The sequence below is a fragment of the Vidua macroura genome, chromosome 1 (assembly GCF_024509145.1).
Source record: "Vidua macroura isolate BioBank_ID:100142 chromosome 1, ASM2450914v1, whole genome shotgun sequence".
Classification (NCBI taxonomy): Eukaryota; Metazoa; Chordata; class Aves; order Passeriformes; family Viduidae; genus Vidua; species Vidua macroura.
Window position 1 is genome coordinate 119,246,085 of NC_071571.1, and position 121,896 is coordinate 119,367,980.

Consider the following 121,896-nt stretch of genomic DNA (forward strand, 5'->3'; position numbering starts at 1 on the left):
TGCAATTACTGTGCAGCATTTCCTAATGCAATTTTACTCTTAGCAGAGGTACCAAAATAAGGTCAGAAATAATCTTCATTTATACATATAATGTTCCACTCCCTTTTGCCTTTTTCAATACTTGGGATTATGTCCCCTCATGCAACATATTTAATTTTTTGTTTATCATTAATTTAATATTCTTAATTTCAGTGTTTTGAGGGATTGAATCTGGTTCTACTGATACAAGCAAAAGATATACAAGTGACCTCTAAGAATGTATTCACCTACATGTTATATGATGTTTCTGTATCATTTTCTCTCAGGCAATAAAGGTTTTTCTTACCTATAGGCTGTTGTGTAAATAACCAGCACAGCCCCCCAGGGTGAGTTTCAACCACTCTATAGCTGCAGAGGATTTTCACCAGATGAAGACTTCAGGGTACAGAGAAAAATTGTCTGCATCTGCTGGGCCTGGTTGTTGGAGCTGGGAAGCCCCATCTCCATCTTCTCAGGTGCTCATCCCAGAACTAAAAGAGAGATTCCATAGTAAGTACACTTATGGTCAACCTAGACATAGATGCCCACTGCAGTTTTGAAAGCTGTTTCTTTACTAAATAGGAATAATAATGACTCTGCAATGTAGAGTCAATATAATAATAATAATCATTTCTACAATGGAAGTTCCTGCAACTTTTATCCTTACTTCTAAAACCATTGCCAAGAAAGAACTAGTGCTGTACTCCCCTGATTTTACCTTGTCTCTGTAGATGAAGAAGATATTTCAGTTAAGAGATGGGGGCAAAACATAGGAGTAAGACATTTAAATAATGTTTTGTGAACTTTGGAAAATGCCATGCTGAGCTTCTCAGGTGAAAATTCAGTTTCTATGCATTCCAATCTTCGTTCATTATGCCCATCTGACACTCCAGATTCATTAACTGAGCAGCCACATTTTCTAGCAGGTTTCCTATAGTGATTGAAGTTTGCAACACATCTATTTCTGCATATAGCAATTCCAACACTTCTCAAAATGATCCCTTAAAGTCCAGACTTGTGGCAGATTGTCTTTCCAGCAGGACAGCACAAGATGGGCTCTGGTATGTGTCTTGAGATGTAGTGGTAATGCACGTTGAAATAAATTAACTATTTATACAGAGCATTTCATCTTAAGAATTGTTTGAGCTATCTACCTCACAAACCATGCATAAAAGTAGCAGCCTCCAGAATGAGACAAGGGGGTGTATGCAGGTCAGGCTCTTAGGTGCTAACAATACATCATGCTAAGGAAACCTGATGAACTTGGGTGGTTCTGAATATAACAGAGATGTTATTTGGATCACTAAATGATGCGTAAAAAAAGTTTCCAGAATCAGGGATTAATGGTTCAATTTAGCAATGAAAAGCAACTTTATACCTTTATACCTTAGCAAAATGACCTTTAGGCATGACTAGAATGTTCTGCTTTTGTTTGTTAAGGACCAACAGTTTTAACCAACCTGTATTTCAATAGTCATTGACAGAATTAATTAGAAAGAGAAAAGTTCTCAAAGTTCTCCTAAGCCCATTTCTTTCCCTCCATCAGTCCATTTGTCTGCTATGGCAAAGTTATGAAAAACATCTGGCTAGCAATTCTATAGAATCAAATCAAGTGAAAATATTGTAATAGTTTTGTTATATTATGACATCTACAACCCATGCTTAGTGGTCATTAGACATAATTTGGGGGTTTTTTCCACCTACCTTCTCTCATACTTGGCAACTTACAGTAGGATATAAGCAGACTTGTTTCTTGCAAAACTCCAGCCAGCTGAACCCAAGTGACATTTAGAGAAATGCAAGTCAGGCCAATAACATGTGACATTTATTTTTAATTCCCGTGTTTCCAATATTTTAAAAAAATCAAAACAAAACAAAAAAACAACCACAAACAAACAAAAAAACCCCAGGCTAAGATACACACTTAGTGCTGAGCAGCCAGGAGTTGTACTCTCAGAGAACATCCTATACAATGGACATCCAGTTCCAATTCTTCCTTGTTTTTTTTTTGTTCATATTAATCATAAAATCACATAAAAAGTTGGGGAAGACCTTGTAGATCACTGAGTCCTACTGTTAACCTAACACTGCCAGCCAAGTCTACCACTTAACCACGTCCCTAAGTGCCACACCTACACTCCTTTGAAATAACTTCAGTGATGGTGACTCAACCACTTCCCTGGGCATCCTGTTCCAATGATTGGCACTTCTTCATGGAAATGAAGAAAATTTTCCTACTATTCAGTCTAAACCTCTCCTGGTAAGACTTGAGGCCACTTCCTCTTGCTCTATCACTTGTTCCCTGTGACAAGAGAACCTCACCTTACTACAACCTCCTTTCAGGGAGTTGTAGAGGGAAATAAGGTCCCCTGCTGAGTCTTCTTTTCTCCAGGCTAAACAACCCCAATTCCCTCAACTGCTCCTCATGAGACTTGTGCTCCAGATCCTTCCCCACCTCTGTTGCCCTTCTCTAGACTCACTCCAGTACCTCAGTGTCTTTCTTGCAGTGAGGGACCCAAAACTGAACACAGGATTTGGGTGCGGCCTCACCATTGATGAGTAGAGGGAGGAAATCACTGCCCTGCTCCTGCTGACCACGCTATTGCTGATACAAGCCAGGATGCCATTGGCCTGCTTGGCCATCTGGGCACACTGGTGGCTCACGTTTACCCCGTTCTCAACCAGCACTCCCAAGTCCCTTCCACCAAGAAGTTTTACAGCCACTCTGCCCCAAGCCCTCATAGGGTTGTTGACACCAGCGTGCAGGACCTGGCACTTGGCCTCATTGAAGCTCATACTGTTGCCCTTGGCCAATGGATCCAGCTTGTCCAGATCCCTTTGCAGACCCTTTCTGCCCTCCAGCAGATCACCACTCTTGACCAGCTTTGTGTTGTCTGCAAAGCAAGTGTGCCCTCTATCTCCTCATCCAGATTATAGATCAAGATACCAAACAGGACTGGCCCCATTGCTGAACCATGGAGAACACCACTTGTGACTGGCCAGCAACTGGCTATAACCCCATTTGCCACCACTCCCTTGCCTGGCCATCCAGCAAGTTTCTTGCCCAGTGAACTGTGCACCCATCCAAGCCATGATCAGCCAGTTTCTCCCAGAGAATGCGGGAAAGTATGTCAAAGGCTTTCCTGAAGTCTAGGTGGAAAATGACTACAGCCTTTCCCCCATTCACAAAATGGGGCACCTTGTAACAGACAGAGATCAGGTTAGTCAACATCATAAATTAAGGCTATCATTGGTACTGCAGTCCATAATACACAGTGCCAAATTTACCAACTTTTTTTATGGGAAATGACATTAAAGCAGCCGCTTCTGTATCTCTGGTAAGCTCCACATATTGTACAGACAGCTCTGAAGTTGCCTTTAGATCTGTCATATGGTGCAAACAGCTGTCGATGAGCCATGTGAACTGCTTTGACCTCCTGCATGCCATTTTCCTCTGGCTTCCCTTTGACTTTGAGCATGCGGCCTCTTTTACACAGCTCACAGGATTGCAAGGCAAAAGATTTTTTCCCATTTGAAGGGACCAGTGATTTTTCTTGGAGAATACAAGTACAAATCAATAGTTTCTCATTTTGACATAAGGGAAATGTTTGGTTTTTTTTTAATGAACTCTGTTTTCACCCTTGAGACTAGTACAAAGCAACAGGAAGAGGCTACATTAGAGACGCATGGGGGATTTTAAGACTTGCTCTTAAAAGAAGACTCTGCTTCACTTGCACCCACTTCACATTGTCAAAACATATAAAAACAAAGGATTTAATTTCACTTACAAAAGACATGTCAGTAAGTGTACAGCTTCAGAAGAAGTTTAATTGCGTGATGAATTCACAAGTGACAAGGTGCTAGCATTTGTATATATAAAAACTACCTGACTTTGTATATATGAAACTACCAAGCTTTCAGAAGGATTTTATCCTTCAATACAAGGAAATTAGGTTTACCATGTCTCACAATTATTTAAAGTCAGGAACTCGAGTCAGATGAGCACATAGGACCCTGGGCTGACTGAACTGTCAGCAGAATAAATGAATATCCCCTTGACTTGTACATTCCCTTTTTCCTCCTGGACACTACAATGCTGGGTTTTTGACACGTATATTTTTTCTTTTATTTTTTAGGTTCATTTTATCTATTTAATATCTGACTGATTTACTAGGAAGTAAAGTCATCTTTACATAACATACCTCAAACACCAAGTGGTCCACTACACAGAAATTTCTGATGAAATTTCTGTACACAGAATTCTGATGAAATTTCTGTACCCAGAATTTTGATGAAATTTCTGTACCCTTTAAATTCCTCTTGTAGAGAAAGAAGCAGTATGAAGCCATAGGAACAGAGCAGAGAGCTGTTCTGGAGAGCATTACCAAGCCATGACCCTGGGTACAGCTGGAATTAAGAGCAGTGGATTTCCTTGTGGGCACTTTATGTCAGTTCAGGAAAACACCACATGCCCCAGCTCTGCCCCACCTTCTGCCATGGAGGAAAATGCCCCAGGAGGTTTCAGCACCAAAGTGCTCAAGTGACACTTTAGTATCCTATGCTCAGGGCGCCACTGAGCAGGATCTGATATCAGATGTAGGTCTGGAACCCAAATTTTGCTCCAGTAACCTGTGTGGCTTGCTGAAATCCTGCAAGTCTTACAGAGGACTGAGATGTTTAAGACCAAAGAAAACATTTGTTTTCTTTTGTTTAGACTTAACAGAGCTACATTTCATTTCACATTCCTTATTTGTACAGCAAAGAAGCAGATTGATATTTCAAAACCTTTTCCAAATGTTTATTTTAAGCAGTGATACAGGAACTCTGTATTTTTACATATGGTTAGTGGTGCTGTTTGCAAGTTATCAGTCATCAGTTTAACTTTTAATCAAAGGGTTTAAAACATTTGTGTATCTTTGAAAGTTTCACACATATTTAAGTGAAGCTTGATGAGTAGCAAAGTTTTAATTGAGCAGGTGTTCAGGGATCGATGCACACTTCCTGACAGCCCTCATTGGGGCTATCCCTGGGTAGCAAGACACTGAGTGGCTGAGAGTACAGGTAGCTGAGAGTAGGTATGCTGACAACACACCTTATTTAGTACAAAATCTCTAAAGCAAAAAAAAAAAAAAAACCACAAACAGGAAAGAAGGACAGGCTTTGATGATTATAAAAGTTACAAAAATAATTCTACAGCTATGATTACATATTGCACATACTGTATAAATTGTTTTCTATTCTATTATAGAAATCTTCATACATTCAAGTTTCCTAGTTTTTTTGGTTTTGCTACTGCCACTTTCTGATGATTGTCTTTGATTGTATTACTTCATTTGAGTTGACTGTTTATTCCTCTGCTGCTAGAAACAACAGAAAAGGATCTGAATAGTGCAGGGAAATAATCTAAGCCAGGGGGTCTAAGGACCAGCAGTTCTGCTTCCTATTACTTCTCTCTATTTTGGGTCACATATATAATATACATGCAATACACAGCCTTAGAGACTTTATTCTTATTGGTTAAAATGTCCTAGATTTTGATGCATACACATTACACAGCTAAAGAGACAAGAGCAGGTAATACATTCACAGGCAGATATGAAGTTTTAATTATATAAGCTGTTTTGAAGCCTTGGAATCAATGTAGACACACAGAGACATATACACATAATCATACATACACTTAAGTGCAAAGTGATATTAATACTGGATATTGTTTTCTAAGTGACAGTGAAAAATAAGTATATGTCTGTCACATTCAAAAGACAGAATTCAGTTCCTCTCATGAGTTAAAATGAAAATACACTAAAAAGTAAAGATGAGCAACAGATTTAACACAGGAAGAATTTTTTTAAAACTTAACTTCACAAACATAAAATATATAAAAGTGGATCCAATTATTTGAAAGTTTTTTGATATATATAAAATTCTAAACTATTAATAAATATATCTGATAAATAATGATGATATTCTCCATATTTCTTTGTTTAATTCTCAGTTTTCTTGCAAGATCTTCTTGAAGTTTGGTTGTAATGGATCATTACGTCCATAATGTGCTCAATGTTGGAGTGAATTTTGAACAGTTTTTCGGCTGCATACTGTTTTCTTCCAGATAATTTACTGGATTAAAATTAGCAGTGTGAAAAGCTGTAGAGAAATCTAAATGCCTGCCAAATCAAAGAAATAATCACATTTTTATGAATATTTAATATCATAGTCATGGCAAATAAGGCAAGTAATTAGTACTTACCATAAATTTGCAAAGTATTATTTTATGTAAATGTTACATTCTACTAGTTTGATATGAATTATTCATTGTATTACCAGACAGTGACACAAACCAGCAAACACTAAAATCTATGTGTTATTAGTTTACTTACCTTTAATGATATTGTTTAGAGGATATTTTTCTTAGATTACTATTTTTTCCCAAACGGGATGGAAACAAGAAGAAAGTCATTTAAAGTCACCTACTGCACATTCCAATATTGGAGGAACTCAAGATGCAAATCAACAGAATGCAAGTTCTTTCATGTGTGCAGATGAAGAGCTCTCAGCTATGTCTCCAATTGCAAAGACTGCACAGGTGATTACTATTAATGAAGTATGGTAAAAGCTGTTTATAAAAATAATGCATGTGGGAGAAATCCACACATCTTTACAGATAACCTCCATAGCTCCTCACAGTCAAGGGCCAGAGTCCTTGGGTCAGGTAACTAAATGATTGAAAGAGAATCATGCCTGACTATAACACAAAATATCCAAATAGCGCATCAGGACAAAAAGACCCACCTCTCCCCCCCAAGCTTATCTACAGGTGTGGGTTGTCACCTGTCTTTTAAGGCTTGACTCCCAACTTTCCTTGATTCCTACAGAAATCAGTTCTTTTTCCCGATTTGTGATTGGCACCTGCTGATCCCTGAAAACATCAATCCTCATCGTGCTTCCAGCATAACAGTCTACTAAATGGCCAAAGCCACATAAAACCCTTGCTCCATTTTAAATATAATCCCCTTCTGGTGTTAATAAAACCTTTCTCTTTATTGTAAGCGGCAAATTTTCACTGATGCTCCTTTAGAATCACCAACACAGAGAGTTACTCAACACTAATTACTAAGACATACACCCCTTTGCAATTACCTTATGATGTGAAAAATAACCAATAACTTCCTCATCTATCTTTCACCTACCAAACTATTTTATTGAATCTTGATGAGCAGCATCTGACTGTTTTTCTCCTACAAAGCAAGTCTTCTCCAAACAGTAAATCTTTCAGTCTAAATAAATTACATCCACTGCTTGTCAGCTTGCTCTGCAACAACTTAGCAAAATTTAAATCAGTTCATGCCATACATCCTCTCCTTTGGTAAATCAATGCCCATTTTCTTCAGACAATTTTGATCTACTCCAGTATTCATCTCTCCTAGTATAAACCAATTAATTGCTCATGAGACTTTCAGACTAATTGTTTCTGGAGCCAAATTCTCACCAAAAAAAAAAAAAAAAACTGGTGTTTCCTATACAATAAAAAACATATATTGGTCTTTTGGATCACAATTCAACTTAGACCTACCACAGTACACTTGGGATCTACCAAGGGATATTATAACTTTCAGTGTCTGCTTCAATCTTCACCTCTCTGGCAGTGTCTGTGGGCAATAGGGTTCACAGGTACACAGTTGAAGAGCAAATGTTCTATTTTTTTTCAAAATTCATCAAAACAGCAAAGAGGTTTTTTGTCCTAATAGAACTCTGAATAATGAAAGTGTGAATTACCTATATACGGTAAAAAACAATATTACCATGTTTGGACAGAGGTTGGAGCAACTGGAGTAGTTGTTTTACTTGTGGTAAGTAAATCAGATTACAGGCTGGTAGAGGTAATTCTTCCTGAGCCTTTGGCACCTCTGAATGGGGAATTTGCAAGTATGAGCAACACTGATCTAAATTTTGCTTATTTTATTTACATACAGCTTTCCTTATGCAATCTTGACTCTGTGTTACCTGTTATTCTGCTTTTCACTGGTTGCTATCTGGAGTTTTGTTCAGCAAAGTTTTGTAGGTGTGATTTTGAATAATGTCATGCTAAGGCACACACCAACCATAACAGCTTCTAGTGCATTTCACAAAATGAAAAACATCCCATTTCCAGAGAACTGAAATACAAGTATTTTACCTAGGGAAGGAGATTAATATCAGATGTGGCTTCATAAAATGAACTACTTCAAAATACAGAGAAAAGGTGTGGTTACAATAGCTTCTCATGATGAGCTCATGGTTTCATGCTGTACTTGGGAAAGTGCATCAAGGAACTGGCAGCTAAGCTTCCAGAATTAGAAGCAGTTTTAGAAACCACAGCTCAGTACCCCCCATTTTAAATAAAAGCTTGCCAGCTGGCAAGTGGGAGAGAAGGAAATTTCTTGTTCTTGTGGGTGGTTTGGACTGTGCACCAGTAAACCATCAGTCTTTACCCTAACAAAACTCTCATCAGTCTTTGGAAGTTGCATGTTTTGCCTTAAAATCACCCTTGTGTAACCTATTTTATTTAGGTTCAAACTTGTTTCCACCTCCAAGTAAGCAAATTATCAGGGTCTGTAGAAAGCATAGAGAAACACATGGAATGATCAAATGCTCACACTAAAAGAATCCTTCAATCCCTGACTCTTTCACCCTTTGGTATGGACTCTCCTGCACCCCACTCTAGTCTCGTCTCCCCTGATCATAATGATAAGCAACATGTGCAAAACATCCAATTAAAAGCAAAATTTAAAGTGATGATAGAGAAGAACACAGCACAATGGACAGCAAAAATGTGGTTCACATAAATGTTTGGTTTTAGCTTTAATATTTTAAACAAACATTTCCTTCCACTTAGACTCATCCTAATCTGCAATCTCCACCTGGTGTTTTTCAAACCAGATGGAAATGTAAATTATTTAAAATCATGAAATTCCATTAGCAGTTGGGCTTAAGTGCTTAAAAAAAAAAAAAAAAAGGATGAAAGATAACTTTTAGGGGTTCCAAAATGCGACTGCGCCACCCATTGTGTGTGGCTGTGGCCACAGAGCAGGGTCCAGGAGTGCTCTGCTTCATGCATGCCCTGGCTGAGCTCTGAGCACTGGTAGAGAAGCCCTAGATCCAAGTAGTGGATGAGATTTGCACTGCAGCAGCACCTGCAGCTCACTCATTCCCACAGCAGAAAGAGTGTGACCCCTGGAGAGCCTGCAAAGCAGACATCCATTTCACCCCCCAAACTGCTCCAAGCAATGCTACCTACTCTGCTTCTGTTCCATGGGGAGAAAGAATTTCCCAAAAATGTTTTTTTTCCAAAGTGCTACCAATGCCCATGATAATGCCTGTTCATTCTTTTTTGCAGCATAAAAGCCTGTGAAGAAATCCCATACAAAGAACATGCCTGCATGAACAAATACCACAGAGAAATTAGAAAAACCACAAAGAAGAAAATCCAAACCAACTTCATCTTTCTATATGCAGTTTGGCCATGACAACTAATAACAAAAATTACATTTGAGGGCATGATATTATTTTAATTCTCCTCTTTGTTGAGGCCTTGTACAAAAGAAGACTAAGAAGAAGCAAATGCTGATTTTGTTGAGGTGATTCACAGCTCTCAAGTGCATCACAAGACAGGAGCCCACAGCCACGAACACCAACAGGCTGAGTCACAAGGTCTTCCCAGCTCCCATCTCCCTTCCTTGAAGTTGATTGAGTTCTGCCAACCAACATCACTCTCTGCTGAGCTCCCTATTGCCCTGCACAGCAAGAACTCAAGCAGAGACCTCTTCACCACTGGCTGAAGGACTTTCTTCTTGCACTTTCTGCATCAGTTTTTGTGAGATAAGAGCTCTCTAACTAATTACTTTTTCCTTGGATTTTCTACTATTTGGCCACATCATACTATAAAAAATATCTCTAAAGCTCAATAATATTAATTAATGCACAAGAACTTCAAAGTATATACAAAATGTGTAAGAAGGCTGTAAATGTAAATGTGTAAATGACTGTTAATGCACCTTTTACACCCTAGGCCTCTCAGAGTACTGACCTGGTGCAAGCATTCCCCTGAGGCGGCTCAGATCTCTCTGCTTGGTTTGGATCACAGATCTGAACCCAGGTCTAGTTTAACAGAAAATGACTATGTAAGAAATTTTAAGCCATACAATCAGAGGATACAGCAGATTGTTAAGGGCATTGGATAGATGAGTGGCAAGTGAGCAAAGAGCTGGAGTCCCAGGCTTGATTTTAAGTTCTTTCTTTGAAGGTGGTGCCAATTGTATGAATTTGGCCTTCTGTTTGCACATTGCCTAGTCCAGTATGAGTCCTGCCTGCTGCAAGTTTATCCAGTCTGTGAAACTCAGAGAAACTGTGTTTAATAATGATCATATTTACTGTGAAAACAATAACTTTGGATTTTTTTCTTGCTTTGCTCCTTCACACCAACACTTCTGCAAATCTCTTATGTCTTCAGTGCTTGGGCCAATGTAATTAAAATACTTCCCTAGAAAATCTTGTACCTTCCTCTTACCTCTAAAAAATTGGCATATTTGCTAAGGAAAAAACTCCTGAGTCACAGATATGGCCCTCTACAGGGTACTACCTACCTACAATTCCTGGTATTTCATACCGTTGGAAAAGAGAACTATCTTTCATAGGGAAAAAAATATATTAAATGTTATAGCACTAAAAGCACTCAGAAGTGAAAGTGTAATCAACAATCCAAATTTCAGTGTCTCCAAACAAATTTAAGAGTTGCTGCCTTATGGAACACAGAGCTGGTCGCTTCATATGGCTCTGCTCTTCTCTGGTCTGCTCCTTTTTCTCATTACAACATTTAAATTCTGGAGATGTTCTTGTCATGGCTTTTCCTCTCTCTGATTTCAAGGAATGAACCTGGGGCTTCTGATCAGGATGCAGAAGCAAAGAGAAAGAAAAGCATTCTTATAACAAAGGGAATCCTATCAAACACATTTTTAAATAAAGAGTATTTTATATGTATACCTATTTTATAGGTATACCTCTATCGTATTTGTTGCAGTTTGGGTAAGGAGAACTATATTTACTGTATGAATCCTGAGGGTGATAGCTCTTGTTGCACAGAAATTGGTGGGACTAAATGTCTCAGTGTTTGTTGAGTTCCTCAGAAGGGCTTTGCAGCCTGCATGGAGCTCTCTTTTATGTCACCAGGAGCATCCAATCAAGCCAGTTTAAATCTAGCTAGGATTTCTGTGCTGCAGTCAGCTCAGCTGCAGAGTAACTGCAGTGTAGTCTCTCCTCCCATGCAAAACAAGTGACTCTATGTTGTTAATTTTCCATAAGCTTGCATACCCCACAGGTAGTCCAAAATTATCCTGCTTCATGGAAAGAAGTCATCAGCCATCTGCACCAGAGTGAATGGCACTCAGCGTGAGAGAGGTCCCAGCTGGGAGCAAGTCTTCCTCTCATTCTCATCTGAGACTTTCCCTCTTCCCTTAACAAAACCCAGACAAGCCATCAAAATTATTCAGAAATTTATATGGCTTTATATCCATATAAAATTTATTTTGTACTCTCTGTGTAAAACACCTTGCAATATATGGGGGTATTTCCCTTTTCAGGGTAGAGCCTCCAGAAATTCAGTCTGTTTGGGCACAGCCCCCAAGGACAAACTCTGCTGTGATTCCTTCATCATCATCTTGTGGATGATGCCAAAGGTAAAAAGTCAAAAGAAGGTCGAACTGGGGTTTTACTGTCTGTCATCTTGGACTCAGAGTTGCAGAAAGAGAAAGCTTCTCTCCACTGCTTTAGGGAGATCAGAATTAGGTAGGGATTCCCCTCTACCCCATGTGAATCAGAGGGCAATACAGCTTGGACAGGTCATCCTTCTTAAAGCAGGCACAGCTATGGGATCAGGTGATGTTACTCATCACACACAAATTCTAATTCTGTAAACATGGGAGTGAGCAGGTAGAGCACCCTCTTCCATGGCTTCACTGTTCTTATGGTGAAACAGTTTTTCCTCATATCCACTAAGCTACGTTTTTCCTTGTTTTATTTTCTCTCTTTCCAATGTCTCTTGTCCTTTCAGCACACACTGCTGTTAATTCCTGTCTTCATCTTCTTGATAAACTCTTCGCTGATTCTGGTACACTTTTGATAGGTCCCCCAGAAGCCATGTCTTCTCAAGGCTGAATGAACCCAGACTTCGCAGCCTCTCTTCACAGGACTGCTGCTCCAGCCCCTGACATCCTCAATGGCCCCCTGCAGAATTCAGTTTATTGAATGTTTATTGACTTCAGTTTATTGATATCTTACTAATGTTGGCATGCCTAAAACTGGGTTAATTAATTAAGTCACTAGGAAGATCAGAAGGAGCCCAAGCAGGGAGACATTCTGAGAACTTTCTATAGTTTTGACTGGGCATTTCCCCGCCCTGTTTGATCAATGTTTCAATAAGAAATCAGAAATGATTGCACACTCAGGATGCAATAGGTTATCCCTTTCTGGCTAACAGGAAACCAGGAACCAATGGAATGCACACATCTTTTCCCAGTGTAGCCTAGTTGTGGTCATTTAGGAACCTGCACACAGCATTCTCACCAGTTAGCTGCTGGGTAAAGCCCACAGCCTTCAAGTTTAGTTTATCTGCTCAGTCTGGTTTATTTGACCAATGAATGCAAATTGATCTCAGTATTGTCTCCCTGTCTCCTTTCCTGCATTGCCTTTCAGTTCTTTATTCCTCTAAACTGCTCAAACCTTTTCTTCCTCCTTCCTCTGCCATCTTCCTTTCTGAAACTCTGTGGTAATTCCTGCAGCAATTGTGAGCACCCCCTTATTGCCAACATGCAGTTTGAATCTAATCCATTTCAGTGAGAGTCTTAGTGGATATGGGACCACTAGCCACTTCAGTTTTGACCAATGTCTAGAGTTAGGGGGCTTCTTGGTTTTCTCCATTGGAAACACAGTTATTCATAATAACAAGAGATGTCACAAATTAAGTGTATGCATTACCATGGCTGTGTCTTAAAGATAGGTCCAGTACAAGGATGCTAAGGGTGGATTCCTATTCAGATTGAGAGACCTGAAGCTAGGTGTTTACAGCTGCAGCAGGGACCTAAGCTCCCATTACAAAAAGTGGATAGTTTAAATAGTTAAGGTTGTGAGCTTCCCACATACCACTGGAGGCTGGTTTTCCCACATACCCTACAGGCTATTTTTATCTCAAATCAAATCCTACCTGAAGAATTAAAACATGGCTTTATATAACTTAGAATTTTCTTTTCCTACTGCAGACACAGGAAAGAAGAACCAATGTTAAGTAATTACACTTTTTGTGCTAGCTCAGGTCTCCCAGTGGCTTGCTCCGAATTGCAAACCATCATGCAAACATCTTGCTCCCTTAAGATGTTAAATGCAGCAGATCAGCTCCATTTAAAAATATTTCTCAGAGCTCCCACATGCTTTGCATTTTGCTACAGGCCAGCTGTGGCACAGGGATGCAAGACCCTCCAGAGGCCACCAGCACATCAGGTTCCCCATTCCTGAGGGCACATCAGTGAACACAGACTCCACCTGGGGAGTCAGTCCCCACCGGGGCAGTGACTGGGGATCCCTTCCACCAGCAGGTCCCAAGGAGAACTTTACTAACAAATGGAGGCAGAAAAGAGCTCCCAGGTGAAGGGGTCTGGCTGAATCAGTTAGCTGGGGCACAATATCAAGCGGGAAAAAATGTATCCTCTCCAGTGGTCACTGAGCCTTGTTTCGTTTTGTTTTGGTTTGGTTTGGTTTGGTTTGGTTTGGTTTTGGTTTTGGTTTTGGTTTTGTTTTGGTTTTATTTTTTGGTTTTTGTTTTGTTTTGTTTTCTTCTTTGTTTGCATCCAGGGCAATTCAGGTCCAGATGAGACCACATTCAGAGCCAGGGGACTGAATGTCCAGTTAAACAAAAAACATTCAAAGTTAATAAACAAGTCTCTGCAAATGGGAAGAAATAGATCCATGCATTAAAGCTGCATTAAGAGAGCAAAGAGAAAACAAATAATTCTCTGTCTGCCACAAGCCTCACTTTAACTGAACACTATTGGAAAAGAAATGCTGTTGGTCCCCAGTGCAAAAGTGGATGGGGTGGGAAGGTTACGTGGGGAGAAGAAGAAATCACTTCATTTCTATCACGATGCACTAAGATATAAATACAATCAAAAGGGGTTAATCTAATCCTTTTGTGAAGCACTGAGTCAGAGAACAAGACAAAAACAAATCTGTGATCTGGAACTTCCTGAGCACCCACTCAGGGTGGATTAATGAGGAGTACACGGCTGTGAAATTACGTGCCCTCTGAGTCAGGAAAATGGTCCTAGTGGTGCATGACCTTGAAATGAGGGGAAGCAAACTTCACCTGATCCACAATTATAAAGACCTAAAAGGAGGGGGACTAAGGAGGAGAGAGAACACATTAAGAGCCGAGAAAATGTTTCTGAATATGAAACCAACAAAATATTAAACAAACCCAAGGCTTGAAAGATGAATTAAACGTAGCATAAAAAAATCCAGAGGCTTTAAAGGATACTGGCATTAGTGTTTGAGCATTATAAGGAAAGCTTGTCCTCTTTATTTACATGAAGTGGATATTTTGTTGCTGTTGTTATGGACTTAGCGATGTTTGTCTGCCTTCAATTTTCTCTTTGCAATGAAAAATTGTTGTGAGATGATTTCTAGTCTTAGCTGCTTTACATGACAGTATTATCAAGGATTCATCAAGAGGCCATCTGTCGAATTTATGAAAAAAAATGCAAAAACAAAACAGATGAAAAGGAAAGAGCAAGACAGAGACTAGTCCAGGGGACGATAGATGTGGCAGCATGTGCCTCAGTGTGAAAATTACAACATTTAAATACTGTAGAATAAATTACTGTGCCGAAAAATTAGTGATGCTCTCCCACTTCAGATTCTCTCCTTATGATGAGAACATAATGAAATAGATCACAGACCAAATCATTTTTTCCTGTGGCTATTATTATATTCTAATGAAAAATTAAAATGGAGTAAAGACATAAAACCTGTAAGGGAATCAAATAAGCTTAGCTACTGAGTCATTTCTTAGGTATCTCCAAAATGTACAGCTGATGTGGAAACAATAAATTCATAGCTTTTTATGTCTGTAATCAACTGATCTCCCCCTGTTTTTCATATCTTCTTGCATCTTTATTTTTGGTATGTGTAGACTCAAATACATGCCTGAGACATAGAAAAGATAATGAAAGGGAAAAAAAAATATATATTTATTTGGCTTCATTAAAACTGGTTGAATTGCATAGCAAAGTAAGTAAAATATAAGCATCTAGTCCCCAAAAATATGTATTACACATAAAATATGTATTACACTATCTACTGTTTTCTAACTACATTGATACCTATTTTTACATATTGTGTGTAAGAAATAAATTTAAATCAAGCATGTGCATATTGAAATCAGGCTGTCTGGATTTAATCAGATTTTAGGAGTTTTAATCCAGCTTGTAGTGTATTTTTAAAAATTCCGTGTCCTTCTTAGCCTCTCCTTTCACCTGTCTTCCATAAGGAATGCACTTGAACTTCTGTGAAAATTTGTGATAAGCTAAAAGGGGAAATATTGCATGGATTATTGCACAAATTCAAAGATTTTCAACAACCTTTCCCCAGATGCAATTTATGTTTTGTCAATTATGTTTAAAGTTACGGAAAGCCAGCCATCAGGCTATATCCATAAAAGTGAAAAAAAATCAGAATTTTTCATACCATATTTTTTAAACACAACTGTAATACATAATGAAAAATTTTAATTCTCCATGCCCGCACAGGGAGAAAAACTAAGAGGAAAAAGGCTGATACTGCTGCTATACCACACTTAGAAAGACACTCACAATAGTTAACTCTGACTTTCTCCACCAAAACCTCTCCCAAAAGTAGATGGCCTACCAATGATGACCTATCCAATGATGATTTTCTGCACCAGAGAAAAAGCAGATTAAATTGCCCTTAAGCTTTATTAAAGACCTTCCTCAGCTATTCTAGTTTATGTGTCAGAAACCAACTTCTGTATTAATCTCCATGAGTTCCAATTGTTAACTAACAAGTAAAGAAAGCGTACATCTGGAAGTCCATCAAACAGTCCTCAAGCACACAATCATTCAATTTAGATGATGAACATTCTTGGTGCGTGGAGAAGGCAATATCTCAAAGTCTTCTGTTGACTTTTAAAAAAAAAAGCATCAAGATAATATTTAATTTTAACATAATTGAATTGGGGAGATCATCTTGATGCATCAGTAATTAAATGACAGCAAACACCATAAAAGCAAACTGTGCATATATCTTAATGGCACAGAGCAAAACAAAACTACTTACAAGGTCTCAACTCTGTGTCCTTCCAAAACTACAATACAGTTTATGGCTGAAGACCACTGAATCATTCACTGGAGCCTGGGGAGACTTCATTAGGGAGAATTTGTAGGTGTAGACCTAGAAATATATGCTTACTTATTTAACTTTACTCGTGAGGGTAAGCTCACAAATTTCAGTTGTACTTGTCCCAACTGTAAGGGCAAGCGTACATCTGAATGATGGGACATAAAATTTACATTCTGGAAACTTTTTTTAAATACAATTATGCAAATATTACTATCATGTTATTATGCTTTAAGGATCAATTCTTTAATTATATGAGCATCAATATTCACTTGACAACTGTGATGCAATTACAAGCAAAAGAAGACGTAGTTATGCTGGGTGGGGGCTAACAAAGTAAAAGTCTTCTGTGGAGTATTTTCTTTTGAATCTACTCAAATATCTGAATATTAAACAAAGTCAGGAGAAAGAGTCTATTAGAAAAATATTGTCTGCAGGACTTGCCTTCTGATTTAAAAGAAGATTGGTATGTGATTACCAGACTTGGTACCTTTTTTGAAGAAGTATCTGTCATGTAAATGCAGTGAACCCAGAGTTTCTCAGGGGTCAGTAATCTTGCTTGTGAAAATTAACAGAGAAGAAACCCACAGCAATCAAGTATACTGTATCACATATACTGTATTAACATTTATGTTATGACCAAGCATTTAGATAAAGATTGTGCCATAGTAAAAGGGAAACAAAAAAACTTGTTGACAGTGATTTTTGATCCCCACTTCACTGCATCTCTAGGAACAGTTCAGAAGCAAAAACTGGCATCAACAAACCACCATTGTCCTCTGTGAATGATTTTTAATACAGCTGCCTTGTTTAAAACTGGCCATTTCTTTTTCTCTGGTCAAAACCTCAGCCTGAACCAATGTGAGGACCAGGTCATGGTGAAATAGCACAAAACTCCTTCCAAGTTTCAAGGGAGTGGTATTTCTCACACAGGTGCATGTCATTTAGTAACAGGTGCAGAATTCTGCAGACATCCAGCCCAACTCCTGCTACTGATGGATCATTTAAGCGCTTCACCCCTGCCAAACCATTATCTCCATACTGTGCAACAAAACCCAATGGTCACATACAATAACAATCAGCAACAAAAAAATTTGTCATGCAAGCACTGGAGGTCCAGTTTCATCAGGAATGGAGAATTCCTGGTAACTCCACTTAATTTACTGGGCTCAGACACAGTTGTTTCACTGGCATTGAAGCTGTTGTCCCATTTTTGGGAAATCAAGAGCTTTTGTTCCACTCTTTACCTGTCCCAAATTGCTGGCACCCCAAGAAAAGAATTATGCTCAGGCAGAGCTGTGTGGGAGAACATGAAAACACATTCCATTAAATTAGTTACTCAAGTGTGTAGCAGTGCCATGCACAGGAGTCAATTACCCTGATAGCCCTGCTCTGCCCCACTCCCTATCACCATATGACTGAAGATCCATTGTATAATAATATCCTGCAATAAGGTGTCAAGAAAGGACATTAGGGGTCTCTGAAGCAATGAGCATTAACTGGGTACAATATTTTCCTGGGTCCATTTTATTGGGATAATCCCTGAACTATTCAAATACATGAACTCCCATATGAAACGGGTATCTCTCCATCTGCACAAGCCCCGTTACTGATGAACAGGCTGGAAATATATGGGAAGCTACGATATTTTAAATAACTGTTCCATAAAATAAATAGTAAGCACACAGCTCAGCATTTCAAGAGCCATAAAATAAACCATCATCAAAAAAGCTTGTTTTATGAACCCATAAATCACCTGAAAATAAGCGTTTTCTTCATCTTCCTGTGTTTTAATAAAAAATTCCTTTTTTTACTCACTCAATTACAATATCACTATCAGTTCAAATTACAGGTCAAAGATATGGGGCTTAATGTATGTACAGCCAGTTCTCTCTCCTAATAACCTGTCATTCCCAGGATTTGAATGTCAGAACAGAGCCTGCCGTGGTAATGCTACCCGGCAGCACGGTGATGAAAACTTTGGACAAATCATGAAGAACATTCCAGATCCAAATCATCAGAAGGTTACTGGGGAGAGCCTTTCATCCCGCTCTGACCCCTTGATCTGACAAGTGACACCTACAAAATGAACAGCTCTCCAGCTTAAATTGTTTAACTGTAGCCTGATCAGTTTTATTATCTTGCTAATCCAGATATCAGCCATTTCATCAGAATGGAAGATATGCATATCATGAATTATTTTGACACCAAGACCTTTTAATTTTTGCCAGCAATATTTCACTACACCAATCAGGGCCTGCAGTCAGTGATGCTGTTCGCCTCCTGGGATGTCAGAGGACAGTGCACTCCTGACAGCACCAAATCATCTGGGAGCTGTAACGAGCTATTGCTGCAATTATTATTATCTCTTGTAGTCATGCATTTCATTACAGTGCAGGCAGACAGAGGTTTCAGTTTTGGACCGCTCTTATTTAGGAATCTCTGCCATTTTATGGGCTGTAGGGCTCTGTAGTGTAATTTCTTTTCTCCTCGGTAGACAAGGATAGGTGAATTTCTAATAAAAACAAAACACTAGCAAGGTACTGTAGAAAGAGGGAGCACAATACAGTACATTAACCAGCAGTGAAACAGCTTAAATGGCCCACTTGTAGTTTATGAAAGCAGTGGTTAATCAGCAATATGGTTTGCTGCAGAGAGAAATAAAGAACAGTTTATCTTTAAATACATATATATTATCCTTTTCCTAACTACCCACTGCTAAACTTTTTTGAAGGCTAACGCTAAATCTTGAAGGGACAGATCTATGGCTCTTAGTGAACCTTTTTCTGCCACTTCATAAAAAAAAAACCCTAAAATATTTTAGCACATATGCCTGGCTTTTTTGTCTAAACATCTTAGTAGCCATTATTGCAAATCACAGGTATGCAAGCAAGCATGTTGGAAAGAAAGGGGAGAGGAGTAATCTCATTTAAAAATTTATAAAAATTATAAAAATTATAAAAAAATTTAAATGGATATTCACATCATGAACAGAACACAGCATGTCTTATGAGGAACAGCTGAGGGAGCTGGGTTCGTTTATTCTCGAGAAGAGGGGGTTCAGTGGGGACCTCATCACGCTCCACAACTCCCTGTCAGAGGTTGTGGTGAAGTGGGGACCAGTCCCTTCTACCATGCCTGCAGTGAGAGGACCAGAGGGAATGGCCTTAAACTGAAATAGGGGAGATTCTGATGAGAAATAAGAAAAACGTTTTCACTGTTTGGGTGGTCAGGCATTGGAATAGGTTCTCCACAGAACCTATTCTAGGTGGTGGAGCCACCATCCCTGGGTGTTCAAGAGCTGTCTGAATCTGGGTGATGGTTTAGTGGTGTAGGGGTTACAGGGGTAGTGCTGGGTTCATGGCTGGACTTGGTGATCTTGAAGGTCGTTTTCACCTTTGATGATTCTCTGATTCTATGACCAGGGGCCCTTCCCAGAGAAAGCATCAACAATCACCATTTTACTTCTTTCTTATATCTAAGGATAAATGGTGGCCCAAAAGGCCTTGTCCTGTCTATCATGTGTTGAACGTCCTTTGGAGGGTATCACCAGCTTACCCAAGCATTACAAAACAAAAGAAGATGACATCATGCGAGATGACTCTCTTTTTTTCAGGAATTCTTTTTCCTCAGTTTCCTTGCTCCTTTTCAAACCCACTCCTTCTCAATGTTTAAGCTATAAATTACTTAATTTCATAATAGAAAAAGAAACACCAGCAAAAACAGGGATAGAATTCATCAATTTCCATGCTTTTTAGTAATGGTATGTAATACATGAGTAAAAAAAATAGGAAAATTTCTCTTAAGTGTGAGGAGCACAGCCAAGCTCCTGGCTATCTGTGTACACATGATAAAACACTGGACAGTCAACCACACATTCAGACAATCTAAAACTAAGTTACTACTGATACAGACAGAAATTGCTGCTACACTAAATAAAATAATAATTTTAAGAGAAAAATTTAAGTGTAAACAATAAAAAAACTACTTCACACCACCTTTCCCCATGAAAACTACATGGTGTCTTCTGTGCCGAGGTATTTAATTATGCACTTTCTGTATTCAGCCATCTCCTCCACATGTATAGTTTCTTTGACAGCAAGAGAGACAAAGTTCTGAATATTAAACTTAAAGTAACATATTCTGCCTCATCACTTGTGTAAAGACAGCTGATATTGCCTGAGAGTTTGGCACCAGGGGCCAGGCACCATATTTTCAGCCACCCACACACAAACCCTTTCAATACAATCACTAGCAACTTGACTGTGAAATTTCCAGACATTGATGGCTAGCAAAGACTAATAGCAATGCTCCTGTGATGGACTCCCGTCACGAAAATGCAGTTCTTCAGCTTTTTGATCCCATCTGTGTGATGCGAAGAGAGCAGGGAAGACTTTGCCTCAGCAAAGATAGGATAGTGTGTCCAAAAAGGAGCAGAGCAGCACACCAGGGTCTGTAGTGTTGTGTTTATTTACAGATGCCATGCAGTTCTACATAACTCCCTTGTTAGTTAAGGGTTGCTGACCCTACAGACTCTTACACATGTAAGCAGTTCCATCAAAGTCACTGGGACGTGCATGAATTAAGATTCCTCCTTCAAGAAAGGCTTAGCAGGATCAAGGCTGGTCCTCGTGGCTGTTGAAATCTTTGAGATTGACTAGAAGGAGAAGTTAAACCCACTCAGCCCTAAACAAACAAGAGAATACTTCCTCATGACCCATGTCATTCTCTCTTTGTCTAGTAAGACAGTCATTCACACCTCTGAGGGACTGGCTCTGCCAATCCATGCTCGTGGTGTGAAGCTACGGAGGAAGAGAGCTGGACCACACCCCCTGAACACGTAACTGAGGTTTGCACTGAAGACCATCAGCTCAAGGCACTGACATGAACAGCAAAAGTTGCTTTATTTCCTGAGGGTCATGATGCCCCCTGCTCTGCAAGGGCTGGCCCATGGGTGACTTGGAGCTGAATTCTCCAAATCATGCATGGGTAACTTGCTAAAAAAGGCAAGAATCATCCCCCTCCTCCTCCTCTCTTCACCTGCAAGACGTCATAAAACAACTTTTTTAAGTCACTGCATTTTGCAGGTCCTTTAACATGAGCTTTACATTGGCTGTGGCTATCACAAATCAATCACAAGTGAAGACATTTAACATAAAACCAAAGCAAGACAGCTCAGCCAGGAGGATCTAAAAGCACCCCAAACCCAGGCTGGAATTTTCTGGACATTTGCAGCTTTTTCTCTACCTTGAATCCAAACTCTATGCTTTGCTCAATCACAGCTAAGAACAGTGAGCAACTGAACCAAAGTCAGAAGTGTGCTGGCTGTGCCAGGTGGCTCCTTTTTGAGAACAGGTGGGAAGGCACAAAATTTCCTTCAAATTACTGCAAAACTTTAATGTAAAAGAAATTTTTAAAAATTAGAACAATTAATTAGAAAAATTTAGAAGAGAACCCAGGCAATGGAACTCTCCCACTCCCACTCTACAACCTGTCACTGCTTTCAATGTCCTTTATTTTATTTATTTTATAATCACTTTTATTCCCTTTAAGACAAATGTTTTCCTAAATGTCTGTCAAATCCCTTTTTAAAATCAGCTTAAAACTACGGTCACCTCTTTATTATCAGTTTATCTAGATAGACTTGATAAAAAAAATCTTTTTAACTCTTGAAAAGCTGTAATTCTTTCATGTGCATCAGTAAGAAATTCAAAATGCAATGCAATAAAAAAAGAAACATGAAAATTGCCATTCTTTAGGTCAGTGAGAAGCTCTTCAAACATATTCATGCAAATACACAACGGTACACAAGACTTCATACAGTATCTTCTTTTAAGACAGCTTTGAATTCCATATTATTGTGAATAAAAATTAATAGGAAAATATACTAATAATGTCAAAATCACCTGCATTTCAAGCATCTTTTGGTGTGTAAGAGGTGTTTTTTTGTTTAGCAGAACACAAGAGCACCTGACTATGAGGAAGTTACACAACTTAGATTAAGATATAATTACTTAATTGGATCCTCATAATATTTCCAGACAATCAGTTCCAGGATTCTCAGAATCATCGGGAGTCAAATTCCACAACATCCACTAAAGTAAAACAATGTTGTTAATTGATGTGACTCAGATCAGACTCCTTATATTTTTCAGGGGTTTCAGCATATGTTAGCATGTTGCTTAAATCTTGTAGTGATTATTACTTCTTGTTTACTACATATTCCATTGCCTTAGTAACATCTTAGCTTGTTTATTTACCCTAAGAGCCAGGTCCTTTGTATTAGTCTAAAGAGTGTTTTAGCTTATAACATCAGAATTTTAGTTATCTTTAATGGCAACACAGCAGATTTGCACTAAAATAAACGTAAGTTCTTCACTAACATTAGAATGTGCACAGATTCAGCCTTTTATTTTTTACAGTATCAAGCATGACAGATTCTTCCCAATACTTCTTAAAACAGAACTTGACTTCCATCTGAGTTCTGATGATGAGCTGCAGTGTAACATTGCAGCCACCAAATACAGTGCATGAGCATTTACATCTCACCTTATAGGTGCATTTAGTCATCTAAATCATCCAACAATAATTAAGCAAAAACACTGCAGGAATTTTTTAAAATTTGGCTCTCAGAAACCAGTCTAAAGCTCTATCCTTAAATCCAAGGTAAGAATTCAAAACTTCATAGGTATCATGACTGAGCTTCAGCCATCGATTTGTTCCTTATAGTAACTCATGGAAATTTTTTTCCTTCACCCTTTGTATTGTGTCTTTCATTCTTGACATGCTAAAAGGTTAAAGATGTAGAGTGTGTACCAGTAAGAGCACTTTTTACTTTTGCACTGGTAGCTTCATGTCCATGCAGGGAATGTAACACAACCGGCTTAAATTCCAGCCACTTCTATCTCTGGTGAATTTAATTTGTTAAATATCCTGCAGTTTAGGCCATACTTAAAAGTAAAAAAAAACATTTAATGAAACCTTTCATGGTTTATGTGTCACGTAGACATGAATACTCATTTTAAAAACAGAAACAGAAATCTGCAATCCAAGAATAACCTGATAAAGGTTGGACCAAAGTTTCCAAATGCAGTTCCTGGTGGCAGGCTTCCAAGTCCATGTTAGGCTCCCAAGCCCACATTAATCTTACAGCTTCCATCCAAAAAAAGGGGGTTAAGCCCTGTGTGAAGGAGCCTTACAGCATTTCAGTAGGCACCTGCTGTTTTTGCAGAGAAGGAGCCAAGCACTGCCACAAACAACTCTTGCTGGATCTGTGTTGTGCCAAGGTATGGGCTGGGAATGGAGCAGCTTTACAGGCTGTGCCAGGAAGGAGATCACTCTCAGCATCCAGGGAAGAGCTGCATGTTTAGGGAGTCAGTAAACCCCAAAAGCTAGGTGCTCTGGAATAATGTTCTCAGCAGAAATCTTTAGGGGTATAATGTTGGACATTAAAAGCAAAACTCAGAAATAATTAAGTGACCAGACTCACATTTGGTTTGACTTAAAACCACTAAGTGCCTGTATGTCCCACTAATGCCAAAAGCTACTCTGGCTTTTTTATGGAAGAGACAAATCTGGAATGTAAAATTAAGCAAAATATTTGAGAACTTTGGCCTATAAACCTTGTGTATATAGCCAGTCCAAACTAAACTCCTAAATATTTAAAATCTTGTTTGCTTTTTATTAGACATAATTTTGATTTTAGGAAAAAAAAAGAATGGAAATAAAAACTCTTATTTTTATTCATAGGATTAATTTAGATGACTCCATGAGATCACAGTCAGACACATAAATTAGATTAAACTACACAAATAAGTCTTCTTAGGCTTGAAAAGAAAGTTAGGGAAGAACAAATGACCATTTTTTCCCCTTCTGCATAATAATTTTTAACCATTCTTCCTTGTGCAACCACCACTACTGTTCATGGTGAAGTTTAAGGGAATTAAGAAAAATAATATATAGCACTCTGCTGCATCTACAATCACCTACTTAATTTTAAATATTGCATGTAAAATTTTACAATACTAAATCTAAAAGAGTAATCTTGAAAACTTGCTAGGAATCCTGACCAGTGGAGGGACTCCACCACTCTCATTTTTCAGTGGAACTAAGAGAAGGGGTCCAAGCTATAAGTCAGTGTAGGGTAATGACATATGTGACTTTCCACTCTTGGCTGAAAGTTTGGCAAGTTTAGAATCAACTCCTCTGTTGGTGTTTACATGCTGCAGAGAACATGACATGTTCCAACGAAGCCTGTGTGAAACTTCCAGAATATTTGCTTCTGATACACCAGGTGTGTTCACACATTTCTTTTAAACCTAAGGCAGTAGTACACCTACCTGTGTTGCCAGTTTGTTGTTAAGCCACCACACTGGACAGAGAAGCCTTTTGAAAGAGGGCTTGTACAATACAGCTGCTGTCTACTTTATTGAAAGCTTCAGGCTTTCTTTTGCCTTTTTCATTCACACAAGGACGTTTTCTTTTCCAAATCACTCTGAATTAACTTGTATACTGCTCCACAGACATATTTATAATTTTGTTTTACTTTGAACAATGTTTCTTTTTAATAATTAAAAAGCACTTGGGTTGGTATAAATCAGTAATTCAGATTTGCTGTTGTCATTCTATAGTAAGTAACCTTCTGAATTACTTGTAGAAGGAATGGTCTCCTAAAAAGGGGAGAAAATCTCTTCAATTAAATCATAAACATTTGATAACATATACTGTCATCCTGGGGAAAAAAAGTATAAATTTTTGTAAAATCATGCTATCAAAGTCAGGGAAAAGCATAATGCAACTCAAATCTTACGAAAATCTTATGCATTTTACTTTGTAAGCATGTGGGCAACTAGAGATGTCACACACTATTACAATATGCAGAGGGCAGGCCACTTCTTGCAGAGGTGTTGAAGCTCGATGGTGTGTTCAAATCTGTGTTCATATCCAAGTGTATGTAACCAGTTTTGTTCAGGAACAGACACAGCTACTTCTAATTACAGTCTTCATATTAAAATATGAGCATGTCTTTGCAGAACTGTGGCCAAAATGACTTTACAATGCCAAAGATGAGGCAGATCACTCATTTCTCTGGTGAATACTTATCTGCCCCTGGGTTAGGTAGACAAAACAGTATTTCACTGTCAAATTCAGATCAATCATAGTTTGCTTTATTTGCAACCATTCTGCCTCAGGAGCCTTGCAGTTCAGTCTTCATTATTTGTGGGTTTGGAAAGCAAAATTAAAATGTGAAACCCTATCAACATGTGAACTCTGCACCCTCTGACATATGGGGCATGCCCCTCGTCCAACACAATCTTTGGTTGACAGCTGTGAAGAGTTTTACCAGGCTAAACAGCTTTTTAGTCTAACCCAGGGGAACTGGCATGTGTTAGCACAGCTACAGAAGGTCTCTACAGTCCCTAAATGCAAAAACATATTGAGGATTGCAAAGAAAAAGTTACAAGGGGGACAGAGTTCAAATAAAATTTGTTCTCTGCTTCATGGCAAGATCAATCTATGCTCACAAACACATTCCAGACAGGCTCATTTGCTACAGGTTTGCATTTGAATGCTTAGTATGAAGAGCTCCGTAACATCCCCAGGAGCACTGGCACACAGAAACACCTCTCCTCTATGGAGTGCAGACCATTTGAACCACCTGAGGATTCAATTCAAAGTACTTACAAGATGAGGTTAGAAGGCTGTGTTCCATTATAAGCAAAATGAGAGGCACTATCACCTTTGTTTCTTTTTTTTTTTGGGGGGGGGGGAGGGGGAGGAGGTTCTTGCCTGTGGAATATTCTTAGAATTCATCCTGGTATGCAACAATCCATGGGCATAGCAAGAACTGAATATAGCAAAGCAAAAACATTTACCTAGGCAATTTTTTGGTGTGGTCGCTGTCTGAAGGTAATCCTAGGAACAGCACACATTGATGTTTTTCCACTCAGAGTAGCAGCGGAATATTAACTACATGCAAACTGGTGCCTGTATCTAGGGCTGCCATATTTCTGCGCCTGAGTCTTCTATAACGCAGACGATGCATACGGGTCTTAACAAATCTGTTATGCAAATACAGGCAGACCATTATATTCCAAAATTTGAGACTTACTGTACCTTTAGAGTTCATCTGTCATGCCCAGCTGCCCTCCAGTGCACGCAGAGCCTGGTCAGACCCAGTAGCCTGTGCAGGCATCAGACAGCCTGAAACACTGAACAAATGGCAAGGTATTCTTTTTTTGCCAAACAAAGGAAAAAATAAATTGTTTTCAAGGAAAACTGGATATATGGCAGTGGTGTCCACATAATAAAGAATCCAGACTAGTTTAAGTCTGGCAGCAGGGCAGTCTGTTCAGACCAGTGTAGCCTGTAAATGGCCCACTGACTGCTTCAAATCACCACCATGCTGCATGGGGGACGACATGAACACTTACATGCCATAGACACATGAGAGGCTGAGAGAGAGGGGTGTTCACTCCCTTGTCAATTTGAAGGGTTTGTTTCATTATTCTGGCTTTGACTGAGCTCCTCTGCCTCTTGCCAAGTTAAACTTTCATTATCACAATAATTCTAGGTGCTGCTAAAGGCATTTGGCGAAGCATGAGGAAAGCTAATTGACATGGAAAAGGAAAATTTGCAGGCCACGTTTTCTCCTGTGGAAATTATGTTAAATTGTTGCTGCTGCATTACACAAATAATTTTGATGCATTAACTTGTCTTTTGCTTGTTTTTACGTCAATCTCACCCAAATACTATGCTTTTTTACGTACCCTTTTTAGTTCTTAATTGACTGGTTTCTGGAGAACTCACAAAGCCATCATAGAGAGCAGCTTCCTTCGCATCACTTCAAATGCTGATATGGAACACCAGTTATTCAACAATACAATTATTTCTCTGAAAAGGAGCAATACTTTATCAAGCCAACCAGCATTTCTCTGAAGGATTGACAATACTGACTGCAGTCAGGCTCTGCTGTGCCTTGTGCCATGGCACAAGCTGAAGCTCTGCAGTGCAGCAGGGCTGCTGCCAGGCTAAGGTTAAGTCCATCGTGGCAGCTCTGCCATGCCCTGCTGAACTATTTTTGCCTGTCATCATCATCCTCATGCAACACCTCAGGTAAAACCACAACCTAGCCCATGCGGCTTGAAAGACATATTCACTGCGCCTGTGGTGACAACTTCGTGTGACAACAGGATTGCCATCCTTCCCCATCAAAGGTACAAAAAGCATTACTGCCAGAAAACAGCAACATTTCTGAAGCATTTAGTTCTGCTTTATCTCTGTCTTTGTTCAGTGTTCACCTACACTGACTCTGTCATTAATTTCTAACAATTTAAGGCATTCCTGTCTTCAGCTTTCTCTGAAGCAGAATATAAGCCTCTAACAGTCATATCTCACTGATACTTTTCTGCAATTTTGCAAATCTAAATATAGCAGAATCTGACTCAAAAAAATTGAATCAACAGACACTTTATAAATTTTACACGATTTTCACCTGCCCATTGCAATGACAAAAGCAAGGACTATTAGTTTTTTATAGAGTTAAAACTATACAACATTCTTAATTCAAATTTATTTTATAAATACATAAATGCTTAAGCAAATTACTTCACTTCAGAGTGCTGATATACATGCCCGCTAAATTGTGGCCAAAATATGAAGATAGCTATGAATGAGTCCCTCAGAAATAAAAAAAAAAAAAAAAAAAAAAAAAAAAAAAAAAAAAAAAAAAAAAAAAAACCACAAACAAATATTCATGTTAAATTATTTTTAATTATTTACATCTCTGTTGTTTCATTGTATCTAAGATGTAATTTTAAAAATGAAGTGATATTTTATCCTGATTACTAACTAATATGTTATCACTATTTTGCTATGGACTTCATAACACTGTCTTGCTAACAGATATTTAGAGAAAATGAGAAAAATTCTGTTTTATTTAGAGAGCAATAATATTCTTGATTGTTCATCCTCACTGTTCTGGAAGAACAATGAAACAGCACTTACAAGAAGGATTTACTGGTTTGCATGCCAGGACAAAAACAGATGGACAAAACAAGTTAGACAACTGAATCTGAAAAATTGGATGACCTTTATTTCACAAACAAAGTTACAGAAATTCAGAAAAAGCCAAACTCTATTTTATTGCCTTCAATGAAGAAATTCCAGTATTTGTACTGGAGCCAACCACTTGAATTTAAACCTGCTGATGTAAGTTAGTAGCTAGCCCTTATGGCAATACAACATCATTCCTAAAGCGCAAATATCTCAAATGCTTTGAAAAAAGCCCCAGTCCATTCCCCAGAATACTTATCATTAACTTAGCTAAGGGTAAGATCAGACCTAATGAAGGAGATATATAGATTTGGTCTTTTGGTTGTTTTTTTGCACTTGGTAACATTGACTCATAGCCAAGATCAAGTGACTTGCAGTGACAGTTTCAAGTTTGGGTTGATCCTGACTCTGGCAGCTTGGGGGTGAGGGTAAAATGGAAATACACCAGGCAGATGAACAAGAGGTTTGGTAAGCTGCTTAAGAGTTAGGGAGGAAAAAGGAAAACACACCCTTGTTAGCAACAAAGCACAAGGTTCAGATCACTGGTTTTAAGGCATGCAAACGGAAATTACAGAAAGGAAGCCTTCCATTGATTCTAAAATACCGATATTCTAAAATATCCAATATTGCTCTTTGCTGAAACTGTGAGAATTGAAGCAATCCAGGCAGGGAGCAAAGATATGGCAAGGCCACTGAAACAAATAAGTTTTGTAACTATGGCCATATATATTACAGATTTGGAAGGTGTATTTAAACTCTGTAAAATCTATTCAATACAAATACTGATTTGAAAATATTCCGCATGTATTCTTCACACCCATTTTGAGAGCACAAGTGCAAAATGAAATGATCATGAAAAGCTGATCAGTGTCCTTTCAGCTTTAAATACAATGTGTTCTAAGAAACAGGAGATTCAAACTAAACAAAAGGAATATTAAAACCTACACGGGAGAATCACCTTATACAGAAGCAAATAGGAAACCTTTCAAAATATGGAATAGCAAAATTTGGGAATCACAGTTCATTCAACAATCAAGCCCCAAAAACAGCTAGGTATTTGGTACATTTGCAGGTAGGCATAGAAAATTGCTTAATTTTCATCTACCTACTGTTAAGAGATCAATATATTATTGACACAACACACTAGAAATCAGCTGCTATTGTAGGAAATAATCTAGGCCACTTCTTATGTTTATGTGGTCCTCCTCAGAAAAGTATCCTATTCTCTAAGGATTCTTGTCAAGCTTTTTGTCCCTCATTGCACTGATCACACTGGCAACTTATGTTCACGCACATCAAGGGAGGGCTCATGTGAATGGGTAGGTATTTCCTCCATACAATTCTTATGCAAAAATCAACTTAATACATGATGCAAAGGGTAGCCCTCGTGAGAATACATCAAGCAATGTAGCAGGGGTTGCCCGGTCAGTTTTGAATGAATGCTTACAATCCTACTGCAGGAATACGGGTTTGTTACGTTCTATGTGGTTTTGAGTGAATTCCATATTTAGAAAATTCATCTAGTACTGTGATTTTTCTAAAAAAGAGATATTTATAAGAGCCTGAGGACATTTACCCTTCACTTTGTTGCCTGTCCCAGCAGTGTCTCCTCTACAGTCATGCAACACGCAGAACACAGACTTATGCACCTTCTTGAAGTGGCTGGCATTCTACACTGGACATTGTCATGTCAGAATATCATTTTTAAGAGACCCATCTGCCTGGATTTCTGGTGGTTATGACTTTGGTTCTGACTTAATCCGTGTACATTCCCGATGCCCAAGTTATTCTCCATTAACTTTAATGGGACTCTGCCATGGCTCAGGAGAGAAAGGATCAGGCCCCAGGTACAATCTGTGACTGCAATAGAACCAAGAACTTTTGCTTTTGAGTGAAAGAGCTTCTCTGCAGTAATTTTCCTGACTGCTTGAGTTGTGAGCCAGGAAATATGCTGAGGCAGACCACATAATATTATGACCTAAAGGATTTTTATTTTCATTTTGTGGCAGGGATAAAATGCTCCCTCTTCCGCATCTCTCAGCTCTATCAGCCTTTGTTTCTCAGAGCTGTTCAAAGATCCAAAAAGACAGAATCCTCCTGTTCTGCCTTTTGCTAAACAAGCTGCTGTATTCAGAACAAAAATGCTCTGCAAAGACACAGCTTTTTATTCTCAGTAATTCCGTTTTTTTCTTTTTTAGCAGAAAATAGTTTAATTCTGCCTAACAAGCAATTAATATGTTCCTCCAAACAAATCAGAACTGGAGAACCAAATTAACACCCTTCAAGACTGATATATCAGCACCGGATTTCACAGAATGCTTTATGACCCTTCCACCTAATCTAATGGATGGATTTTAAACATAAGAAAGCCTTAACATGGCTTGAATTTGTGCACTTCAACTTCCTCTAAGTGTGTGTCACTAATTACAGTGATACTTTATTAAACCAAGTAGTCATCTGTGTACTTCAAAGGCAAGAAAACCTTTAAAAAAAAACCAGTAACCACTAAACATTATATTCACTGTTATTTTTATTGAGAAATACCCAGTGAAGGCATATTTACAATTTCAGTACTGCATACATACCAAGATTATTTGTAAATCTAAAATCAACTAAGTATTAAACACATAGCAGTATCTAGTCAGAACCAAGGATATCAGCTGCTAATTTTTTCGACTTGTCTTTCACTTCCTTCAGCTCATAAACAGATTTAATAAAAAAAGAATCATGGAATCAAAACAACATATTCATGGGGAGGTATGTTCATTTAAGCAACAGGCTGTTCCAATGTAGCTTTTAATAAGATAGATGAAATTGAGTAAGTGATAATTTAACCAATGACAGAAATGGTTTTGCATACATTGCAATAATGCCAAGCTTTGAATTCTAATGAATCCTCTGTTTTTCTTATAAAACCTCAGCTCTTATAGTCAGTTAATTAGTCAGTAATTTCATTTTTTATTTGGAGGAGTGCACAAAAAGGTACAATTCTAGGGGTTGATTTAACAAAAAAAAAGTTGATATTAAGGAAACACCTTAGAAAACAGACAGTAAATGAAAAAAGAACACAATGTTCAAAACTATGCAGGTTTTGTGTTGTATGGTGGGAACATCTTGTGATTGTACATAAATTCAAAGTATCCACACCAGGTTGTAGATGCTATGAGTCCAGGTGGTACCATTGCTGCAGCACCTGCAAAAAAGATGAGGCAGACTGGGAATATCATTTGTGCTACTGAGCCCTTAATGGACTAATATCCAGGATAAAATCCAGCATCAGGGTATATAGCCCCTATGAGGGTGGTCAAGTGTACAGAGAGTTAAATAGCCTAAATAAATGGGCAAAAGCAGGGCAAGATTCTAATGATGCTTCACTCACATAGGGTAACTTTGTCCTGAAGAAGTGCCTCTGAAAACAAGACTAAATCAGCCTGCATGCCTGTACAGCTTCTGCACTGCCAAATCTGGCAGCAGAGGTTTCTGCCAATTATTTTTTTGTTAAGAGAATTGGACTGCAGCCTGTGATTCATTTTACATATAGTAGAGCAAGAGTTGGCCTACATATAAAAATTCACACTGGTAAAACTGTGTCAGTTTGGGGTGTGATATTTTGCTGACAGTTTTACCTTTAAAAGACCTAAAGTAGATGTGGTGAAATCTGTGCCGAGATACCTTACATTCACTGAGGTTCTTTGCTGGGTTGGTGGTTTTTTCCTGGTTTTCAGCTAGAATAAACGGGCTAAACTATACAACTATGGCATCTTACAGCAGGCTGCATGTTTATCTGTTCTTATCAAAATGATACAGATGACATATAAGTCCAGATATGTACTAGAAGCTCCCCTCCAAAAAAGGGAGGATCATTAATAGGCCCTTTGCACTAGTCATCTCTTTACAGAATCACAGAACAGCTAACGCTGGAAGGGATCTCCAGAGGTCATCTGGTCCAATGGCCCTGCTCAATCAGGACCACCCAAAGCTGGTTGTACAGGATCATGTCCAAACAGCTTTTGAATGTCTTCAAAGATGGAAAATCCACAACCGTCCTGGGCAGCCAGTGCTCAGTCATCCTCACAATGAAAAAGTGTTTCCCAGTATTCAGACTGAGTCTTTACAAGAAGAATACAAAGAAGAAACTTTTTGGGTATAGATACCTAAAAAAATCTACCAAATATATCAGAATTGTAGAGAGGTTAACTAACATATGTAACACCCAGTGTTACCAGAAATGAATCTATGTCTTTGTTATAAAAATGGTACCAATGCAATGGCCTCATTGTTCACACATTCTAAAAATCAGTGTTTATACTGAATAGGGCAATTCGGCATATTTAATTGAAAGGTAAGGAGTCTGAAACTAAATCCCCTTCTTGGATATCAGCAAAGTGTGACTTGTTAGAAAGGCACGATTGAAAATGAGATTAATTTTTCCTGTGTACTCCCAGTTTATATCTCATGTTAGTTGTAGATAGGAAGAGATCATAACGTAGTACAAATGTTTTAAGAGTCAAGATTTACATGCTTTATTAGAATCATTATTTTGAGGAAGACTGAGCAATGAAAAAAGGATTTGCTTTCATTTTTAACATTTCCTTCCCCCATTAATACTCTTAGTCAATTGCAGTAATCAATTTCAGTTTGACCCACTGAGACTTCAAATTGTAGGGTCTGGAGGGGGTAGATGGCTTTTGCATCTTTTCCATATACTATTTTCTCTGACAAAACTAGTTTGGCAACCACATGTCAGGCTCTTGGCAAAGGATCTGACCTGAACATTTTAAGCACTGTTTTCTTAATATAATGTTGACATATGGCTATTGTGCTCTTAATGTAGTTATTTTGTGTCTGCTGTGTTGTTGCTATCTCATCTTCTGAATTTTCTTCAGGCAATTACTGTCAGAGGTATTTAATTTCTTCTGCTACATATTAAGCAGTTGCCAACATTCCCCTCTTTTTGGTGTGGATTGGGTATTTATGAAGCCAAAGCAATATTAATGCAAGGTGTCCTAGGTGTATCTTGCAAGGCCATCTAAAAATATCCTGATCACACACCAAAGAAAGGTAGAGAAGCTTTGGAGAGAATAAAGCTGTTCTTTTGGCCTTCACATGCCACGAAGCCAGAAAAAAACACGTTGTGCTGCTTTCATGTCTAATATGTTGAATAGTAGCCTGTGGTTAATTACACTGCATCGTGGAAGGTGCCACAATCGGGCACTAGGTTTAAGCCAGTTGAAAGTGATGTGAGGAAACAGATGGAAAATAACTCAGGTAACCATAGAAAGCAAGTACAAGAGCTCTAGTCATAAGTAGACTAGACATTTAACCATTTTATGCAGTGAAAAAAGAAGAAACACCCCTGCAAGAAAAAAATAGTACAAGCTAACACACATTGCTCACTACCACATGTTGACAATATTTTGACCTTGAGCATACAAGACCATGCAAGTACATATGATGGAATGGAATGGCTGGTAGGCACAGATTTAACAGAGGACAGGGGAGGAGATGTCCTCCACATTAGCGCTTGCTGGTTCACAACACAGTCCACATCCTGTGATGGGGAGCAGCTGCCCTGCTGCAACGCTGTCCAACATCCATCAAGGCTGCATCCCCCCTGACCAGCCTGTAGTATTTATTTTTATACATAGTGTATGGCTTCTGTTGGGTTCTTGTGTCTTGTTCTAATGTCCCTTAACTCTAAACTATGAAAAAGCTGCCAACAGAGTATGAGATCAGGAAATTTTTATTCTACTAGGCTTCACAGGGCTAAGTCTGAATGGTCCTCTGAGGAGCTTTTCTCTCTTTCCATTACTGTAAATAATTCACCTCACAGGCACCTAAACTGGGCAGTGTGAGGATCTGCTCATCCTCATTGTGTTACAGTGCTTTGTTCACATTCCCATGCATGACACAACTTCATTTTCCTGTGTCTCTACTTACAGAATGGGGTGGCAAGACCTACTTCACCAGCTGCAAGTACTCCAGCATGTTATCAGGTGATCAGCTTTGCCTTTACAGGCATGGCTCATGGTCATAATGTTTGCTTTCACAGAAAAAATTGCAGATCTCTAGAAAATCAGCATCTAAATTTGTTGCAGAAACTCATTTTGAATGCAAGCTAAGTCCTATGTCTTAAGATTGTACCCCACAAATACTAAAATAAGCACTTCCTGGGGGCTGGAAAATAAACCTTGGAAAAAAATATACCCTTGATTTCTCAGAGAATCAAGAGTAGATATTTGAAGAGAAAGAATGAAAGATATGTGATCTATTCCTATACTTTGTAGTTTGCCAGATTCTGTACTGAAATTCAACTAACCATTAAGTCCTAGAATAACATGTACTATTTACAACAGTCTAAATATAACAGTTGATTTTGCTCACAAATGCTCATACTTTTCTTTAGTGATTTCTAAAGGAATTTTATCATATGACCATAGGTTTCACAAATGCCAGTTAGACAGACATGACAAGGGTACTGATAACATCATAAAAGCAGCAGTTACACTTTACTTGAGCACTTTTAGAATAAATTGTATCTGTAGCAGCTAATCAGACAACTGGTTAGCAATTTAGAAACCAGTTTATTCATAAAATTCAATGTAGCATCAAAAACAATGTGGCAGTATGACTAAGCTGTGATCATATAGGTTGAAGCATATTGGACAAGAGACCTGTTTGCAAAGTTCATGAGAATTCGGCTGTACTGCAATATTCTATCAGCCATCATCATTATCTTGTACAGGTACCTAGTGGACAAAATAATAACCTGAACTACAGACAAACTGTTAAAATTCACAGTTGAGTGAAATGCTGATTACAGCAGCAACCCTCTTTTCTTCTCCCTGTCACTCCCACCCTTTTGTTCTCTTCCACTTTGCTTTTCTCCTCGGAGCAGCAGACAGCGGTACAATGGCGTGGGTAACATGTGGTATATTGGTGTTATTAGCACTCATTTGCACCGAGCTGCACTCCCCCCAAACCCACACTGCTCAGCATCCCTACTGCCACGGCACACACTCGCCTGCACAAGGGATCAGGACACCTTCTTCTCTCATGGGCTGTCTTCTTGTCTGCCCCAGCAAAGAGGAGCTGCTTTCTGCCCTGTTTGTGCATTCAAATGACTCATTGTTTAATCAAATTACAAGCTTACATTCGAGCCAATCTCTTTATCCCCTGAAACCAAGTTTGAATGGATAATACAGTATTCACCATAAATATTATTCTGTTCCATGACTGTAATTTTTGTCTCTTAATTGAAATATTTCTTATTTTCCTTTCCTCGGTGAACTATTTTAAGGAATAGCTGAATGAGATTGTGTTGGAAGACACACAGAGTATTGCTCAAAACAGAGATATTTTTTTTTTCTTCAGAGTGCAAAATATACCAGTTACAAAATAGGTTTACCTGACATGAACCTAGATTGTTAAAAATTGGCCTTTCCACCAGCTTTCATAGCCAAGTCATTATGAAAGCAGAACTCATTAAAAGTTATCCAAAGAACACCTACATGTCATGGCTGGATATAATCCTTGTGTGAGGATCAACATTGACTACAAAAATGTTCACCCATCTAAAGCATCCTTTTGAGTGCCATGAAGTCACTGTTGCTTGCTGAAGGAGAGGTCTCATTTTTAAGGGACAGTGTAAGATCCCTTAAACCTCAGCAAACAATACTTTGCCCAATATATTTACTTCAAAATGTAAAGAATTACTTTATATTTTTCACAGTTATCTTAAAATAGGAAGCTATGGGGGTGAAAAAAATAATTTCAGACAACAGCCCAGCCACTGAATAGATTACTTGATGCCATCCCCAAAACCCGGTCCACAAAATATCTGGCTCATTGGTCAGGGAAATGGGAAGTCTGTGCAGTACCTGATCTATAATTCTGAGCTGCTAAATTTTTCTTCTTACCTTTTCATCCCTGATGCATGTAAGTTAGCACAATCAATGTGATTAAAAAGATGTTCTAAGACAGTGTAAGTCATCTATGAGACAACAGATATAGAAAAGCAAGGGTCAGTAAAAGGAGCTGCTTTGGGGCTTGGATGGAGTTGCCCCTCCATCATGCAGCAGAGTGAAAAAACAGATGTCTGCTTTAGGACAAAGGAAACATTAAGAAAAAGAAAGGTATAAAAAAGGAAAAAATACAGCTGGTGGGTTTCCATCTTCCTTTTGCTTTCCTGCCCCCTCACCACCAACAGAGAGATAATAAATTGAAAGACTTGGTGTTAGTGAATCAGGGTCCAGCCTCTGTCGGCATCTAGAACCCAATTTTAAATCATCATGCCATTTTCCAGGTAATAGATATAAAAGTTTCTGTAGGAGACAAAGCACCTGAAGTTGGACCACATCATCAGTTTTGTACTGATGAGACATTGGATGGGTTTTCTATTACATATCCAAAGAGTGAACATTTGTCTTACCAGAAAGCTTATTCAGGCTCAACCAAAAGCTTTCATATTCAGGGATACATGTCATAATTCGAGCCTAGTGAACTGGAGATATTCTGGGGGAAGAAACATGCCAGCACAGAATATTTTAACACAGAGATTGGTCTAACATGGAAAGGACACTCAGAAAAAAAAAAACAGAATTTTTGAGTTTTCTATTCCTGTTTAATTCTAAGAAAATTTTTTCCCTGTAATTCTAGTCTGCTATATACACACTGGCACCTAATAGGAGATAAAGCCACTCTCAAAAAAAAAAAAAAAAATAAAGGAACATGAAACAAAAGAACAGTAAATTTCAAAAACATTGGCTCTAAAATAAATTTAAAACATGTGAGGTTTTTTTACAATTACGTAACAGAAAAATTCTCCCAAGATAAATCAGACCTCCCAAGACTCAGTAAGTGTCCAGAAAGTGTTTCTCTATGGCCATCAAGGAGATCAGGCTTCAGGGAAATTTTGCTTGAAAGTACATGGGGAAAAGCAAACTTTGAACATGCATGCTCTGGTTTGCCTCCTGAAGGCGGCTGTCTGTGCAGTGACATCTCCACACCACACACCTTCCCAGAACACCTAAATTCACCTGGGGTCACTTGCCCAATGTGACCACAAAATAGAAGCTTCCTGGAGTCGCATCATGCTATAAGTCAAACGGCTGTTAGAAAATTTATCTTCCCAAGAGGACTTTTAGAAGACAATCCATTTTGGATGCTTAACTATTCAGGTACAAAACAAGAGGGTCCAACCTGGAAACAACTTCTTCTCACCAGCAGCACCATCAACTTTAATGTAACTATTTGCATGGGTAAGTATTTTGCAGACTCGCGACTTTATTTCTTAAGTACCTTTGTAGAAATGGCATCCTAAAGCCTCTGATAGAATTAAATAACGCTGTCCACTCTCTTGTATCTGATATAAATTACAGAAAACAGCATCATAAAGATATTGCACGGTGAATAAATTAAACCATTCAGTCGTAAGGCAAATGACCAAAGGAAAGAAAAATTAAGAGACATAGGCAAAGGAGGAAAGATATGTTTAAAGATCAGGTTTGAAAAGAAATAGAGTTGATGAAGCAGAGAGACATATTCATGCAATGGGAATAAGTACCAAGAAAAACTTTCAGATGTTCTGATAACCAGACAAACCATGGACAGGCTTGACTAGATACATGGTACATGGAGGCTGTCACACATCTTCCTACACAAACAGTAATTCTCACACCTCATGGATTAATTATAGGAAGAAGCCTGGTGCTTGACTGGACTATAACTTGTTATGTCTCTAGTTTTTCAGTTCACTGCCCTATAAAAGACATTTATGCTAGCGCAAATCCAGCAAGGCACTAGGAGTATAGCTTCAACCCATAAACCAGAGTCATACGGAGTGTTTCCTGAGAGAAAGAACAACATTTGTGAAGGTACTCCAAAGCCTTCTGTGGTTATGTGCAGCCATCTTGGGATGCCGGCAATCCAAGGTGCTAAACAGGTGGACAAGATTACTGCAGTCACAGCAGTATAGTCACAGCAGAAGCTCCAGTCAGGTGGCATTGGGTTTGGTTTTCACTTCTATCAAAAGTCATGGGCCATCCCCACATTCATGTTTGGGTGCCCTGTGCCATGAATCCCCACATTCATGTTTGGGTGTCCACTAATTTCAGTGGACCTTCGATACCTAAATACCTCCATGAGCACAGGTATTGTGCCTGGTCTTCAGCAAGTCATTTAAAGATTGTGTAACTCAAACCCTTCAGGCCAGTGAAAAGTTCCTGTAATAACACACAGCGCTAGAGCCGTAATATCTGCCTAACGCTTCCTGTGTCGCATCAACCAAGAGACAAACAACCCAATGCCAAAATTAGAAACAGTTGCTAGATAGGGCTTACCGCCCCTATAGGCAGAGCAAGACACTGTCAGACCCAGAAAGAGATTCTGAAAGTTCATTTAAAACCTGCTTGTATGTCAGTTTCACCAGAGCTGATGGAATAAAGCTGGAGTCCACGGGAAGACAAAGACAAATGATTCCTTCCATCAGATGCAGAGATAAAAGTTGTATACCCTTTTCCTGCTATCATACTGGCTGTTTTCTCTCCAGTGGGGAGAGATCAGTTACATGATTGTAAAAGACTCCTTGCACTATGTGCATCTTCACTCCAGGTCCTCTTGCCCCTGTTCCCACATGCACCTTCTCCCCGTCATTATGCTGATCAATGTCCCAGAATTTTTATCCCTGCCACCTCCACCAAGAATATTCCCAACCCCATCTGAATCATCTAAATTTTTCTTTTTCCCTACAAAACATATCCTCTGAAGTTTCCACTCATGACAAACAGCTTAGGTGTGACCTGAAGAGCAGTGCTGCAGAAAAGGCCCTGGAGATCCTGGTCAATAGCAAGTTGAATGTGAGTCAGAAGTGCCCTGACACCAGGAGGTCTTGGGGGGCATCAGGGACAGTATCACCAGTTTGGCAAGGCAGGGGATTGTACCACTCTGCGTCACTCTGGTGTGGCCTCACTTTGAGTGCTGTGTGCAGCTTTGGGTGCCACAACATAAAAAAGACATTTAGCTATGAATGAGTGTCCAAAGGAAGGCAACAAAGATGGTGAAGGGCCTGAAGAGGAAACCGTATGAGGAATAGCTGAGGTCACTTGGTTTGTTCAGTGTAGAGAAGAAGACACTGAGGGGAGACCTCGTTGTGGTTTTCAGCCTCCTGATGGGAAGCAGAGGGGCAGGATGAGGCTGGTCTAGTAGACTGCCAAGTAATAACCTAGCTGCCCATGACAGCAGGGTTGGAAGTCGATGATCACTGAAGTCCCTTCCAACTTAAGCCATTCTATGACTCTGTGACTTAAACTAGGAAACCAGCAAAACAGTCACATTGTTACTCTGCTTCTAAAACATTATGCTAACTTTTAATACTCTGTGGAGGTGGCTGCTGATGAATAATATGGTCTATCCTGCTAAACAGAAAAAAGACAAAAATTAGTTTTCTTGTTTTTGTCTGAAGACAAGAGGAAAATGTAATCTTATAGGTGTATCAGTAGAACAGGTAGTAAGCATTTAGGTTCTCAGCTTTGGCAAGGACTTTTCATCTTTCCCAAGCCAAGTCATGCTGGCCTGTTTTCCATGGTATCTTTTTTTACATTATGAGATAGAATAGGCTTTGACTCACTGAGAACTTCCAGATTCATAGAATCATAGAATTGTAGAATTATCAAGGCTGGAAGAGACCTTTAAGATCGGCAAGTCCAACCATCAACCCAGCATTACTACTGTAATCATACTATTTTATCTGGAAGTACAGCCAAATCATGCTTCCATGAGTACTGGTTGGGAGGAGAGTCAAGTAGAGCAAAGAACTCATGAAAATGCATCACTGCCTTTGAAAACTTGGATATTAATGACCCTTCCTCTCAGTTTTCTCCCCTAGTGCAGAAATGTTGTACCTGCTCAACACACGAGGGCATAATGAAGCTGAAACCAAGCTTAGAAATAATATAAGACTCTTGGAAGGAGCTGCCTCAGAGGAATGATTGCTTAGCAAATTCTTCCTAGGAAAGGGAAGGGAGACATGTTATGTCTTATTGAGCTTGGCTGTTGAAGTGAGACCCCAAAGATTGTATGGTACATGGCAAAGATTTTATGGTACATAGACATTTGCAAAACAGACACATTCTTAATATTCTCTTTAAGTCACATGGACACTCACTAATTCTTCATTAGGCTGATAATCCCTCTGCATGAAAGGACAAAGACTACAGATTTTTCCATGTAGCCTGGGAGCCATGAGGTCAGCTTTACTGAATTAATTTATCAATAAAGTTTCAATTTATCTAATATGTTTTACCTAATAAGGCAGTTCCTGTTGTAATTGCTGCTGTAGAGATAGGAGGTTAATCTTTTAAGTGATGGCACTGGACTCACCTGCTGAGAGATGAGCTGGAGCTCTCCAATAAAACATTCATGGCTTCATGCCTCCTCTGCTGCATTTAAATCTATGTTAACGGTTTCAAAAAGCTAAAAAGTCAGGTCTGTGCTCTGCAATGATCAGTGGCACCACAGTTAGATATCACTGCATTCAGCTCAGTCAGATGAAAGTTCAGTCTTTGGTAGATTTAGTAGTGGGTGGAAATGACAGATGGAATTTAAGTCTTTTGTTCAAGAGCTTTGTTCTCCTCCTGCATTAGTGCAAAGAAGTTTTCTGTGATGTTTTGCTTGTTATCCAAGAGACCTGAAGCACCAATCATTTTGCTTTGTTTGCCCTGGAAAATAAAATAAAATAAAAATATCATATTTACTGAGTACAGTGGGAGGAGATGGAAAGAGCAAAAAGGGACACACATCCACCCCTTCGCTACTGAGGTGACCCTGAGAAGATGACATAGGGTAATTGAAGGATTTGGAAAACAAAGAGCTAGAAGTAACTGATAAGAATGGCAGAACTTAACAGGAATGACTATGCCATGTAATAAAAGTTACAGTGTGTTTCAGTAGAACTTACAAAATAGTTACAGCATACTATTAAATCTGGAGGACAGAGGTTGCATTCTTCTGTTAATGACAGAGTTAAGAAAGACTATGATTATCAGGTGAAAAATGGTATTCAAGTGTGAATCATCAAGCTCCCAAAACTACTGTTTTCTTTCTGAAAAATAAGAAGCATCTCCTCCACAATGGTCACATTACTAGTGCAGGTCAAGCACAGAATACGATTTATTGGTATCCTATTTATTATCATTAGATGGATGTTACACTTTCAAAATGCTTTTTATAAAAGTGAGGTAGTTAACAAAGATGCAATGGACAAAATTTAAAACTTGTGACCCAGTTAAGGTTATAGATACCTGCAATCTCAGTAAATACCAGTCTGCCGTGGGGAATCAGGTAAACTGTCACCAGGTCACCACAGAATTCAGCTGAAGAATTTTCTTCAAAAGAAGAAAAGCAAAAAATATAGCCTCTGAAGGTTAAAGTCGAGTTAGCAGTGGCAAGGCCAAATACAGTCCTAATAACTTCCTCAGAAGCTGAAACAAATATCTCTTACAAGGCCTTTTTCAAGCCACATTCAGAATAGTTTGTTTGATGTCCTTCTTCCTGAAGAAGATAGTCAGGAATAGAAGAAGAATCTAGAGAACAAACAATTCAGCAGTAGACTAAAACATAAGGATTAAGATAAAGTTACCAATATTTCAATCCCTAAAAGGAATGCCTTTTGTTTTATCAATAATTTTTTCTATGAACAAAATGGAACTTGAAAAAATCCTACTAAAAAAAGGCACACAAGGGTTAGCATAATTTGGAAGATGCAGCATAAGTGGAGCCATACTGAATATGAAGATGAGACACATTTAGTTTAAACCTCAGAAAGGGATTTTCTCAAAGGAGGATGAAACATAATGTTTGCTATGTGCAAAACATAAAGATTGCATCACCATCCTTTTAGATACAGCATATGAACATATCTGCTGAAAGTCAAAAGTGAAAGACTCTAGGAAGCTGCCAGACCTAGGGAAAATGAATATTCTGCAAATATATTTATTTTATATGTAAAGCAAAGCAAAGAAAAATGTTGTTAAATATTTACTCATCACCCAGTAGCTTATTAATCTTTGTTGCAGCAAATACAGCTGACTATAGAGTGTGGGCAGAGATGGTCCTTACTAATAAATAAAGCAGAAGATGCACCACCACAGCCTGGGGCTCCTAGGCAAGCACAAGCCCTAAAAGGGGGAGTGACTCAGCTGCACAGGCAAACCTGGCCATTGCTCTCACATCCTCTTGCTTTAGTTTTTGCTCTGTGGTTTCCTTCATCTGGCTGCCAGAGCTGTCCTGCTCTAGCAGACATCTCACAGCTATTGCTGCAGCACCGCTACAGAACCACCGGAGTCCATGAAGACATGGACTATATTCTGATGACCTACTTTAGGCACTTAATATTGAGGGCTGCAACACCTGAAAATCAAATGCCTTGTCCTAGCCTGATGACTCAGGAGCAAAGGCTTCTCAGCTGATCTGTGGGGAATCTCATTGAAGTCATCAAATATCTTTTTCTACCCTTCATCCTCTAGGTTTCCTGAACATGGAACTTTCTACCTCCACCTGGTAGGAAACACTAGCAGGTTTGCACTGGAGCTTGGTGCATTGTCACACCACTGCCTGCTGACAGAAGACTCAGAAGTTCAGGCATTCTTCTGGCAGATCGAGCAGCCACAGTGATTCCCTGCCTTTGCACAACAATGTGGTGGCAGATCCCCAAACCCAGGAAGAGGAGACTTAAAATCTGAACTCTGCTTCAGACTGAGAGCATCAACCCCATCAAAATCTCATTTCCCTGGGAGTACCTGGCTGTTTACAGGTTACACACTAGGAGGGAATGTTCCCTTTCTTAAAACTGCCTTTTTTGTTCCCCTAGACTCTTCTGTGCAGGACTCACAGCACCAGAGAACAGACAGGGAACCTGCCTGCACCATCCAGAAGAAGTCAGAGAGGTCTGATTCAGGGCTGCTGTTATTCAATGGCCCTCATAAATTCAAAAGAAAAATACCAAGCCTCCTGGAGCAGGAAGCAGACAACCTTGAGAGAGTCTCCTCCTCATGAATGGCATAGAGGCATAAAGTCCTTGATCAGCTTTTAATTAAAAAAAAAAAAATTAACACATAAAACATGGAGAAGACCACAAAATAGTTAACAGAGAGCTTCATTGGGAAATGTGCTGAGAGTTGCAGTGGGCTTTGGCAATAAAACCAGGATTGGCTGTTTTCCTTGGGGATACACTGGCCTTCAAGTGTGAGTTATTTAGCCAAAGTCCAAAGGTCTATGTTATGCAAGAAGGCAGATTAGATGGTCATAGCAGCCCCTTCTGGTCTTTTGCAATTAATCTATGACATGATGTCAGAAGGTTGGTTCATCACAGCCGAAAAAAAAAGCAATTTCCTTGCTGATAAATTAAAAAGTAAATCAATTTTTAGTCCCAAGGATGGGATTCCACTGGTCCCTAGGGGCTGCTTCCCTGTTCATGCTCTGAGCAACTGAGCAAGGGACTGTTGGACCAAACAGCATGTGCTCTTTCCAGGACCTGCATTTATTCTCTCTGTTTCCAGCAAAATCACAGGCAAAAGAGGTGAATTCTGGCTTCTGAAGACACTGATGAGTTTAGATGGGGTCTTGGCTTCCAAAAGAGTACAGAATGCTCAATGATACTCAGCTAAACAAATGATGGAAATCAGGGAAGGAAAAAATGGGCTGATATTTATGCTGCAGGATCACAACCTCACTGCTCTACATTTTCCCCACTAATTTAGGTTTTTTCCCCTCTAATTTATGTTCTTCACGTCAAGAATGGACACTGAAAGACAGTTTTCAGGAAACTTTACTACAAAACTGTGCAGGTATTGAATAACTGACTATCAAATACTTGTGTGACACCAGGGGCAATGCTCTTCTTACCTCCATTTCCCCAGGGAGGGAAGTAAAATGTGAGAGGACATGGCCAAGGGACAAAAACCAAATAAGTAAAAGAGAAGGAATTGAAAGTGGAATAAGCAATTCTCCCAATCCCATACTCCTACCACCAAGTTTCACAATCCCTCAGAGGTGATTCCTTCCATTTCTAAGACTCATATGACTTAAATCTCCATGTAAATTTAAATCTCCATTTAGATAGCAGTGGTTTCTCTTCCCTGTACTGGGATCTTACAAAGTGAGAAAACAACAGTGGTCAGAGCCTGATCCTTTTTCAGCCAAGGAATGCCTGTAATACAAAATGGCAGAAGGAAACCAAACCACAAAATGAGTTATGCACCATCATCCTCAAGCACTGAAATTGGGTGGATTACACTGCCACTATCATTCTTAATGATACCACTGCCAAGAGGATTTCTCTACAGCAAATGTAAATTTAAATTTTTTCATTAATGCAGTTGCAGAAATTATATTTTTAAAATTTCTCATTGGTTATCTTTAAGTGTATAACAGAATAATTGATGTGCACGTTTGCAAAGGATAGATGCAGAGGAACTGCTCAGAAATAATGTGAAGTGGAGCCACAGTGTCTTTATTTTGTATTTGACGCATCTTCCCAGTCAATGAACCTCTGTGGAAGATTAATGTCATTTGAACTTTTTATTATGGAATATCATTCGTGCACTGTCACACTTCGCACAAATGGTGCTTCAGTCACAGTTGGGTAACACTCCAGCATATTATTTCCCAGGCATTTGAGAGTTCAGAGAATTATTGAAGGGCAAACTGTACTCATTTGGTAATAAGGCAGAGTGCAGTTGCAGTCTCCATATGAATTCAACAAATGGAATCAATGTTAATTTCATTGAACATAGCAAAATAGTTGTGATAATAACCCCAGTGAAATATTTCACTGGAGAAAAGAGATGAAGGATAGTGTCACAGTGTTTTATAATATCTACACAAAGGATTCTAGAAAATATACAGAAATGGGTGTGAAAAAAATACCTTAATAATTTCTGAAAAAATATATTCTTTTGAAAAATCAAAACTGTTTTTTCTCCCAGTCTTTATGCTTTGATTTTAAGAATTTGCTGCAGAAAAAAGACTTAAAGAAACCAACCGAGATTGACTTCCTATTTTTACCAACCACATCCAGCATTGAGGCAGTCTAGATGTTTCAATTTGGCATTACTGTTTGTGCAAATACATGTTATACTGATCCTGAAAGAAAACATTTCCCAAAGCCACGATTTGTTAGCACTGTCTTCACATATTATAGTCAATTAGTAAATAATTAGTCAAATAATTAAAAATATAATTATGCAATGATGTTGCCTTATTTTTAAATTAAGGCCTCATTCACAAGCTGATTCCTTTTTCTGATTATATGTTTCTTTGCTGCTAAGCACAGAAAGTTTAAGCGCATAAGCCTTGGTTGCTTTTTCTCCCTCTTAGATTTATAACAGGATTCTGTTAATAAACAGACAAGTGCTTATTCATATGCCATCACCAGCAAAGACACAAATGTGCAACTAAATACTTATGCATCTCCCACAGATGCAAATATATCTGTAAGAACCATCACTGATGTGTTAGAGACCTCTAGAGCTGTAGCTCTTCTCATGAAACTACACTTGCTGATACTACCAATTATTTTATTAGGGCTATGGTTCAGGTATACAATATCAAGCTTTAATTTAAAAAACTAAATAAACAAGCAAAATAAGCCGACAATAGAACAAAAAAACTCACTAACTAAAAATGGGAGGTCCCTTGCAAAATTATCAAAATATCTCCATTACACATTCATAAAGTGCACAACACCCCAGCAAATGATTTCAGTATCTTTAGACATTTCTTTGAAACAGAGGGATGTGAGCCTTTATATGCAACTTCTACATAAACATCACAGCCATAAGACAACCAAAATCAGGACTTTAGTGTGTCTAACCATCCATTCACTTACCTGGTTCCCATCCATCTATACCAAGGCTATAGGACTTCTAGCTTGCAAGGTCTGCAAGGAAGGACTAGGATAGCTTGGAGTGAAGCAAGACACACACTTCACCTCACCCTTCAGAGCTAAATCCGTGTTCCTAACTTAGGAACAGAAATGTATTGCTCCAATGCTCTCGGTTGACTGTATTCACCCTCCTATCTAGCTACCTTTTGTAGTTGTTTTAATGATACACTAATATTCTGAGAATTTCTTTCATCTAGGCACACAGTTATCAACAGGATTGCATGGTGCTATGCCATGCTCCATTGCAGCCACCTCCTGCCTCTTCACCTGAGGACTGTGGAGAGACCTTATCTCCCTGCAATCTCAAGAAGTTAGAGTTGGTGACACAATCAAAGCAAACACAGGACTATTCATTAGCTCACCTGCAGATGGAAATGGAGACTTATGCAGAAGAACAGTTAAAATTTGAACAAAACACTTGCTAATCATCTCATATCTTTAAAAATGCTATTATTTTAGCAGATGAAAACTATTCCTATCAAAAACTCATAAAAGTCACCTTACATTATTCCTGAGGTCATATAAAATCACTACTATGGGCCAAGCCATCTTGAATTAAACCTCATCAACAAATGTATCCTAATGATTGGCGGATTAAATACTGAATCACAGAACCACAGAATGGGTCAGATTGGAAAGGACCATAGTGGGTCATCTGGTCCAACCCCCCTGCTCGAGCAGGGTCATCCTAGAGCACATGGCACAGAGTTATGTCCAGATGGTTCTTGAAATATGTGCGGTGAGGGAGACTCCACAACTTTTCTGGAGTGCACAGTCACCACATAGTAAAGAGGTTCCCAATATTCCAGTGGAACTTCCTGTGCATCAGTTTCTGACCATTGACTCTTGTCCTATTTCTTGGCACGACTAAGAACTTGGATCCATCCTCTTGACATTCCCCATTCAGAGACACTTGCATACACTGATGAGGACCTCTCTCTGTTGTCTCTTCCCAAGGCTGAACTGGCCCAGCCCCCTCAGCCTTTTGTCATAAGAGAGATGCTCCAGAGTCTTATTCATATTTGTAGCACTTCATTGGACCTGCTCCAGAAGCTCCATGTTTCTCTTGTACTGAGGAGCCCAGAACTGTACACAGCACTCCAGATGTGCCTCACCAGGGCTGAGTAGGACAGTTTCCAGCCACTTCAGACCACACAGGTGAGTGGGATTCTTGCCTGAATGAGGACTGAGTAAAGAGCTCAAAGCTTGACTACGGTTATGAAGGCAAGCGTGCAATTCCAGTCACACATAACATAAACTGCTAAACTAAATGCATCCAATACACTACAAAAAAGATTCATTTTTGTAATATGCATGTTTTTCCAAGAAAACTCTCAACCATAATTGGTACCAAGATGTGGGCTTGGCAGGTGTATAGAAAACTTCAATTTTTGTCTCTTAATACATGGTACTAGAGATGGGAAACATTTCTGCCTTCATACAGGACCCAGATGGCAAACCGTGAAAGCTTAATTTCAAGAGCATTCAGGCTGACAGCTCTACAAGCAGCTAGCTGAATTTAACTTATGTGATTATGACACATACACAGGACTTTTCAACCAAGTGGTCCAACACTCTACCTATTAGAGGCACAGCTATGAGATCTATGTGTGCTGCATGAAAGCCTTTACTGTGCAGATCAGGTCTGGATTACTGCACTAGGAACCACATGTGCACGTTCATACAGCAGATTTCCATGGTCTAGCTTGTCAATCAGGATATTGGTTCTATTTCTGCTTTTGCAAAGGGTAGTGAAGAGTCTAAACCTAAAGGGTTTCATTCATGTTATGACTTACTCAACTCCATGCTGGCACACCACCTACTGACAGCCTAGCGTTGCTTTCTGTGTTTATTGAAATCCCGTCCCATGTGAGCCCAAGACCTCTGACCCTGTGATGTGTGGCTGTGCAAGCCAGAGCAGCAGCATTTGTCAAGACTCTAAAAAGAGAAGGTATTGAGAGAAAGGGTCTTCAGGCCACTGGTGGTATATTGATAAAAATTAATAAGCTCAACTGTTCAGCATTTCAAGCCAAGCAGTGGGAAATGAATTGTCTCCCAGCTGAATGAGAAGCAAGCAGTCAGACAGCTTATCAGCAAGGAGTTAATGAGACTCTGGTATTCCGAGGTTCTCTTTCATCCAGGCACAAAGTTAGCAAAAGGAGTAATAATTGTATGGTTATATCCCATCCTCCATTTCAGGCATCTCCTTATCTCCAAAGTGCAAAGGTCAATTTAAGATTCTTTTGATTCCACATTATTTTAAGGTGTTTGTATATATTAATGGTTGTAGATATGCAGCTGGATTGTGGTGCACTGAACAGAAATGCATTAAAGCACCACTTTTTGTCTTTTCTACATTTCTTTGTATACCACTACTGCACAGCTCCAGAAGGCTGTCCCTATTTTTTGGCAATGTTTGACGTTCTTTTCCATGTATTTACTTTGATGCTCCATAAGTAGCACCCTTGAACCTCACAGGCGCATCTAAGTAAGAGGAAACCATGACAAAATAGTTGATCCTGATAGTGAAATTAGGCGTGTCTAGAGAGAATTGACAGCAACTAATGACCCCCTCTTTCTCCAAGTTGCAGCTGACTGTAGATTAAGTTAACCAAGCATTCCTGAACTTTGTAATGCTGGGATTTGATAGATACTTCACATCATCTTGTCATCTTTATCACTGTTTAAGGTATCCTGATCCACCAACTTTGCCTCCTTCAGCAACCCACTGGTAGCTACTTGTCTTCCTTTCCCCGACTTCTCATGATTCCTTGATTTGGTCTGGATCTCCAGATATCAGCCCATCTCTTTTACCTTAACTCACAAGAATACCATAAAAACACTATTTCTGGAACTTTCAGTCAAGGAAGACATGAGTGATAAAAAAGGAGGGAGAGGCTGTTACATGTCTGACTGAAGAGCTGTGTGATCATCCTCCTTTTCCCCTGCGCACAACATGAAGGGTACACAGTCATATCAATGGAATTCACGTTCCTCAGTGCCAAGAGCATCATGTGCTTGTTAGACACTAAATAGCCATTTAGGATAATAAAGGGAGGGATATTTCCTATGGAGGTTGCTAGTGTTGCAGTCTCTTAAAAAGATTAGTCTCTAGAAGTATCTAGTGTGTCTAATCATCTCAAGGATCAATTGAAAAGAAGAAGATTAAGAGTGGTCTGATCCAATTAGCAGGGATTTGAGGAAGAAACAAAAAAAAAGTTGTAGACTAACCTTTAATAAATCCTCAGGCACAAGTCTGAGGAATTGATACAGGTTCTGCATAGCTGTACAAATATGTGTTCATTTTGATATGTGTGGTCTTAATGGGATCACTGCTGCAAGGGCTTTGCCCTCCAACTGATGTTGCTTTGTTTAGTGTGTGTACCTCAGCTGAGATGGTACAGGGCATCCAACTCCCTCTGCAGCTACATCCAGTCTGGAACACTGTCATTAACCACCCAGGGGGAAAACCTGATGCCTTCATTTGCCCTGCTTAGAGCTAGCTAAAGGGTGAAACATTGGATGACTTCCCAAAGTCACACAGGTACAGAAGGGAACATAGCCCTGGGATCACCAACCAAAAATTACTGTCCACAACAAAGAACTTTTCTACCTGGAGACAGAAGAAGCAATAAGATTGCTTTAGCATTAGCAGTATCACAAAGACCATCAGGAAAGGGGCACAAGTTTCTATTGCACAAAGGTATTTGTAGAAAAAGCACCCTATTCAGTTTTAAGTGTTGCCACTAAAATTGCACAAAATTTAACGGTTACAATTAAACTAATGAAGATCCAGCAGATGTTGGATCTGTGATATTTTATAGCATTATTTTAATTGAGGAAAGAATCCAGTTTTGCTAAAATATTAATGAAAGCATGCTCATTTTGCTTCTGGATTCACAAAATGCCTCTCTTCAATAGCTTGTTCCTGTTTCCAGTTCCCACTGTTGCTTCTTCATCTTACTAGTAAGACAGCAAGAGGCAAAAACAAAGAACCAATAGTCTTTGTGCACTGAACTGTTAAATGTATGTTGTGAAGAGGACAACACAGAGGCTGACATGAGCATATTTTTTCCTCTATGAGTGCACCTTGGAAACATGTCCAATTGAAGCCAAATTTAATTCAGACTCCCCAAATTTCCTTTTGATTATGTCCATACTGTATGAATAAAACTCGCAGGAGACTTTCCAAGTCTTGATCATCAAACTGCAAACCTCATTATGGACAAAATATCCCATAGTAAATTGGGAGGCTTTCATATAACAACTATGTTTGACTTGCTATGAAAAGATAAAAAAAACCTCAGGTTTTGCACTTGGCCTAAGTCACGGTATCACAACCATCTAGTCCTTGACATTTGGAACATTTCTAAAGGCCTAGCGTGAATTTGCATTTCTGACTGACTGTCAGGAGAAGTTCTCTTTTCTGTCCCCACAACATAAACCTCAAAATCTGTCATTTCCATAACAAGCAGTCCTGTGCCTTTTTTTTCCTGAATCACTCTGCTATATGTGCCTCTCTCCTGTTATACATCTGTTGTGGCACAAGCTCATTTCCCCACTGTCATTCTCTGAGTCAGTATTTGTACTTCTGTCTCATATTATGAAGAAAACATCTCTAGTGGCACTACATTTTAATTGGTATGAAAATATTTAGTAGCATAGTCAGTAACTCCCACAACTTTCATTTATTGCGTCTCTCTCTCTATGGAATACTAGTATCATCATCCACTTTTAAATGGCATTATTCAATCCCTATTTTTTATTTCACTGATGGGACTCCTAGTTTTAAGCAGTCCGTTCTACCAATATGCCAGACTCTTTTCAAGTAAATAGCCTAGAGACGTGAGAAGGGAATAAAATAATGACACAAACATCAGTGAACTTTACACCAGCATCTTCAGCTGCACTTACAATCAGAGCCTGACACAAGGTGAGATAGGACCATAACACAAAGCTAGTCCTGAAATTTCTGTGGGCAGGTCTTCTTGGTCAGCAGCTGTGGCCACAGACCAATCTGACTTCTGTTGGAAAGGTCCCATGAGGGAAATAACCATGACCATGTGCCCTGTGTATTACACACTGCTAGAATATCAAAGCCTTTACACCTGCAGCAATTTCATGAAATTGTACTTATATATAACATAGGGTATGGTAATAAGTATGCACCGTGGGGGGCAGGAGGAAGTCTATAAACAGACTGTTGTCTATTCAGAAACATTCAGGTAACAAGAAGAGCCTTTTGAATGAATACACACAACATTTTTCTCTCCTACACATACATGCATCCATACACAAGTCAACTGATCTTCCAGTAATACATTTTAAACAGGGCCTACAACATAAAAAATACTTGTGTTCTTTGGAATAAAGTGCATACATGGCATTGTGAAAAAGATCTTCTGGGTTCTAAATTAAAATTCCTTTTTGTGCCCTTTCTGTACTGATTGTCTCCATAACAGTGGCACTAGTTTCCTCTAATTTCACAGTTAATTTCGCTATTTTTTAGAAGCTAAGCCAAACATAGCGGAAGGACATTGCTTTCTAAAGAAGAAACTTGGAGCTCAGATTTTGGCTGCATTAACCTGGGCCTAACTTTACGTATCCCAGCATAGCTAAAGAGTGCAGACCTCTCCTTTATTTCACTCAACCTTCCACACACCCATGGACCAGCCCCACAGCCACAGCAGCCAGGAGGCTCTTGTGGTGCCAGCACCATCCTTGCAGGGGAATCAGTTCTCTCTAGGAAGGGAGGAGCCGGGCTGCCATCCCTGCTCCCAATGACGAACGAGGCACAACACAGTCCAAAACAAAAATAAACACACACAGACAAAACCTTAGCCGCTTCCAGGAAACACTTTTTTGTGCTTCTCACTAATTTCTCATTCACTATGAGAAACATCAGAACAGATGAAGAAGAGAGGCACTGCTCACATTCCTGTATTTTAAAGTCAGCCAGAAACAATGACAGTGATGGGGCATTGGGTGAAAACCTGTTACAGCAGCCTTTGCCATGTGCTGGGCAGGTCTGAGAGCCAACCACCAGCCTCTGTGACTGTTCATGCAAACTAAACCTACAAACCTACAAACTCCTTGGCAATACCTGGGGCCTGGCTCAAACATGGATCTGGAGGTTGAACCAAAAGGAATGTTCCTTGCTCTGGAATCAAAGCATGACCTAGAAGGGGGCAAAGAACCTGGGCTGATTCCTGATTTGTGTTACATTTGGGATAAAACTAGGATTAAGTTATCATGTACTTGCACTGCTGTCAGGTAGATCAGCTCAGGACTTCTGTCACTCAAGCAGGTGGCACACAGGGCATAAATCTGCAGATATTTACACACAGACATACAAAACCCACTATCCATTCCATTTCATGGGTCATTAAGATCGTCTGAAGCGTTTTATATGCAGTTATGAATAAATTAATTGTAAAAAATAAACTGTGGTCTTTATTTAGAGACAAAACAACTTCCAGGAGTTTTTCTAAAAAAAAAAAAAATCCAAACCAAACCAAAACAAGCCCCAACAAAATAAAAAATTGAAGAAACATATGCATGAGACCCATTTGAGAACAAAGAAAGTGTAATACTCCATCTATGAAAACCACACAAAGTTCCGCGGAAAAGTGAAAGAATGCATTTAAAAGAAACAAACAAACAAAAAATTCGAAAAGAGTCAAAGATGGGCAGACATCTACAGCGTCGCACCCCAGCCGGGAAGGAGCCGGGGGCTGCGGTGCCAGCACCCCCGGGCGGGCTGCCCGCTCTCTCGCTGCCTGTTCCCTTCCTCCCTCCCTCCCCGTTCCCGTTCCCGTTCCCAGCCGCCGCCCGGCCATCGGCACGTCCATGCTGCCATCTAGTGCTGCCGCCCCGCTGCGCACCCGCCGCGCCCGGCAGCGCCCGGCACCGCGGCAAAGCCGCAACAGGTGCGCGGCTGGCGGGGACCCGCAGCTCGGGAAGCACCCTGGGGCGTGGGAGCGGGGCCAGAGAAGAGAAACGGAGCTGGTGAAGGGTCTGGAGCACAAGTCCAATGAGGAGGGGCTGAGAAAGCTGGGAATATTCAGCCTGGAAAAAAAGGAAGCTCAAAGATGATCTTATTGCTTTCTACAACTCCCTGAAAGAAAGCTGTAGCCAGGGGAGGGGTTCAGCCTCTTGTCGCAGGCAGGTAGAGAGCACGAGAAGTCACAGTCTTAAGCTGCACTAGGGGAGCTTCTGGTTAGACATTAGGAAGATATTCTTCAGAGAAAGAGTGATTAGATATTGGAATGGGCTACCCAGGGAGGGAGTGGAGTCACCATCTCTGGAGGTGTTTAAGGACAGACTGGATGTGGCACTTTGCCATGGTCTAGTTGACAAGGTGGTGTTTGGTCACAGGTTGGATTCAGTGATCTCAGAGGTCTTTTCCAGCCTGTGATTCTATGACTTACTAGCCTTCCATCTTGCTTAATGCACAGAGGTTTTTTCAACAGGATGACAGAACGTCTCAGAGCTGGCAGTATCAGCTGCTGGCCAAGGGGAGCAGCCCAGTGGCATTGCTGAGGCCCAGGATACAAGTCTGTGTTTGACACAGGTCCATGAGTAATGGGAATGGGCACAGGCAGCAGCAGCTGAAAGATGGGCAAACACCTGAGACACAGTACAAGTAGAGTTTCTTCCTAAAATCTCTTCGTTTGCAGCAGAGTGGCCATGCAGTCCTTTTAGGACTTTAGACTCTAAAGGCTCAGTTAACTTTAGGTGTTGCTGCAAGCATATGTTTATGTGGGGAGTCAGCCAGTGCCTCCTTCCCATTGCCCCTTCATGCAGGAGGTTTGGCCTGGTCAATGAGATGGAGATGGAGCATCAGCCAAGCCAGCGCTGCAGGTCCAGATGCTGGAAGAGGAGGAGGTGGGAAGAGTCTTCCCTTTGCATCAGAACTGCCCTTTAAAAAGTGCCTCTTCAGAATTTTCATAACATTTACACAGGCATCAATCACTAAGTAGCAGCTTGGGGAGTAAGGCCAGACCACCGACTCCCAAGAATACCTGAACTGGCAGTAGTAGAAGTCCAGGAGTCCTTCCTGTCTGCACTAGTGGGTTGCACAAGCAGCCACCCAGGCTCCTGGCAGGAGAGGCTAATACTTTCAAACAGAGAATAAAGGAGTTTCCTGATGTCCCACATTTTCATTTATACAAAAATCATCCAGGAGGGGAGGTGATACAACTTCTCTTCATAATCTTCACATCCCAGAGACAATTTCTGTGATTTCATCGTATCTTGGCCTAGTGCTGCTCAGTCAAGTCTCTCTGACTTGCTTCAAATACTTCACTTTACCAAATCCCAAAGCAGCAGAAACTCTCTGCCCTGTTATGTTCAACCTGCTTTGCCTGGTTGAAAAGTGAGATGCATATTTATGGCAAGCAAAGCAGGCAAAAGAAAACAAAGCAAAACATAAACAATCCAGAAGACTCTGAATGTTTCAAAACCACCAAGCCAGGGAAACAGGAATAGGGTGCATGAAACAGCAGAATGAAGCTGAGCCCAGTGAGGAATTAGCAAAGTAAGAAGGATGAAAAACTGTTTTAGCTTTTTGGTTTATTTTACTGATGCAAAGCTTCAATTTGTAAGGAAAGGAATTCCACAAAATCTCAATTTTCATGAAAAAACAAGCATCCCTAATCCTCACAGCTGCAGAAATGATGGTGAAAACTGCACTCTAGCATACCCAAACAGCATGATAAAACAAACAAGAAAAAAATTAGTGGGTTTGAATCCTAGGGGAATTTAAGTCCAGTTTCTTGTGGGAACTACATTTTCGTATTTAGTATTATAGGGACTGAAAGGACTACAATGATGATGACAACAAGAGTATTGTAATAAGAGCAAAAACAAGGAACAAAGTGTGCACTAAAAGAAGGAGGTTTGTACAAAAGAAAAATAGTTACTTGCTTGAGGATCTCACACTCTGTGCTGGTAGACACTGCACCAAGACTGGAACTCCCAATATCCTTGGATTTATTTTTATCTATTAAGGGAACTGTTAATTTTAAGTGTCTGCAGTTAAGGTCCTGAAGAGCAAGAAGCTCAGGTCACAGAACCCAAACCAATTTCCCTGTTTCATGCTGATCAAGCCAGCATTTTGCAGGATGGCCCAGCAAAAAGCACTGCACAATTTTGGTGGGTGTCCAGTTTGTTGAACACCTCTCCCCTTGGCAGGGGACAAATTTGGTTCTTAGTTTTGCCTTCTCATGATTCACACAGCAACTTCCTTTGTGTAAACAGATACCCTCATCCACTTCATATTATTCCATAATTCCTGGGTTTAGAGAGTGGAGACCCTAGGTTATGCTGGAATTCAGTCACCTTGTAGGACAGTCCTAGTAGTACTGCACTCTGCTATGGAAAAAAAGGAAAAACTCCTTTATGGAGACCAGTTCTGGTTATTTCTTAAAAGCTGGTACAAGGAGCAATCACCAGTAACTTTCTTCAGATTTTTAATTTTGCCTGCCAGATTTAAGGGCCAGAAAAGTATGAAGGAAATATGTTCCTGCCAAGACACTATTATTAGAAAAAAATATTCATGGAACAGCCATTGCTTTGGGATATTACTGTGGCACTGCAAACTGCTACTGATAATTAATAAGTGGTTTATAAGAGCTTTGTCTTAGGAAAGTAAGAACACATCTCCCATGGATGAAATAAAAACATTTTTACATTAATTATTCCTATCAAAGAAAGTTTCCCTCTAATAGCAGTGGAAGATGTTGATCAGCTCACAGACTTCTTTAAAATCAGCTTAAGGACAACATTGCAATCACAACAGCATTATGTGGGGGCATTTTTGTCAGCATTGACAATTTTTATCCTGTACAAATGGTGGTGTTTAACAAAGACATATGTTTACACAGATGGAGGAGGGAGGTTGTAGTGATGGTGTGATGGAAAGTGAATTGGATTGGTTGAGTAGCTGATGCCAGCTGCCGTTTCAGTCTAGGAGTAGGTGGGTACTTGAGATGGGCTGTAGTCACTGGGACCAGATATTGGAAGTTTGCTGGGTACCTCTTATCATTCATTTGGATGATCCTAAACCCATCACTCAGCAGCTGAGAGCTGGCTCAGGGTTCAGGATTCAGTGAGGCATTTTGGGTTTGGGTGTTCCTAATCTGAAGGACGGAATGGCATTTAAGTACACATCACTTTAGAGGCAGGCACACAGCACATAGATGAAGACTAAACTTAAGTATCCTTACAGGTCCCCAAAAGGAGAATTTATTTAAAGACCACCTCCTCTCTCTTCCCTGATGGTGGCTGACTGTCCAACAAGCCAAACACACAAACAACTGTACTGCTGTTTAGCCAAAATAGCATGGCATTGACCTTGCAGGAGAAACACTGGTCCTAGAGTACTAATGTTTTGGCTGGTCAAAAAGGGGTTTCTAAGGATAGAAGCTCAGTTTCAGAATGTGGGTCTTTATGAGCTACCACTACTGGAACATTGAAGTACCTCAGAGCAAATGGGAATGATAACTTTTTCCACTCAGTGCCAGTCTCACATGAGCAAAGGGTCTGCTCCTCCCCACATCTCTGTTTACAGACCCTACTGCAATCTAGTGGTGTTGGGATGAGGGACAGAGAAGGACCAGGAAGGGCTGGACTACATTCAAGCTTTTACTTCATTTTGTGACATGAGGATTTTCCTTCTCTTCCTCCTACTCAATTAATTTAAATGATGCAGGAAACTCTTACACATTCAGGGTCTTCACAAATAATTTTCAGGTGTAGGTCTCACTGTAGTTAACCAGATATCCATCCATTCTACAGACAGGTCTGCATCATGCTTCCCTATGTATATTATGAACAGTGTCTCAAAAAAAGCATTTTTTAAAATTTAGACACATTACAATTTTTTTAATTTCTAAAGTTATTTTTGGTGCTTTACCCTAAAAACTACCATTTCCTTTTCAAAATTTCATAATAAAATCATAGACCCTTGATTAATTGAATTGCAGCTGACTATTTAGCTTTATCTACATCAGTTTCATTATACTGGAGGTGATGTGTGTGGAAGGCTGAAGAAAAAGGAAAACAGCACATTCTTAACTTCTTTAGCCAGTCACACAAATATGAACTACAAACATAATATCAGAGAGGGCATGACTTCTGAGAAATCCCAGGTGAAGAACTAGCCATTGCCAGCTTTTATTTACAGGTTTCTAGCTTTGAAGAGGGTAACACACACCTATTTGATAATAATCACTGTGAAATTATGTATCAAGAAGCTGTTTTCACAGTGAAGGCTTATTTACAAAATGCTATTTACTTTTTTTTCTTAGAACAAAATTTTGCAGAATGGCAGAGAATTTTTATTGTTGAAGTCATAACAGTGAAAAAGGTTTCAAAAAACAGTCATTATTTATTTTATATTTGCTTAGCCTATTGAAAGGTTCGGCTATAACTTCATTTAAAGAGCAGGAGTATCCTTCCAGCACACGTAATTTACTGTTACAAACACCAATGTATTTTATACACCAGAACATCTACACATATGGAGAAACAAAAGCAGCTACATTGACTATAACAATAAGATTGCTTCAGCAGCCTAAATGACAGAGTTAATGCTCACCTATGTTAAATGGCTGCTATTTCCCTATTATAGTGGGTGATATATCTTCATTGTTTCAGTAATGTAGCCAACAATTGAGAGCTAAGTAGTAGCCACTCTTCACCTTCAGTGAGCTTTACAGGTATTTTATATGCAAAGAAATAGACTCCTTAAAATATGCCATTTACTACATCCCACTGAATTACAGTGTACAAACAATAATGGTTATTTGCTAAAACATTACAGCACGTATTTGTTGTAGCAAAGGAGGTAAAGCCATGAAACCCAAGGACCACGTATAAGCTTCTAGTTTTATACCGAGATTATGAACCTGAATGGCATTGTCAATATTGAATGTGAGACTTCCATATGAATAATACAGGGATTTACAGTCAAAAATCCATTATGGCAGTTTAAGTTTTTATTCAGAAAAAAAATTAGTCTTGCAGTAATGCAAATTAAATCCTCACCTTTAGACAGTCTCATGTAAAGCTAAATTAGCGCTGTTCCTCTGGCCAGGGGGAGCAGCCATTGGCAGATGCAAAGTCTCTTGGCCTGTGAATTGCCTTCCAGCTTCCTTTCACTCCCTCCCAGCCTTCCCAAAACCAGGACTGCCTGTGCTGGATCATCTACGTAGTTAAATACAAAACAATACACCATGGATACCTGCCCAGTGAAGGAAGCACAGCCAAAAGTCACACCACAAAAGGGACACTTTGGTGTGCTGTCACTTTCTACCTGTGCTACACACTGGGGCAGGAAGGGAGTTTAACCAAAACATGCTCTTGACAAGTAATTAAAAAGAAACACCACATTTATATAAGATATACAATACTATGTATATGGGGAGTCTAGAAAGGAGACAGCACCTCCTTAGATAAAGGTTAAAGATTAAAACCAACTAATAACAGTAATTGTCGGAAAGAGCACAAATACCATGGTCAGGGTGATGTTTAACTCTGCTGAAATAGATCATGTTGTGCAAAGCTTTTGAAATATAACATATACAAAGATAGCTGGGTTTTTTTTAAACAATTTAAAAGTGTATTTGTTACCAAAAGTTCTTTGCTACCTAGAACTTCAACGAATAAGTAAGGACTATTTTGAGATGAAAAATGGCTTTTGACCATGCCTTTCAACATCCTGATGCAGCAAATGTATAACTCAATAAGGAAAGTTGCTTGTGACAGGTTTGACTTTCCTACTCCAGCCCAGAGAAGTTGACAGTGCAAAGGTCTCCCTTAAAATGGAAACTGTTTATTTATGAAGTGAAGCATGAACTAAGAATCAGAGACAGCTCACAAAATTTTGCACTTCCCAGGATTCCTGAGCAATTTGGGTAAACAGATTCTGTTGTGCAGTCTGTAAAATGAGGTCAGTAGAAAAACCCTTTTTTAAAGACCTTGTGTTATGTTCACATGTCTGTGGGATCTTAGGTGTGAACAGTGTGCCAGCTGCTCCCTGCTAGCTCGCCATGGGCTCACAAGGGATCTCACCCTGCCTTCACCAGCAAACATCCAGAGGGGCAGCTCCCACGGAGAAGCTGACACAGCAATTCCCTGCACCGGTGTGTTAGCATGTTATGAGCCTGAAGGACCTCAAAGAGAAGAGGTTTGAAACAGCAAAGTTTCCTCAAACAGCACCCCCTTATTTTCTGTATTTAAACTTAACTCAGTGCTCTGATAGGAAATGAAAACAACACTCCTGTCATGTGGTGGGTTTGTGGTATTCAAATTTCTGTTACTTAGAAGACCTTTGTTATGCCAGTCAGACATAGTGCTATGCACTGCTGGCACAGAAGTGCTTTTGACATATGAAGTTTGGTTTTGCTTGTGATTTTATTCAGCTCCTTAGAAACAATAGTCAGAGTAGCACAAGTAGCATGGCTGATCAACCTGAACTGTAGCCACTGGGCAAGTATTAAACACTGCAGAAATTATTTAGCTACCAAGTTCTGTATCTTGGTAGCCACGAAGAGAGAGCGCTGCTGAGACCTTGATCCAGATAGCAGCCTTCAGATCCTAACACAATAAACAACTTCTACCATGACAACTGGCACAAAAATCTGTTAACAGTGTGCATCTCCTCTGAGATGTGTTTGTATCTTGAGACTTTAACTGCTTTAAGGGATCTTCATTTATTCCACAGAGGAAGCTCTAACTCTTGCTATCACTTGCATAGTGCAGCATGCACATAAATGAACAATAACTTGAAGAAACTTTAAAATAATGTAATTCTGATGTGGCACGTGTCAGCTCACAGAGGTAGACTTGCTCTCTATGTGCTATCTATATAAATGCAAAGTACTGCAAATTTGAATCAGCTTTTTTCAACCCTATTCAAAATCTGTGATACAGGCTAAACAAAGACCACTGCCTACCCTCTGTAAACTACAAATAGGACAATTTCTTTTTCTACTAGCTTCATACTAAGCTTTAGAGCAGGAATCTCAACAGGCAGTCACCCCTGGGGCTAATTAGATGCTGTACCTCACTGAAGAAGTCTCCAGTGACCCCTCCACTCACTCCCTTTTGCCAAATCATTTGCTTTCAACTTTTCCTGAAGAATTACAAACAGCATCAGAGATGGGTTGAGACCTTATTCTCATCTCTATCTGTTTTCAACCCTTAATTTTACCAGGCAGATGTTGTTAACGTTTTAGGAACTCTGAATAATTAGGTACAGACAAAGAAACAGGAAAGACTGTATGATCCAGCCTTCTGCCAAAGGAATACAGGAAGGAGTGGTGCTGCTAATTTTTATTAGGTTTGTTTTTAAACTCTGCTAGTTGACAGCTAGAACGTTGTCAGAGGCAAAAAAGCGCACCCACATTTTATTTTATGTTGCAGGCAGTTATAGGAGTACTTCACACCTGCCAGTTTGCATCTGCCTAGGTAGACAATCTTTTCTTCCAAATTAGCCCCACACAGTACCCCCCTCACCAGCTTATACAGCCTGTGGCAAAACTCAGCCACATCAGCTATTTTTGTACAGAATAAGCCATAGGTAATTTGGAGTGGGAAAGCCAGAGTGTAATTTATTTCACTGTACTGCAAAATGCTTACAGTGCTTTGACAGCTGCACACAGAGGCACAGCTATGAGCCTCAATTTTGCCTCTACCTATCCCATCAGCATTTACTCTTATTATGAGGAAACATGGTAGTGATTATTCCACAGCAATAACCCTAGGACAATTCAGGAACTTCCACCGTGATGTAAGCAGTGACTTCCTTGGCAACTAAGTACTTTGCAACTTGGCAATGCAATACCAATGCCACATCTCCCAGTTCAGCTTTTTTTTAGAAGCCTCTAATTCTGCAGTAATTTTTTTTGGACATATCCTTATGTCAGAGCAAAAGGGTTTTCTTATTCTTCATCTGACCTCTGAAAAAGTACAAGGATAAAATTAATGAGTCTGTGTTATGACTTTCCCCCTCCCCAGTTTTATCAAAGAAATTTCTCCAGAAGTGTTGATTTTTCTTAATTTCCCTAATGAAATATGACCTACATAACATCAGTTATTAAAAAAAAACCTAATGTCCAAAAAAGCCCCCTAAGAATCAATTTGAGATAATATCCTCAAGAATCATCTGCTTACCTACGTTTTACAAAAAACTTTGTTTGAAATGTAAGCATGTTCTACACACACATACAAAGACATACAGCAAAGGAGTCACTAAAACGGGACATCTGCATTCCTCACTGTCAAATTAAAGATGAATACACTTCTAAAACCACAAGCAGCTTAAAAGAATGGCAGAACACTTAAGAAGGCACCAGATTTTCTTTAGACATGTAAAAAGGCACCAGTCATGCTTTGTTTAGTTATATTATCCTTTATTATTTTACAATGTATTTCAAAAACTTTTACAGATGCCTTAAACTGTTCTACAAGAGCTGCAATACTGTCATAAAAGCACACCTACAGACCGAATGCACAAACGAACTGTAATACCTACTGGTATTGAACCATTAATATCCAAAGGGTGTAGTCTTTTAGTAAATAGATGTGCAGTAATGCAAATGCAAACAGATGTTAATGCAGAAAAGCAAAACTCTGCATTCATGGCTATAGAACAGAGGACTTTTCAAACACATTTGGTACTGTAACATTCTAGACAGCAATATGAAGAGCATTACATATTTAAAGCAATACATGCCCTGAAAAGCCTGTATTTTCAATCTGTGCGTGTAAACCTGAATCAAAAATAAACTAGATATATTAAAAAACATGAGACATCTAGTCTGCCAACAAGATTTTGGTTTCTTTTTTTTTCTTAAAATGACAATTAACCTGGGTGGGTGAACTCTGATCTGCATTATTATTATTTTACATTATCATATCCTCAGCATTTCTGTAGTACTATGACAGCCTGTGTGGTTTTTTAATTTATTCCTTGTGCACAGGCACAGAATAACTTTGATGCATTAAATTTCTTTTCTGAGTCTCCAAGTGGTAAATATGATTCATATTATAGCAAATACATTACCACAAAAAAGCACTGTATAACAACGTTTATAACATGTTTCAAAGTTCTCAGCTGTATTTCTCTGGTGCAACAAAGCAGGGGCACAGCAGCTTTCAAGCACTGTGTATTGAATCCTCTCACACACAGTGGTTACTAACAGTTCAGATATATGTTATTCTCTACCTACAGAAGTTTTGCTTTTATTATCACTTCTGCTCACAGGAATTACTAAGACATCTTTAGACCTATACTGTCTGTAAGTTACAGTGCAAAGCCAATTATTTGCATATGTTTTTAAGCCAAGCTGATGTATTTTCATGGGAGTCTCATGAAAGACATTAGGAGGAAACAGTAATTGCATATCCGGATTGATAGGGGGAAACAAAAAAAAAAAAAAAGAGTCAAAATTTACGAGTGTGGCACTGTGGCAAAAGAGGCATTCTGTCCTGCTTTATACTTCAAGTTTAAAGTTTTAGTTACCATTAAAATTTCCTAACACTAAACACCATTTCTTAATCAAATATAGTCTTCATTCCTCTATTCTCTGCAGGCAGAGCTGCAATAGGTCATCACTACATTAGACCACAGCTTTTTCTGCTAGTCTTCCCAGTTAGCCTAAACAGCAGTCAGTGGTATTTATTAGTTATATATATGTATATATATATATATATCAGTCAGTCACACCCATCATTACAAATATGTTCTAGTTTATTTACTGTACAATGTATGTATACAAATTCATGTTTTTTCAGTCCCTTTTTTCTTATCTTAAGCACTCCAATAGTTAAGGGCAGGCTGGGAAAAAAATTAATATACATAAAAGGGTTACACATTTCAAGTCTGTAGTGATTCTAATTTAACAGCAAAAGGGGATCCTCATGCTCATGCTGTGAACACGGCTGGCAAAAACAAAGGCCAAAAAAAGAGGCAGACTGTATTTTTCTCTGGAGTCAAAATCTAGAAAATTGAACAAAACGATGTTAGTCCAAAGGGATGTAGAAATGAAAAGGGCATTTCATTCAATGTCCAACTGGAGCTATTAAGGATTTTCTTTCACAGAGGCCCTGAGACGAGTTGAATGGATTCTCTCTACCATTTGTTTCATGTGAAGTCAAATTAAAGCTCTATAGGTATAGCATAAACATTTGGTATACAAGAGTGGACCCATTTTTAAAAAGTGAAGCAATAAAATCTACATGAAAAACTAATGAATGAACAATTTGATTGGAGGCCTCTGTCCTTTGACCCCTGCCCTATCAGGCTAAACATCCAATAAAATGTAAAATGCAGCATACATTTGCTTAATCTAAAATTTTCGTGATGATTTATTGCAAATTGCACTTGGCAGTTCACCACACCAATGGAAAACTGGCCCCCTTGTTGGTTCATTCACACAGTCTTTCAACACCAAATACAAGTCACCAGTAGAAAGATCTTGATAGAAAGTTTGCTGCTGTGCTGAGCCAACTGGCTGCACCTTCTGGGTGTGACCCAACACGAGACACTGCTTTGTCCTGTTCCTTAGTAGGGCTCTCATCTTCTGGCAAATACTCAGGTAGATCTGTGTTCTGCTCTACTTCCACTGGAGTATCTTGGAACGGAACTAGCATCTGGTAAAACACAGCAGATTAAAATTATGTCAAATGTTGTAACTTAAAAGAATGAATCAAAGTTATAATATATACATGTTCAGGGTGACAGGCATGCACATTGTGAGACTCCTCCCCACTGCCCTATAGTTCAAGAACATAAATGGAACCTACTATGCTTAGAAGATACACAAGAAATTCTTCAGCATAATAGGGAAGTATCAAGTAAATACGAACTACCTTTTAGAGGAGTGTGAAACAAAAGCACATCAGCAACTCCAACCAAAAAAACTCATCACGCTCATTGTGACCCTTTTCATATCATTATGGTGATAATCAATTACAGTACTTTTGTCCTTCTTCTGAACAATAATTTCCATGTAACTGTTCTATGGATTCATATCCTGACACAGGATATCCTTGATCCCCCTTGTACTGGATGTGTAACACTCACGGTTAAAGAATTTTGCCTACTACCAGATGTTATGGGCACAGAGGTGCTGATATTGAATATACAGCTAAGCTGTAACAATTGGTATTTAGAAAGATAGAGATCCTACCTCCTCACCACTTTCACTTTTCACAACTTGCTGTGCCTTCATAACTTTGGTTGATGCTATTGCCGTTGCCAGTGCCTACAAACACACAGAAAAAAGCAAGAGCTCAGTGCAACAGAATGCAATAATGTGAGGATCTGGAGGGTTACAAAGCACTTACCTCTGCTTTTAAATCTGAGCGAATTCGGACCACGCACCTTTGAACAGCCATTTGAAAGGTAAAACTAATAACACCTTTAATTTTCAACAAGGCTTCTTCACAAAGATTCCTTCGAGACTGAAAAACAAATGAAGTCCCACAACTGAAAAACATACCATGTGAAAATGCTCACAATTAATTGTTAAGGTGGTCCTGTATGTCTCAAAGCACATGGTTACAAAAGTGGGGTTGAGTAATAGAAAAACTACAACGCACATTTCAGCACACAAATATTAGACTCTCTTGCCACAAAAGAAAAATTTGCTTACACTTTAGAAGTCAAAGAAGGATGGAATCAACTGTAAATAATTAGAGAAAAGTGCTGAAAAGCAAAGAATGTTTTTCTCTGTGTGATCAGCTAAACAGTCCCCTCTAGTTAAGTTCTGGTTGACTGAAGTGCTCATTGATGAGTAGTTAGTGTTTAAGTTGCTATTTATCAGACACCTTGGCTCCATACTGACTGAATGCATCAAAGCAGCTGTTGTATCTTTCAGCTGCTTCATCTGTGGCAGCTCACAGACATCATGGCACAGTACATGCCTAATTCTTATTTTAAAGGGAAAATACTTGGTTGATAACCCACAGAGTGTTATGTTGAAAGCAAGTGGACATCACCTACTGTGCTGTAACATTACATTGACCCCTACTAGTTGCATCTGCTTAGAATATTCAATTTTTTTTCCCTTTTAATATTTGCACAAGATGGTTGCAACAAAAAGAATTAAAGTATACTTGGAGAGACTGCTAGCACAGAAGGGGATAAAAAATGATGGACTCTATCAGAAAAATTGACAGCCTTTACAAAGGTTTAGAATAATTATATACTTAACTTTTTTTTTTTTCCCCAGCAAGGTTTTAAACAATTAGTTATTTCAATGTATATTTACATCAGTTACCAAATAATCACTAGTCAGTATTCACTGTGTGCACAACAAGCAAATTAAATTCTTTTAATCTCTGGAAGAATGAACTCAAGCAGTTTGTTTTTTGTTTTTTTTTTTTTTAGCAGTTTAGCATATGTATTGAAACAATTCATTTGTATAAGTTTATGTATTGAAATAGCTAACATTTTTGCATTTTCCAAAAAATAACTTTGTCAGGCTACATTTACTACAGAAAGGAAATATTTGATGCAAAGATGATAGGCTGCCTTACACAAGTGAAAGCTGAAACCTATATTTGGACATAGGAAGCAACACTTTCATAGCTTCTTAGCCTAAAAAAATAAATTCATACATCGGTGTGTAGTAATTCTATGACAATTCAGCTTCTTACTCTTAAGATCCCAGGTGAATCATAGGCACCTCAGTTTAATTCGAAATGAGGCTTTCAGTGATCAGATAACTGGTGAATCATTTCTTAAAAGACAAAACTTAAGGTCCACACAAACTCCTTAAAAAGCTGGCAGCTGGGCAGCCACCAGCTTTGCTGCACAGACATACTTTGCAAAAGGCATTTGACTGGCAGGTAGCCACAAACCCCAGCAATACACAACTAAATATACTTCTGCATGGTACTCCTGAAGCATGGGCACAGGTAAAATTTAGGCTATTTCCTTACACATCAAACCTTGATTACCATGCCACTTACAAATACTACTTATAATGTACAGACTAGAAAACTGACTGAGAGGCATGCCACAAACTCCTGAGTTATTGCCTTTTTTTTACCTTTATCACCAAATTTGATTATTAGATCTTAAAGTTAAAACAACACATTAAACAACGAACGACCTTTCCCCTCTCTTCCTGAAACAATCCATTATCTACTATTTGAGGTTTCGAAATCCACAAGCATTTGTAGGACCTGCAACCATTCCTAACAGCACCTTCCATTTACAAACGTAAATGACTGAGAACACCATGTCTAAAGCTCTGTGTTTACTCACTATGCCTTTTCAAACTCATGCGTGCAACCTAATATTCTCTTCTACTTAATAGCAGAGAATTATAGGAATGAACTATTGAATGAAACTAAATAGCTTTTGTTGCTCACAAGCTTTACTACCCTCCCAGTTCCAACTTATCATAACACTTAAAACAGCATTAAGGGGATGTTTAACTTCTGGTGAGCACCTCATAACATTTCTTTAATATCTGATGAAATACAGAGCTACATACACCAGCTATTTCAGCCTCTGCACAGCCAGATTTTCCTTTAACGACAAGCTAGGAAAACATGCTGGTGTGATCTACCTGCAGTTTTGCTCTCTAAAGATGAGTATCTAAACACTCTATGCTTTTTCACAATACCTTTAAATCAGCATTGCAGAGAGAAAACTCCACAAATATTGCTAAGTTCCATTTGTTGAAGAGAAAGACATGCTTTTAAGATAGAATTGGACTACAAGCAAAATACCTAAACTCACGAAGTAGAAGTGGATGAAATTTCTTGCTTGGAGATACCTGTGAACAAACAAATCAACTACAAGCTTAAAAACAACAACCTATGGGACTGAATTAAAAAAAAAAAAATCACAGAATAGAAAAGCCAATGGTGTTGACAAAGCACTGCCTTTCTAGATAGAGCAAGTGCTGGAAGGCCAAAACTGTAAAAAATATTTGTATAAAGTGAGTTAGAGCAGCATGTTATTTCTAAAGGAATTAACTATGGTCTCATGAAAACAGAACAGTGGGTATGCTGTTGGTAAACTGGGCCCATGGACATGCTTACTTGGCAGAATGTAAAGCAACAAAGCAAAGGATCAGGTTTGATCATTTAAAATGGGTACAAAACTGAAAGATACAGAGTCCGGAGGGCACTTGTGGATAACATGCTTAAACAGCCTACATGCTGTTTGGCAGCCGTAAAAAGGCAAACATGGCCCTGGGGTGTTATCTACAGGGGTATGGTAGATAAATCTGTAGAAGTTATTCTGACATTACATAAAGACTCAGTGAGACCTCATTAATTCAAATGCCATTCTGGTCACTACAGTAGAAAAGATCTCACAGACAATGAAAAGATGCAGCAAAACCAGCTCAAAGAAAATACAGCATTTCTAAATTAAGAATATTAAAAAAATTCCCAGTGTCTGAAATCTCTCATAACTAAAAGGAAACTTTTTTTAGATAAACACACTTATACAACCACAAGAGATCCTTAAGTGAAAAATGCTGAAGGCACCTTGTTCACTCCATTCTTTCTTGAAAAACCACCAAGAAAACTGCCTTAAAGCATCTTCTTTAGGTGTTCTGAGTAAGCGCAATTTATGTAATACTTTATAAATATCTCATGCTTCAAAATACAATTCACAGAAATTGCTGACAATTGATGATCCCACACAAGGAGCCTCACTGGGTTTCTGGGGTTAAAATAAATCTCAGAACAGCATGCCTTATTTACACAAACTCTGAAGGTTTCCTTACCGAATCATCAAGGCCATCTATATGCAAAACCACTGTCTTGGCACGCTTATTTGTGCTGCCAAGGAAAAACTGTGCTTTCCGCCGACGATAATTCATCTCATTCACATTGTCCGTGTCTGACATGTTGGAAGACTGAAGAATATCATAGACTTCAGAAGCCAGAAGTTTAGTCTCTCCTGGTGTGGTGGTCCTGAAAGGAAAAAAGGGACTAAGATTTCCAAGTATTTGTTTTCACATTAGTACTGCAAAAAGCTATTGATTACATCCTTGGAACTGGAATATACCATGTGGTACAGTCAAGACGTGGCAAAAATGTTAAGTGGGGAGAGCAGAAATTGGGTAAAACTATTTTCTTTTCCTGAATCCAATTTTTATGTCAGTTTGTTGATTCTATGCTCATTATAAACAGGTCTGTTCTCAAACAACATGAATACAATTTACATCAGTTTGACAACTACAAGCCAAACATGGTAGTACACGGTCAATGCTCGGCTTACTTTGTGTTCGGCTTTATTTTTTTGTAACAGAACTTCTCCAATTGCCTTGTGACATGTTTTGTTTCCCACTTTCCTTGCTACATAATAAAAATAATTTCTCTGTAGAACTGGCATCTTTCCCAAAGTTTTCTTCTCCAAAGATACCGAGCATCAGCAGCACAGCAGAAACACAAATTTTCTTCAAGAATCCAAAGGTTATTCCTGATTAGACTAAAATTTATGGTATGAATTATATGATAGCATTTTTTAGATCAAAAAAAGTAGATAATAGAATCAACATATATTGAATTGTTAAGATTTAATTAAAACTAATTTTAATAAGGTATTAATATAAATCTGTTGCCCAAATTCAGCCCTGTTTTTAATTACGCCAGTGACTTCAAGCTTTGTGTAGAAACAAAATTATTACTGCATCAACTTGCAATTAATTTTTAAATGATGAGTGACAGCTTTGCTGCTTTGTTTAACAAACCCTAAGTAAGTAACAAGTACCTTTAGATTTATTTTTTTTTCCATTTGACTTCCTTAATTACCAGACATTAAACACATTTTCCATCCTACCATATGGACAAGGGAGAATACTAAAGCAAGCATATTAGGAGTTCTCAGCTTGTGGGGGTTCAGCTAGCCTTTTTTTTTTTTACTTCTCTGCACCTTGTTTTGAACAGCACGCATTTAGAAAGGAAAATGTCAGTTCTTGTGATAATTCAGTAGATTAACAACACTGAAAGGGGAAAAAAAAGAAAGGGAAAAAAGTGGTAATAAGCAAATAACCAAGACCTAAAAAGGGAAAGCATTCCAACATATGTTCAGTTTTAAATACATGCTTATGTTCTGCTTTCCTATATTGAGAAATCACTTATGTTAATTCACAGAAACAAGTGCTGAGAACTCACAAAGATTTCAACTTTATCCTTCCCTAATTTCTTAGGCGAAGTAATAGAATTGATGATAAAGCCATGCAACTGGATGCCTTGAGGAAGTAATAAATCAGCTTTTGCTGAAGTGATAGCTTAAAGAGATTAAGGAATTAACCCACCTATTAGTTTTGCCAATTTCTTTTAACACCAATCCTATCCATATCAAGTGATTTACAATAGAGGAGTTTTATTTTTTTGGTAAGTTTAAACACAGCTCGCTAAGCAAACTATTGAAAATGTCACTATTCCACCTACAGCACCTACTATGGAGTTGGTAAGGGGTTTTGCTTCAAAATAATTGTACTATTGCACCACAGAGTTAAAAAAAAGTCAGAAAGACAAATGAGAAATAAAGCGTCCTTAATATTTGCCTTAATATATATGTGTGTATATATACACATATATATACTAACCTAAGCAAAAGAAAGAGAATTTAAAGCTGTCACAATGTCAGCAAATATAAAATATTCAAGTGCCTAAAGCAAAAAATCAACAGTGATTTTTATATATGTTTTATTCTCCCAACATTATAGTTGGCACAGTTCTTGAAAACTAATGATCTGCTATTAACTACACAACTGAAACAACGTGTTGACTTTAAAACACAAAAGTAAATTGGGTCTTATTTGACAGTTATTCCAAGATCTTCCTAAAACAGGTCTATACTGATAAATTTTATGTGTATACACACACCATGCACACACTCAAAAAAGATACTCTGATAATTTCCTGTATTTTTCCAAACAGAGGAATACCACTACCTGCCACTAAGTTACCCCTACTACCTTTAAAAAAAACCCAAATGCAAGACTTTAATCTTATTTAAAGAGAATCAGTAATAAGCAATTGACTGTGTAATAAAAAGCAGCAAGAAACTCAGACACTACACTACAGGGGCAAGGACAATGGCTGCCACTGAGAAGTATCAGATTGAAAAACAATCCCAAGTGAAGGTGTACACCAGTTTTAAACTGCAGAAGCAAAATACTACACTTTCAGCAACTCAGTTAAGGAAAGATGCCCAAAATTCCTGACAAAACCTTCTACAATTTTAAATGTACTGGCAAAATGAATGAATACAAGTTTTCAGCAACCTGTTATTGTTTCATTAAAGCAATTTCTGCAACAGCTGTAAAAACAATAGAAACATTTACATCTTAATATCAGATTAAAGGGATTTTTTTATAAGCATGGTGAAACACTGGCACAGATTGCCCACAGAAACAGTAGATGCCCTAAACCTGGAACCATTCAACATCAAATTGGACAATTCAGTTGCAGATATCCCTGCTCATTGCAGGGGGTTTGGACTAGAGGACCTTTAAAGGTCCCTTCAAACCCAAACTATTCTATAACTCTATGATCTTTAATGAAAAAAAATTCCTATCTGGAAGCAAGTATAATAAACCCTCTTGGCTGCAAAACCAAGGTGATGTTCAATGGTGAGTCTGTTTCCTTACATACTATATTGCTAATAAAAATAAATACAATGAAACTGCACAGAAAATAAGTTCTGAAGGCACTGACAACAGCCCTGCCAGCACCTGTGTGTCAGTAGTTTCAGATAACACTGTCCACACCTGTCTGACTGATCCTCCTGCCACCATCAGAGCAGCACAAGGGAACTCTTGCCCTTTCTCCCTCTCCCACTCCAGTATGGCACTTTAGTCACCACTGAAGTGCAGGTACATACTATAAATTCACTGTGCAGCTAGAGCTTGTTTGACAACAATCAATCATTGGAACAATCTCACCAAGGGACATGGTACAGCCCCCATTGCTGGAGGTTTTCAAGATACAGCTGGACAGGACATGAGATAATCTCACCTAGGTCCCCTTTCCCATGAGAGGTTGGACCAGATCATCTTCTGAGATCCCTTCCAAGCTGTGATTGTTCTGTGATTCTACGACTAGTGTTCTGCTACCCTGCTAGGGAAATGGCAGCATCTACTTAGAGCAGAGTAACAGTTGGCAAGGGTTGGTTACCATCTCTTTCAGAGGCAGTAATGTCTTACATTACTTCAGCAAGATTCAGAAGATGCCTGTCAGAAACCCAAGCCTTTAGTTTTCACTGTCTTCCTGAATTCCTGTCATCCTAGATTGCTGCCTGTCCTTCCATCATGTTCACCCAAGGCTGGCTGTGTAAGAAATATGAACACAGAATCCAAGTGACACGTGCTATATCTGTCATAAGAGGATACAAGAAACAGTTCTCATTTTCTACTATTTCTTTCTAACTATTATTAAAAATAACTTTTTAAACATGGTCCAAGTGCTGCAGAGGTTTTAATAGCATAGCAAGACATTTTTTAAAGTTTTCACTAACCTTAAAGGACATGAAAACTAATGGCTAGAACTCCAAATATGTGTTATGTGGGCAGAGTATGGATGCTAGGAAATAATGTGGAAGCAGTGTACAGCATTATGGCTGTGACTGAAGTAAACACACAGCATCATAAATTATAATAGAAGAGCATGACAATCTTCCTACCATAGCTTCATCTGATGCAAGGGTAACAGAGACATAGTCTCTTCCTTTAGAAGAAGGACAAAGACTGAGAAAGACTAATATAGTGATTTTCCCCTTTTAGAGAAGGGCAAGACATAAATGGGTTTATAAATACATACATGGGGGCGTGAGTCTGTAAAAGACAATCTTATCCTTTTTAAAGCTATAATATTTTATGCATCTTTTTAAAAATAAACGTGTGTACATACTTGTAAATACATACTAATTCCTGCATCAGAGGAAACATGCAACTGTAACCCTGCTCAAAGTAGAGCAGACCCTGTACACAAGCACAGGAACTATTACCTGCCTTTCCTTAGTGGCATCTGCTCTAAAGACACATTAGCCAAACACGTAGCAAACACACTACAACAGCATTTCATTACTGTGTTTCTACTGAGCTAATAACCTTGACACAGGAGGTTTCTAAATAAAAGAGGAGATTTTTCTTTACCCAAGACTCAATTACATCCCAGACGCTATAAAAAGGAGATTTATGTCATTTAATTCCAAAAGTTTCACTTCTGTAGTAATTCTGCTTTTGGATGTACTTGCTTAGTTTGCCTGCTTCGCACAATAAGATGACAGAGTTAATTGTCCACTCATGAAATTTCAAGGCTCTGATAATCTCTGAACACCTGGGAAGGTGATGGAAAAAATCTGAAGGTGCCCAGGAAGGATGAGCCCAGATATACAAAGAGAAAGTCATGCCTGCAGTACCCCAGGAGCCTTCTACAATGAAATGACTGGCTTCACTAGGATGGGAGAGCAAATGGGTACTGTCTGTTGACACTGGCCCTTACACAATCCCCACAGAGAAGCTGATGCAGGATGGACTGGCTGACCAGATTGTGATGTAGACTGAAAATTGGCTAGATGGCCAGGCCCAGAAGGTCGTGATCAAGGCCATGAAGCCCAGCTGGAGGGCACAATCTAACAGTGTAAATCAGGGATCAACACCAGGTCCCATTCTGTTCAGCACCTTCATTAACTATCTGGGGCACAATGGACCCTTAACAAAATGTGCAGATGACACAAAACAGGAAGGAGTGACAGATACATCAGACAGCTGTGCCAGAGAGACCTCAACAGGCTGGAGAAATGGGCTAACAGGCATCTCATCAAGTTCAACAAGGGCAAGTGCAAAGACCTGCATCTGGGGAAAAACAGCCCCAGGCACCATTCAGATCAGGCATAATCCTAGAGTGAGCAGCTGGAAAGCAGCTTGCAAAGAAACTGTTGGACACAAAGATCAGAATCAGCCAGCAAAGGGCCCTTGCAGCAAAGGTTATTGATCATCCTGGGCTGCACTGGCAGGAGTGCTGCCAGCAGGTAAAGGGAGGTGATCCTGCCCCTTTCATCAGCAGTGGTGAGGCCTCACCTGGAGTGCTGTGACCAGGTCTGGGCTCCCCAGTACACAAGATGTATGAACACACTGCAAAGTCCAGAAAAGGGTCAGAAAGATGATTACAGGGCTGATGAGAGAAGGGAGAGAAATCCGGGACAGTTGAGTCTAGAGAAGGCTCAGGGGGGAGCTTATCAATGTACATAAATACCTGAAGGGGGTGCAAAGAGGACAAGGCCAGGAGCAGAGGCAATGGACACAATCTCAAAAATCAGAATACACTTTTCCACCGTGAAGGTGACTGAGCACTGGCAGAAGCTGTCCAGACAGGTTGTAGAGTCTCCATCCTTGGAGATACACAAAAGCTGCCTGGACATGGTTCTGGGCAATGTGGTTTAGGTGTCTATGCCTGAGTAGATGGGAGCTGGACCCATGACCTGCAGAGGTCCTTTCTAACCTCAATCACCCTGTGAGTCTGTGAACACATATCAAGAAGTCATTAAGCAAATTCAAACAGCAATATACATGGAGCACATCCTTTTTTACCTACTTGTGGATTTCTAATCTTTCATGTTAAGAATATTTTAGAAGATAGGCTTTTATGTAAGTAAAGCAAAAATTTATTTAACTTTCCTGCCAACTATTTTCCTTACACACTGTCTTCCAAAGAGTTATGCATGACAGCTTACAAAATTCTAATGCAATTGATAATTAGAAAGACTGATTTCAGAAAATTCCTGCTCTCATATTTAGACTCAAGAGTTCACTACTCAGCCCTAAATTGTTTTTTCCTTAGGCATCATGAACTAAAGGCAAGACTAGATGCAAAAAGGAAGGAATTCTCAAAGTCCTTAGAACTTGTCAGTTGGTATTGCTGATGTTTTCACCTTCATAGAATCATCCTTGAATTGTTAAGGTTGGAAGACGACCCTGAAGATCATCTAGTTCCAACCCTCCTGCTGTGGGCAGCAACACCTTCAACTAGACCAGGTAACTCAGAGCTGTACCCAACCTGGCCTTGAACACCTTCAGGAGTGGTACATCCACAGCTTCCCTAGGCAACCTGTTCCACCTTAGCTTAGAGCAAGATCTTACTGCACACAGTCATCACAGAAAAACTATTGAGATTACTACCTTATAATAACAATTTAGAAACTTTTAATACAAAACTTAAAATCCAATAGTTCACTGGTTCAAACACAACAGTGACTTTAGGAGAACACTGCTTCCAGGTTTCTCACTCAAAATATAAAATTTCTTTGTAATTAGCGCAATAACTGTATTCGGTAAATAAGAATATAAAGCCAAAGATGAGATCACACAGGCAAACTAAAGAAGTATTTTAATCTCAAGTAACTTCACAACATAGATCAAAAAGTCAGTGTATATAAGCTCACTCAGTAGTTTATGCTCTTACTCTCTTATCTGAATCTGATGTAGCTCAAGAGTATTCAATTTGTAATTTATAGACCAATCTCAACCTGGTACTGATGGGCCTGTTTTCCCCAGGGTTGCTCATGAGTAAGAGAACCAAAGACAGAGACCATTCTCAGATTCTAGGTTTAGAATTGGGGATCATTTGCACCTCAAGGCTGACCTGTGCAGAGCCAGGAGCTGAACTTGATGGTCTTTGGAGATTCTCCTCCAGCTGAGGATATTTTACGATTCTCAGGATACACAGAGAAGAACTACAGCTCATTTGTCTAAACTGAGAAACCCCTGTGAGAAAAGGGCAACCAGAGGTAGCCTCTATGATAGAACTCAGGGCCCAGAACTCTGTTAAGATCCAAGCAAGGAAATTGATACAGGAGAATGGTACATTTGCAGTACACCACTTACATAACAACACTTTTCACACAGAGAGTGACTGCACTATATATATTTTCAGTTGGCATGGCCCCATAAGTAAGGGAGCACGACATATAGCCTTACAAATCATGGACAAAGGCTGTGGTACAGCCAAACAGAAAAGGTGAAAAGGTGGACGTGCACTGTATGGCTCATCACTGTGCTCCTGCTCACTAATACCTGGGAAACCAACACAAAGAAAAGAACGGCTCTGAAAAAGCAAAAAGTAGCTAACAGTGGTGAAGGAAAGATAAACTCTAAACACAAAACTAAGGAAACAGATCTTGACATTTTAAAGTTAACTCAGGTAAAATTTCCTATATCGACATCTCAAGGATTTTACATAGTAATGGAAAGTAGAACCTTAAAATGCAGATCTGTAAAGAGAATCCATTACACAATTCAAGTCTAACAAACATGAAGAGTTTGAAGACCAAAAATATCTTTGCTATCCAAGTTAAGGCTCCAATATTTGACAAGACCTTGGCAAATGCCATCTTAAATAACCTACTCATAAATTAAAAGTATAAAAAACTCTGACTTAACTTACAGTCACAGAAGAATTCTAAATCACTGAACGTAACAAAGGACTGAATGTGTAATTCTTCCTTCTAAAACACTACTTTGAGGAGACCTCATTTACAGAGTAATGCAAGCACCTTTCCAGAAAGTTAGAGAAAACCTATCATCACATAGAAACAGACATTTTCATTTGATCCCAGTCCTCTTTATACATGCAAGCACCGTCCCAGTATTTTTCCCTAGGATCCTAAGTAGTGATATTTTCAACCATAATTTTATTCCCGCAACAAACTTCATTCATTGCAATGCATATAGTAGCCCATATGACACAAAAAGCACAATTAAGAATTTCATGGATTGACACAAATTCTATCACTCTGTTTTATCACTGTTGGGCAAGTGCATGCATATCAGAATGTTTAAAGTACATACACAGTAGATATTTATCATTTAGTCATGGGTAATAAATGGCTAGTCAACATATACTTAGATCACTGTGCTTTAAAACCACTGATATATTTGTTTCCAGGTGAACAATTTCTTTTGGAATATGTTCTTCCTATACTTAAAGACAGAAGTTGTTTCCAGTAACTAAAGGGAGCAGTAAGCTGCAAAGAGTTGTGACATTCTGTAAGGGGGGGGTTAGGAAATCACTAATCTTTGATTTTAGAAGTGAGACACAGTGATTGACATGGTTTTGATGAAAACTTTAAGCATGAATGACAAGCCTAAAGAAAGAGCATGGTATTAGAGAAAAAGCAATCTGTTTCAAGACAGTTATCTGATCTAGCTGTTTTTCTGCCTGTTCTGCTCCAGTGCCAGGGTAAGATTCTTTCTTATCTCCAAGAATGCTGCTCTTTCTTGTAAGTTTTTAATGCAACCCATGGTACAGTGGGCTCACTCATAAGCACATGGCTGCTCTCCTGACTTATTCCAGGCAGCAGGCACATTATTTGAAAACAACTTGAAGAGTAGCATTACTTCAGCACACACTTTCTCAGAGTCCCAGTATGGTGCTACTACCATGCTACACCTCAGTTCCCTCTAGCCTCAAAACACAGCAAAGACCAGATAATATCATAGAGCAGCTGACAAAATGATTACCACCTGCTTTCTGAAAAGAAAAAAGTCAAAATCCTGAAGAATACAGACAGGAGGATCCTTGTGTTGGTCAATAACAATATAGAAAGCATAGTAATGGATTAGCAACAGGAAAACCAAATTGAAGGTGTAGAACAAGAAAAACAAGAGAACCTGTAGGACTGGGCAAGCCTTAAGTAACAGAATAAGCAGCAGCACGATGGATCTTCAAACCCCAAAACCAAGCAGGTGGACTGCTCAATGAACCTATGCACAGCCTGAGTACAGTAGTGTTACGTGCCTACACTCCAGTGGTGTCAGTCACGTGCTCCAAGTAGGTTACACCACAGAAACAAGGCAAGGTCACAGAGATTTTCCTAGATTGCTCCCTAGAACTGCAAGACGCCCATCACTTGGCAAGCTTTCCACATAGTACCCATGTCATAGCTGTGACAATGTGACCAGGAGACACTAAACTAAAAAGCTTGTAGTAAACAAGGAAATCTGATGTCTTAAGGCTGATTTTGTACTTAACAAGACATACCCACTGAAATTAGGAGTGAGGATTGGATTTCACAATGCCACTTCCAGCTCAGTTTATATCATATACCTACTGACCCTGAAGATGCACAGAAACCCCATGAAATTGCTGGAATGTCCTGAAGACTGTTGAAAACAAATAAACAAAAAAGCCTAAACATTAATAAGTTGTAAATAATAATAAAATCACAGTACAATCCCACTAGCTGTTGTAAAATCAGCAACTGTGATATAATTTAAACATTTAGCAAATTGATTAGTTACCCATACTTAGAACATTTTCCTGATTCATTCCATTGTCCTCTGATCACAAGAGAATGAACTTTCAAGAATGGGATAATGGATTTGAACATATGCCATATGCTTAACCCAGCTATTCATCCAATTTTGTTTAACTCTTGCTATTTATACATTAAATGGAAAATCAACTTTTGATCTCCCACAGCTTGGTATCTACCATATGGACATACTCTACATAAAAAAAAAAAAAGCAAAACAACAACAAAAAAAACCCCACAGGGCCTGTTAACTCAACTAAACTCAAAAGGCTTCATAGCAGCATTTGCTAGACAAGAGTCCACATAAAAGACAAACTCCATGTTGAATTTCACAGTCACTAATTCCAACATCTTGCCTGCTAATGAACAGTAATAATTTCATGGATGGCAAAAATCATGTTTATTATAGGGTTTCAACCAATTGAATCAGGGCTAAAAAAAAATTATCTTAAGGGCAACAACTGTCTCTGATTCTTTACAATGAAAGATATGAAATGCTGACATTAAAAACCTAGTTCTTTCTGGGAATGATGCTGTGGTGACCATGTAGAAGTATTGGTAGTGCTGAAATCAGTCTCAGCACAGAAGCATTTCAGAAACACACTGAAGGAAACCAACCACTTCCTTGTGTTATCAGCATGCTAACAGCACTAAGTATATAATATAATAACAGTTGATTATACTCTATAATTATCTGAAAAATCCATTTATATCTTAAAATCCCCACTGTTTATTTTAGTTTTCAAAAGTAAGGTTCATCTGATTATTTCTGTGAAATTTACTGGAGAAAAGTAAAAAAAAAAAAAGAAAAGAAAAGGTTTTAAAGCTCTAAGATACAGGCTTCCCTAAACAAAGCCTGTATGAATAAAAAGAATTAAACTACAGCAGCAAACTGTCCCTGAGAAAAAAGAATGCAAGTTTAATCTATGTAGACATATCTGTGTCTAAGCTTTGTATTTGATTAATTTGCTAATATCATTAATTCGGTAGAGACTCAAAGTAGGTAACCATTGAAACATCTTGTTCTCCTTACTCTTAAACTACTTATTTATTAGCAAGGAACTGACTTTTTTATTTTTAAGCAAGCCAGTATTAGCAGCTTCATTTCTAGTCAGAGGGACTGCAGTCCCCACGCAAAATAGGTTGAAGCATACAACAAGGTTTAAAAAAAGTGTTGTGGGAAGTTGATGATATACTGTATAAATACAGCATGTGCTAACAATTTTAATTTGTTTCAAGTTAGATAGGACTTTCTACTGCAAAATTCAATGAAAATCCTGCCTAAAGATATCAGAGCAGGTACTGCAAGACAACAAAGTATCAAAACATATTCCTGGATAGAAATACATCCAGTTGAGAATCACATACTTTAACATAATTGTTCCAGAATAAAATTCACTTCCTTCTGAAATTACAGCTCCATTCAGAAACTACTAATGAAGGCTCTATCATCATTAGTATCTTTTCAGGCATTTTTCTCTGTAGCATTTATTGCCTGTAATACCCAACTGAAACCAATTAAGTTCTAATCACACACCAGCACCCTACTATGTTTATTGATCAAGCAGCATTTAGGAATAAAAAAATAATAAAAGGGTAATCCACTTATGGTTTCTTAGAAAAAAATCTGCATTTTTTTTGGGATGCTTACCATGAAGATCAAAGACCAGGGCCAAATACCACCTGCGGACAAGGTCATTGTAAACCAACTGTAGACATTTGACACTGGCAGGGGAAGAGAAACCTCACAGTGTTAAGCATGTATCAATGTCCTTTTTGTAAGTAAATTGCTCCAGCCTACAATACTGTCAATCCACACCTGCACTAGTATTAAATACTTCACCACACAATTTGTTGCTTTGATTTCAAAGCATCTTAGCTCTTAATTTTAGTAAGCATCAGTAAAAGTCAGCATACTGAAGAATCTACCTCAGCACTTTTTCTTATAAACTCAATAGTAACCAGAGAAGGTCACTGTATTTCTGAAATGCTTTCACCACCAGCTGATGACAAGGTTTATTGAGCATTAAAGGCATTCTGTGTTGCCATTACTAATCCTGACTCTTCTGCCAATCCACTTAAATCTCTACTCTTTCACACAGGTACAGAACTGCATCACAGAAAGAAAAGAAGCTGCCTTTTGGCACACCATGTCAGGCAGATCTTGAGGCACTCAGTTCAGCATTATAGTATTTGTTTCCTATCCTACAGTCAGCAGTTATTTAAATATCAACTCGGATTCTATTATTTTTTAACTTATCATAATATTGTGTCTCACTCTGTAAACCACTTCATTTTTTTATAATCAACGTTTCTGAGTTCCACATTTGTTTTAATATAAAGTCTGCAAAAAAAAAAAAAAAAAAAGGAAGTAAAACATCTTAAGTTTAAATGACTTCCTAAAATATTTAACTCCCTGTTCCAGCCAATTTCTAAATAAAGAAGAAACTGGTTAAGACAGCCTATTGAGCACAAAAGGCTTTTAAACAAAAGTTTTTTAATAAAGTTATTTTATACTTAATAACCTTTTCTCAGTTTTTCAAGGTTCTCTATTTGTAAAATTCTGCAATACTCATCACAGAATTTCTTGCCTACAGTGAAAATCAACTAGCTCATTTTTAACTTAACTGTTTTTTTTCCCCATTTAAACAGAAAGCACTCAAAGCAATTATGACTGTGGCCCTCCCTCTGTCAGAAAAGCAAGAATAATGCCTATTTACTCAGTAAGAGGTACTGAAAATTCTCTTCCAGGCTTCAGAACCTACGATCTGGTAATTGCACATAAATCACCATTGTAGAACTTAGGCACCTCAATGGATAGGTAATTACTTTCATTGCTTATCATATTCTTAAGCCAGTCATTGTAAACCAACCAAAGGCCATGATTTTGAGGAACTTGCAGGTAGTCTTTATAAAAACACTGCATTAACAACTACTTATTTTGTTACCTATTTGTCAATTAGTCAACATGAAATTCTCAAAATGCCAAGAAAAAGAAACATTTCTATTAAAGAAGAGGCAAAAGAAACTGTTGAAATGCAAGCAAGCGCTGTGGTGTCAGAGAAAGTTTTTTATCAATTGCAAGTGCCACACAGAAAGCAGTAACAAAAGTTCTGCTGTTTCATGGAGCCTGCAAATGCTTTGACAGAGCAGAGTAAAAGCTGCTCCATTGAACCAGTATGTACTGAACTGGTACTCTGAAAAGTCCATGGAAGCACTGTACATGGACTACAGTGAGACAGACATCAGGCAGGGTAAAGCTGAACAACCAACAATCCTGATAAAAGTGCCAGACATCAAGTGGAACACTGTGAGGTAAAAGCAGTAGCTTGGAGAACAAAGGGCAAAACTAAACTGTATTTCTGATTGTAGTCAAAAATATTGTAATAGAAATTACACAAACATGACATAATAAAAAGAATAGAAAACACAAAATCCAAAACTAGATACTAACAAACACCTAAACTGTTGAGTACAGAAACAGTACCAATCATGTAGAGCTCACTAAGCAAATTGCATGCAAGTAGAAATTATGACTGTGTAATGTCTCTGACTGTAGAGAGGTCCTGAGATAAACAAAAAATAAAAAAACTCCACTAACATTAAAGGTACATCTTGTTAGGACACAAAGAAGACCCCTCCATTGGGTCATGCTTTTGTATTTTTTTGTGATCAACTCTACACACAAACAGTAAGCTTATCCTAAGTTGTACCTCTCAAAACAAACCTTTAGAACAGATATTTACACAACTGCTAAGGTATATTAACTCATGCAAAATATAAACTCACAGTAGTATTTCAACATGTAAATTGCTAGTTACATTTGATTTGCTGACAATCCAGTGTTTAACTATTCTTACAAATGACATCCATCTTTCCAAGACTTTAAACCTTATTTCCTTACCTCACAGCAGCCAAAAGATTCTCCCAGAAATCCTATTACATTATGACTGAAGTCTAACTTAATACCAATATTGTAACAGTAGGATTTTAACTAACGCTTTTCGTGTTTTATTTGTCATCAGTTGTTCCTGTGCCTGGACCTCTGTGTTGAGATCATAACTTCCTATACGGTTAACTAACACTGAAATACACTAAAGGAAACAAAGACTGCTGAACCAAAGTTGTTAGTTGTTTTTTTGTTTGTTAGTTTGCCATAAACAAAAAGAGCAGAACTTGTACTGAGAACACACCTAACTGAGGTAGCTCACTACATTAAACCCTCCCCCCTAGATATAACCTCTTTCAAATACCAGAAAGCCTTTGATAGACAAAAGGAACCTTCAGTTACTTAGAACAAATAATGTGGCATTTTTAAAGAGGACATACTGATGTTTCCTACATTTTGTAATATTTCATTGTTTCATTGTTTTGTTTTGGGGGGAAGGGGCAAAGGATGCTTTGTTAAAAGTAACTTAAGAAACAATCTATTGCCAAAACTTGTACCATTTAGAAAATATACAACAAAAACATTCTTTAAAGAAACTCAGGGTATGGAGGAGAGAGGGGAATATTAAGCTATTTTGCTTAACAATGCTGAGCAGAACAGCCTGCAGGCGTCTTGCTGCTGTGACCTTCTATTAACACATTGCTCCAGCAATAAATACACTGGAGCCCCACAGCCCAGAGATGCAGCAGCAACCAAGGGTGTCATTTTATTGGGAAAAATAACAGGAAAGGAAACGCCAGGAAAGTTAACATGGAACAGAGGTATGTGTATTATTCTTCAGGTGATACACTACAATTTGGAAATAGTGACTAAGTTTTTGGAACCTACTGCTCACATGAAAATCCAAACCCTAGGATAATCACGTTTTTCTCCAAAAACACAACTTCTCAGTGCAGAATCACAAGTAGTGTAGAGTTGAAAAAAATGATTATGAAACAGAATCGTGATTCCCATTACCCAATCTCAACTGTTTCTCAACTTTGACGTGTTAAAGAAACCTCACATGCCAAGGATTACAAAAACAGCATTACTAAGTGATTCAGGTAGAGAAAAATAAAATTTCTACATTTTATAAAAAGCTGTTTCCTTCTACTTTGTAGATCAAAATTTAAGTATTCCACTTAATAACAAAAAAACTGTAAATTTCTTACATTTAATGCATTTTTAAGTGTAATTTCTCACAAAGTATAATGTTGAAGCTATATGGCAACTTCCCTTTAATCATCAGATATCCCTTTAAATACATAGTTTGCCTGCTTCCTAATTAAGATATGGCCTTTGCCCTGTCTTTCTCACAGAGAAGAGAAAATAGTATGCCACACAACAAAAAAAATTATAAAACTATTGTGATGCTACATCCCTACTATTTAAATTTTAACAAATAGTATCTGAAATACTTGGTTTTTGCTTTTTTTTTTTTTGTCAGATATCATAAATTTAAAATTTGCTGGTTTCAATGAATAATTAAATTTTCAAAAAGCACAGGTAATTAAGACTACCAAAAATTAAAACTGAGTAAGAAGTCAGCAATTATAGACTGCATGTATTTTACCAGATCTGCAAGGGACTCTAATTAAACACATATTAATTGCCCTAATCTTCTTAGGCAAGTAATAAATTGGAAGAGCTGATTAATGCACTGGATTTAGTTCAGCTTGTTAAATCTGACAACCTGGCAAAGGAAGACTATCTTGAAAAGCTCTTTTAGCTAAGTAATTGGAATTTTACTCTCAGTAATTTGCCATTCCATAATAAGAGCTATTTAGTACATTAACTCTTCATCAGTGGGTTTTTTTTTAAATACAGACTAGTTATACTGAAACAGTACCATTATGCTGCTCATAAAGATTATGAAAAATTATGAACTTTGACCTTTATTGTCCATCAAAAGACACTTTCACTCTGAACACAAATTAGTGTATTTCCTTGTAGGCAATAAATCTTAATTAATTTTAATTCTAGAAGCTGCTAATAACATTTTAGAAAGTCCATATGGACACATTAAGTCCTCTACACAATTCATAAAGCCAGCAAGTAAACCAGTTTTCAATATTAAATTACTGCTGATGACTGCTGAAATACAATGAAACACCAGTATTCAAAGAGCTTCAATCTCTTCTACCTTTTTTTACCTATTTATGCAAACGCTTCTGCACATACACATGATAAGAAAGTGTAAGGTTTTTGTAATATCAACCATTTAAAAAAAGAGAAGTTTGGAAACCTCCAGGTAGAGATTTTAAAGGTCTGATATCTCTCCAACACAATTGTTTATTCCTAGATATAACATGGAAAAATGCCTCAAGTTTCACTTAAAATTAAGCAGATGTAGGTGAACAAAACAAAAAAAAATCACCCTTGCTAAGGAAAAAAGCAGCAAGAACAGCAGAAATTTTTATACTTGAAAAATGTTTTGAAGTATTCCATGAAAGCTGAAACAGCGCTTCATATGTCCTAGAAAATGTGAACGTATATAAAGTCTTTCACATGAAGAAGCTTAGAAAGTCATGTGTTCCAAATCAAGTTCACTCAGAAAATAAATCCTAAACGTAAAAATATCTACCTGCCATCAAATTTTCATTCTGTACTCCTCAGAGCTGACATGCCATACTTCTGTAGAACCTGTAACTTCCAGGATCTACATTTAAAATTTGTTACTCTTCTGTTAGCAAAATCTAGTGTTCATATGCCTTGAAAATCAGTCACAGTGAACCTGAAACCTATTCTTTGTTCCTTAAGCATAGCATCAACTAAGGAGTCAGCCAGACAACACTTTTGAGTAGCAACATGATTTTCACAACTGAGCTTTGACACTTAGAATAAGCAAAACAGCAAAAAATTGATCAGATAATACTAGAAGACTGGTAAGCCACAGAAGAAGACATGAAGGTACCTCAAAGAACTATTGAACTCAGATGTCTCAAGTATTTCCTACTCATTGTTCATGATGCAGTGCAATTTACTGCTTATCACTGAGATCCCTAGCAAAGGAGAAATTCTTTACTGTGAAGGTGGTGAGGCATTGGCACAGGCTCCCCAGAGAAGCTGTGGATTCCCCAACCCTAGAAGTGTTCAAGGCCAAGTTGGATGGCATTCCAAGCAACCTGGTCAAGGTGTCCCTGCCCAAGGCAGGGGACTGGAACTAGATGATCTTTAAGGTCCCTTCCAACCCAGGCCATTCTGTGATTGGATAAACAGGTGGCACTCAGTTTCAACTCTCATCATCAGTAGTTCTCCATGAAAGAAGTAGTCCTTTGCCATCATGATACTGAGTTTAGTTAAGTGGCATAGCCTTTTCCCATTGGTTGTGTATTACTTGCAATGGAAGGGTTGGGGCTTGTGCCTGAGGCTCCCATGTACTACTACAAGATGCCATCAGCAGAAAACCAATTCCAACTACTTTCCAGTTGATGGCATTGATCATTTAAAGATCTGTTAGACTTGTTATGAACTGCACTTAGGTTATGAGAAAAAATTCTATATCTGAACTTGAGGTCTCTCACACAGAAACCCTCAAGGCTTATGAAGCCTTGGTAAGAAAAGCCCTCAAATTTCAGGATTTGCGTAACTGACAGCAAAAAAAACCTGGAATGCTAAAAAACCTCAACTTCCTAGCACAGCATCAGTTCAGCACTGCTGAACATAAACTTAAGTTTGAAATATGACAATTATTCAGTTTGTGATTTGCCTGCATTCCATTTCATTGCTTGAGAAGACATACCACAGCTTTATCAGTGGCAGAATACAGTTTGTCATAAATCAGTACTGAACAGGGAAAGCCACTGTATATTATTTAGTTAAGTGAGAAAATGGACAGTGAGTGTTGAAAAATCATTGGTGAAAAGGAACTATTCAGATGGCAGGATGTGCATCATCTGTCAGAAGCAAAAAGCCAGTGACTAGATGCTGGGTTCTGTCTCACCTGAAAGAAAGAAACAAAAACAGGAAAAGCAGAATTCTGACAGAAGCTCCTATCTTTTTTGTACAATTTTTTTTTGCATTTTTGTACCATATTACCAAAAATAAAAATTAAATCCCAAATTAAATTCTGAAAATAAAAAAAAATTGTAGATAAAGCAATGAGTTAAATACACAGATTCTGGAAAGTACACGGGAACAGAGAGCATGAAGTACTTTAGACCAAAGTATCTATTAATGCCTAGTTTCAGTTCAACAGACTACATCATCTTCTGGTAAACTGAAATCAATTATAAGCTAGAACCTGCATTTTGTAAAGCAAATCAAAGACAGCAGAGACCTTGTTTACTGCCCTATAGACTTTCTAACAAAAAACCCCACAACCCAAAACCTGATTGTGATATAAGTAATTCTACATTTATCTTCTCGGTACTTTTCTACCATCTTTGCCCATATTTATGCAGGCAGTACAAAACTCAACTTCAGCATTTCCTGTCAACATTAAAACCTAAAATCCTGACAAGCACATGACAAAGTCTTGTGGTTGAAGATGCTATGTATTTAAATTTTCATGATATCACACTTTCCAAATGTTACATGCATACAAATCAAACGTATGTTCTTACTGTTGCCAAAGAGCTTTCTAGAAAAAAAAAAAAAAAAAAAAAAAAGAAACACCTACAAGATTTCCAGTTTTCATTGACTTATCTCTCATTTTCTACATATATCTGAACTTCACTCTTTTGGCCCTTGAAATTGAAACCTAGGAAAAAATGTTGAAGAGCTTTCCATAAAATTCTTTAATGTTTCCCAAGTAATATTTGCAAGCTACACTACCATTCTCCTCTCAACTTTTTCAGGATGTCTCTGCACTCTAAATAGGCATGTAATCTATACTAAAAGTAAGTTCTTTTGAAACACATGCTTCTGTTATTACCTAAATGTTTCAGGTCTTATTGTTACTCTGAAAGTAGCAAAGACTCCTGTATATTTCACTTAATTATGCTTGTCCTTAGAAAAGGTGAATATCGTAAGACTTAATTCCATTTTTCTCTCTATGTATCATATTAGAACACCTATCACTTCAAAAGTTATAATTATTACACTATTTTTAAGAAATTGACACATCTCTTCTAAATTTTAGTAACTTCATTTATTTTTCTTTTTAAGACACATGTTTTAAATCCTTGTGTTTTGCATAACTGGTGAATCATAAGATGACACTCAGGCATAATGCTGAATTCCATACCAATACATAACTGTCTTTAGCTTCAGCATAATTAATGAAGTCCTTAAAGGTAAACAGTAGGAATATTTCCTAGATCACACAGAACTTAAGTACAAACCATAATTTCCCCTCCTTCAGGTTCACACGTACAGATAAGGAGTGTCAGAAAGAGGGAAATACAACAATAATCCTGTAATATCCAATACTAATCCCAAATCCTGGGCTGCACCATAAGCAGTGTGGCCAGCAGGTTGAAGGAGGTGATTCTCCCCCTCTACTCTGCTCTTGTGAGACTCCACCTGAACTGCTGAGCACAATTCCAGTGCCACCAACATAAGAAGGACACAGAATGTTGGAACAAGTCCAGAGGAGGGCTGCAAAGCTGATAAGAGGACTGGAGCACCTCCCTTACAAAGACAGGCTGAGGAAGCTGCGGCTCTTCAGCTTGGAGAAGAGAAGGTTGGGTGGAAACCTCATTGTAACCTTTCAGTATTTGACAGGGCCTACTGGGAAACCAGAGAGGGACTCTTCATCAGGAACTGTAGCAATAGGACACAGTGCTAACTAATTGAAATTACAAATTGAAAGAGGTTAGATATTAGGAAGAAATTATTTACAGTGACAGTGGTTAGGCACTGGAACAGGTTGCCCAGGGAGGTTGTGGGTACCCCAACCCTGACAGTGTTCAAATCCAGGTTGGATAAGGACTTGAGCAACTTGGTCTAGAGGGTAGGGGCTAAATGATCCTTAAGGTCCATTCCAACCCCTTAACATTCTGTGATAACAGGACACAGCTCCAAGAATTGGCGGGGCTGTGGGATGAAGGAAGTAGCAGTGTCTAGCCTTGTGTTTTTCTAAAAAAAATTCATGCATCTACAGCACAAGTGACAGAGGTTCAACTAACATATTAAAATAATCAAAACTTTTCTACTTAAATATTTAATATACAATTCCACTTGTAGTTTACCCTATTCTAAATAATTGTTTTAAACATTCATCTGAGACATCTCAATGCAGCAACATTACTTTTCTCCTCCCCCATGGAACAGCTCCTCACATCTCCAAAGTCCAGAGCTCCAACAGAGCACTACCAAACTGTGTGTAAAATAATCACCTTCAGATAGTTTGATGGCAAGTTGATTTCTGCTATGAGAGACTAATCTTTGAAGAAGGCTGTTGGGGTTTCTTTTGAATAGTGATTCACCTTAATCACATAAATTTCTGTTGATTAAGTGCACACGTGCATCATCTCCAGTGTGCATGTACAAAGAGATCTTCCAGTACTCAAAGACTCAGCAGTTAGAAATCTTGAGAAGATCCAACAATCACAAATTTTAAGAGACAAAACCTATCTGACACCTCATACAAAGATATCAGAGACCACTACGAACCTCATTAAATTCTACTCCATCTGCAACATGTTCTCTCAACACAGAACTGCAGATACGTACTTCCAAAAATACACTGAAACAAATTCCCTACCTAAAGGTGGGGTTCAAAGAAGAAATGTGGCAGATGCCAAGCTATTTCTTTAAATCTACTACTGCAAGGCACCCTTATGCAATAATGAGAAGGATTATAAGAAAACCTGAAGCAAAGGGACAAAATTAGTTATCATGTAACAAGGCAAAAAAAACTTCTTGTTTGGCAAATGACCTGCAAATCAATATTTCTTGACTACTTCAAAATACCATAAAATGAAAATCATTAATTGCTTGCAGTCACATAATTTCAAGAAGGAAATATTAGAAACTTAGTATACAAATTCAGTCCAAGTTTCACTTTGTATCACAATTACACGTTTACAAGGTTTGGATCCAACATCCCATTGTAAACTTACTTTTGTATTACATTCTGTAAGCTGAGCATCATACCCAATTCACTTTTCATCTTTTCTCTGTTGACACGGCACTCAGCCAAATAGCGGAGAGCCTAAAAGAAAGAGGACCACAGCAGATTAGCAACACATCCAGTACATTACCAGTCATTTCTGTCAGTGCACATCTGCAAAACAGCCACAGAGGCAGTTCTAGTAGGAAGAGAAAGAATTATCACCTACTACGAACATCAAAAAATTATATTATTTTTATAAATACACAGAAAGCACAGAATATCTAATCTATGAGAAAAGGTTGAGAGACTGGGTTTGCTTATACCAGCTGAGAGCCTAAGGAACAATTTACCAGCTGTCTACAGCTATGCAAGAAGCTTTTACAAAGATGGTCGAGCCCAACTTTCCTCTACAGCAGCAGACAAGGGGGAACAGCCACAAACTGTAGCTTGGGAAGTTCAAATCAGGTATTATAAAAAGCTTTTTTCCTCTGAAGGTAGTACAACACTGGAACAGACAACCTAGTGGAACTGCAGAATGAACGAGACAAAGCTACAACTGACCTGCTTGAGTGCTGGTGACAGTCCCAATTCAAACAGGAAACTGAAGTGAATGACTTCCAGAAGTCCCTTCCAATAAACATTTATGTGACCTGAGATCTAAAGTAGTTTTTATACATGATGCTTCCAGTATAATTTCCATCAATTCTGTGGACTCCCCCAGTACTAGAAATAGAAACCTCACCACTACCAAATTCCTACTGTCCACAAACAAGAGGTCTAACACAAGTGTAAGCTTTTGAAGACTAACTGCAATTTCATCATTCCATACAGGAATAAGACTAGCAGCAACAAGCTTCTTAGCTTACTGTGACCTAAACTGGGAAATTGCACTTATTTGTTGCTCAAGGTTTTGTTTACTTGACTTTCAAGGTAGATTCTTTGCACAACTTTACACTGTTGACCCCAGCTGGTAACTGCATATTCATATGACCTCCTAATATAACACTCTTCCAATTAAAATGTCGGTCCTTCTTTGCATGAGACATCTATTGTTTGTGCTGAGAAAGTTTTCTTAGAAGGAGCCTCCAAAGGTGTTTTACTGATGTAGGTACAAGAACTGCACTTGAAAAATCCTGCAATACACAAATACAATGACTCGTAAAACGGAGTTTGTGACACAAGGTTTAGAAGCACACCAACTCTTTATATATAGCCATGTAGCAGCTACACTGCACAGTAACTGCTTTAAAAATAACATGCTCCTTAATCCCTTCAGGAATAGAGGACTAATCATGGGGGTTTGTTTTTTCCAAGTCATCTCCAGCACATATCAGGTAAAATTCACAAGACCATTTTATTGCCTTTCAAGAAACTCTGGCTGCTGTCTGGCATGGTAAGAACCTGAGATGTGATTTTTGTTATTTCCTGATGCGGACCAGTATCAATAGTAGCAGCTTATAAATGTTGTATATCCATTTATTATCTTACTTTTCAACTATGGGTAAATACCTAAATGATACCTCTCAACTAACTTGCATGCTATGAAATGTATCCTTGCTGGTGCAACAAGTTTCTCATTTTTATTCTGGCAGTTTAGTAAGCGTGCAACTCAGCTGGACAGGAAAAACATTTATCATCAACAGCTAATTTTTTGAGTCACAGCTCAAATAAAGCCAAAGTCATGAGACCAACTTTTCAACAGTAGGAAGCTCCCATCCCTCCTGCCTCCCACAGGAGATACAAAGGTATCTCTTCAAAGAACATTTACACTTATTAAACACAGTACACTGAAAGCATAGAAAAACTTTGGCTCAGCTTCTGTTCAGCTAAACACTTACCTGTGTTAGCTTTAAGGCTCACATAAGTGAGTTCATCAAGTAAGTTCAACATATGGAATAGGACTGCCTGCATACTTTAACATAAAATACACTGCTGCCAGTCTTGATAAAAAGACATCTTTGATGGTTTTTATGTGAAATTTTATAGTTCCTTAACTTCAAGGTCCTGTTTCATAAAATTTTAGTCCAAATTTAAGAGGGGAAGAAATAATAATAATAATATTGCCTGTGTTACTTCTGATTTTTTTTTTTATAAATCATTCAAAACTTCTAATATTTGAAGTATCTCATAAAGAATTTCTGAAATCAAGACTAGAGAAAACCAGAAACAGAAATATATAGAACATATATATCAATTCTTCATCAGATACAAAGAAAAACACCCTCCCTGAAAAGTTCTACAACACATCAAAAAAGTTAAATATGGAACTATTATGATTCATACAGATTATTACAATTTCAAGTACAGGAATTTCTGAGCAGTACAAGAAGAAATTTAAAGTCAGTGCTGCACATCCCTTTATTAGGTACATATTTAATGGAAGATCATTACTTTTAACTACTCCCATTCAAAAGGAAGCACTTTTTAACCAACAGGATGACTACAAAAACAAAAAGACTTTTCAGAATGGAAAAATATAAAACATGAAGTCTAAAAAGTTGTCAGCAAAGATAGTTACACCTTCAGAACCTAAGCAGTTCAAGAACTCATTAACACAAGGAGTCTGAGTACCAGACCAGAACATGTATTCACAGTAAATTGATCCATTTCTCATTGCAGCCACATCCTGGTCTCTAAATCCTGATTCTTAAACCACTCTAACTGTAGGTTACCACTACATGCAACAACCCATCTGCCTCCCATCCTCACCCAAGATTTCCTTTCAACATAACTTGAGTAGTACCAGTGGCTGTGGAATACACTGCAAAGTGGATTACTCTTGACAAAACCAGTCCTTTCATGTAGAACTAGTTTTTGTAACATGATCAAGAGACTGATTTGTGAATCTCATGCAGGCAGTGAGAATACAGAGCCTAGCATAACAAAGGAAGGAAAAAGATAGTGGGACATCCAAACAAGAACTTCTTTTAAGATCACAGCCTAAGGAAACTACACTGGGAAGAAAACCAATGCAACACATTTCCAAGAACAGTAAACTCAAATCTATGTTCTCCTACTGAAGAAAATTACAGTCTGCCAAATGCTATGGCAAGACTAACCTAAAATGGTTTCCTGGCTTATGGGACCTCCCTCCTCTAACACAAAAGAAATCAGAGTCACTAAAATAATTTCAACAAATCCACTAATATCCACTACGAAAGCAACACAAAAACCAAAGAATTATGGTACAGATAGGCATCAGTGATAATAATGTACACTTGCCATGTACACATGTAAAAGCCAGCTTTGTTCTTTCACATTCTTTACAATTAAATGACATAACTGAAAAGAAAGGAGCACCACATAAACTTCAGTAACTTAAAATCTTAGAAGTCTAATTCAGCTCTTGAAATGTCTAAATTTTGACTTTCATTTCCCCCATTTCTAAGCAAGAAATAATTTTTTTAAGCTAATATTACACTTTGGGATAAGAAACCAAGGACTTCAGCGTTTATGGTTTAGAATGAGAAGAAACAGGCAAAAACTGGAACAAGTTGTATTAGATACTGATAGATATTGTTTTGGTTGGTCCTTTCAGGTTTGAGAGGGTTTTGTTTATTTTTAATACCATGAGGTGGTTCAAATGCTGGAACAGTGTGCCAGAGAGGTTATGGAATCTTCATCCTTCAAGGTGTTGAAGATCAAGCGAACACAACCATGAGCTGTGATCTGATTGCACCTAATTTGGGCATGGGATAGGACTACATTGCCTCGGGAGCTTGTTTCTAACCTAAGTTATCCTATGACTGGATTTTGATTTTTATAAAGTGAAAATCAAGTCACTGTCCATATCTACCAAGCTCTATGACTTCATCTTAAAAAAGAGATTTAAGGGTCCTTACCTCACTCCACAAAAAGTGAAATAGCTGTACTAGGGAAAAAATGCAAAGTAAATTAATATCTTCTAAAAAAATCCCCTGGAACAATGTGTCATTTTTAAAATACATGTAATGAATATCAACATAATATAAAACCAGGCACTATTTTTCACATTTTTACTTGTTTAAACAGTTTCATTTGTAAACTGCTTGTTTAAACAACTTGTTTAATGAAGTTTAAAAATGCCCTACCAACATAGAAAATTATCTCCAGAATACTTACTAGTAAAGCTGAATGAACAACCTGAGGGTTGGGATGGTCCAAAAACAGAATAAGACCTGGCAGGCATCCTTGATCCTGAACAATGGCCCGTCTGTTCAATGGATCAGCTGCTAGATCTCGGAGTTGGTTAACCACAGATAGTGCATCAGGCTCCTCACTCATAGCAGAATTCATCTTTTCTGCACCATTCATACAAAATACCTGCTGAAAAAAAATTATTACTACTATCACAACATTTATCATCAATTAAAACAGAGACAAAAAAAAAAAGCACAAAGGCAATTATTTGTTCAAAACAAAAAGGTATAAAAAACTCAAGGACTAGAATTCATCATGGTAGGTGGATGGAATTGGTAAGGATGTGGGTCCTGAAATTTATAAATTAGAAATCTAAACTTCCTATGCAGAGAACAGATATATTTGGATAATAATGTTTTTATTTGTTTCCCATATGTCATTTCAGACCAGTCAATCTTTATGGCAGTCTTGTGTGTTGTTTTTTTTCTCCTTACTCTAGTGACAAATGTTTTCAATAAATCCAGTCTTCTCACAAGGCACCCTAGACCTCTATAAACATCCTTCTGTGTAAAGGTGCAAAAACCAAAGTCTTTTCAGAGTAGCTTTGGCAATCAAAAATTTTATAGAAAAATGAACCACAAAAGTCAACAAAATACTAACAGTGCATCAAGAACAGTGAACATTAAGCTTTATTCTTCATCTATATATCAAATAACTAGTGTAATGCCATACATTCAAAGGTAGAAAGGGCTTTAGAGGCTGTGTTAGAGTTGTTTTTTTCTCCTTTTCACAAGTATCCCTCGATAAAAGAGAGCAAGCAGATCACGCCTTGCTCCAGTCGAAGTCCAAGCCACCAGATCAATTTCAAAGGAGACACATGTTAGTGTGAGAGTATCAGATTGCAGAGCTGTTTAATAATAACTACTTAACAGGCAACAAAAGCATAGGTTTGTTCAGAGAAAATGCTAAAATCTTGACATAAAAACCCAGTTTCTTCATGCCTCAGAAACCACTAAATGCTAACTGTAGTCCTGATTGTTGCCAGTACCAACTCAGCCATGTAACTTAAGGCACAAAAGTGGGAGTGAATACATATTGTTAATTTGTTAAATCACTTATTTCCCCACAAATAAAGAACAAATACAATTTTTAAGCGATCACATTCTTTTAACATCATTTGCCAACATTAAATAGCTTTTCTTCACTGAAGGTTGGCTTCTGAGGAACATAAATTTATCAAACTCATCAAAAACAATGAACCATAAACATGTATTTATATTATAATAATTTCTGAAATTTTCACAGAGAAAAAAATACTGTTAACCTCTAAGTCAATGCTTCTTACTTCAGGAGAGTGCTAGAGTGAAAAGTACAGGCCAATGATTAGTTTCCAGACTATTTCTCTGAACTATCAGAAATCAAAAAGATATCAACTGGGAGATACAGTAGCTCAACCAATACAAGTTTGTGTTTCCAAAGGAAAAAACTCTAATATAAAAGAAACAAAACAAAACCTCAGTGAACAAAACCACCAAACAAACAAAGCCAAACCAACTCTGTTGAGTATTATTAACTATTTTCCATAGTACAGGAAGGAACTTACTATTCAAGACTTAAAAATCAAGTCAGGAGTGGAGCTGATGCTAATCAAAGTCTCTGACTTCCACATCTGTGTCCCAAGCACCAGATTCTTCCTATAACCCTTTCCATCCTGATCACCTTTTCCCTTTTTACTTCTAATCCTGTGAAAAAAACCCACCCACGAGGTTTTATCCCCTCCTATTCCATTAGGCTACACTCATCTGAAGGGAGCTGCAAGAAAGATGGAGAGGGACAAAGGCATATAGTGATAGGACAAGGGCTAATGTCTTTAACCTGAAAAGGGGCAGGTTTGGATTAGATATTGGAGGAAATTGCTGTCAGGGTGGTGATGCATTGGAACAAGTTGCCCAGAGAAGTTGTGGATGCCTAATCCCTAGAAGTGTTCAAGGCCAACTTGGATGGAGCTCTGAGCAACCTGGTCTAGTGGAAGGTGTCTCTGCTCAGGGCAGGGGACTTAGAACTAGATGCTCTTCAAGGTCCCTTCCAACCCAAACCATTGCAAGATTCTCTTATCCTCAGACCCTTCTCCATCTCTCCTAAGCCTTAACTCTGAAACCCTCACCCTCCTCCATGACCTGCAACAATCAATTCCACCAAAACTCGCGCCTCCGCCCACTTCCCGGAGTTTTTTAATTAAAAAAAAAATAGGTGGTCTTAAAAGTTGTAATAAGATAGCTATAATTCAGGAGTCCGGCAGAGCAGCGAGCCAGATGTCTGCTCCTGTCCCCTCTTGGTAGCTTTGAGATCAAAGCCTGACCCAGGCACCACAGCTCTGCCTCGCTGCCGCTCTCCCCCTCCGCTTTGTGCTCTCGCCGGGGCGGCCCTGGAGAGGAACCTCCACAGCTCCGCTGCCAGCCCTCCCTAGGCGGCCGAGGCCTCAGCCCGGCTGGGACCGGGCCCCGGGACTCAGCTCCCCAGGCCCCGCAGTCGGGGGAGACTCAGCCCCGCACCCATCGGGCAACAGGAGCTCCGGGATGTATTTGGAAGGCAGGGGAGCTCGGCCGCACACGCCGCCCCCTCACGGTCCTTCCCGGCGCGGCCTGTTCCCCTCCCCGGCAGGGCCGTACCGTCGCAGAAGCCGTCCCTGGGCGGACTCGCAGCTCAGCTCCGCGCCCCCATGTCCCGCGGGGCGGGGCGGCGCGGCCTGCGGAGAGCGGCGGGAGGAGCACGGGAAGAGGCTCGGGAGGAACCGCGGGATGAGCACCGGAACGAGAGCGCCTGCACCACCCACCGGAGCCCGCTCTGACCCGGCACCGCGCAACACCGCGCGGCGCGATTGGCGCGTACCGAGAGCGGCCCTCCGCGAATCGTGGAGCTCTTTGTTCCTGGGAGGGGCGCGGTGCAGGCCGGGAGGTGTAGTCCGAGGGCTGTAGTCTAGGAACACGCCCCTCGCGCAGCTCCATTTGTTTTGGAATTTTTTTTTCTCCAAAGACGGTTACCACCAAAACTTGAATTTATTGCTCAAATAAAGTGTAGCGTGTTCTGTAAAACAATGTAGTGTGAATAACACCTGATGCTGTATGGACAGGGAGTGCCCATCTCCGGGGTTGAAACCCAAAGTGGGTATTCCCCACCCCACGAGATACCGAAATTAGATTTGGTTTAATATCGAATCAAGGCACCGTTAAGGCCGAAAAAAACTCTAACAGCACCAGGCTCAGCATCTTGATCCTTGATCCCCATAAAGGCAAAGGTTTTCTGTTTCCTCGTTCCTCCACGTAACCTTCGCACCTTATTTTAAAATGCTGGAGTAAAGTTTTCAGTAGTTTCTAATGCTCAAATCAATTCAGCACGAAGAAACTCTCCCTGAGTTCCCCTTTTTCACGCAGCCCCCTCTGCCCGACAGCGATCCCGACTTCCCGCTCGGTTCCCACAGCGCTCCCGACCCTCCTTTCCACAAGGTTTTAATGGGACACAGCCGACGCCAGCCCAGGAGGCACCGGCGGTGCCGCAGCCGACAGCCGCCCCTCAGGGAGCCGCTGGCAGCCACCGCCGCGGCTGCGGAGGAGCCCGGCCGCAGCCCCGCAGCCTGCACAGGAGCGCGGCCGCAGGCGGACACGGCAGCGCCGGCCCGGCGGTGAGAAGGGAGGGCCGCTGCCGTTCCCCACCGCCTCACAAAGACGGAATCAGCGAGGCTGGAAAAGACCTCTGAGGCTACGGAGCCCAACCTGTGGCCGAGCAGCACCCTGCCATCCAGACCAGGGCACTGAGTGCCGCATCCAGCCTTTTAAACACCTCCGGGGACGGTGACTCCACCACCTCCCAGGGCAGCCCATTGCAAAGTTTAATCACCCGCTTTGTGCACAAATTCCTCCTGATGTCCCAGGAGGAGGTACAGCATGAACCTGCCCCGGCACAGCCTGAAGCTGTGTCCTTCATCCCGTTCGCTCGCTGCCAGGGGGACGACACCGACCGCCAGAGGCCAGGGCAGCGGCACTGGGACCGCCCACCGGGACCGCCCACCCCGGCTGCGCTCCCGGCGTCCCGCCCCTACTGGCGGGTCCCGCTCACGTGACCGCCGGGGGGCGGCTCCCCCGCCCGCTGCCGGCTCGGCGCCTGCCGGGTAGCGCCTCACCCCCGCAGCGCGCGCCACGTCCCGCCTCCCGCGCCCGCCGCCGGGCCCGCGATTGGCCGGGGCGGCGCCGAGCCGGCCGCGGATTGGCTGCCGGGGCAGGGTCGCGAGCGGCCGCGCGAGCAGCGGGTGAGGCAGCGCGTCGGCGGCGGCGGCGGGTGAGGCGAGGGGGGGGTGGCGGCGGCAGTGCCGGCGGCCGCGGTTCTCCCCTTCCCCTTGGGCAGTCCCTTCCTTCCTCCTTGGCAATCCTTTCCTTCCTGGACAATCCTTTCCTTCCTGGACAGCCCCTCTTTGGCGCGGCCGATCCCGCGGTGGCGAGGGGCGGTGCGGGAGGGGAAGCTTGCCCAAAACCACGTACGGGCCGCTCGGGGCGGCCCCGCTCTCCCCGGGCAGGGCAGGTGCCGGCAGGACGGCAGGACCGTGGAAGCGCCTCGAGGTGCTGGGCCGAAGCTTATGTTCGTGCAGGGGAACTGCTGTGATGAGAAGGTGACAGGTCACGGGGAATAATGTAAATACAAGATCATGTGGAGATAATACGGGAAGTTTTTTAAGGACGCTTTAAAATAGAGAGTTGGCGTATGAGAGGAAAAAAGAGTCCTAAGGGTTACAGTGGTTTTATTTCTCTTTTCTGTAAACTTACACTGCTTGCTTTGTGCACCTTTAGTGATACCGCTGCCGTGCTCAGGTTCTTCTGTAGTAGTCATAAATAAGTAACTTGCTGGGTGCGTGTTTTCATTTTGTTTAACGAGCTGTTGAAATTCCAGATATTGAGGGTGAGTAGAGTTTGAATGCTGAAATCAATCGCAGTGCATTGATCTCTGCCTAACAGCATCAGCAGTACTTCATTAATATTAACATGCTGTCCTCAGGGTGCTCTGCAGCTCTTGTGTAGGCAACACTTACAAAAATTAAATTAATAGGAATTCTGTCTTCTGATCCCCACTGGCTTTTACCTGGGTGATAAAAATGAGTCAGCTCAGTTATCTGCACATCAGGTCTAAAAGTTCTAATTACTTGTTGCTGAATGCAAATAATGTGCTTCGTAGGTGTCACTAGCTAAAATATGATTGCTGTGTGTAGGAACTCGGCATTGTTACACAGAGAGATGTCTGAGGGGGAAATTGGACATTTTAAATGCTTTTTCAGACAAACACACCCTTTTGTTTGTAAGACTAACCTGCTGTTGTCTCTCAAAGCTGTAGCAGAAAGACTCCCCACAGCAGCTGGTGGGGAGGTCTGTCTGTCCGGCAGGGAAGTGCAGGTGTTTGGTTGTCTCTATCAGATAATACCTTGTGGTCTGTAGGTGTTGAAGGGTTTCGCATACCTCTCAGTGGTATCATAGTGCACTGTGCAGGTATAACCATTGCTGAGCAAAGGCTTTTGATTAAACTAGTGCTGAAACATGGATTTTTTTTTTTTTTCTCTGTCCTTAGTTGGCAAGATAGGATAGCATGAATGAAATCTGATTAATAGGGTTTTGCACGTTCAGGTAAATACATATATTTTTAGAAAAGCTTTAGCAACTTCTGTTGCAAGTATGTATGATTTTCAATTCCTGCTTTAAATTTCATACCAGTACTAGCTTAGATTGTCCCTGTAGTATTTACTGACTTTTGTCTCTCTCTTCACATCTTTCCAAACAGGTGGTTTTCTTAGTACTGGAGTGCTCCATTATTTGTAGCTTCCACACCAAAAAACAGACTCCTGTTTCTGGCTATATGACCTCTGCCAAATGCATATTTACTTTGCTTGTAGCTGGTCTGTGTCAGTTTGGGACAGTCTATTCCTTTATCCAAAGATACTTCTACCCATTTGGCTGTTGTGATAATGTTTTGGTTTTTTTTTGGTTTTTTTTTTTTTTTTGCTTTATCTTCCTTTATTACTTTTTAAATAATATTTCCTTGTGGATGTAATTTTATTAGATGAACTTGGGACGTGTGGTAGTCTAAAAGACTGAGGAGATGTGCTTGTGGCTGGTATCCTTTGAACCTATGCTTCTTTGAAAATTTTATACTTTTTAAAGTTATGCCTTTTGTATTTAGAGCTACACCTTTCATTTTTCAGAATTCATACCTTTGTTTATTCTTTGTTAAGGCTAATCTGCTCCATCAATCCCATTAAGTCATTCTCTTTTATGTTTGTATGGATCTTAAGTGGATGAGAGAAACCTTCAGTAAAAATACGAATATCATATTTCTTTTAAAGAGCAAGAACTCATGCTCTGAAGGGGACTTGAATAAATACAACATTGCAAAAACTCATAGAAGAATTTCAATTTGAAAGCAGTTGCATCTGATTTTCTTTCAATCTTTCGTGTGTAGGACTCAGTAAAATGAGTCTGGTAAAGGGCTTCTGTTCATATTTACTGGATATTATACCTTACATGTAGAAATTCCAGAGCTTTTATATTTATTTAATGAACTTTTTGTAATTTATAAGTGGGGTATTATCTCTCAGCTTTGTAGACTTGATATTTGATACAAGAGTATTGAACAGAGCCTGCAAAAGTGGTTGGGAAAGGCAGGAGCAAACAATCTCCAGGTGGCTTGGAAATGTAGCCCTCCTCATTTCTAAACCAAGGAATTCCTCCATATTTCCATATCAGTAAGAAAGTTCTTCAGCATTGCCAATTTCTGGGTTTCATTGAAATGAACCCATGAAATTCCAACCCCTTCATGCTTTATGCAGTGAAATGTAATTCTTTGTTACTGCTCTTTGGGTGTCTTGGTCATCTTGTCTATCACTGCTGCTCATCCTTGTAATAGCTTTGCCGAGGCAGAGCAGAAGGGCCATTTTTAATGGCAATATTACTATCACTCAGGTATCTTCATTGTAGTCATTGAGTTATGGAAATTTTGAGGGAATTAAACTATTTTTACTGTAGGTAGCACCAAGAAGAGAGAGGATAAATACCACAAAGATCAATATTTTTAAAGAGGTATTGTTCTGTTTACTAAAAGCAATAAACATGTAACTTCTGCTTCTGAAAATGGCATGTATACAGAGCATGAGAGAAGAATTTGCTAATGATTTCATTCTTGCTGTCCAGCAGTTTCTTTTGGAATGAACCCTGTCTGTTCTTGGCACATAAACCAATTGTGAAATAGTTGAGTTTTGTGAAGAAAGGTATAGTGCAACATAGTCTGAAATAAATAAGTATGAAGTTTACCTGGAGATAATTCTGTAAACTCACAATCATATAAAAATATACTTTGAAGCATTTTCCTTTTAGATAACAGATCAGCTGGAGGTTGTTCAAACATGGTGGTTTTCCTTAGTGCCACAAACTAAGGAAGCTAATCCAGGAACTGGGTGATACTCTCTGCTCTTACAGGTTGATTTCAGTCACTTTCCTCTGCAAAAACAGGTCACTGAAACGAGCAAGATGCTGTTGACCCCAGTCTCAAGTACTTTAAATATTTTGGCTACAGAGGAAACAATGACTTACGAAGTGAACTATAAATATTTGTTTTACTGAAGTAGTCGTTTTGTTGAATGAATGCTTTTTTGTGTTCAGTCATCAAAGTCTTGGAACCTGAAATTATTAAGGATCACCTTAATATTTTAGGGCAGGATAAATGTTTTAGACTATTTCCAGTGCTTTGTGTCATCATACTCCTCCTTTTATTCCTGGGGTTTTGAATCCCATTGACCAAGTTTCTGAAATTAATTATCAATGTTTCAAAAATTGCTTTAACAAGTTTCTGAACTCTGCAAGGTAAAATTCATAGATACTATTGTCCTGCATGCTTATAGCTTCTCAGCATTGTCTGTAATCTGTGCTAACACCTGTCTGTCTTACCTGCCATTGTCAGGTGAAAACACTGAATACATACTGACTATGCATATCACACACTGCTTTCTTTCCTGTTGCATCATGGTTATCTCTCTTGTCTCTTACTGCTAATACATGCAGGACATTTTTATGCCTGTAAGATGGAACTCATTTTGTAGCTTGCCTTTTTTAGCTTACTACTTCATATTTATACTATTCTGTCATCCTCATGTTGTGTTACTTCTTCTCTGCATCTGGTTCTGTGCTTTTAATTGGTTATCTTGTCAGTTTTTCTGTTCTTTTACCCATTTGCCTTTAAGTTTCTGAAATTCATGGAAACTTTCTAGACCTGCTCTGATTTCTTTGGAGGAAGTTCTAACACTCACTTTTCACTTCTGTCCAAATTGTCTTTGTTGTTAGACTCAGACCTCTCATTTAATCAGAAACAAAATCATACCTTTTCTTCTCTGTGTGGAAGAAAACATGACTCTGACTTCTTTTAAACTGTTAGCTGGCTGAAAGACCAATGTATCAGGATGCAGTCATTCCTTTTAGTTCTATCACTTGCCTTTCTCAGCCAGGCCTGTCTTTGCAGTTGCTCAGCAATACCCTACCTTTTTCTCTTTTGTTTGAATTTGTCTTGATACAGCTTTCTTTTTTCTTCCTTTGATTTCCGCACTGCTTGTTGAACAAGTCTGGACTTTGGAATGAGGTGGAGTATATCACGTGTAATCACACCTTTGGAACAGGTTTCCCCTTTTAAAGGAGCATTCCTCTCTTTTATGTCACTACATGCTACATTGCCAGATATGATGCCAAATCCAATGTGGGGCATTGTGCTCTTCCTGTTTTTAAGAATACAGCAGGTACAATGAAATCCAAGGTCCATACAGTAGGTTGTGTAAGAGAAGAATAATAGATGCCTAAAGGAACAATAGATCAAGTAGATGGTAATGCTTCTCTAGTAGACTTCTCCAGCATTCCATAAAGAAGGCCATTACTTAATTATTTTGAATGAGTGTAGCTTGTATTCATGGCTGTTTGGTAGCTAGCCCATTATTCTTCCCTATTGTTTTTCCTTTAGCAGTTGCCATTTTCATTCTAATCTCCTGATGTAGATTAATAGTTTCCTCTGAGCTTAGTCACAAACAAAAGAAAATCCTAGTTTTCTAAGTCTGTCTAAAAAAAGATAACTGTGAGATTGTACTGTTTCTGCCAAGTTTCCACAAGAGGTACGTTATTACTAAGGAACTGTAAACTGTTGAAAAAAATCTGTAATGGAAATAATGATTTAACTGTAGGGCTTGTGGGCACTTCCAAACAGCAGAGCTTTTCCATCTCCTGACTTTCAAACTTCCCAAGGACCAGTTCCTTGCTGCTGCATTGCTTTAGTCATCCCTGTCTGTATATGGAGTGACTACAGCAACACCATTATTCATACTACAAATGCGTTGCTCAGGGTGGATCAACAGAGTGTTGTTTCCAGCCTGCTACACAAAAAAAATGTAAACCCAAATCTGTGGCTTCCTTTCCTGGTTTTGGTGGCAAACACTTCTCAGTGGTGTCCAGGTTATGACTGGTGTAGAACATGCTTAAAGAAAAGGTACACTATTTTCACTAGAGGAGCAGTAAAACCATCTTGAGTCAAGTGAATATAAATAGACAAAATTTGAAATCTAATTTTATAAACTGCTTGAATATTTTCATGTCCTACATCTACAGTATTTCATGTAATTTTCCTGCATTAGTCATTTTTCCACGTTTCCTTTCTCTCCTTAGTTGTAGGAAAAAGGAAGGAACAACAAAGCTGTCAGAGAATGTGAGTCAGGAGAGGTGATCAGTTTTTTGCAGTCTGTTCCTGCATAGAAATGAGTTTTAGATATGAGTATGGCACTTCAGTCTTAGTGCTAATCCCCATCTGCAGGCATTCCATAGGGCTTGATGCTCACTTAGAGTTGTTGAACGCCATCATCTGTCCAAGCTCAAGTGAGCAGTCATTTTCCCAACTTTTTAATTGTTAACTTTACAACAGCTTAGATTTCTTTCCAGTACCTGAAGGGGACAACAAGAGAGCTAGAGAGGGACTTCTTGCAAGGGCATGTGGTGATAGGACAAGGGGCAGTGGCTTTAAACTGAGAGAGGATAGGTTTGGATTAGATATGTACCACCATGGGGATGCTGATGCAAAGAAACAGGTTGCAAAATAAAATTGTGGATGCCCCATTCCTGGAAGTTTCCGTGGCCAGGCTGGATGGGGCCCTGTGCAACCTGATAGTGGAAGGTGTCCCTGCAGATGGCTGGAGGGTTGGAACTGGATGACCTTTAAGCTCCCTTCCAACTGAAACAATTCTATGATTCTATAAAAATGACACTACTAAAAAGTCATTGTTACTGATATTAAGTAGATGCCTTCTGAACAACTTTGCAGTACAAGGTATTGGTGGCGTCTAATATGTCTTGTTTCTAAAGCTTGTTTTTTTAGGAATGTAGCAGTTCTCTTCTGTACATGTTCTACAGCATGCATCTAAAATTCTGATGTGTCTCATTTCAGAACTACTATGGAACCTTGGCAGCCTTGTAGGTTTGGAAGGCTTAAATCCAAGTTCGGAAAGGCCTTTTCCAGTCCTGATGATTTGCTGGCTGAAGCGCTTAATTAGGATGGCTTTTGAACAAATTGGATTGAACATGGAATCAGTAAGTGTTTCAGACTTCCTTTATGTTTTCAGAAAATAAGGTATAGAAAGCACTTCATGTGTTTTAGTTTGGGCTCATCTAGAAGAACACTCAGTACTGGGATGATTCTGCATTGCTGAGAAGTCATCAAGTTTATGACTTGAACACTGAAATATTGAGTAATAAATGTGTTAAAAGTACTATGCAGTTCCTTCTGGTTCTGATAAACTGTTTACTTTGTAAACACTGATTTTCATGCTGGACTTTGTGTGTGTTTTGAAGCTGAAGGAGAATTCCATCTTATTTTTAACAGTGATAAAAAAATAATCATATTTCTCGTTCTTATCTTGGAGCTGCAAAAGCCCCATGAAACTGAGATGATTGTAATTGTGCTACATTTACCTCTTCTGTGCTATAGTTACCTCTTCTGGAGGTGTAACAGTACATGAGAGCAATACAGCTGTGTTCTTTACTGGGTAAACAGAGGAACAGGCCTGCATAGCTCTCCTCTTGGAGGAGACTATATAGAGAGTTTTTTTGAATGCTTAGCAGAGAGAGACAGAGAACTGCTACACATCAGCTGCTCTGTCACTGACCTTTAGGAAGCTATTTTAAGTACAAATGTTGACCTCAGTGCAGTAATCCCTGTAAGTTTTTGAAGTATTTTAATGTTTTAAGAATGGGGAAATCCTTAACAGCTATGTGCAGTATTTAGTCAGTATTATTGTGGTAGAACCTTTTATCAGTCTTGGGAATCTATGGAGAGCAAATTGTTTATACAGTGTAAATGAAGATTGACAACAAGAATCTGTATTTTAGGATTTTATTTGAATTTTGATCTGAGATTCCATGTTACTTTGAAAATTAAAAGACTATGTTGCATTATGACACTGGTAATTCAGCAATTTAAGCCTAAGTAAACAAGATAGATAAGGGAGATAAACAAGTTTTTAATCTGTTTCTTCCCATTCTCTATTTGTATCAAGCTTGTGATAATGCAGTTACATTTCCAAATGTCAGCTGTTCTAGACAACAGTGAAGTGTGATGCAATAGGAGTGTATGACTATGTAGCATTTTGCAGACTTGCTCAGCCAGTGCTTCAAGTCAACAAGAAGTTGTGTGAACTTGGTTAGAGCAGTGCTGAGACCTCAGCTCAGCTGAGCAGGGAACTGACTTTACTTGCATCCCTTGTGGCACAGTTTGCATGCAGTGTTCTGAAAATAATGTGCTGGCATATCTTGTATTACCAAAACTGAATCACTCAGTGTTTTGGTGCACCAGGCCACGGTCGTTGAAGAGCCCCAAGGGCATTTGGAAACCAGATATTTTTGACTGCTAGTCAGCAACTTGTCTGTGGTCTGAGCAGCATCTAAACAAGTTTTGTTGCTTGTTTAAAATGCATTTCACTTCTGTTGGTTATAGAAGTAGTCTAGACTGTCTTGCTGTTGAGGAAGTACTTCTGCAACTAATTAAGTCTACCTTTGACTTGCATTATTTGTTCAATGCCCGATCACTTCAAGTCTCTTGCCAACAGTTCTGCTTTAATCAGAATCAGTTATGAATAATGAGACTGTATTACTGTGGTGCTGTTTGTCAGAGATTTGTTCTTGAAGGCCACTGATCTACCTGCTGTTTGCTCAAACATGTAAACAGTCAGGTGATAGGCACAAATGTGAGGTCTTGGTTGAGGCAACCAAAATGCAGCATCAACAGACAACTCTGCATTGAAAAATTTGTGTTCAGCTTAGCAGTGTATTAAACAAGAGAAAGTCATTTTTATAGAGTGGGAAAAAATAGATCTGAGTGAATTCGTGGCAAAGTTGTAGCTCTGTTGTGAGGATGTAGCATAGCATATGTGCAGTGCACATTTATTTTGTCAAAATTTTCACATTCCAGTAAAGCCAGAGGAAGGAAGGATAGAAATTAGAAATAGTCATGTTTATGTGAAGTTTGTGAAATAATCTGGGGATCAATACCATGGAACATAAACTTTCCTTTTTAATAGAACCTTCAACTTCTAGGAGTAGTGATCTTTGCTTAGTATATTAGAATGTTCAGCTTGTGTTATGCAACTCCCACAGCACCACTACAGTCATCATACAGGCAATATTGCCATTGCCAATCAGAATAGCCTGGATTTTTCCTGTTTTCTTTGTTGTGCAACCTTCTACCAGGATATCAAGTTTGCTTGAAGCTATGATCTTTTAAAAACTAAAGTCTGACAAGTAAATTCATGTTTACAGCCATAATTAAACACTGGCCAAGTTTTAAAAATTACCATACAATATTCTAATTGTTTACTAACAATATACAGTCTTCTCATTATTCTTTTTGTTGTTTGCATTGTTTTTGTTGCCTTTGCCTGTGCTGAAATCTTTCCTACTTCTCTACAGGGTATTTGCTTCTGTTCTGGCTCATTTTGTAGTATTCTCCTAGGATTAAACTAACCCATTTTATTTCCTTTCATTAGGCTGTTGTAAATACTAAATACAACAAAAAGAAGCAAATTTAATCCCCGTTGAAACAACATAGAGAAAATGTAAATTGCAGTAGAAACAGTTATAATGAAGCCTGCTATGTTGAGCTGCTGCGGGCAGTTTTCTCTAGGTGAATCTATTTTTTGGGTCAGGGGACAAAGTTCCTTTCTTACAAAAATTTTGTCTTACTTTGTCCATTTTACTTTCCTTTGCTCTTTAATTTCATGGTTACATTTTCATATTTATTGTAGCTGATACTTATTTTCATTAAGAATGGTAAACACTATTTCTGTTTTAGAAGAGCACTTAATTAAAAAAGAAAAAAATATTTTGAGACATGAAGAACTGTGACTTCAAGGATTTTTAATGATTGAGTGGCTTTTCTTGAAACCCTATAAAAAGAGGTGTCTCACTGAATGTAGGTTCTTTATTGCCTTGAAAATTTGAATATTGTGTTTTTGAAGATACTTTCAGCTCCTGAAATCTTCTGCATTACCTGATTTATCGTTTTGGCTTTAGACTTAATACAAAGTCTGTCTCAACCTTAAGTAGCCCTAGCTGTACTGTACTGATGATGTATAATGTGTTTGTGCCAATTCAGGGATAGAATGTATGGAGTTCACTGGGACAGAATTCAGTATATAAACATTATATCCTACTCCAGCATGAAAGGAATTACTAAATATGTTTAGCAAAAGCATGGTATGGAAGAATAAGGGAGAACTATTACAATATGATACAAAACTCAGTTCCCTTAACAGCTGGCTTCTTTATTTTTCCCATGCAGGTGCTTTGGTCAAGCAAGCCTTACGGTTCATCTCGAAGTATTGTAAGAAAAATTGGTACCAACCTCTCTCTTATACAGTGTCCAAGAGTTCACTTTCAGGTAGGTGTTCTCAGCAATTTAGAATCTGTTTCTCACTGTACTGATAAAGGGATTTGCTCATGACTAGAAGGTTTGTGAAAGTAGGATATGATAAACTAGATATAGGAGAATTAGCTTACTTAAGTTCTCTCTGCTTCCAGTTCAGATTTTTTACAAATAAGAAAGTTGAAAAAAAATTCATAAAAGCGAAAAATGATTGAAACTTATTTATATAAACAGTATTTTTATAAGCTAGGCTTAAGAGACACATAAAGATGAACAGTATTAAAAATACTTGAGAAAATAAACAACTTTATCAGAAATCAAAAAATTAGTAACAAGATAACATGAGTACCCTGTTTGCTTTTGTTGAAGATACAAGGCTAGCACTGTGTAGGTGAAAGGGTAGGGTAAAGAGCAAGTGTAAAAGCTTAAGGAAGAGAAAACCCATGCTTCCTATAATGAGTCTTTCAGGAACAGATGGGAAAGTGGAAGCTGTTACACATAATCTCTTCAACTCTGGTGTTAGGGGTAGGGGGTGGGTATAGAGTTGGAGAAATTTAGTGTTTGAAATTCAAGCTGAGAGAGGAATGTTTCGTGGGCTGAGCAAGGGTGGGGAGTGTAAAGATGAATGGAGGGAATCAGCTGCCACACTTAAGATATAGTAATTTCCACACTGCTAAATTTTTCAATGTTTAAATTAATTTCTTTATCATAAATGAAATGTGTGAACAATATTTAGACTTGAAATTACAGTAGCAAAACCAGATAGTTCAGATTACCATAGAAGAATTATTAGTAAAAGCCATGCTAACATTTTGCCTCTCTTTCAAAAATTACATTGAGAAAGCTGGGGCAGCCATCTCACATTTCTAGTGGCATGATGAAAAAAAAAATAAAGGAATGTGGAGTTTTGTGCAGGTGAGGCTAACAAATGGCATGCTGGATTAAACTTTTGAATGTGTAATTAGTTTTGCCAGCAAGAAGGCTCCCTGTGCCTCAGATTTAAAAGGTAGCGAAGTCCTCCTATGTCTCTGATTTTCTGTGCTGTAAAGGCTGTACAAAGGAAGATGATGCTCGTTTGCAGATAGTTAACCTAATACTGACTTCTCTTAATATGGCACATAAAAGCAAGGAATGGTAAGATACATCTGGGGAATCTGTTCCTCATTATTTTTAGTATTTAGGCAAATAAATAGATAAATGCATAAATATATTTTGATCTGGATTCTGTTAAAATAAATATAATATATGCCTTTTTAGTCCTCTTAAAGAGACATTAATTCAGCTTTGTGTGTACACTAAATATAAGCATTCACCTTCTATGAGATGAAAGGATTCTGAAAACAGAAGTACAGTTGTGAGAGTTGATTTAATTAGAAATAGGAATTCCAAAATTTGAGCATTGAAACACATTGAAATTTATATGGTTTGTGCAGACTCTAATCTATTTTAATATATAGACTGCTGAACATGTTAAGTGTGATGCTAACACCTGTTCTTTGTGTCTTTATCTCAGCATTAAGATTCTGTAGTGAAGTTCAATACCGATCTTGATCATCTTCGTGCTGTTGCAACTGACACTTTCCTATAGCTGTCTCTTCCTCTTTCTTTCTTGCCAGCTTTAGCTCTATTATGAAAGGACCATGAGCTGAACCTTGCTGTAAGTCATTCTATTTAAAAAAACAAATCAAATCTTACTTGCATCATCTGAGGGTGCATGTATGGAATCAATGTTTCTAACCCCAGAGCATCACACTTTTCACAGGTCTGCATTTTCCTTATGATAAACGGATGAGACTCATTGAAAGAATATCTCTGTAATGTTCATACTTACCTTCTAGCATGCTTTTGTTCAGCTAGTCTGAAAAAAAAATAGTAGCCGAACATTTTGATGTTTGAAGTCTACTGACTGTGGATCTTGCTATAGTCAACATTTAAATTAACTGCTAAATACTAAAATGCAGCTTACATATTCAGTAAGAGGTGGCAGAGCTTATATACCTTATACACTCAATATGTATAAATGAAAATAGTTCATATAGATCTTTTGTATGTAATATTTTTAGATTTATATGTAGTCTTTAGGAGAAAATAAAATTAAACTTACCAGTATAGCCTAGTTAGATTCAACCAAACCTACAGTGGTGTCTCTCAAGATAGTATCCTCCATCTACAGCGTCTCTGTTTTAGTCCCATGCTTCTCCTCTCTGTCTGATGGATACCTGATAACTCAGTCGAAGTCCCCTAATAAATTGGTGTCCACGTAACAAACTTCTGAATTTACAGGGCTAATTTGAAAAATCACAGCAAGTTTGTCTTACTTGAAGTGTTTCCAAATGTTTAATACATAACTGTATTCGTAATTTGAAACAAGAGGTTTTTATTCTGTTGTCAATTGTATAAAATATGTGTTGTGCTTTGCACTTCTGGAGCAAACAAAAGAGCAGGGAGCCTGCCCTGCCGCGCTGCTGAGCAGCGTTTCCGTAGTGTAGTGGTTATCACGTTCGCCTAACGCGCGAAAGGTCCCCGGTTCGAAACCGGGCGGAAACACTGGCGAGGCTGACTCTTTCTTTGGAGTTGGACTCGATGGTTCTTTATGTGTCCCTTCCAGCCCGAGGTGCCAGAGCAGTACAGTGTGAGTAGTCTTCAGAAATCTGTGATGGGATTTCCTGCGGCCCTCAGGTGTGTCTCTGTGTGCAGCATACATGCACACTAAGATGGGTAAAAAGGTAGAAGTGGGGGAAGCAACCACACAGTTTCCAGAGAAAGAAAAGCAGGCTATGGCATTGATTCATTCAGTTTCTGCCATCCAGTAGAACTGGGCCTCTGTTTTCAGTACTCTGTTCTCCATTTTAGGTGCTGGCAGAGCAGTTGTTCAGGCTTTTTTCTCCTGGAATTGACCGGAGGAACAGGGTAGTCACAAAGGTGTTCATAGGCAGGTGAAGATTTTGAGAGATGGGTATTGTCTTTTTACCTTTAAATTAAAAATCCATTAACTTGAAATTCAAATTCCACTGCTGAAGAAGGATTTGTTGTTTTTAGGGATAGAGAAAAGAAACATCTGTATATGGGGTAACAAGCAGATTCTGTTTACATATAAATATGAATTAAAATTAAGAAGAAACTTGTATCACAATATAACAGAAGGCTTACTACTAAATCTTGGATTAGGAGTTATTTATATATGCAGGAATTCTGGCAGTGGTAGATATATTCTTTACTGTTGGTTTAGAAAATTATTTTTGATTCAAGTATGTGTAGTGCCTTTATTTAAAAGTGGCTTCAATCTTTTAATGGTAATATTACTGCCAGAAAAATCTGTATCACCTGCAAAAAGTGGCTAATGTATTATGGATTTTTTAAATTGCCATTAACATTAATACAAACACTGTGGTCCTGAAAATTTCTATTCATTTTTAAAAAGAAAAATGCCAAGGAAACCTCAAACAGCAAAAATCCTAACATGCAATATAGTATTCTCTAGACTGCTTTAAAGAGAGGCAGACTGTAATGGTATTAGGCACAACTGTTAATGTGATAAACATATTACCATCTGTGCTGATGCTACCTGGAAAAAACCCTGTTGTTTCCAAATGATCTGATGGTGCCAATATGCACTCCTGGGAGCTGTGATAAAGACTCTCATACAAGTGAGAGTGTGAGGTGAAGGCAACTAATCTCAATTTCTAAGGCTGTTTGCAGCAACTCCCTGGGAAAAAACAGCCCCAAGCCCACAACTTCGCTCTTCCTGAGACTTCTGTATCAGAGGCTACTACTAAAGTATGAGTGGATGTTCTTCTGAAATGGTTTCACCTCATCGAGGCTGCAGTCCTACTGTGATAGGTCTGCTACAAATGCAGATTAATGCAAACATTTCATAGTAGTTTGCTCTTACAGAGTGGGGTTGCCTTGAAAACTGACCTAAATGCTAATGGTCTGGGTGCAGACTGCCCTTGCAGATTGGCTCCTACTGCCACCATCTTTGTCAGTATTCCCAGCTTCTTGGCCACTGCTGGCCACAGGCAGCACTTGAACAGCTGCAACAACTCGTTTGCAGCTGGGTTTTTTTTGTAGTGTTGGGTTAACAGCTGGACTCAATGATCTTAAAGGGCTTTTCCCACCATAATGAGTCTGTGATCCCATGGAATACAAGGAAAAGCTGGGGCATATATGCATTGGAGACGCGGAACTCAAGGTGAAAGACTGAGCAGAACAAATTACTGAAAGTTGTTTCAGTAGTTTTTATCTGCTGAGATACTGATCCCAGGCTCAGTGACTCCGAACACATGCCCTCATCTGACCTGGGGAAGCAGCCAGTATTTCAAAATAGATTTGAAACCATTTTGTTGAGTTGTGACTATGGAGTGACTATTGATAGTCAAAATAATTTTTCAAATCACCATTCAGGTCACTTTACTGGAAATTGAAGAAAGGTTCCAGTCTCTGAAGCCTTGCTCACCTTTGGCTTCAAACAGCTGTAAAGCTAATGGCCAGAACCATGCTGGAAAATGGTCCATTTGTTTGGCACGTTGCGAATAAGATTGTTAGCACGTAATGTATAATGTTATGATTGCATCCTACCTCTCACTCAAAGTCTTTGTGATTACTGAGCTGGTAGAATTGGCTTTTTGCCTGGTTTTGGGGTTGCTTTGCTTGTTTGATTTTCTCCCTGTGCAATGTACATACTTCTTATACAGAAGTTGTAGGGAAAGGGAAACTTTGGCAGAATTTCACTTTAAAAATTATACTAAATTAGAGCAAAATACTTAAGAAGTATTGTCAGCCTTAATGTCTTTTTTAACTACTGGTCATGAATATAATTTAAAAACATACTATTTGAGTTAGTATAGAAAACTGTGTGAGAATGTTGATGTTTGTTTGTCTTAAAGGTAACAATTTGCATTGAATTTTTAGTATTCATTAGCATCATGTGATGGTATATGTAGTTAGTCATGACCTTTTGTGAAGTGTTCAGCAGAATGGATTGAATAGTTTGAAGTCAGTGAAATGATTCTGAGCACTGGACAGACATAAGTGTTTCAAGTCTACAGATGTGTTTTGTGCATGTATGTGTTAATAGTTACATGTAGCCTCGGTAGAAATATTGGGTAACATAAATGTGACTTGGGCTGAAAATATTGACTCTAAAACTTTTCAATCTTACCTTTAAAATTTAGCTTATTTCTCATGTCACGGAAGGAAACACTCCTGCTCAACTCAGAGAAGATGCAGTGGCCTCCTTGGCTGATGTGGGATGGATTGCTGAAGAAGAAGGTGAAGTCTGCACAAGGCTCAGGTATGTTTCTAGAATCTTCTTTCTGAGAAGAAGGAACCTCTCTCTGAGAGGAAGAAACCTCACTTCTCTCCACTGAGACTCTGCTGTGCATTACAAATAAACAGAGAGCACTTGAATGCTGGGAGAAGAGACAGAGGTAGGGTCTGGAAAAGAAGTAGTAGAGGTTAGACTAATAGGATTACAAAACCAAGACTTGTTGGAAAACATACAGGAGATTGACATTATACAAAGAAGACTGGATTGTATTTATTTATGTATTGCAAAGAACTGCACACAATAGCTTCAAGCAAGGAAAATGTCTGCTGTGCTATGGCAAAATTGCCAACAGTGATTCTCCAGTTCTCCTGAGATTGTCATTACCATGGGGCAGTGAACTGTACAGCTTCGTCATTAGCAGCAATGGTCATTCTGGCAACCCAGTAATTGGCACGTTGTTTTTCACCTTTCTGGTTAAGGCTCTGCAGACTGCTAAGTACAATGAAAAAAATGTGGTTTGTGTTTCACATCTTTAATCTTCATAACAAAAGTTGGCAGGGAAGAATGTGAGCACCTGTGTCCAGAATGATGGGATAGGTACTGCTGTGTTGGACCAAGGGCTCTACGCAGCACTCTCACTACATGAAACAGTTTGGCTGAAGGGATGAAGTTCTCTACTCTATCCTACTCAGGTTGCTGCTCAGACTATCCAGAAACAAAAGTACAGTTCTGTAGTGCAGAGGAGGTTTTTCTTCTAAACAAACTAATCTGTCAGAGAAGGGCACACATTGTTGGCTTCAGAGATTACAGGAGGATACTGTTCTTAATTTGAAAGCATAGGTTTGAAAATAGGTTAGTAATGCCCTAGATGCCCTCCAACATGACTTGCTACAGTGAAGCTTTGCATAACAAACATTCTGACACCGCCACATTAATTTCACAAACTCAGAGGGGAGTCACAGAAATCAGCACTTGATTGGGAAGCACTGTTCCTGAAGTCTGTTTGATACAAAGGAAATTAACTGTCCAATACTACTTTTGTTTGCACAGAAGTATTTCATTTAAGGATTGAACTGTAAAGCTATTATATTTAATGGAGACAACAGGGCGAATGGCTCTTTGGTGCTTCAAAGAACCTATTATGAAAGATGTAGGACTGCATATTTCCTGAAATGTCTGCATGAGAAGAGGGGAGCAGGGACAGATGGATGTGGGATGGGACTAAAATAATCCTGCAGATACATAGTGACCTTAAGGCAAACAGTTTATGATGGAGCGCAGGAAGTGAATTACTTAGCAAATATGACTATTTCAGTGTGCACTGTTTATTATGTCTGTGCACAGTATTAGTAGTGGAGCTGGTATGCATTAGGTGTTTTCCAGGCATTTGAAATTCTCTGTTTCGACAGGATCACATAGGTGTTACTGTTAAATATTTATCCACTGTAAAATTTAGTAAACAGTCTTGCAGACATAGTTTTTTTTTTTTTTTTTCCCTGTGAATACAGTTTTATAGCGGAAGCAACTAAATGACAAATCATTTTTCCTCTACCCCTAGTCAGTGTAGTAATGACAACTCAGGCATAATATTTTTCCATAGTGTTAGATTCCAATCAAGACATCTCCTTAAAACTTTATTACTGATCTGAGCAGAAAATACCCTTTGTTGTTTAGCTATTCTGCTCCTTTAAAGAATTTCTGGAAGGCAGGTTTTAAGGAGTGAAGTGACCACTGGCTCCTTCCACCTTACTTAGGGAGAGCAGGGAGGTGGCTGCTATAGGAGGTATCCTGTTCTCAGCTTGAGTTGCACTCTATTCCTGTCTAGATAACACCACCTAAATTTCATCATCCATGATAATATTCAATTCTCCTTGATCAAAGTTCTGCAAGTTGTGCTGATGTTTTTTGTCAGTGTCATAGAAGACTTAAATGTGGATCTAATCTTGGTTTGATGTGGTCAGAGCACAGGGCTTGTTCTAGCCTTAAATCTTGGCTCTTGCTTTAGGTCTAGCACAAGTGCAGATCTAACATGATGAGTACCCACAGCAGCTCAATCCACTCATCCAGAGTGATGGGGCATTTGGCCTGAGTTAGCCTGGAGCCATTCTACCCATTTCAAAAAGTCATTTTACCAGGCCCTATTCTCACTCTCCTGTTTAAATAAACAATGGAATCCTGGCATGCCCAAGAAGTTTGGGGATTGACATCAAGGAGGATCGAGGAATTAAGTAGGTGGCCATATTTTATGTTTTAAAGTTTATGATAATTTGTTGTTATCAATCCTTATCAATTCTACTTACAGAATCATAGAACAGCTTGCATTGGAAGGGACCTTTAAAGCCATCTAGTCCAAGCCCCTGCAATGAGCAGAGACATCTTTAACTGGATCAGGTTCCTCAGATTCTTGAGATAAACAGTTTTAAAATGCTAGTGTCTTTGTAAGGACTTACTTGACTTGTTTGAGCAGATGCTCGATAATGCCTCAGTGTTTAACATGGCTGGAGTTTGGTTAGCAAAGGGAAGGCAACAGAGTTACATTTTCTTGTGAGAAGCAGAGAGAAGGTTACGGACTCTTTAAAACTGTATGGAAATTTTCTTCTCTGTAGTTCTAATTATTGAGTTAGAAAACAAGATATAAGACCCTTTCCCATCAACTGACAAGCAGTCTCTGCATTACTGAGCTGTTTCATGCACTCCATATTTCCCGGTGCTGCTAAAATTGGAAAATCTTCTTTAATTTTTTTTTAAATTTAGAAATCTAAACAGTACCAAAAATATCCTTAGTTACATTCTTTTAGTTTGGTTTAAGCCATCATGTTTATCATGAGCTTTGCTCTGAAAGCTGTTTAATACTTCTTTACTCATTCACAGATTCAGAGAGACTCTTCTTTCTTCAAAAGAATCAACTGCAAATGGGTATTTGCTGCCCACGGGGGAAAATGGTAGCATTTAAGGGAAGAAAAATCTTAATTCAAATGAAATACACAGTAGATTTTAGGCAGAGAAATAGATTGGGATAAGAGGAAATGTATTCTTTTTTTTTTTTTTTTTTTTTTTTCTGAAACCAAGGATTCTACAAAAACACTGTCTGGGGGAAGAGAAGAAACACAGCTCATGATGCAAAGAGAAAGGATGTGAAGCTCTTATTTACCTTAAACTATTTAAGGTCTTGATGGAAGTGATTTGTATAAAAACAATTCTAAAGTCAAGTCTTCAACTTGTACTCCTGATTTGTAGGTAACATTGCTTTAGTCTTTGTCTATTTCAAAGCCCTTAAAATATGTTGTGATATTTTTGTTACAGGTCAGAAGTTTGGACAAAAACAACTCAGCCTCTTCCAGGCGAAGCACATAATTCCAGGAAGTCCCCACACAGACAAATGTCCTTGCAAAGCCCATTGGGAGAGGAACCAGTGCCCAGGAGTGCAGTGATGGCAAACGAAGAAGCACTGCAGAAGATCAGTGCCCTAGAAAATGAACTGGCCTCTTTAAGAGCACAAATAGCCAAAATTGTAACCTTGCAAGAACAGCAGAACTTGACAACAGGTATTAAATTTGCTGTACTCTTAGTAAAAATTACTTAATGAATGTGTCCTTTTTATAATTACTATTGTGCTAATTCTTTTGTGTGAGATACTGCAACACCAAAGACTTCTCCATATTGTTTTGGTTAGTTTGGCACAATAACCAAGGGGTACAGAATAGGTCTTGAAGATAAGTGACTTGCCAGATTTTCTGTATTTTTTAGTATTCCTAAAGTCATCATGTTTGTCTGTAAATCTGCCAGAGCTCTGAATCTGTGAATGAGTAAAGAAGTATTAAACAGCTTTCAGAGCAAAGCTCATGATAAACATGACGGCTTAAACCAAACTAAAAGAATGTAACTTAATTACTGACACTGAAGTCTTTCCATTCAGTAAGGAAATAGGCTCTCTGATATCATTAAGTATTCATACAAGATGCTAATTATGCTTTTGGAATATCTAATATACATCTCAAGTAACAGAAAAGGCAATTAATTGTTTACTGCAATCATCTCTGGGACCAGACACATTGTCCATATGGAACCAAAAGTGGTGTACTGTTTCTGGTAGTAAACAGAATAATTCTTTCCCTGAATTTCTTTCCCCTTTTCCTATCACCTCTGACTCCTTTCAGTTTTAAGTCTTCAAAGATTAGCAGGAGACGGCCCTTGTCAGCTGCAGATGACAGGCATTTGATTGTCACTCTTTCCTAAGGTCCCTTAACAAGTACAGCTTTGCCTGTGTTTGTGTATAAAATCATATTCTGATTTTTCAGATGCTCCTTTAGCTGTTAACTGAGTTACTTTATTGTTCCTGAACTGCTTATATTCAAAACTATGAAATAGTTTTAAGGATCATCTGGTTTCACTCTTGAATTTTAATTATGGGGGGAGGGAGGGGCCATGTGAAATAGCTATAAACTTTTTTTTTCCCCCCTTTACCTCTATTTATTAGGGAAATTAAATTTTTATTTTATCATCTTTATCTCCCTCTTGTGGTAGAACGTGGTAATGACGCTGTGTTTGCCTACAGTTACACGGAGTAGACTCTTCTGTTTTATTTCTATAAATATCTTTACACACTTTATACTCCAGGGCTCAAAACTCTAGTTTGATCTGATTTTTCTCGTTTTTTTTAAAGGTGCAATTAAACAGAAGTTTCTTCATTTATTTGTCAGATTATTACTGTTACTGTATTTTTTACAAAATTTTACCTAAAGTATACATGGAACTCAAAATCAAGATTATTGTGAGAATCTTTGAGTAGAGACAGATGAGTAGCTGGCCTAAAAATCCTCAACCTCAGATAGCTGGAATAAGCTTCAACTTTAGCACTGTTAGAAAATTACATTGAAAAATCTTGTATGGTAATTTCTTATTTGTGATGATAAGTAGGGAGAAGCACTGCTCCTGCGTCAGATTGTAACTTCCAGCTCAGTAGCTGCCTCTGAGAAGAAAGGGAAATACTGGTAACATTAGGGGCAGAACATAACTAGAAGATGTTGTGGCTTCTGTCCCACTGCAGTAAAAACACAAATGTACCTAGAATTAGGACTGGAATTTCAAAGGGCACTTCTAACTTTTCAAGAAGGATTTTCATGTGGCTTGTTAACTGAACTGCTTAGGTGGTTTAGGAATGAAGAAGTTACAATCTAAAGGTGGCAGAGGGGACACAATTGAAGTTGCTACAGTGATTTTCTTACCTGAGCATTTGTGACATGTGAAGGGGAGTTAAAGTAAACTGACTTGTAATGCATGTTTTATTTGTAGTTGGGTCAAGTCCACTTGCTTCTGCTGCTGTCTCTGTTCCACCTCCACCACCACCACCTCCTCCTCCTCTGCCTCCACCTCCTCCCTCAAGTCTGCATCAGAGTAAGTCTGCAATTGATCTCATTAAAGAGAGGAAAAACCAAAAAATGAACGCTGGCCAGAATGTGGTGGAAAATGGGCCAAAGAAGCCTGAAGTACCAAACATGCTAGAAATCCTCAAAGACATGAACAGCGTGAAACTGCGCTCGGTGAAAAGGTAATAAATGTCAACGTACCAAGATTGGCATTAATGATTTGTTTTTATGACTCAAAACTGTTTCAGGGTGAGACAGATGCTGATGCCATTTTCTTTTCTAGATCCTCAGAAGGTACAAAATCTAAAGTGTCTCAGCCTGCAGATCCTGCAACATTAATAGCAGAAGCTCTCAAAAAGAAATTTGCTTATCGATATCGAAATGATAGCCAAGGTGAAACAGAAAAAGTGATTCCAAAGGCTGAAACAAAGACACAGACTGAGGTAGTGCTGGTGAGTATTGTGACTCTGAACACATCCTTGGACTAAATTATAGTTGTGCAAAGCAACCTACATCTTTCTGCTTACATATGTAGGTGTTACACAAGGTAGCATCTCATTTGTTAGGTCCATAAAACCCTGTGAAGTACTGGTGATACACCAGGACTTTTGGCAGTCAAATGTTTTTATTGACAAGTCTTAAGATTGTGTACTGTCTTGGCCCTAGCTTTAAAAAGTCCTGTTACAGTTTTGTTATTTTTTTAAAACAAAAATGTTTTCTCTTGCCACAGCATCTCATATTCAGAAAACCATTGCTAAGGGCTCACATCAAATCCAGTCTGAACTGAGTTTGCCTGTTACTACCAACCTTAACCATTCAGCTGGTGCAGGTGAAACTTCGAAGCAAGATCCTGAAACATATCAGACATTCCTAGGAATTAGGAAAATAAATTGTTCAGAATGCCTCCTGGATCTTGGTTCTTTTGTGTAGGGAGTTTCTTCTAATAATTGGAAATGTTTAGTATATGAAAGCAGTTTCTTTTTAGTGTGTTTAGAATGCTAAAATGAAATTGTATTTGAAGTCCACCTCCTGGCACAAGTTATTAATGACTTCTAGTATATTTCAGATGGATTTGAATTTGGTTTTTAAGCAGTGAACATTCAAAATACAAGTCTCTATCAATGTACACTTAAAAACCAGCCTGGTATAGAGCAGTTGTGTTTGTCAGCAATCCTTGAAGCCTTGTGCTGTGGAACCAGAGAGGAAGAGTTAAGAGGGTTTTTTTTTACATTTGGTCAATCAAAAAAATGCACATTAAAGTCCAAAAGCTGGTTCTGCTCTGAATTAAGTTTTATGGAAAATAACAATTCATTACCACAAATCTCAGGACTTTTGTGTCCTTCAGCTAATTAATGTTGACTTACTTGCCTTTTGGCCTCTACTGGTTTATTTCTGTAATGTTCAGGCTGTTCTTCTCAACTAAAAGGCTAGATGTCTCCCAGGAATTATCACATTTCCTCAGCATCTCTGGTGCATTAAGAAGAACATGAGTTGGCAATGTTTATTCATACAGGGTTTTTAATGATTTTCTGTTTCTCAAATTTACAGTCCACCTTTTGAGGTAAAGGATCATCAAGTCCTCAAGAGCCAAGAAAATTGAAGATTTTCATTAAGTGATAGAATGTTGATCCATAATAAGCTAATAAAATCTGTCCATCAGTTACTTACCAGTATCTCTGTTAGATCAGAATTGTATGGTGTCTTCGTATGACAGTTTTGAAAAGGACTTGCACAGAAACGCAGGGTAGAGTAAGAGCAGAAGCACTGTTAAAGTGCTGGTGGAGCAGCAGGTGTAAGGATAAGTGTCTGTCTCCTTCTTTTACTGTGGTGGAGCAAACTGGCTCCAGCCCTACTCCAGCAGATCCTTGGCTCCCTCCTCTGAGCAATTTCAGCTGTTGCTAACAGTTTCCCTTTACTTTGTGACATTCACATGCAGAGAAGCAGGGTGATAAAGGAAATTATTTCTGCCCAAGTTCTGCTTTTACTACTTGGATAGATAGTAGTTCAACAAGGGGTCTCTTGAAAGCAATCTGAAAATGTTTCTGGTTTTCTTTCCAGTTTGGACCACATATGCTGAAGTCTACAGGAAAAATGAAGACTTTAATTGAAAAATCTTAGTGTTAAAGATTATTCTGCGAAAGACTGTCAAGCTGCTTTGTATAAAATATTTTATGTTGCAAATAGCACTAGAACTGAGAGGTCTCTTTTCTTACAGCACAGAAAGATCTAATGTGAAACGCAGAAACGAGGCACTAAACATGGTTGTATGTAGGTGATTTATCAAGGGGAATAAATTGGACCATTATACTCAGGTATTAATTTTGTATTCAAGCTTGGCTTTCCACTCAGATTTATGTGATGGATTTAGTTCATTAACACTAAGTTATACATACAACATTTTTTGTGCAAAACTGACCAGCTTAAACATTTGTATACATGTTATTAATGATGATGATACACCCTTAAGTTAATATCAGTTTTATGTGAGCTCTACCTGTAATTTGCACTACAGTGTGTAATTTTATACTGAAATCTTCATGTTGAAGTCTTTCTTTTAAACTTAACATTAGCAAATTTTTAGCCCAAAGAAAACCTGGAGGCACTCTGCTTCTTACTGAAACAAAGTGAAAACGTGAACCTGCTGCAGAGGTCCTAAACTAAAAAAAAAAAAACAACCTAAATTTTACATAGTAGTAAATTTTTGTGCAGGATTTTTTCTTTGTTCCACCTCAGCTTGCAAGGGTAAGAGAGTAAAACTTGCTTGCATCATCCTGTGGCCATTATAAAGAGTAAAATCATGCTGTGGGAGCCTCTGTCAAAAGGTAGTCAAGGGAATTTGAAATAGTCAGTAAATAGCAGCAGATTAAAATAACAAAGAATATGTGTTAGTTAGCATAAAGTGCTGAAGAAAACAAAGGTACAAAGTACTGTGGGGTGCAAGTTGCCAAAAGCAGCTCATCTCTGCTGCTGTAGGAGATGCTCATGGACACCTTCTCCCCAGCTTGGCTCCCTGGGCACATTTCTGGCAGATGGGGCTTACACAAGCCCTCATGGCCCCATTTGCAGGGAAGAGATGGGATAAGCTGTTGCCCATTTTCTAGGGGAAGCCCATCTGATGCAGCAGCTGTTTCCTGCCACACCTATACCAACCACCTGAGCTCATGTCTCCAGCCACAGGTGTAGAAAGGCTCAAGCTGAAAGTACAAGTCAGGGTGAAAAAAGCTGTGCAGGAACCAAGAGTTGCAGTTGAGGTGCCCACTGAAACAAAGCCCTGGATTGCTCTGACCATGGATGAGCATTGAAAACGCTGAGCTTGGGTATTTTTGGTGCTTTAAGCTGATCCCAGCTACTGGGACAAGTACAACTGCCTCTGGGAGCTTCTGTTTCCTAGGAAAAGACAAAAGCAGCACTTTTTTAATAAAAACAGCTGAATGGCTCTGACAAGGTTACTGAAGATGGGGAAGCTTTGCTGCTTATAACTGGAATGTAGGTTGTACATGGAGGAGCTTTGTTTTCTGGTGTGGAACTTGAAATGGTGTTAATATGTACGCAATGTAACTTCCTTCCAAAGTGCTCTGCCATCAATCCTACTGATTGGTCATTCAATCCCTCAGTTCTTTTAAGTGCCTTTAAAACACCTTTGTGAAAGTTAACTTTGGTTTTAAGTTTTGTATTTTATGCTCTATTGCCACTATATAAAATTAAAAGCAGATAAAATAAAGATGGCATATTTGATTTGTGGTACTCTACAAATGACAGCAGCCACAAAAATGGAAGTTCCAATTCTGTTACAGTGACTATAAATCAGTGTAGTGACATCCTCCTTGCATCTCCTCCAAGGCTGGTTTGCTTACCTTGCTGTGCAGCAGGAGTAACAGTAGGGGTGGCTGTGAAGCCCTGCACTGTTAATTCAGGTGCATGGTAGTTAAACAAACAAAAGGTGGTTCTCAGGAACCAGAGAGGAGTTTATGCCTCGCCACAATGATAGCAGGAAGGGACTTGTTCAACAGCCTCTGCATCCCCTGGTACACTCAGTTCTTCTGGCAGTCCAGTTAAATCATTAAATCATTAACTTGTAAAATTCAAGATGTCACTTGACCTATTAAACCAGGCTAAAGGATGAGAATTGTCCACACCAGGCACTGCTTATCTGAACTGGGGTATCCAGCACCAGAAATAAGGTGAGCTTTAGCAGTGATGTAAAATTCCTGTGAAAGAAATGTCATCTGTGCAAGAAAATCACAAAGCTGCCATCAAATAACTTATCTTACACTGTACCTTAATTTGTATCTTTTTCCTTGAAATTACACACAATGCCACCACCCACAAAAAAACATCTCAAGTGCTCAAACTAAGGCCACCCATGGAGGCTGGGCAGGGCTCTTGGACATAACCTGAGGCCTGTTTGAGTCTGTCTGTGCACAGAACAGTGCTGGGAGCAGATCTGTGAATTGGAGCAGTTGGAGGCTGCCTGGCCCCCTTCCCCAGCAGGG

General features: G+C 38.9%; 2 protein-coding genes and 1 non-coding gene across 8 annotated transcripts; 2 read left to right on the forward strand and 1 right to left on the reverse strand.

Annotated features, from left to right (window-relative positions):
- Positions 1 to 61,849: 61,849 nt before the first annotated feature.
- On the reverse strand, positions 61,850 to 95,648 carry ARMC1 (armadillo repeat containing 1). Of its 2 annotated transcripts, none has more exons than XM_053984236.1 (7): positions 95,467 to 95,648; positions 92,780 to 92,980; positions 88,686 to 88,777; positions 68,212 to 68,401; positions 64,805 to 64,921; positions 64,648 to 64,722; positions 61,850 to 64,108 (listed from the first exon to the last, which is right to left on the reverse strand). In XM_053984236.1, the coding sequence occupies exons 2-7, from the start codon at positions 92,969 to 92,971 to the stop codon at positions 63,917 to 63,919; spliced, it is 858 nt and encodes a 285-aa protein (XP_053840211.1). In that variant the 5' UTR covers positions 92,972 to 92,980; positions 95,467 to 95,648; the 3' UTR covers positions 61,850 to 63,916. The 2 variants fall into 2 exon arrangements, with proteins under 2 accessions (XP_053840211.1, XP_053840222.1); XM_053984247.1 differs by having other exon boundaries at positions 92,780 to 92,983.
- Positions 95,649 to 97,077: 1,429 nt separating this feature from the next.
- Positions 97,078 to 121,138, forward strand: MTFR1 (mitochondrial fission regulator 1). Of its 5 annotated transcripts, none has more exons than XM_053974600.1 (8): positions 97,078 to 97,129; positions 103,298 to 103,440; positions 106,685 to 106,783; positions 111,943 to 112,061; positions 115,341 to 115,582; positions 117,330 to 117,585; positions 117,687 to 117,855; positions 119,462 to 121,138. In XM_053974600.1, exons 2-8 carry the CDS (start codon positions 103,375 to 103,377, stop codon positions 119,519 to 119,521), a joined length of 1,011 nt encoding a protein of 336 aa, XP_053830575.1. In that variant the 5' UTR covers positions 97,078 to 97,129; positions 103,298 to 103,374; the 3' UTR covers positions 119,522 to 121,138. The 5 variants fall into 5 exon arrangements, with proteins under 5 accessions (XP_053830575.1, XP_053830591.1, XP_053830565.1 ...); XM_053974616.1 differs by lacking the exon at positions 97,078 to 97,129 and adding an exon at positions 97,143 to 97,407; XM_053974590.1 differs by lacking the exon at positions 97,078 to 97,129 and adding an exon at positions 97,319 to 97,479.
- TRNAV-AAC (transfer RNA valine (anticodon AAC)) lies at positions 109,243 to 109,315 on the forward strand. Its single transcript has one exon. It is a non-coding gene; the product is annotated as a tRNA-Val (tRNA).
- Positions 121,139 to 121,896: the final 758 nt, after the last annotated feature.

Excerpts from the sequence above, each read along its gene's own strand:
- ARMC1 (XM_053984236.1), bottom strand. The coding sequence starts at position 92,971 with ATGAATGGTGCAGAAAAGATGAATTCTGCTATGAGTGAGGAGCCTGAT. Across the intron at positions 88,778-92,779 it reads TTGTTCATTCAGCTTTACTA|GCTCTCCGCTATTTGGCTGA; the intron begins GTAAGTATTCTG and ends TCTTTCTTTTAG. Across the intron at positions 68,402-88,685 it reads TTACAGAATGTAATACAAAA|GACCACCACACCAGGAGAGA; the intron begins GTAAGTTTACAA and ends TTTTCCTTTCAG.
- MTFR1 (XM_053974600.1), top strand. The coding sequence starts at position 103,375 with ATGATTTGCTGGCTGAAGCGCTTAATTAGGATGGCTTTTGAACAAATT. Across the intron at positions 103,441-106,684 it reads TTGGATTGAACATGGAATCA|GTGCTTTGGTCAAGCAAGCC; the intron begins GTAAGTGTTTCA and ends TTTCCCATGCAG. Across the intron at positions 117,586-117,686 it reads AAACTGCGCTCGGTGAAAAG|ATCCTCAGAAGGTACAAAAT; the intron begins GTAATAAATGTC and ends TTTCTTTTCTAG.